Source organism: Macaca thibetana, chromosome 10 (assembly GCF_024542745.1).
Source record: "Macaca thibetana thibetana isolate TM-01 chromosome 10, ASM2454274v1, whole genome shotgun sequence".
NCBI lineage: Eukaryota > Metazoa > Chordata > Mammalia > Primates > Cercopithecidae > Macaca > Macaca thibetana.
Genome location: NC_065587.1, coordinates 14,518,945 through 14,649,957, shown reverse-complemented (window position 1 = coordinate 14,649,957; position 131,013 = coordinate 14,518,945). Strand labels below are relative to the sequence as shown.

Here is a 131,013-nt window from a genome sequence, read left to right as displayed (position 1 = left end):
GTTCTGGCACATTGTCTCTTTGTTCTCATTGGTTTCAAAGAACCTCTTGATTTCTGCCTTAATTTCGTTATTTACCCGGTAATCATTCAGGAGCAGGTTGTTCAGTTTCCACGTAGTTGTGCGGTTTTAGTGAGTTTCTTAATCCTGAGTTCTAATTTGATTGCACTGTGGTCTGAGAGACTCTTTGTTATGATTTCCATTCTTCTGCATTTGCTGAGGAATATTTTACTTCCAATTATGTGGTCGACCTTAGAATAAGTGTTATACAGCGCTGAGAAGAACATATATTCTGTTGATTTGGGGTGGAGAGTTCTATAGATGTCTATTAGGTCCACTTGGTCCAGAGCTGAGTTCAAGTCCTGAATATCCTTGTTAATTTTCTGTCTCCTTGATCTGTCTAATATTGGCAGTGGGGTGTTAAAGTCTCCCACTGTTACTGTGTGGGAGTCTAAGTCTCTTTGTAGGTCTCTAAGAACTTGTTTTATGAATCTGGGTGCTCCCGTATTGGGCACATAAATATTTAGGATAGTTAGCTCTTCTTGTTGCATTGATCTTTGTTGGTTTAAAAGATCTTTTTTGATCTTTGCTGGTTTAAAGTCTGTTTTATCAGAGACTAGGATTGCAACCCCTGCTTTTTTTTTTTCTTTTTTTTCTTTCCATTTGCTTGGTCAATATTCCTACATCCTTTTATTTTCAGCCTATGAGTGTCTTTGCACGTGAGATGGGTCTCCTGAATACAGTACATCAACGGGTCTTGACTCTTTATCCAATTTGCCAGTCTGTGTCTTTTAATTGGGGCATTTAGCCCATTTACATTTAAGGTTCATATTGTTATGTGTGAATTTGATCCTGTCATCATGATGCTAGCTGGTTATTTTGCGCATTAGTTGATGCAGTTTCTTCATGGTATCATTGGTCTTTACATTTTGGTGTATTTTTGCGGTGGCTGGTACTGGTTTTCCCTTTCCATATTTAGTGCTTCCTTCAGGAGCTCATGTAAGGCAGGCCTGGTGGTGACAAAATCCCTCAGCATTTGCTTGTCTGGAAAGGATTTTATTTATCCTTTGCTTATGAAACTTAGTTTGGCTGGATATGAAATTCTGGGTTGAAAATTCTTTAAGAATGTTGAGTATCGGCCCCCACTCTCTTCCAGCTTGTAGAGTTTCTGCAGAGAGATCTGCTGTTAGTCCCTTTGTAGGTAACGTGACCTTTCTCTCTGGCTACCCTTAACATTTTTTCCTTCGTTTCAACCTTGGAGAATCTGACAATTATGTGCCTTGGGGTTACTCTTCTCGAAGAGTATCTTAGTGGTGTTCTCTGTATTTCCTGAATGTGAATGTTGGCCTGGCTTGCTCGTTGGGGAAGTTCTCCTGGATAATATGCTAAAGTGTGTTTTCCAGCTTGGCTCCATTCTCCCTGTCACTTTCAGGTACACCAATCAATTGTAGGTTTAATCTTTTCACACAGTCCCATATTTCTTGGAGGCTTTGTTTGTTCCACTGTCATTCTTTTTTCTGTAATCTTGTCTTCATGTATTCTTTCAATAAGTTGATCTTCAATCTCTGATCATCTTTCTTCTGCTTGATCAATTTGGCTATTGATACTTGTGTATGCTTCACGAAGTTCTCATGCTGTGTTTTTCAACTCCATCAGATCATTTATTTTCTTCTCTAAACTGGTTATTCCAGTTAGCAGCTCCTGTAACATTTCATTAAGGTTCTTAGCTTCCTTGCATTGGGTTAGAACATGCTCCTTTAGCTCAGAGGAGTTTCTCATTACCCACCTTCTGAAGCCTACTTCTGTCAGTTCGTCAAACTCATTCTCCATCCAGTTTTGTGCCCTTGCTGGGAGAGGAGTTGCAATCATTTGGAGGAGACGAGGCATTCTGGTCTTTGGAATTTTCAGCATTTTTGTGCTGGTTTTTCCTTGTTTTCTTGAATTTATCTGTCTTTGATCTTTGAGGCTGATGACCTTCAGATGGGCTTTTGGGGAGGGGAGGTCCTTTTAGTTGATCTTGATGTTATTGCTTTCTGTTTGTTAGTTTTTCTTCTAACAGTCAGGCCCCTCTGCTGCAGGTCTGCTGCAGTTTGTTGGAGATCCACTCCAGACCTTTTTTGCCTGGGTATCACCAGCAGAGGCTACAGAACAGCAAAGATAGCTGCCTGTTCCTTCCTCTGGAGGCTTTGTTCCAGAGGGGCACTGACCTGATATCAGCCAGAGCTCTCCTGTATGAGGTGTCTCCCAGTCAGGAGGCATGAGGGTCAGGGATCGACTTGAGGAGGCAGTCTGTCCCTTAGCAGTGCTCGAGCGCTGTGCTGGGAGATCTGCTGCTCTCTTCAGAGCCAGCAGGCAGGAACCTTTAAGTCCACTGAAGTTGCGCCCACAGCTGCCCCTTCCCCCGGGTGCTCTCTCTGTCCCGGGGAGATGGGAGTTTTATCTATAAGCCCCTGACTGGGGCTGCTGCCTTTCTTTCGGAGATGCCCCCACAGTGAGGAGGAATCTAGAGAGGCAGTCTGGCCACAGCCGCTTTGCCGTGCTGTGGTGAGTTCTGCCCAGTCCGAACTCCCTAGCCTCCTTAGCACTGTCAGGGAAAAACTGCCTACTCAAGCCTCAGTAATGGCGGATGCTCCTCCCCTACCAAGCTCTAGTGGCCCAGGTCAACTTCAGACTGCTGTGCTGGTGTTGAGACTTTCAAGTCAGTGGTTCTGAGCTTGCTGGGGTCCATGGGAGTGGGACCTGCTGAGCAAGACCACTTGGCTCCCTGGCTTCAGCCCTGTTTCCAGGAGATTGAACAGTTCTGTCTTGCTGGGGCTCCAGGCACCACTGGGGTACCAAAAAAAAAAAATTCCTGCAGCTAGCTCAGTGTCTTTCCTAAACAGCCACCCAGTTTTGTGCTTGACACCCAGGGCCTTGGTGGTGTAGGCACATGAGGGAATCTCCTGGTCTGTGGATTGCAAAAACTGGAAAATGCATAGTGTCTGGGCTGGATAGCACAGTCCCTCATGGCTTCCCTTGGCTGGCGGAGGGAGGCCCCCGGCTCCTTGCACTTCCTGGATGAGGCAATGCCCCACCCTGATTCTGCTTGCCCTCCGTGGTCTGTACCCACTGCCTAACCAGTCCTAGTGAGATGAACTGGGCACCTCCATTGGAAATGCAGAAATCACCTGCCTTCTGCGTTGGTCTTGCTGGGAGCTGCAGACTGGAACTGTTCCTATTCAGCCATCTTGCCAGATCTTCCCCTATCTTCTTTTTTTGTTTGTTTGTTTTTGTTTTTTGAGACGGAATCTCACTCTGTCTCCCAGGCTGGAGTGCAATATCGCAATCTTGGCTCACTGCAAGCTCCGCCTCCCAGGTTCATGCCATTTTCCTACCTCAGCCTCCTGAGTAGCTGGGACTACAGGCGCCTGGCTATTTTTTTTTTTTTTTTTTTTTTTTGTATTTTTAGTAGAGATGGGGTTTCACCATGTTAGACAGGATGATCTCGATCTCCTGACCTCGTGATCCACCTGCCTCAGCCTTCCAAAGTCCTGGAATTACAGGCATGAGCCACCATGTCCTACCGATCTCCCCCTATCTTAAGCTTTTCTAGAAATAGAATGACTAGGTCAGAGGGTATTAATATCTAAAAACGTTTTCATACCTAGAACCACACTGTTATGCAAATAAATTGTATCAATTTACACTCACACCCACTTTACAGGAGGGTGCTCTTTCTTTCAGTCTTAAGAGTTCTCAGTAGTCTTTCTCTTTAAAAAGAAAAACAGATCTTTACATAGAGAAAAGTTTTTCAAGTTCAGCTTGTGATTATCCTGCCTTCAGAGATGAGGGAAAAGAGCGAAAGTGGATCCTGTTTAGGCATTACTTTAAGAAGACAAAAGAGCATTTTTCAACCACCCCTTCTGAGACCAGACTAAAGTGACAGCCAAGGCACTTATAGCTATAATAGCAGCGGATATGGTTTTGGGCTGGGTCCCTGCCCAAGTCTCACATCAAATTGTAATCCCCAGCATTGACTGTGATGCCTGGTGGAAGGCGACTGGGTCATGGGAGTGGATTTCCCCTTTGATGCTGTTCTCTTGATAGTGAGTTTCCTTCGTCTTCTGCCGTGACTGGAAGTTCTCTGAGGCCTCCCTGGAAGCCAATACCACCATGCTTGCTGTGGAGCCTGCAGAACTGTGAGCCAATTAAGCCTCCTTTCTTTATAAATTACCCAGTCTGAGGTATTTCTTTTCAGTAGTGTGAGAATGGACTAATACAGCAACTAATGCTAAGAGTGGCAAACGTGTGGACTTTACTATGCACCACTAACTGCTCTAAGATGTTAGAAAAAAAAAAACTCACTGTACTCTTTCAAGAACCTTTGAAGCGTGTATCATTTGTATCACCGTTAACAGATAAGGAAACTGAAACAGATGTTCAGTGACTCGGCCAAGGTCAGAAATCTATTGATGGCTAAAGACTGTGTTCCAACCCAGTCATATGGATTCCAGAGCCCACACACTGCCTCTGCACCCTCTCTGCTGACAATAGAAAACTTGAATGACACCAACAGGAGATCAGAGATTTCAACAGATATTTGGAAGACAGAACTGGCTGAAGAAGTGACAACCGAATAGAGATGGGTGAAGGGAGCTGCGATCCACAGCACCACCGAGAGGACATCCAGCCAAGAAGAATCGCCTACTAGGCAGAGCCTCAGAGAGAGAGAGAAGTTCAACAGCCCCACGACCCATACAGGATTCAAGGCAGCCTCGAGTCTACACCGGTGAAAAAAATCAGAGAGTTCATGACTCAATCAAAAAACCCCAGAAATAATATCTTTGTATTCTGACACTTTAGGGGGTTCCCATCCAATCACCTGACAGGTAAGCCTACCAGTGGACTTGTCTTCCTCCTACATAGGAATGGACTTAGGATCAGACACATGAGAAAGACAAAATGAGGAAAAGAGACCAAGACTAACAAATGTGAAATGAGCCCAGAAGAAACGAATAATTTTGAAAACGGGCAATAATTTTGAAAAACTCAAACTCATGTCCTTGCAGAGTTTTAAACTCATGCTGGCCGGGCGCAGTGACTCACACCTGTAATCCCAGCACTTTGGGAGGCCAACGCAGGCAGATGACCTGAGGTCGGGAGTTTGAGACCAGCCTGACCAACATGGGGAAACCCCTGTCTCTACTAAAAATACAAAATTAGCCGGGCATGGCGGCACGTGCCTGTAATCCTAGCAACTGGGGAGGCTGAGGCAGAAGAATCGCTTGAACCCGGGAGGCAGAGATTGCAGTGAGCTGAGATCGTGCCATTGCACTCCAGCCTGGGCAACAAGAGTGAAACTCTGTTTCAAAATAAAATAAAGTAAAATGTTATGCCTAACATGAGAACTAGATGCACTGAAAAGGCGGGGAAAACAATAGAACAAAAAAAAATTCTTGGGAATTAAATGATTGACAAAATAAACAACTCAAGAGAGGGTTGAAAAAGTCTAGAAAAGCTTCCAGAAAATAAATCAGAAAGATGACAGGAGAAATGAAGCTAAAGTGGAACTGAAATGTTACCAAACATCATGATTTCCTGGAAAGCTACTTGAAAAAGAGCTGTAGGGGGAGTGGGAAGGACGTGCGTGTGTGTGCACGTGTGTGCACCCGTGGTGAGGCAGTAGAGATAACCAAGAGAGAAAAAGACATGGGATCCAGGAAACAGGAAAATCAGCCCAGTGAGAAGGGAATCCAAGGATCGCGGCTGAGCGTGCAGCAGGCCTACAGAACAACCAGTCCAGGACGGAATAAGAAGGGAAGGGTTCTGTAGGGACTTCACAGAATACCTCATAGGATTCACAATTTGAGGGAAACTGAGGAAATCATGAAGGCAAACAGTGCAAGGGGCGGGGGGAAACAAAGGCAATTAGAAACATCAGGAAAAACTAAGGCTGTGCCACAAAGCATGTGCAGCCATATTGTACAACTCGGCTCTATAGTAACAGTATTTAAAACGTCACAAAAATGTAAACAAACACGCTTGTTTGATTTTTAACTTTGAGCACAAAACAACATTTAAACATGAGAACCAAATAAACTTGTTGCCAATCAGTACCAAAATTAAAGTACAATGGTAGTGGTTGGGAAGTGAGGCACTGAAAAAGAAGGAAGATTAATATCCTCATTTTATAAAATGGAGAGTGAAAAAACACTGGCCATAGTGAGGGCATAAGAAAAACATTGTAAGTAAACTGTTTACAGCGACAAAGTTTCTAACGGAGATTATAAAATTAGGGATGTAATATTAGAAGGTGGGGAGGGGAGTTAGAAGTGTAAAGATAACTTAATAATAATAAATAACAATAAGTAGTGAATAAAAATATTAATAAACTATCCTAATAGGAAGCAAATAAATAGTGAAGTCTAAATTTCAAAATGGAGAAAAATAAAAATGCAGTAGCTTATATTTATTGACCATCTGCTTTGCACCAGGAACCTTCTAAGTGCTTTGCAAGCATTAACTTGTTTTTGGTTATCACAACAACCTTGTTAGAAAGATACTATTATCACCTGCACATTTCAGATGAGTAAATTGAAACTCAGAGCAGTTAAGCTAGTGACAGCACCTGGTTAGTGACATCCAGAATGCAAACTCAGGCTTCCTATCTCCAGGGCACCCACTCTCACTATTTCATGTCCCAGCATCAGGACATTATTTAAATATATTTATTTACTCCCTAAAGAAAAAGCTAGGGTTGGACATGGTGGCTCACGCCTATAATCCTAGCACTTTGGGAGGCTGAGGTGGGTGGATCACCTGAGGTCAGGAGTTCAAGACCAGCCTGGGCAATATGGTGAAACCCGTCTCTCCTAAAAATACAAAAATTAGCTGGGCGCAGTGGCGGGTGCCCGTAATCCCAGCTACTCGGGAGGCTGAGGCAGGAGAATCATTTGAGCCTGGGAGGCGGAGGTTGCAGTGAGCTGGGATTGTGCCACTGCACTGCAGCCTGGGTGACAGAGCAAGACTCCGTCTCAAAAAAAAAAGAAAAGAAAAGAAAGAAAAGAAAAAAAGAAAAAGCTAAAATTGGGACTAATTGCTCTTAATTAGGGTAAGTAGAGCCCTCTGTACTAATTGACTGATCGATTGGGAAGGGGTGGGTAGAGCCCTCTGTACTAATGATTGATTGGGAAGGGGTGAGTAGAGCCCTCTGTACTAATTGATTGATTGATTGGGAAGGGGTGGGTAGAGCCCTCTGTACTAATGATTGATTGGGAAGGGTACTAATTGATGAAGGGGTGTAGAGCCCTCTGTGCTAATTGATTGATCGATTGGGAAGGGGTGGGTAGAGCCCTCTGTACTAATTGATTGATTGATTGGGAAGGGGTGAGTAGAGCCCTCTGTACTAATTGATTGATCGATTGGGAAGGGGTGAGTAGAGCCCTCTGTGCTAATTGATTGATCGATTGGGAAGGGGTGGGTAGAGCCCTCTGTACTAATTGATTGGGAAGGGGTGGGTAGAGCCCTCTGATTGATCGATTGGGAAGGGGTGAGTAGAGCCCTCTGTACTAATTGATTGATTGAAGGGAAGGGTACTAATTGATCGATTGGGAAGGGGTGAGAGCCCTCTGTACTAATTGATCGATTGGGAAGGGGTGAGTGAGCCCTCTGTACTAATTGATAAGGGGTGAGTAGAGCCCTCTGTACTAATTGATTGATTGATTGGGAAGGGGTGAGTAGAGCCCTCTGTACTAATTGATTTGATTGGGAAGGGGGGTGGGTAGAGCCCTCTGTACTAATTGAATTGGGATAGAGCCCTCTGATTGAGCCCTCTGTACTAATTGATTGATTTGGGAAGGGTGGTAGAGCCCTCTGTACTAATGATTGATCGATTGGGATTGGGAGTAGAGAGCCCTCTGTACTAATTGATTGATCGATTGGGAAGGGGGGTAGAGCCCTCTGTACTAATTGATTGAGGGAGCCCTCTGTACTAATTGATTGATTGATCTATTGGGAAGGGAAGGTGGGTAGAGCCCTCTGTACTAATTGATTGATCGATTGGGATTGATTGGGGGGTGGGTAGAGCCCTCTGTACTAATTGATCGATAATTGGGGGAAGGGGTGGGTAGAGTAGATCGATTGGGAAGGGGTGGGTAGAGCCCTCTGTACTAATTGATTGATCGATTGGGAAGGGGTGGGTAGAGCCCTCTGTACTAATTGATTGATTGATTGGGAAGGGGTGGGTAGAGCCCTCTGTACTAATTGATCGATTGGGAAGGGGTGGGTAGAGCCCTCTGTACTAATTGATTGATTGATTGGGAAGGGGTGGGTAGAGCCCTCTGTACTAATTGATTGATCGATTGGGAAGGGGTGGGTAGAGTCCTCTGTACTAATTGCTTGGTCTTATCCATCTGCTGCACTCACTTATTACTTTTTTTTTAATTTAGGAGGACAGAAGTCACTTTATAGTAGTTAGTAACTGCTAACCTCAATAGCGAGTTGGGTTCTGGTGTCACTTTCCTTAAAGGTGATGGAGCAATGTGAGAGCATGTGCCAATGAGAAATAAGCCTGCCTCTGATACAGAAGTGCTGGGAAGGGAAGAGTATAGTCCCTTTAAATGATATGGAAGAGGGAAGCTGAGCGCAGTGGCTCACGCCTGTAATCCCAGCACTTTGGGAGGCCAAGGCAGGCAGAGCACAAGGTCAGGAGTTTGAGACCGGCCTGGCCAATATGGTGAAACCCCATCTCTACTAAAAATACAAAAATTAGCTGGGTGTGGTGGCAGGTGCCTGTCGTCCCAGCTACTCGGGAGGCTGAGGCAGGAGAATCGCTTGAGCCTGGGAGGCAGAGGTTGCAGTGAGCCATGATTATACCACTGCACTCCAGCCTGGTGACAGAGCCAGACTTCGTCTCAAAGGAAAAAAAAAAAGAAGTCGGGGCCTCACACACAGTTTCCTGGATAACAGGAACTATTGTAAGAGATCTCAGCAAACCACGACCATGCACAAAGAATCACAGCCCTGCACAAAGGCCACCTCTATGAGGACATCTGCCCAACAAGTGTCTGTTCAACCTTGAGCTAAGGTGACCCTTGTTATTAATTATTGTACCTAGGGATCATTATTTAAAATAACTTACATAAGTCTCCTCATTTTTCCTTTAAAAACCTCTGCTTTCAGCAGGGCGCGGTGGCTCACACCTGTAATCCCAGCATTTTGGGAGGCTGAGGCGGGTGGATCCCCTGAGGTCAGGAGTTCGAAACCAACCTGCCCAACATGGAGAAACCCCATCTCTACTAAAAGTACAAAATTAGCCAGGTGTGGTGGCACATTCCTGTATTTCCAGCTACTTGGGAGGCTGAGGCAGGAGAACTGCTGGAACCTGGGAGGCAGAAGTTGCAGTGAGCCAACATTGTGCCATTGCACTCCAGCCTGGCGACAGAGTGAGACTCGGGGGGCGGGGGAGGAGGAAATAAAAACCCTCTGTTTTCCTTTGTCTCCCCGAGTCTGCCTGTGGTCCCACCATGGGGTGTCTTCACACATCATGTATTCCTGGATTTACAAATCCTTCTGCTCATTCTAGAATAAACTCGTTATCTTCGGAGACTCCCTCTCTGCTGTTATTTTAGGTTGACAATAGACTCCCTGAACGTAATCTCAGAGTGGAGCAACCAGAATGGGGACTGCAGACTCAAATCCAGGTGAGAAATAGGTGTCTCTTAACTCCAGGGACGTGGGACGTGAGCAGAGACCATCCATCTGGAGATTCCAAGGATCTAGTGACTACAAATAGGGCTCAGCTTCACCATCGACACTACAGGAAAAGTCACCCTGGATGTCTGCAGCTCCAGAGGAGGGGGCTTGGGCCAAAATCTTGGGTCTAGACAAAATTTCAGCCACTGAGAAGGCAAACCCAACTTCAGCCACTGAGAAGAAGGCAAACCCTGAAATTGCTTTGGAAGAGGTATGGTGATATCACTACCACCATCTAGTGGAAGCTGGAAGTGTCGACAGCCAAAGGCTCCCAGCCACCACCCCCACCCTGCCCTGCCCAGCCAATGGAGAGGTGTGCTTGGCCAGGTCATGCCAGATGTCATTGTCTGTGTGCACCATGACAGGGACCCCAGCGCCCTGTTCTGCTCTCTTTTTCCAGGGACCCTGGAAGCAGGTGGCGAGCTTCAAGCTGGGCATTTGACAATGGGGGCTTCTGAAGGCATCAGTGGCTAGCGGAGACAAACAGCCTAGGACTGCAAAGTGCAGGGGAAGGGAATTGTGTTTCATGCCCACAGCCCCTGGGGACCCCATAGGAGGCTGAGGGAGCAGCCACTGGTCCCGGCCACTCACAGCCCGGCCACTAGCAGCATCTCATGGACAATCCTTTTTGTCTTTCCTCAGATGGAAAAATTGGGCTCTGAGTAAGAGGTGTCAGCTTCAGGGAGGTTTAGAAGTAGGTATCAAAATGACAGACACAGTCAAGCTCATAATATTTTCCCGCTGAAGTCAAGACAAATGTGTGTTTCCTTGTGATGCACATATAACATTTAAGAGAACTGGATTCATTCACAGAGTTAACAGAGTTTTTGGATTCAAATTTGAAATAGGTCACTGAGTAATTGATTTAAATGCAGGATTTCAGGTTGAACTCCTCTCTGAGGGTGCTGCAAATAAGCGTTAGCCCAGGGAGAGGGAGAAGCCTCTAGCTCGGTGGATGTCAAACAGGAGAAGTGAGGAGTGGAAGGTGGGGAGGGTGCTGTGAGCACCCACAGCACCAGGATCTCTGGAACATGCACCAAGGAGCACCACCAACCTCTATCCCCTTCCCTCCAGCAGCCAGGAGACAAAGGAGACTCTTGTCTGGAGTCATTGCTGTGCCAAAACATGACCTTAAACATAATAGCATCTTGGCTGAGCGCGGTGACTCACACCAGTAATCCCAGCACTTTGGGAGGCCGAGGCGGGAGGATCACCTGAGGCCAGGAGTTTGAGACCAGCCTGGCCAACATAGTGAAACCCTGTCTCTACTAAAAACACAAAAATTAGCCGGGCATGGTGGTGCGCACCTGTAGTCCCAGCTACTTGGGAGTCTGAGGCAGGAGAATCATTTGAACCTGGATGGCAGAGGTTGCAGTGAGCTGAAATCACGCCACTGCACTCCAGCCTGGGCGACAGAGCGAGACTCCATCTCAAATTAATTAATTAATTAATTAATAGCACTTAGCTGCTGTGGAAAACCATATGGCAGTTCTTTGAAAACTTAAACATGGAATTACCATAGGATCCCTCAATTCCACTTCTGGGGATACACCCGACAGCATGAAAACAGGGACCTGACCAGATGTTTGTACAGCCACGCTCATAGCAACATCGTTCACCATAGCCAAAAGGGGGAGGCAACCCAGGTGTCCATTGACAGATGAATGGATAAGCAAAATGCGACGTGTACACACAGGGAATATTATTCAGCCTTAAAGAGGAAGGAAACTCTGACCCATGCTACAACAGGGCTGAACCTTAAGGACATTCTGCTAAGTGAAATAAGCCCGTCACAAAAGGACACATGCTGTAGGATTCCATTCATGTGAGGTTCTTACGGTGGTCAAATGTATAAAGATAGGGAACAGAGTGGTGGTTGTCAGGGGCTGGGGGAGGGAGAATGAGGAGTTAATGTTTACTGGGTACAAAGTGTCAGTTTTGCAAGAGAAGAGTTCTGTCGGTGATGGTAGTTGCGCAACAATGTGAATGTAATTCCACTGTATACTTAAAACTGTATACTTAAAAATGGTTAAAAAGGCAAATTTTAGGTTATAAATATTTTACCACAATTAAAATATTTTAAAATCCTTTCAAAGCCCAACCTTTGCAGAATAATAATAATAATAATAATAGCACCTGAGTCCTTTTTGGTTTGCAAAACATTTTCACACACATAGTCATACATGCTTCAACAACGGCCCTGTGATAAAAACATTTATTAATTTGGCTTCCCAGAGGAGAAAACTAAGGTTCAAATGGGGTGAAATGGCCAGGTGCGGTGGCTCATGCCTGTAATCCCAGCATTTTGGGAAGCCCAAATTGAGGTCAGGAGTTCAAGACCAGCCTGGCCAACATGGCAAAACCCCATCTCAACTAAAAATACGAAAATTAGCCAGGTGTGGTAGAGTGCACCTGTAGCCGCAGCTACTCAGGAGGCTGAGGCACGAGAATCACTTGAACCTGGGTGGCACAGGTCGCAGTGAGTCAAGATCGCACCACTGCTCTCCAGCCTGGGTGACAGGGACTCTGTCTCAAAAAAAAAAAAAAAAAAAAAAAAAAAAGGCCAGGTGCAGTGGCTCACGCCTGTAATCCCAACACTCTGGAGGTCAGGAGTTTGAGATCAGCCCGACCAACATGGTGAAACCCATCTCTACTAAAAATACAAAAATATTAGTCGGGCGTGGTGGTGTGCACCTGTAGTCCCAGCTACTCAGGAGGCTGAAGCAGAAGAATCGCTTGAACCTGGGAGGCGGAGGTTGCAGTGAACTGAGATTGCGCCACTGCATTCCAGCCTGGGTGACAGAGTGAGATTCCATCTCGGGGGAGGGAGAGAAAAAAAAAAGATTCTGACAAAATGCCGTGAAGATCATCTGTAGATCTTGTTAAAGTGGAGTCACATTCAGAGGGTTGGGGGCGGGGTCTGAAATAGTCTCTAAGCAGGTTCCACATGGAGCCAATGCTGTCGGTGCAAGGACCGCCATCCAGCAGCAAAGATCCAGTGTACTTTATAGACAAGGAAGCTAACCGGGAAGGGAGTGACTTGTCCAGGGTGACAGGCCAGGGTGGCACATAGGAAGCTAATGGCCAGGGAATGTGCATGCAGCTGTTTTGCCAAAAATTAGCCACCTCCTTAAGCTGACCCAGATAGTGTCCACCTTTTTAAAATTATTATTTATTTTTTTGAGACAGAGTCTCACTCTGTCACCCAGGCTGGAGTGCAGTGGCGCAGATCTCCGCTCACTGCAACCTCTGCCTCCCGGGTTCAAGCGATTCTCCTGCCTCGGCCTCCAGAGTAGTTGGGATTACAGGCACGCACCACCCCGCCCGGCTAATTTTTTTGTATTTTTAGTAGAGACGGGATTTCGCCATGGTCTTGAACTCCTGATCTCAGGTGATCCCTCTGCCTCGGCCTCCCAAGTGCTGGGATTACAGGCGTGAGCCACCGTACCCAGCCTTGAACCAAGGTTTCTAAGATGCTCTCAGCCTCCTTGGATCTGGCCTAGCACACCTTTCCATGTTATCTTTTCTGCACAACCGCCCACAGCTAGCCCGGCCTACGCCTCAGCCAGTCTGGCTCCCTGACGATGCAGAGCCGGCACCGGCTGCAGGAGCCAGGCCCAGTCCTGTCCAGGGCCCCCTGGCCGCAGACAAACGCTACAGACACGGCTGGTAGCACATGGTTCTCTTTATTGTGATGCTCCACGGAAAACATCCGTAAACCAGCTTACTGTAGTGGTGACAGCCGCAACACATGCTAAGGCACTTTTATTATATAAAAAAGGGGTGGGGTGAGAGTTTCACTCACTCCTTTGTGACAGCAACTGGGACCTGAATTCAGAGCTTTGTAGGCATTACACAGCTTTTATATCGCTTCGTGATTTGAGAGTTTGTTTCCTTTTAAAAAAAAAAAATGCCTTCTTGCCATAAGTCTCAATGCAGCATATACAAAAGTTAGAAATACAAGTAAATTCGGCAACCAGTGTAGACCAGTGAGGACGAGCTAACTCTCTTATAAACAAAGGCAGTGAGAAAGACTCGGAATTTTATCATTTATTACGAGAAAGGGGAAAAAAAGAAAACCTTGTTTTGCTTTCAAAAATATCTGTGCAGGTGGCAGATTTTTAAACTATACGAGTCAACGGTGCAGGTAAAGGACCCTCGGGCCCAGTCCTAGAGTAGACACGAGATCGCCTGGCAGGGCTGCTGGCCCCTCTAACGCTCTGGCTGTCATACTTGGGACAAGTCCCTTAACCATTAAATATATTTGGTCCCCAAAAGTGTTGGGAGAAGCCACTGGAAGGCTGCTGGCCTTCCCTGCTTGACCCCGGCAGCCTTGCTGTGGCAGAGGCAGGCTGTCCTCGGTAAAGGAGGGGAGGGGGCATTGCACTTGAGACATTTTAGAATCAGGAGGGAGACAGTGGACAGGGGCGCTGCCTGGGACAGGGTGGGGAGGAATCCACTCCTCCCCCCACCCCAGCATTCTGTGCCCTGCACAGAGGTGGAGCCCCAGAGCCTGCTCCTTCCGGACCGCCCAGAGCCACGGGAGTGGGACGCCCAAGGGGCAGAGGTGTGTGAGGTCACCACGTGTGATTGCCAACAGCAAAGAAAGGAGGAGTGGGGGCGCTGGTGGCAGAGGTCAGGGAGGCTGACAACTGCGGGGGTTCCGACTACCAAAACGCCTTCAGTCTGAAGAAAAATAGATTCATAGAAACTCTGGCCCCTCCCCGGGGGCCTGCCCTCCTCGCCTCAACATCTTGTGCTTTTTGGCAAGAGGGGGATGAGGAGCCTGCTGGTCGCTCTCTGCCTGGGCCCGGGCCCTGTCTCTTTGGTATCAGATTCTGAGCGGGGGAGGGAGCTGGAAGGGGATGCAGCAGAGGAAGCCAAATGCCCTCAACAACGCCTGGAGGGAAACAGGATGGGGGCACGGGGCTGAGGGCAGGGGGAGGCGCGTTCACAGCAGTCCCAAGAAGGTGGGGAGAGGCCTGCTGCAGGGTCTGGGAAGGGGAGGCTGTGGTGTCCGTCTGTCCATCCATCTCAGGCTGCAGGAGAAGAGGCTTATTCGGCAGGTTTGGCCTCAGCCCCATCCGCTTTGCCATCCACCTCCTCGTCGGAACCATCGCCAGCGCCTTTCCGGGCCATTCGGCGGGGCATGACAAACGGCAGGTCCCCGCGCCTGGGGGCAGAGGCAGAGGCAGAGGGTCAGTGGGCACAGACAGGCCAGGGGTGGCCGCAGCACAGCACACACATCTCAAAGCGAATTCGAGAGGGAAACCAGGCGCCTGGCTGCTCCCACCAGGAAGAAGCAAGGCGGAGCCTTGGGAGCCACAGGTGAGCTGGACAGGACCGCTCTCAGGAAAGCAGGCAAAGCTTCCCGCAAAATGTTTCGGTGTCAGACACCTTCACACACAACCATAGCACACAAACAGTTCAGGCAAACAGGACCAATCACAACAGGAAGGGCACAGAAGTAAGTGTAAAATGCCACCCTCTGTTGCAACTCCTATAAAACCGGTGACACCAAGACAGGTAAACAGGTGTGCTTGTTCACACAGAGTACAAAGCCGGGCACCCTCTTTCTACCACATGGCAGAAAATTCATATCCAATACTGACTCCTTATGCTTAAAAAAAGAGCGCCATGAAGGCCTGGCACAGTGGCTCACGCTTGTAATTTCAGCACTTGGAGAGGCCGAAGTGGGTGGGTCACCTGAGGTCAGGAGTTTGAGACCAGCCTGACCAACATGGTGAAACCCCATCTCTACTAAAAATACAAAAATCAGCTGGGCATAGTGGTGCATGCCTGTAATCCCAGCTACTCCAGAGGCTGAGGGAGGACAATCACTTGAACCCGGGAGGAGGTTGCAGTGAGCTGAGACTGCACCATTGCACTCCAGTCTGGGCAACAAGAGTGAAAATCCATCTCAAACAAACAAACAAACAAACAAACAAACAAACAAGATCCCCATGAAAAAGAGGTAAGAAATGAAAATCTCAGAGAATAAGATCCTCTGCTTCAAACATTCACTACTTGTTGAGTGTTAACACTCCCTGGGAAATGCAAAGGAGCCTTTTTAACCTCTGTAGACATTGTTTATGAGGCCCGTATTCATTTTGTAGATATTTATGAGGCACCTAATATGTGCCAGGACTGGGCCAGGTGGCCTCAAGCAACTTCTAATTCAAAAGACAACAGACTTTTAGGACAGGCTAGGAATAAACTACCTAGAGTTTACTGTGTGTTGAAAACACTAAGCTGAAGCCTCAAAGGCAAGAAGTCAGAAGGGGCAGAGATTGCTTTGTGCAGTCCTTTCTTGGTGTCATTTGTGGTTTGCTTGTGGGCTGTGATTGAGGAACAAGCTACCTTTTGAGAGAAGTGCCGAGGCAAAGGGGTGGGTTGGGCGGTGGGGGCTCACCTGAGCTTGTTCTTGAGGGAGCTGACCTCGCGGTTCATGGCATCGGCCGTCTCGGTGGCGTCCTCCAGCTCGCGCTGCAGTTTCCGGCGGGAGGCGTTGGCCCGCTGGGCCTCCTCTTCCGCCTCCTCCAGCTGCCGCTTGAGCTGCTTCAGGCGGGTGGATGCCTTGTCGGCCTGTGGAGATGGACGTGTGGCCCGTGGCCCTGGTTAGGGGCTCTGGGCGTGCAGCCAGCCAGCCTCACTGCCCTGCCTGTTGCCCCATCTGCTGCCCAGCCCGGCTGCCCTTCTCACTGCCCCACCAGCGCCCGCACCTGGTCCTTGTACTGCTCGGCGTTCCTCCGCTCATCATCCACCTGCAGCAGCACATCCTTCAGCTTCTTCTCCGTCCGACGCACCTGTTTGCAGGCTGCCTGGCGCTCCCTGCATGACAGACAAGGTGGCTCAGAGGGAACACCCTCCTTCAGAGGGTCCGGCCAACAAACCCTAACATGGACCACCCGTTCCCCGGGGCTCGCTGGCATCTAGGGATCACCTAGGGAGGCCTTTGCTGGACACCTATGTGTGCCTGGCTTCTTATGATGGGCACTGCAAAAAGCCCCATTTACAGATGGGGAAACGGGCGCAGGTAAGGGAAGTGACACACCTCAAAGGGCATCTGTGTAACTGGAAAGGAGGTTTGGGGGCCTACTGTAACCCCCATTCCCTCCAAGGAAGTCTCAGTCCTGCTGAGCCCACAGAACAACTGCCCGGGTGGGCAGGACCCCCCTCTACCTCCTGCTCTGATTCACCCTCAGAGACAGCCACCAAAGCTCCTGGCTTTAGAGGTGGAACAGAGAATCCCGTTCAAACCCCACAAACTCCCCCAACCACCCAACTGTGGAAGGGATGTGGGCCCCATCAGGAGGGAGGGAAACAGCCCCCAGCACTCAGGAGACAGAGAGCTGGTTGTGGCCCAGATTTGGGCAGGACTGCAAGGGGGCTGGAGTTTTTGCCAGGACGGCTGGAGTTGGGCGGGGTCAGGGGCACGTACTTGGTCTCGTTGTCCAGCTGCTCCTCCAGCTGTGCGATCTTGGCCTCGAGGGCAGTGATGGAGGCCTTGTACTTGGACTTGACAGTGCCCTCCATCTCCTGCAGCTTGACCTTGAGCTCCTTGTTCTGGCGCTCCAGCTGCTGCCGAGCATTCTCGTTCTTCTGGGCGTGGCTGCGCTCCAGGTTCAGGTCGGTGTTGATCTGGTCGATCTACAGAAGGAGGGCCAGTGACCTCGGGAAGGGCTGGGGCCCTGGCTGGAGGGCACGAGCAGGGCCGGAGGCAGGTGGCAGCAGGATCTCACCAAACCCTTGGGGTCCAGAGTCGTGGGTCTCCCAGAAAAGGGAGGATTAGAACACCCAACACAGAAGCCAGAGGGGACTCTTTCATGTCCAGGTGCCTGGACATGTTCCCATAAGCACCTGGGGAGCAGCTGGCACTTGGCCTGTGCTTCTGCCGGCTGGGTCTGAGGCCAGCTCTGCCGTGGTGGCTCCAGAGCCCAGGGTGGGAGAAGGCCTGGCACCCACCTGCAGGTTGGCCTTCTTCAGCCGGTCGTTGATCAGCTCCGTGTTGCCCTGCTCCTCCTCCAGCTCCTCCTCCAGCTGGGCGATGCGGGCCTCCAGACGCCGCTTCTCCTCCAACGCCAGGGCTCTGTGGGGTGGGTGGGAAAAGTGAGGGGCCTACCCCGGGGGCACAGCTGGTCCCCCTCAACTCTGTCCCCTCACTCAGCTCACCCTTTGCCACTGCTGTTGGCGATCTCATCAGCCAGCTCATCCCGCTCCTGCTGGGCCTGGCGCTTGGCACGCTCCGCGGCTGCCAGTTCCTGCCACAAAGACCCAGAGTGTGACCTGAAGGCAGCCACAGCCCTGCAAGACCATCCTTCCCAGCCACGGGCACCCTCCTCTCAAGCCCTTCCCCAGGCCCACCTCCCCCAGGAAGCCCTTCCTCCAGAAACCCTCTAGCTCACAGGCTGGTGCCCCCCTGCAGTCATAGCTTAAGCACCACATGTTTCTAAAACTCTTATATTTAAGTGCTAGGAATCAAGCCAGGTGCCAGGGTGTGGCGATAAGAAGTGTCCTGGCCTAACCAGGGAGACCATGTGGACAGAGCTACTCGGTGCGGCCCCTCCCTATTTGGGTGAGTCAGAGCCTGGAGTCAGCTCCGGAGGCCACAGGCAGATGGCTACACCCTGGTCGCACTCGCAGCCAGCACATCACACTGCAGGGCACCCTCCAGAGCCAGGAAACACTTCAGGACAGGCTCAGGTGAGACGGGTAGGGTGGCCTCCCAGACCCCTTCTCACAGGCACCATTCATAGCAGGAGGTGGTGGCAGCCACAAAGCCTCATCTCATGTGAGGCATGCCAGTTTCACACACACACACTCTCATCATACCAGGGAGCCCCGCCATGTAACGGAACCCTGGAGGGAATCGTTTGTAACATGAGAGCCATCCCCAGCCAAATCCTGGAGCCCAGTCGGGACCCTAGCCCTGTCCTCAACTGAAGGCCCTACGCTGCCACCTGCTGGCTGCAGGGCAGCGGTGCCGCTCTCCACTGCAGCCCCACCCACCTCCTGCAACTGGATCATCTCGGCCTCCATGCTCTTCAGCTTCTTCTCGTTCTCTTTGGCCTGGGCCAGGATCTCCTCACGGGAGGCGCGGGTGTCATCCAGCTCGCGCATGCAGTCCTTCATCTGGGCCTGGGGTGGGGACAGAGGCTTGGCACCCCACCCAGCTCCTTGGCCCTCCACCCCTACCCTCGTGGGTCACCTCGCCAGCAGGGCTCATGGCTGGTGCTCCGCTCGATGCTTTATTTAACCAACTAACCGTGGTGACAGGGCGAAAAGGCAACTAAAGGCAAACATCTCTGTGACCCACCCCATCATGCACACTTTGACAGTGCTGGTCACCGTGGACGTGAGCCCAAGCTGAGCTTCATTTCCTACTTTCTGTCCCCTCCTGTGGGCCGGAAGCCGGTGCCCACGGTGCCACCCCTAATGTGCACCTGCCCCTCAAAACCAGTGCCCAGCCTGCCGGGCCGTCCCCACCACAGGCAGGAAACACCTTTCCTTTTGTTATTCTCCTGTTATTTGTTTGAACACTAAAGATCTTTGCAGATAAATCCTAAATTGAGATTCCCCAAACCAAAGAGCATGACTGGCTGTGTACAGCTCAACCACACCAGTAAAAAAATGCCACCAGCAATCACAGTAGCTATGCCCACAACCTTGACCACAGAGAGGTTTTAAAGTTTTTGTGGGTTTTTTTTTTTTACACTTAAAAAAATTTTTTTAAAACTAAGGTTATTCTTGTTACGTGATATGGTGTATCAGAGCTGTTTTTACGTGGTAATTATTCTTTAATTATTGGTGAGGTAAAGATTTCCAAGTACGTGTCCTGCACTCTGGGCTGCTGCTCAGAACCATCACCCCAGAGCCCAGAAGGCTGGAGGGTGTCAGCACCCGGCTGATTCTGGAAATCTGCATTAAGTGAGACCTTCTCGAACTCCACCCATGTCTAGGCTTGTACTTGTTTGCTTCTGTGTTTTATGTACTCAGTCATTCACCGTTTTGCAAGTCTGCTGTTGGACTATCATGTTTCCACTCACCTCCGAGCCTCTGAGTCTCTGTCAGTGAGATGGGGCTGGAAGCACCCAGGACCTTCCCAGGAGGTGCCACCCTGCCAGGTTCCTGCCCCGGGCCCGGCACCTTCACATGTAGTTGGCTGGCTTGGGCCCCGCTCGCCCTCACCTGGGCCCCGCCCGCCCTCACCTGCAGCTTCCGCAGCTGTTTGATGGCTTCCTCCCGGTTCTTGTTGGCTGAGTCGATGTGAGCCTCCAGGTCCTTCAGGTCCATCTCCAGCTTCTTCCGGGCAGCCACTGCCATCGAGCGCTGCTTCCTCTCATCCTCCAGCTCTGCCTCCATCTCCCGCACCTGGGGGAAGGGAAATCAACAGCTTGGGAAGCTGGACCCACTCAGAGACCCTGCCCTAGCTCTGAACTCAGGAGCCTCAGGCCAGTTCTGCAGGATCCATGGGGCCTTGGGGGGCCAGTGGGGATTACTGACCATAAGAACTCTAAGAAGGTGAGTCACTGAACCCTGAGACAGGGGGCTGGAAAGGAGGGATATGGGAGGGGAGGCGTGGTCAAGGGGCCCTAACATAATCCAAGTGGAAGGAGAGAACAGAAGCCTGCGTGAAGCCAGGGTAGCCTTGGGCACTCATGGGGAAGCAGGAGGCCATGCACACCTGTCTGACCAGCTGCTTCTTCTTCTCCTCGCTCTGCTCGTCCCGGCCCTGCAGATCCCGCTCGAACTGGGCCTTCATGGCCTGCAGGTTGACCTCCAGCCGCAGTTTGGCGTCTTCAGTGGCCTGCAGCTCGTCCTCCAGCTCTTCCAGCTGCGTCTTCATCTCCTCCACCTGCTGCTCCAGGGCCCGCTTGGACTTCTCCAGCTCGTGGACCTGAGCCCCAGAGAGCCCAAGTCAGGAGCAAAGGGACTGGCAGGTACCGGGGTCTGCGAGACCCGGAGTCTGTGCACACAGCGACCCTCTGTGATGACCCCCCTCGGGCCCCTCCCAAGAGCCTGCTGCCAGGTCCAGCACTCACGCTCTTGCCCACGTCGTCCTTGGAGCTCATGAGGTCCTCCATCTCCGTGCGGAACTGCTTGTTGAGCCGCTCCAGCTCCGCCTTCTGCTCCATGGCTTCCTCCAGGGCCCGGGCCAGCGACAGCGCCTTGGTCTCCTTCTCTCGGGCCTCCGCCTCAGCCCGGTCGCGCTCCTCTGCGTACTTGGCAGAGATGGTCTTCTCCTCTGCCAGGAGCTGGGAGAGAGGTGGGCACCATGAGGCTCAGCACCACAGGCTCAGAGCTACGGCCCCCGGCGGGGCAGAGCAGCTGGGCCTAAGCTCCCTGGGGAACGCGGAGCCCAGAGGCCACGGCGGAGAGGAGCAGATCTAGGAAGCACAGGCCCAGGGCTGTGCCCGGGACAACACACACAGTCCTGTGCATCCTCATGACGGGATGACTGCCGACTGGGGCAGGCACTGCTGCGAACGCCATGTCGTAACATCTGTTTAATTTTCATCACTTACTAATCGTAACCCTTTATGGCATGCTGCCCCTTCCATGAGAGCCCTCCAAACCTGTAAGAGCTTTGGTTCTCCTGAACCAAAGTTGGCATTTGGTTGGCATTTTTCACGGAGTGAATGCCAAGCTGGCTACCAGGAAGCCTGAACCCCATTTGTGGTCTCCTCTAACGAAAGCTTCTGTCCCCTGGCATCTGTTCTCTGTGTGCACCCACCTGGCTCTATCCTATTTCCCCAGCTTCCCTTCCTTTTGGCCCAAACCTTAATTATTCCATGGGTGGCTGACCACTTCCTAAAGGGCCAGATAGTGTATTCTTTAGAGTACGCAGGCCCTACGGTCTCTGCAGCAGTGGCTCAACCCCACTACCACAGCTCAAAGCAACCAAAGACAACGCGAGAACGACGGAGTGTGGCTGCGTTCACTCCATCTTTCCCCACGAAACGCAGTGGGCTGGACCCGACTGCCGCAGTCAGCTGCCCGGTGTCTTCTACTGTTCTGTCCCGCCCCTGAGTCCGCATCCCCCTCAGCTGCCCTCTGACATTTTGGAAAAGGAAGCGATATGAGTGCATAAATAAATCGTTTCAAAGACAGTCAAACCACTTAATTCCAGAAAATCTGAAAAATGTAAAAAACCAGAAAGGAAAAGTCACTCCTCAACCCATTGCATGAAGACACCCCCTTCCACTGGCCTTCTCCCTGGGCCCCTCGACAAGCCAGAGACTCGGGGGCCTCCAAGCGCTGCCCCGCACGGCCCTCCCGGGCAAGACCTTGAGGGAGCCCAGGCTTTCTCTGACGGGCCCTTCGCCTTGGACTCAGGGCTTGAAGAAGAAATACAAAGGATGGAGCCAGTGGCCACACACCTGGTCAAACTTCTTCTGCTTCTTCTCCAGGTTGCACGCGCTCTGGCGTTGATGGTCCAGGTCCACCAGCAGGTCATCCAGCTCCTGCTGCAGTCGCGTCTTGGTCTTCTCCAGCTTGTCGTAGGCGGCCACCTTCTCCTCGTGCCGCTGGCTCAGGCCCTCCAGGTCCTTCTGGAGCTTCCTCTTCACCTCCTCAGCGGTTTCCAGGCACCCCACACTGTCCTCCATCTTCTTCTTCATGTCGGCCACCTGGGCAGGAGCCAGGAGTAAGCAGACGCCCGAGATGGCACCTGCTCAGGTGGCACACCCGTCCCTGGGGCAGCTGGGAGCCTGTCTGCCACACCGTGGAAGGGGCACCAGGGATCCGCCCAGTTATGAAACCGCCTCCCCCAGTCACTTCCCTCTCCACGGGGGCGAGACAAATGGAGCTTCTGCAAAGGGGCATCCGTCTACCGTGTGAAGCCCGGGGGAGGTTGACCCTCAGGCCCACTGTGGGGGTTCCCAGCCCTCATCCACACCAAGCCTCTTGCTCTACGGAGACCGCTCCCAGAGAGCAGGGCCAGTGCCCTGTAGGGATGTCTGCGGGGTCCCCATCACCCAGCCCCATCCTTGCACTTGGAGATAAACCTGCAATCACGCACACTCAGGGGCTGCTCCCACCCTGACTGCGGAACGGACTCCCAGCCCATCCCGAGGTGGCTCAGGCCTTCTGGCCTGGCATATGGAGGCCCAAGATAGGATCTAGAGCAGGAGCTCTGAATATATATTAGGCTACGGACCCCTTGGCAGTCTAGAGAGGCCTAGGGACTCCTTCTCATGACAATGTTTTAACAGGCATTAAATAAACATATGGGATCACCAAGGCAACCAGTACAGAAAAATGCAGTGTTCACACATTCTAAAACACCGTGGCTCAGGAAGCCACGTGCTGCTAGGTAGCACATCAGACAGCAAACTCGGCGCAGGCCCGGGAACCACGAGGCCAAGGAGCTCGGCCGCAACCCTGACAGGGTAACTGGCCATTTCTACAGATGACGAGGGTGCAGTGACTGCCACCACTGTGGCTTGCTGCCTACATCCATCATGGAAGCAATGCTGAATTTCAGCTAAAGACTGGTGAAAATAAAGGTGTAAAATAGTGAAAATAGTGGTGTCCCCCATCTAAGTCCACAGACCCCTGGATTCCTCTCCTAGGGACTCAGGCTGAAAGCCCTGATGTGGGAAAGCAGGGTGCGCTTCCCTGGGGGAGAGCAGCAATGGGCTGGCCCAGTGGGCAGGGCTGTCCTGCAGTGCCCAGGCCAGTGCCCGGCCAGCAGCTCCCCAGCCTGCAGAGTCGGGCTGGTTCCCCAGGCCTCCAAACCTGGGCATGGAGGGTGGCGATCTGCTTCTCCAGGTTGTGCTTGGCCTCCTCCTCCTCCTCCAGCTGCTCCCGGAAGGAATTCTTCTCGTCCTCCACCTGCTTGAGCTTGGTGCTCAGGCTCAGCTTCTGCCGGTTCTCCTCCTGCAGCAGCTCCTACTCGCAGGTTGAGAGGGGTGTGGGCGCTCAGGAGAGCGGTGTCTGAAACCCAGGAACTCCACACCCTTGAGGAGAGAGAGGAGCTGGTCCTGCTGATTTAGGGGATGGCCACGTAAAGACCTGATGGGAGCTAGGAGGACGCAGAAACCCACCCACGGGATGAAGGAGATGAAGGAGAGGACGGGCAGTCCGATGGGTTCTGGAGCTAATGTCGTGGACACAGGGGCCTTCCTGGAGGAGTTCACCTTCTGGGAACCTGGCACCACCCTTACCTGAGTGTCCTGCAGCTGGGACTCCAGCGCGGAGAAGTCCTTGGTGAGCTTGCTGGACTTGCTGTCGGACTGGCTGAGAAGCCCGGTCACGTTGTCCAGCTCCACCTGCACCGGGCGGGGAGACGCAAAGGACCATGGACCCAGCCCCACCGCTCCTGCCCCACCTCAGCTCCTTTACGTAAAGCTGGACCTGAGTCACAAGCTGAAGCGTGAGGGTCTGAGGAGCCGGTTTGAGAAGAGAGAGAGACACAGAGCACACATGCACCCGGGGGTCTGGGCCACCACTGCTGCTGGCACCCACTGCCCGCGCCAGGATCCCGGCGGAGGCCTCACCTGCAGCTTGGTGACCTTGTCGGCCAGCTCCGTGCGCACGCGCTCTCCCTCGTTGAACTTGACCTGCAGCTCCTGCAGCTGCGCCTCCACTTTCTTGCGCTTGTGCTCTGAGTCCCCTTTGCCCTGCAGCAGCACCTTCACCTCATTGGCCAGCTCCCCCCGCTCATTCTCCAGGGTCTGCTTTGCCTTCTCGAGGTTGGCTTTTACCTGGCGGGGAAGAAAGCAAAGACGTGAGTGGCGGCCTCCTGACACAAGGCTGGCTGGTCTGTCATCACTGGACTCGAGATCCAGACATGGCTGCTGCTGCAGCCCTGACGACGGTGCGCCTGAGTCCTGGACTCAGAAGGCTCAGGCCTCATCTGTCCTGTCCTCTTCTCTCTTGGCTGGTGGGTGACACTTGGCTCCTGTCTTCACTGCTTGGGACCTCAGCTTCCCCATCTCTAAAATAATACCTGCGCAGCCTTCTACCCTGGGTAGAGGCCAGGTTCTAGGGCACGGCACTGGTGTTGCAGATGTTAGCAATATTTATAATGCAATGAGGGGAACTGTAATTGTTTGTAGTTAGACTTCCGGTAAAGCCTGTCTGAAGTCTGATGTTCAAAGTAACGAAGTAATGTTTTCACCCTCACATAACCACATGAGACAGACCTATCATAATCTTCCCTTGTGAACAGGGAAACTGAGGCCCAAGTCACAAAGCCCCTTAGAGGGGGAGCCTGGCCTCAGAACCAGGCAGTTGAGTTGGATCCTGCAGCTGCTCTGCAGGACTGATTCGGATTCTGTGGGCCCAGCACGGGGAACCCTGCCTTCCTGCTGCGGTCTCAGGGAGGCTCCGCACCCGCTTCGTCTGCTCCAGCTGCTCCGCCAGCTCCTCCACGGCCTGCGAGTGCTTCTGTCTCATCTCCTGGATCTGGGCCTCGTGGGTCTTGGCCTCCTCCTCCAAGGTCTTCTTCAGGATGTTCACCTCCTGCTCACGTTTCGACCTGGACAGAGAAATCCCCTCAGAGTGGAGGCTGGGAGCACTGGAGCGAGGCTGTCCCTGGAGCTCTTCCCTGACTGAAGAGAGGCCTGACCAGGGCACAGGCACTCCAGGCAGCTTCTCTACCCATCAGCCCCTCCTGACCATCTATCCCATGGGCCAGCCTGAAAGACGCACTGTGAAAGGCTTCTGTAGCCTTTCAGCTTTAAAGCCCACCCTTGCCTCACCCCCAGCTTTGAGTCAGGTTCTTCAACAGGCTTTCTACTCTGTAGACAGAAACCGCTGAGGAACCAGCAGCTTCCATGCCTGCTGGCGCATAACAGGGCCACGGGGCGCGCGCGCGCGCGCGTGTGTGTGAATGCGCGTGCGCACAGAGGCCCAGGGTCCATGTCTCCAAGCCAAGGCCCCCGTGGCTGCCCTCCCCATCCCCAGGGACTTGGTCCCAGGGCACACCTGAGCTCCTGCTGGGCAGCTGTGGTATCCAGCGTGTCCTCCAACTCTGTTTTCAGCGCCTCTAGCTCTTCCCCAAGGTCCCGTTTCTGCTTCTCAGCTTTATTTCTGGAAGCACGTTCAGACTCCAGGTCTTCCTGGAGTTCCGAGATCTGAGATTCCAGCTCCCGGATCTTCTTAAGGGCCATGTTCTTCTGGGCAGCTTCCTCTTCCACTCTGCCAAAGCGACCAGCAACATCAGTATAAGGTCAGTTTCACCTCCAAGGAGCAGAGTTTGCGGGACAGGCCTGAGAGAGGTGCGGCAGCCAAAGCTGCCTCTGGTGGTCACAATCATGGCACTTAGGGTGGCTCTCAGTAGAAACAACATCTGAGGCAACCAGACTGAAGGGCAACACCCCTCTGAGAACTAGAAAACCTCATAGAGGAATCCTTTCAATTTCCAAAGTAAGATTCACTGCTTCAAATATTTTTAAAAGTCAAATGATTTGTGGCCGGGCGCGGTGGCTCACACCTGTAATCCCAGCACTTTGGGAGGCCGAGGCGGGCGGATCACGAGGTCAGGAGATCGAGACCATCCTGGCTAACACTGCAAAACCTCGTCTCTACTAAAAACACAAAAAAATTAGCCGGGAGTGGTGGCGGGCGCCTGTAGTCCCAGCTACTCTGGAGGCTGAGGCAGGAGAATGGCGTGAACCCGGGAGGCAGAGTTTGCAGTGAGCCGAGATTGCGCCACTGCACTCCAGCCTGGGCGACAGAGCGAGACTCTGTCTCAAAAAAAAAAAAAAAAAAAAAAAAAAAAAAAAAAAAAAAAAGTCAAATGATTTGTTAAATGGGAAGAAAAGGAAATAAAATATTACACCACAGGATGACTGTAACTCAGTAAAAATATGAAAGTGCTATGGACTTTAGATGGTTGTGAGGAGTCAACGTAGGTTCACCAATTAGAACAAACACACCACTGCACTGGGGGGTGTTGGCAGCTGGGGAAGCGGTGTGTGAGTGGGGCAGCGGAAGATGGAGAAACTTCTGCTGACTCCTGCTGTGAATCTAAAACTACTCTACAAAATAAAGTCGCTTTTTTTTTTTTTTAAAAACAGAGTCTCGCTCTGTCACCTAGGCTGGGGTGCAGTGGCGCGATCTTGGCTGACTGCAACCTCTGCCTCCTGGGTTCAAGGGATTCTCCTGCCTCAGACTCCTGAGTAGCTGAGATTACAGTCGTGTGCCACCACCCTGGCGAATTTTTTATATTTTTGGTAGGGATGGGGGCTTCACCATGTTGGCCAGGCTGGTCTTGAACTCCTGACCTCAAGTGATCCATCCAGCTTGGCCTCCCAAAGTGCTGGGATCACAGACATGAGCCAACATGCCTGGCCAAGTCTTTTTTTTTTAAGTGTACCTATAGCAAGAAATTAACAAAGGACTATTGTAGGTGGGTGATAGAGTTGTGGATGACTTTTTTTTAAATTACAAACAAATAAACAAAAGACAAATGAGGCCCCTCACTGTGCCCTGGGTGCACAAGAACTGCTTTGCTATGAAATAAATGGCTCTTCTAAGACAACAGTGGAAAGAATGCTCACAGCTCTCTGGTGCAGAGAACTAGGCCCAGCAGCAAGCAGGAAGGGCTGGCCCAGGCCACCTGGCCTCAGGCGGGGTCCTCACCTGGCCAGGGCGGCCTGGAGCTCCTCCTCTTTCTTGGCCAGCTGCATCTTGAGCTCCGCGATCTGCGCCTGGAGCTCGGCGATCTGGTCGCTGAGGTCCGTGGAGTCTCCCTCCAGCTTCCGGCGGGTCTTCTCCAGCTCCTGTCGCTGCTTCTCCTCCCTGCGGAGGCGCTCTGCAAGGAGCGGGGAGCCCACATAGCCCTCAGTGCCGTGGGTTCTGTCTCCGTGTCAATTACTTATACAAAATACCGAGCACTCGTTATGAAACGTGTGTCAGGCTGAAAGCATCACAAATACACAGACACTCGCACCCAACTCCTGCACGCAGGAAGAGGACATCACCGCAAACTGCCAGCCCCTGGCGTGTCTCTCTCCAACTCACCCCTCGTCCTTCCCTGCCAGGAGTTAAGTACTCTCCTAAAGCTGGTGTTCGTAACCCCCTTGGTTCCCTTGAAGGTTGTACCATGTCTGTATCTCTAAAAAACATGTTCGATTTTGTGCGAATCTCAACTTTTAAGATGGAACTGCCTTGTGTGAATGCCACAGTTGGAATCACAGAGTCAGGGCTCGGTGTCTAGCTTTATAACTCTGTGATGTCACTAGGGAAAGCTACTTTCTATACCTCGTCTGAATAACAAACAAAAGGAGACGGCCTACTTCATTAGGATGGTGTGAGGGGCCAATGAGTTACTATCTTAAAAAGCACCTAGAACAGTGCCTGGCTGGTGATGTTTATTCCCTGCCATGCCTTTGCCGCCCCATCCCATGGTCTTGAGATGTAGCCCGTGAAGTTTTGCTGGAATAGATGTGTATGGACATTTATCTAGCATTCCATGATGTGAATACACCACAACTTATTTATGTACCCGTCCTGCAGCTGGCAGGCATGGGGCTGTGTTCATCGCACACTCTGATACACAACGCTGCTGCAAACATCCTGCTCACTCTCAGCGCAGACGGCTGAGTGATGGATGGAACGGCCGGGTCACCAGCATGCCAAGCTTCAACCTCACTAGGACCGCTGGATCGTTCTCTAACGCCATCTACCAGTCTGCAGTCCCAGCAGCAGCGTGTCTGTGCTCTGACGGCTCCGTGTCTGTGTTAGCGCTTATTAGTGTCAACCTTTCGTGTCTGTCCACCTGGTGGGCGCCACCCCTAGACCTCCTGGATGACCAAGTCTTCCGCGCTCCTCCCAGGTGAGGCAGGGTATCTGTGGGCTAAGACATCTCTCTAGTGTCCAGACCTCTCTTCCGCTGGACCTGACTCACCTCATCCCCTGCAGATGTGAGGGGGCTGGACAAGGCTGTGACACCAAGCCGGGGAAAATCCTCCCGGCAGTCAGGCTGTGGCCTCCCTCCCCTGGGTATGAGCTCAGAGTTCCCACAATAGTCAGGGTTCTCCTGTTCCCCCAGTTGTCCACTCCTCTCAAGGGGCAGGGCCGGGGGTCCTCAGACAACCACGGACCTGTGCTTCTACCCCAGCGCCCCCTCCCTGCCACAGATCCCCGGGGCACACAGAAACAAGGCAGGATTTGTCACCCTGCCCCAAGTCAAGCAGTGAGCTTCCGCAGTAACTGTCAAGGACTTTACGGTACATACGTGTTCACATGTATTTAATGAAATTTTCACAGTACCCTAGCACTGTGTCCCCTTTTTAGGTAAAACTAAAGCTCATGGAGCTTAAGTCACAGGTGTAAGATGAGCCAGCTAGTCAGTGACAGAGCTAGTGAGTCCTGTGGGCCAAACCCAGAGCCTCCTAGGCAGTCTCAGAAGCTTCCAAAACCCACGGCACACGACAACAGGGCAGCGCCAAAGCTCTCCTTTAAACACACTTCACGCAGGGGGGCAACTAGCCACAGAACAACAGGGGCCTGGAGGCTCAGGCTCCCGCAGGCACCAGACACGGCTCCCCTCGACCTGTGACCTCAGGTCTGAAGGGCAGCAGCCAGTGCTGTAGTGTGGCCCAGGCTCACCCGTGAGCTGAGGAGGCCTCCGTGTTCCGGTCAGACAGGCCAGCCCCTGCCCGCCAGCCCCTGCCCATCACCTCCTGCCCGTCACCCTCTCACCTTCCAAGTCGGTGATCATTGCCTCATGCTTGTTCTTGAGCTTGGCGAGGCTCTTAGATTTCTCCTCCTCTTCCGTGAGGTTGGTGGTGAACTCAGCTATCCTGTCTTCCAGCAGTTTCTTTTCCTGGGGAGAGGGGAGTAGGCCGGCATTTAGTGTCCGTTGAGCAGAGAACACTAGCCTCAAAGCATGACTCGCCCGGAAATTTGGGGCTGAATGGAGAGGGCTTTAGACACTTGATCAAGTTCATGAGGATTTTCCTGGATCAAAGGATAATTTTGAAAGGTCACCAGCTTCCCTGAAACAGTGAGGTATATGCTTCCTCAGGATCGAAAAATGTGGGTGCCCAAGCCCTTCCCCTTCCCCTGTGGGCTTGGGTGAGAAAGGCTTCCAGGTGACAGCTAGTGTCAGCAGGGACAGATGGCTCCACTCCTTCAGGAGGCTGCCATACGGCGCTCACCTGCGCCACCAGGCCACCTTCTCCGTGCCCCTCTCTCACCTGCCAGGGGGGCCACAGCCCCTCCCCCTCTTTAGCCCCGCGGTACCCCGGGCTGCTCTCCTTGCTTTCTGTTCTGTGTGGCCCCCGCAACACCCCTGCCCAGGGGCCAGAGCTTGGCACAAGCGCCTCAGTCCTCTCATCCCAGTCCCGGGCGGACGTCCTGCCACCTCAGCCTTTGGAGCTCCCGTGGTCTGAGGAGCCCCAAAAGGTGGGGAGGCTGCCTTCTCCTCTATCTGGTTCCCCGGCTGCTATCTGCTCCCTGGGCAGACACTGACAGGGACCAGCTCATTCTCAGGAGGAACGGCTGCCGCCCAGGGACAGTGGAGGAGTACCCCACATCTCAATATAGAGCCACCAAAGTGTCCCCAACCCCACAGTGACCAACGCCTGCAATGCTGCACAGATGGCCACCTTTACAAAGGCTTGGGTCTCACGGGTGGCAAAGAAGAGCTTTCCAGAGGGGAAAGGACAAACCCTTCCCCAGGGCCCCTTCGTTTATGAGGAAATCCCTCAACGAAGGCCCATGGGACCTCCAGGGAGCACCTGCAGCGAGGCAGAAACCCTCGTGCTGCAGGCGGAAGAGCCAGGAAGCAGCAGCAGCAGGGCTGGGGTCCGGCCCGGCAAGGGTGACCACACTCTCCCATCCACGGCCCCCCTGGAGCAGCTGCAGGCGGCAGCCGCGGGCCTCACCTTGGCCAGCTTGCAGTTCTGGTCCTCCAGGATGATCTGCTCCTCCTCCAGCTTCTTCAGCTTCGCCTCAGTGGTCACCTTCTCCAGCTGCAGCTTCTGCCGGGCGCTCTCCTCCTCCTCCAGCTGCTCCTCAAGCTCCTGCCGGGGGCCAGAGACACGGTGAGGACAGCAGGCCCAGGGTCATGGCCAAGGTGAAGACAGCAAGGTCCGAAGGCCAGGTCCGAACACCAAGGAGAGGATACGAAGGTCTGTGAGCCCAGGGTCATGGCTGAGGTGGGGACAGCAAGGTCTGCAAGCCCAGGGCCACACCCGAGGCAGGGCCCAAGCCCTATTTGTAGGATTCCAGATTTCAAACTGGGACACAGGGCCAGAACACCGGTGCAATGTTCTGAAGGGTTTCCTGCAGCAAGCTCCCACCCATGAAACAGGCAGGATGCAGAGCTGCTGGCCCTGTGCCTCTCTGGCTAGCCAGGGCCAGGGCTAATGGCAGGGAAATCAAACTGGCCTTGATGCTGGCCCAGGCAGTACTCATGGAGAGATCTCAGATGCACATGTCACAAACTACCAGCCCAAAGGGAACACCTCTCACTGAGTGCCCCAAGCAGACAGCGTGAGGAGCGGCCTCCTCGGACCCTAATTCCATGTTCTCCCAGCTCCTGGTCCCTGCTTCTCTGCCCCGCCCTGCCCCTCCAGTCCCACTCCTCCCCGGGTGCAACAGGCAGGAACCTGGATGTTCTGCTGCATCTTCTTCTTCTCTGTCTGCAGGTGCTGGCAGCGCTCCTCCTCCTCCTCCACCCTGGCCTCCAGGTCATGGCAGATCTCTTCTAGTTCCTGCTTCTTGGCGGTCAGGCGGGCCCGGAGCTCCTCAGCCTCGGCACACAGCTCGGTTTCTGCCTGGAGCTGCTCCTGCAGCTGTAATTTCTCTGCCATGAGCTGCAAACAGCAAGTGGAAAACACAAGCTCCTCGCAACACCCGCAAGTCACTCCATCCTCAAAAGATGGACGCCGTGGCTCAGGATCCCAGCAGGAAAGGAACATGCGGACAAGAGTAGCTTTCATCTGGAGAGCTCTGAAGCTTCCAGGCACCTTCCAGACATCGTGTCCTTGATTTTTCACTACCCCATGAGCTCCACAGCAAGGTCCCGGGAAACGGGCTCAGGTCATGTGGTAGAGCTGAGGTTTGAACCCAACACTGGTGAACGTTCCATTCTATTAGGTGGCCTCCCTACATCACATAACCCCAAATCCAGTCTGCAGAGAGACTGGTCACTGTTCCCACAGTAATAGGAAACTCAGTCGTAGGAAACCCCTATAGTAACAGAAGAGGCCAGCATGCCGTGCCTACCGATGGCCAGCAGGTGGCAGCACCGGGCAGGTCACGCAACCTGGATGGAGCCTGCGCTGACACCCACCTGCGACTGCAGTGTCTCCATCTCCGTGAGCCTGTTCTCCGCAGCCAGCTGCTTCTCTCGGACCTTCACCAGCTCCTCCTCCTTGGCCATCATCTCCTCCTCCTGCCGGCTCACCTGCAGCAGCGGCTTGACCTGGGAGAGGAGATGGAGGTAGAGACATGCTTGGCTGGAAGATGCCCGCCTCTGCCAACAAGTTTGAGGCCTCTCCCTTACCTCTGGAAACATGAAAGTGAGGGGCAAGAAGACATGCTGTGGAGGGGGCTACAGCCTTCCTGGAAATCCATCTGGTGCTCTGTACCACGGGCCTCTGACCTGCTAACTACATTCCAGGGAAACTATCCCTGCGTGCGTGTGAAGATGTTCACCTCGGCATTGTTTATAACAGCAAGAAAATGAGGAAGGACCCATCTCTGAAAAAGTACCCAGATAATGATGTGGCCCCTAGGGAACAGTACGCTACCTCTAAAAAAACGATGCTTATGAAGGAATCGTAAATGGAACGTACACACTACAATACTGTTTATACGAGTCAAACTCAGCTATGGAAGAATGCATACTGTTTACATAGCTGAGGTTTTATAGGCAGTGAGAAAAAGAGCGAGAGAATAAACACTAAAATAGCTGCTGCTGCTGGTTTAGGGTAAGGGTTTATGTGTGAATTTTTATTTAATTCTTTAGACTTTTTGTTAGTTGGCTTTTTGCCATTACCATAAATTATGGATTATACACAAAAGCAGCCCGGACAAGTTTAAAAATAACGAGTTGTTTTTTTTTAAAGGCCAGGAAGGCCAGCCTGGGCAAGATAGTGAGACCTTGTCTCTACCAAAAATCAAAAAGGGCCGGGCACAGTGGCTCATGCCTGTAATTCCAGCACTTTGGGTTGCTGAGGTAGGAGGACTGCTGGAGCCCAAGAGTTTGTGACCAACCTGGGCAACACAGTGAGACCACACCTCTACAAAAATTACAAAACATTAGCCAGGTATGTATGGTGCTGTGCACCTGTAGTCCCAGCTACTCAGGAGGCCTTTCTAGCACGCACCTTGGTGAAGAGCCGCCACCACTGCCAGTTCCGCAGCTTGAGGTAGGCAGCGCAGTTCCGCTGGAGGACCTTCATGGCGGTCAGCTGCTGCTGCCGCTTGGCAAACGCTCTGTGGGGTGAGGAACATGGTCAGTGTGGGGCAGTGGACAGCAGACCCGACCTAACAGTCCTGGCCTTGTCCTCAAGGCTTTTCTGGGGGTCTACCCTTGCCTGGGGTACCTCAAGACAGAAATTCAGGGAAGTGGCCTGGCCCTGGGGTTGAGATATATTTCTCCCACTTACAGGCTGTGTGACCCCATGAGGCTCTAATCTTACAGTGGGTGAAGGACCTAAGTCACCAGACTACCCCTCCACTGAGGAGCCCACGGGGTGAAGGCTCCTGTGAAGTAACCACAGATCTCACTCAGCGTGGGGACTGAGCATGACCCTTGGTCATTAAGCCGACTGGCCCTGTGTGACTCTGGACTTCAGCTTCCCACCCTTCGTGCTGTTCCTTATCTGAGCTTTTGTTTGGTGGGAGAACGTCAGGAGCTGATGTTCTGTGAAGGTGGGCTGCGGGTGTCAATGGGAGGGCTTTTGGATAAACAAGCCTCCATCTGTGCAAATGCCACACGCTCGGGCTTCATCTCCCAGAGCTCGGCGCTCCTGCTAGGACCCTCAGCCCCGAGCACCAGGGGACGAGTGTGCAGTGCCCACACCCGCTGTCCTGCAGCAGGGGAGCCCTCACTCCCCAGGGAGTCAAGGATGAGTCTGGACTCAAGGATGGTCTGCTCCCCTGGAATCGCAGGGTTCTTTAGGGCAGGCTCTGGGTGCTGTCCCCACAAGGGTCACACGGTGAGGAGTCCTGGTAAGCAGGATCTTTCAGGCAGGCAAATCCAAGCAGAGTCAGCCTCTTCCCAACCATCACTCTAAACCTCAATTGGAAATGCCCGATTCAGCCAGGCACAGTGGCTCGCGCCTGTAATCCCAGCACTTTCGGAGGCTGAGGTGGGTGGATCACTTGAGGTCAGGAATTTGAGACCAGCCTGGCCAACATGGCGAAACCCTGTCTCTACTAAAAACACAAAAATAGGCCGGGCGTGGTGGTGTGCACCTGTAACCTCAGCTACTAGTGAGGCTGAGGCAGGAGAATCACTTGAACCTGGGAGGTGGAGGTTGCAGTGAGCTGAGAATATGCCACAGCACTCCAGCCTGGGCAGCAGGGTGAGACTCCATCTCAAAAAAAAAAAAAGAAAAGAAAAAAGAACTGCCCGATTCTACTCTTCAAAGGTAGAAATCCAGGAACGGGGTCAGGAAGAGCCACGTGGGCCTCCCTGACAGGCATGTGACCAGCTGCAGTGGGGTGTCCTAGACCACAGCCTGCTAAGTGCTCTTTGGCAACAAAGGGCGTGGCAAGGCCTGGCGTGTGGGGCAGGAGTATCTCCCGGGACTCACTTCCTGGCCAGGTAGCCCCTGCAGCAGGCCTGGAACCCTATGATGACGTCAGTGATCTTCAGGTCCCGCTCCTCTTCCAGGTGGGCCAGCACGCCGGCGCGGAAGAAGACTTTGCTCTGGCCAATGCGGTACAGGTTGCTGTCGAGCTCCAAGGCTTTTATCTAGGTGGGAGGAGTAGGCTGTTTACCTGGCCAGCAACTGGCCACGGCTCCGTGAAAGGGTGGCCCAGGCACAGCTGGAGGCGTGTCCTTCACCCTTCTTGCTACTGGCTGACGAGCATCTGGAGAGCAGAAAGCCATCTCCTCTCCCTCCTTCTTCCTGTTCCCCATCTCCCCGTCACCAAATGCAGGTTTTGCACACAGTAGGTGTTGAATTTTTCCTTCTCTTTTCCCCCCACCAACTCCCGACTCTGCAGCCAACGCTTTCTGATTCTTTAGAAAGAACGTGAAGTAAAACGAGGCCAAAGGTAGCGGCTGTTAACCTGGACACGCCAGAAACAGGATGCTGGGAAAGGGAAAACAGGAGCAGGGTGGGATTTAGCCCTGAGTCACTGCAGGGCCTTCATTCAACCGGAATTCAAAGCATGCGCACAGCACATCCAGCACTGTGCTAGGACTGGGAGTGGGGAGGGAGGCAGGAGAAGCCCAGATCATGGCGCACCAGGCCAGCTGCCCTGGCTGTGAGCTGCTCTGCTCACCACAATGGGCGTGGAGTCAGACCCGTGAGCAAGAAAGCAGTAGAATGTCCCCCAAATGAAAGAGGCCATCATCTTACATCAGAGCCTGGCCATGGCTACAGTTCTTGTCTCCTCCACACCACCCTGGTGCCAAACACCATCCCTGGCTATCTGAGGTCAAGGGGCTGCTGCAAAGGGCGCCCAGCAGAGTCAGACGCAGAGCATCAGAAGGGACACAGCCTGGGCACCCACGACCACTGACACAGCAAGGCAGGCCCTGGCCATGCGGGCACTCCCCAAACAAGGGGCTGCCCATCCAGAGAGGCAGGGACAGCAGCTCAACTCACCATGAGCACGCACGCCTGCTTCCCATCCATGAAGCCCTTGGGAATGGAGTTTGGAGTCAGGATCTCATATCTAAGGAAGGAAAGAGAAGCCTGGTCATTTTACCCATTGCCTTGATTCCACGTGCCTGGAATATAGGCAAGAGATTAAGATCATTTTTACAGTGCAACAGACACAGAATTCTTTACACAAACTCTCCTAAGGAAAGAAGACACAGGCACATCCCACCCCACTCTTTTCTTCGGCTGAATGACACAAGGAAGGCTTAATGTTTTCCGGAAAGTGAATAGAAACTCGTGTAGGACTGTTTCAATCACTCGAGGGTGTGCTTCAGGTTGGGCTCACTAACTGCTAATTGCCTGGGATCCTCATCTGTCACCCACGGACAGCCATGCTCACATAGCTTCCCTGGGATGCTGCAGGGAGCTGATAATAAACAGAGATGCCCCAAGAAATAAAGGGCTGCATGCCGACAGCAACTGATACTCAGCACAGTCATTAGAGAAATAGGAAGATGTCGCCATCTTTGCACATAGCAACGCACGGCCGTGTTTTATGACTTTCATTTCTACAAAGTTCCTGTAATATCCCAGGTCTCTGGCTGATTCTTTCACATTTCTTTTCATAGCTCCTCTAACTGTAGCAAATAGCACCAGGGCCGGCAGTGACTAGGAGCAAAAGTCAACAGGATGATGATGACCTGCATTTCGGTATTAAAATGGGGAAGTCTCCTTTCCTGCAAATGGTGGAAAAGAGAAGGCGGTGGGGAAGAGCTGGCCAGACTCAGTTCTACGTGGATGGAGGATGTCGTTCCTTCACGACAGGACCCGGCCAGGGATCAGCAGCCCACCTCTGGGACTCACTGCGCGCACAGCCGGGTCCAGGAGAAGCGGGCTCCGGGCCCTGGCTCACCTCTGCCGAAACTCCTGGAAGACCACCCTGTTGGGGAAGCCCTGGCGGCAGATGCGGATGCCCTCGAGGACGCCGTTGCAGCGCAGCTGGTCCAGCACAAGATGCGGGTCCAGCTTGCCGGCCTGGGGAAGAAAACACACGCATGCGGTCTCACTTCTGTGCCTAAAACAGTCAGAGAAAGGTCGGGGAACCCCTAGGAACCTGACAGGGCAAGAGCCTAAGGGAGGGGGTCGCTGCAGCCCACAGGTTTTGACAGTGAAGTCAAAGGATCCAGGTCTGGGAGGGGCCGGTGTCACCAAGAGGAAGTGTGGGTTGTGAATGGAGAGTATCTCCTAATTGAGCCAAGGCCCTCCCTGCAGAGAAACGACGGAGGGCTTTGTGCATGCTCCAGCTGGGGGGCTGGAGGGGTGCTTTTGTTGGGGAGACAGACGGGCTGAGCGCCCCACAGCATGGTGCCCCGCCCGGGCCACCCCACCAGGCGGCCGCACCTTCTTCTCGTGGTTGGGGATGATGCAGCGGACGAAGTTGGGGTTGGTGTTCCTGAGCGTGGCCATCAGCTTGGCCAGCTGCTCCTTGTAAAGCTGCCCCACGGTACGGAACATGCCCTTCCGTGTCTTGAAGGCCCCGGGCAGCGCCGTCTCCGACATGCCGGCCACCTGGTCCAGGCCAATGATGCGGTCCACTGTGGAGACCACAGAGAACAAGTGAGTTCCCCCGCAGCTGCACCCAGAGGAGGGGGAGCACGCAGGAGAAACAGGCACACATGGGACAGGAAAAGAGGAGACAGAATGAAACAACAGGACCCTTTCCACTTGGAGCCTACACAGGGTGCTAAGGTCATCCCCAAACACAGCAGAAAGCCGAGAGGGTTACAAAGGCACTGGGCTTGTCTCTCAGGGAGCCATGCGTCTGCCACGGCCACCTCACCTTCCCATCACCTACCTTCCGCCACTCTCGAAGCTCTTATTTCCAAAAAGACTCAATGAAGCTAGTCAAGTATTTTGGAATAGTGAGAATTCTACTAGCCTGTCTCTAAGGAGGGGTGTGAAAACCTGGCTTACGGAATCCTGCTGTCCTACGGTCACAGTTAGAAAAAAAAAATCAGTATCTTGAATTCTCACTGACCCTGTCGTAAAAGCACCAGGCTAGGAGTCAGGAGGCGGAGATTGGAGCCACCCTGTCACTGTCTGCAGAACTCGGCAGGGTCCCCTCTATGTCTACGCAGACATCTCAGGAAGAGAGAGCTCCAAAGAACCGCTCTTGATCATAAATACTCCAAAGTTTAGGGATCTCTTCACGTCCTTGTATTTCATTTTGTCTCCTGGTGCACGAGTCTTTCTCATGTAAACCGACCCTCAAGGGAAGCAGCCCCTAGCACTGGAACTCATGCCCAGCAGCAATTAAACCAACTGCATCCCCCAAGGTAAAAAACAAACAAGCCAAACCAAAGTGGCCAGTGATTTGAGATCAGTTTAAGCAAGAGCTAATGTTAAATGTGAAGTCTTCCATTACTGGATGTAAAAGTGAAGAATACTGACGAAGCCCGTTTCGTATTCCTTCACGGCCAGATTACTATTATTTACTTGAAGACAGCAAAAAGGATGCTTGCTTAAGACAGAAGCCAGAAGTGTGGATGGAGCCTACAGACCAGTCAATTAAAATGGGAGGTGGCTGGGAGTGGTGGCTCGTGCCTGTAATCCCAGCACTTTGGGAGGCTGAGGCAGGTGGATCACCTGAAGTAAGGAGTTCGAGACCAGCCAGGCCAACATGGTGAAACCCCATTTCTACTAAAAATACAAAAATTAGCTGGGCGTGGTGGCAGGCACCTGTAATCCTAGCTACTTGGGAGGCTAAGGCAGGAGAACTGCTTGAACCCAGGAGGTGGAGGTTGCAGTGAGCCAAGATTGCACCTCTCTACTCCAGCCTGGGTGACAAGAACAAAACTCTGTCTCAAAAAAAAAAAAAAAAAAAAAAAAAAAAAAAAAAAAAAAAAAAACGAAAAAACAGGAGTCATCTTTGATCTTACGTACCCACCACAGGGCCAATATTCCTGGCTACCACAGGTTTCCTGGGCGTGGCAACTTGCAAAAGCCACTCAAGTTGTCCAGAGAAAGGTTAATACGGCCTCACCATAACTGGCCCTTTTAGCTGAGTGTGTCCTGCCCCACGCAGGCCCCACCCACATGGAGCAGACCTTGCTGAGCAACTGTTGAATGAACACACAGCTGCCACTTCAGCTTTCAGGTGCACAGACACACACAGTGTGCATACCTGAGCCTCATGCTGATACACTCGCAGCCATTCAAGCAGTTTAAGGCACTGTCTTTAGGGATGAAGCTCTAAGGAGGATACAAATTTTTAAACAGTTTTTGCTGTTTTAGGATTTTTTTTTTTTTCTTTTTTTGAGGCAGGGTCTCACTCTGTCACCCAGGCTGGAGTACAGTGGTGTGATCACAGCTCACTGCAGCCTTGACCTCCTGTGCTCAAGTGATCCTCCCGCCTCAGCCACCTGAGGAACTGGGACTACAGGCATGCACCATCACACCTGGCTGATTTTTTCTTTTAATTTTTTTGTAGAGATGGGGGTATCCCTATGTTGCCCAGAATGGTCTCAAACTCCTGGACTCAGGCGATCCTCCTGCCTCAGCCTCCCAAAGTGCTGGGATTACAATGTTTTAAGATTTGAATGTGACGTCTCCAAATTCCAGACATAGCCCCTCATTTGCCCAGTTTGCTACTACAGGCCAGCAATAGGCACAGTGCGGGGAGCCTGCCCAGGAGCCCAGGGCCAGATCAGGGAACTGGGGTGTAAGCAGGCAGGAGAAGCCAAGGGGCAGCGGGGGCGAGAAAACCTAGGCAGAAGCATTTCTTGCACAGCTCTGGACGCACCACACACACAAGAGACACCACTCGGGCGGCCAGTCACCTGGTTCTAGGTGGAGAATAGGAAAGCGATGATAGAAATAGGCTCTCTGAGTGCTCTGCATCTCTGCAACAGAGAGGTTAAAGCAAAACCCAGGCAAAGGAAAAGGAGAAACCAACAGAAAGAATTAAAAAGAACCACTCAAAGCAACCAGCCTACCAAGGAGTAGAGGCGGGAATGCGACATGGCGCGGGGCTGGGAGCCTAGGCTGCAAGGCTTGGGGCCGCCTTGGACTTTCCCACACGCAGAAAGCGTTCCGCCCAAGAGGACCCGGCCACGGTGTGGGCTCGAGGGCGGCGGCCTCCTGTTTCAGTCCGAGGAGCCCTCTCTCATGGGAGCCACAGAGGGCGGAGACCACCTGGCCTATGTCAGGGGGACGTGTGCACCCCTTGTTTGGCGGCTCGGCCCACTGTGGAGGTGGGAAGATGACCAGCCGCAGCCAAGAGGAGGCAGGGGGCGAAGGGCAAAGGGCGTACCATCCTTCCACAGCTCCGAGACAAACTTGTCAGAGGACTGGTGGAGCAGCGTGGCGATGTTGTCATTCAGGGGGTCCATGTTCTTCATCAGCCACTCGTCAGCTTTGTAATCCACCTGGCAGGGTCAGAGATGCAGGAGTCACAAGCTGCGCTGGGGACACGCGTGCTCACAGGCTCTCCAGAGCACAGGCTGACCTCAAGCGTGGCAAAGTCAGAAAACGTGGAAACCCTTTGACCCAGCATCTCCACCCCTAAGAAGGAAGTGATGAGGATAAGCGGCACAAGGCCTCAAAACATTCCCTGCAGCATCTCGTGCAGAGCCAAAGCCTCAAAGCAAGGCATGGCCAACAACGGGAGCCTGGATCTAGACATGGCATGGTGGTCACACAGTACCGTGCCGGGTTTCAGTTTTTAAAAAAATTTTTAGGTAATATGAACAAAGAAAAACAATCCTGGAAGGACGACAAAATGTTACTATTTCTTTTTAGTCATAAGACAAGTCATTTTTGTTTTTTCTTTGTCTTTTTAGAACGTTCACATTTTCTCTGAGTATGTGTCAGTTTTATCTTTTTGGAAATATATTCTGTTTTCAAATATATTTTTTTAATCGGGCAGCCTCCTAAACCAGAGGGTTCAGAGAGACTCCCAGAAAGAGATTCATTTTTTCTCATTTTTAAATAGAGTTAGGGGCTGGGCGCGGTGGCTCACGCCTGTAATCCCAGCACTTTGGGAGGCCGAGGCGGGTGGATCACCTGAGGTCAGGAGTTCGAGACCAGCCTGACCAACATGGCGAAACCCCATCTCTACTAAAAATACAAAAATTAGCCAGGCGTGGTGGCACGTGCCTGTAATCCCAGCTACTGGGGGGCTGAGGCAGGAGGATCGCTTGAACCTGGGAGACGGAGGTTGCAGTGAGCCAAGAGCGTGCCACTGCACTCCAGCCTGGGGAACAGAACGAGACTCCATCTCAAAAACAAACAAACAAAACAAAACAGAGATAGGGTCTATGTTGCCCAGGCTGGTCTCAAACTTCTGGGCTCAAACTGTCTTCTTGCCTTGGCCTCCCAAAGTGTTGGGATTACAGGCATGAGCCCCTGTGCTCCGCTAAAATATGTACCTAACAAAACAAGTAATACACCATGACATTTTCATTGCAAAAGGGCCCAGAACAATACCCAGAGAGCAGCAGGGACCTGCGCCTCCCTCTTCGCCACACAAACTGCAACCCAGAGGTGCTGCCCTCAGTATGCAGGCGAATGCGTGCTGCTGTTTATCATGAGGTAGGTGATGCCAGTTTCCTTTCCCCAGGCTCAGACCCTTCCACCCAGGCCAACATCCTTGTGCTTTTAGCTGCCACGGCACAGCCCACAGAAAGACGTATCACAGCTGATGCCATCGCACAGGCCCCTTGGTGGGCTCTAGGGTGTTCCTAATTGTTCAGCATTACAAACAATCCCACAGCAAAAGCACTCCTGGAAGCTTCTGCACTGATGAGCGTGTGCGTTTCCCAAAGGTGAGCATGGAAAGGAGGCTCGGGAAACATTCCTTGGTTAATGGTGTAAATCGCTTTTTTGGCTTTATTATTTTTTTCATGGGTAGTTTAAGACAGTTGCTTCTGCAGCCCCAGGAACCAGCCAAGCTAAGTAGAAGAGGCGGGCAGTGGGGAGCCATGGCCTAGAACCAGGCCTGGGCTCCTTGTGGCTTGGGAGCAGACCTGTGAAAGCTCCCAGATCTCACCAGTCACCACCAACTAGTCACCACCAACTAGGAGATGGCGAAGCTCCTGCCTAATCACAGCAATTAACTGATAGGGTCTTTGTGCTGAGTAAAACCAGCTTTTGTCTAAGCATGCACCTGTATGGACTAAGCTGGGTCTAAGCCCCAGTCACATGCAGACTGGGAAGATGTCTGCTAGGTAAGTGTTGAGGGCAGGTCCACCACTGACTGACTGTGGCAGACTTGGCAACAGCAGCTGTCACCCACAGCAGTGGCAATTCCCCACCCCGCCCCCCCCAAACTAGGACATGTTTGGCAATGTCCGGAGACATTTTGGGTTGTCACAACTAAGGACGGTGCTCCTAACACTAATGGGTAGCTGCTAAACATCCTAGCATACACAGGAGGGCCCCACAGTAAAGAATGACCCAGCCCACAATACCAGGAATGCCAAGGTTGAGGAGCTCTGCCCCGTAGCACCGATCCGTGCCACGTGTTGGGCCTCAAGAGCTCGTTTAATCCTCATGATCCTGTATGGTGGGTGGTCATTCTCATTTTCCAGATGAGGAAACCAAGGATCAGAGAGGTTAAGTAACTGACCTGAAGTCAAACAGCTTGAGTGGCAGAGCTCTATTCAAACTCTGAGCCCATGCCTTTAGCCAAATCTCTGCACCTGGCAGACAGGCCCAACAGTAATGCATCACAGCGTGACGACAACCAACCCGCAGTGCAGTGTTGCAGGCTTCTAACAGCACGGACCAGGTGAGGGGGCTCTGCAGGCTGTGTAAATGCAATGCTGATGCTGTCACCGGCCACATTACTGGGTGAGTCACTGGGCAAGAACTGTACTCAGGCCACACCCCCGCATCCTCAGGAGGAGCCCGGCTCCTGGTCCTAAAGAGCCTTGACTCCACCTCTCCTGTGAAGGTCTGGCCGGCACCTCCCCATGAGTGCTCCTCACCTTGCCGGCATAGTGGATAATGCAGAAATCAGCTTTGTCCTTCAGCTGCTTGGGCTTCTGGAACTTGGGGTGGGTGCCCTGCTCCTGCATCACCTTCTCCACGAAGCTCTTGTCGGTGGCTTTGGGGAACCAGCACTCCTCGTCCAGCAGGGCCAGGATGCCCGGGGGGCCTGCCTGGAGGAAGCACAGCATCAGCACAGGTGAGCACACCCTGGGAGGGGCACCCCTTCCTTCAAGAAGCCAAAGCCCGGACATCAGAATCCGCTGAATCCCACAGAGGGTGGGCAATGCGCTCCCCAGGAGGACCATTGAATATTTCTCGTTTATAAAGAAACCTCTGAGGCCCAGGCTGCAGCTGAGACCTTTTCCCAAGGATCCATCACGGTGGTTCTCCAGCGTTAGTGAAACCCCCAGTGGGTGTGAGGAAAAGTGCAGATCCACTGACCCGCGGGGCCAGAGTCTGACTTCACCGTGTACTGGGGTCTGCCCAGGAGGCTGCCCTCAACAAGTACCCTGTGATCCTGCCACAGGAGATACCACCGCACACGCTTTGCGTCTGCACGTCTATGATGAGACGGGATACGCAAGAGGAGCCCCTTGAGGAAGAGAGTCCCAAGGACCCAACAGCCTTCTGCACACTGAGTTTACAAGACAAGAAAGCAGATTTGGACACTGCAGAGAGGCTGTCTGACAAAACTTGAAGCCTGGTGGGTTCTTATTAGTTGGAAAATTCAATTGATTAAAGAAAAAAGCTCATTACAAAAGTAAATTGTTCGCCAGGCGCAGTGGCTCACGCCTGTAAGCCCAGCACTTTGGGAGGCCAAGGCGGGCGGATCACCTAAGGTCAGGAGCTCAAGACCAGCCTGGCCAACATGGTGAAACCCCAAGTCTACTAATAATACAAAAATAAGCCTGTAATCCCAGCCACTCAGGAGGCTGAGGCAGGAGAATCGCTTGAATCAGTGAGGCAGAGGTTGCAGCGAGCCGAGATCACGCCATTGCACTCCAGCCTGGGCGACAAGAGCAAAACTCCATCTCAAAAACAAAAGGAAATTTTTTCAAACTGAAAAAATTTTGTCCTAGGCCTTCTGATTAATTAACTATAATCAAAAGAAAATCCAGAGACAGAAACAGCTCAGGCTTCATTACAGATCACACCCCCAACAAGCCTGAAACACAAACAGGCGACCCAACCTCCACCTGGCAAGAGGTTTAAGTATGAACTCGCTGGAAAAGGTTCCTCTTTTCCATCTTCACACAGCTAATGCTGGTGATAAAAGCACTGCTGCTGTGCCGGTTTTATGGAGGGATGAGCTGAGCTTTGGTACATGTAAACCTGGGCGGAGCACTCAATGCCCAGCGTCTGCACAGTTCCATGCTACAGTGAAGGCAGCCCGCGACAGGGCCTTACTACATCCATGCATGGCTGTTTCTTTAAGACAAAGAAATGCTTATCGAGCCTAGCCTTCAGGAGCATACTGGGCGGTCTTCTGGGACTGAAAACAGGATGCTAGGGCCCCAGCCACATCCGCACCTGGTCCGGCAGCTGGGAGAAGCCCAGCCCACAGCTGCAGCACAGAGCATCTCCTCTAATGGAGGCACCCACCCAGGCCTCCAAGGCACCGGATCTCAGCCTCGGGGCTTCGTCCTCCAGGTGGCACCAAAAGGAAGGGGCGTTAAGACACCTCCACAACCAACACAGAGCTGAGGGGAGGAGCGTGTGCCCCGGAAGGGAAAAGCCAGAGGCAGGTGTGAGGTCAAAGCACGCCTGGCACTCACTGGCTTCTCAATGAGGTCGATGCAGGGCTGCAGGTCGAGGCCGAAGTCGATGAAGTTCCACTCGATGCCCTCGCGCTGGTACTCCTCTTGCTCCAGGATGAACATGGTGTGGTTGAAGAGCTGCTGCAGCTTCTCATTGGTGTAATTGATGCACAGCTGCTCAAAGGAGTTCAGCTGCAAGGAGAGAAAACAATGTCAGAGAGACGCCAATCCTGCACTAAGAGGCCCAGACACCCCTTGAGAAGGAGGGCAGGGTAGGGATACAGGAAGGCCTCCTTGGGCACCTCCATGCTGCTGCCTTTAGAGCCAGGATGCTCCTGGCCTTCCCTTTATCCACCCAGCAGTGGGCGACATTTACTCTTTGGAGCCGGGAACCGCGGGCAGTCTGGTAAAGCCTTTTCAGAATAGTGCTTTAAATTGCATCCCATAGATTACAAATAAAGTAGTTAGGCTGAACTATAAACATCAAAATATTGTGATCGCGTAATACATTGTGCTTCCTTGTTTTTTATTTTTATTTTTTATTTTTTGAGACAGAGTCTCATTCTGTCACCCAAGCTGGAATACAATGGTGCAAACTCAGCTCACTGCGGCCTCTGCTTCCTGGACTCAAGTGATCCTCCCAGCTTAGCCTCCCTAGTAGCTGGGGTCCAGGCACACACTACCGTACATGGCTAATATTCGTATTTTTTGTAGAAATGGGGTTTCAACGTGTTGCTCGGGGTGGTCTTGAACCCCTGAGCTCAAGCAATTCTTCTGCCTCAGCCTCTCAAAGTGCTGGGATTACAGGCGTGAGCCACTGCACCAGGCCTTTCTATGTTTTCATTGAAGAGATGGGGCCTTGCTTTGTTGCCCAGGCTGGTCTCGAACTCCTGACTTCAATTCTCTTGCCTCAGCCTTCCAAAGTGCTGGCATTACAGGCATGAGCCACTGCACCCAGCCTCTGTGCTTCCTTATTAACAAGAACTAGCCATGGGCTTAATAACTTCCAAAACTGTGAGGTAGTGATGCATAAATGACACTACCAGATCTCCGCAACAACCGGAATGTGACATGAAAACATCTGATTTCTATTGGTGACAGATCACAAGCACTGCTAATACAACTGTGGTTTGTATAGTTTGTTCAATTCACAACTGGAAAAAAATACATGATTTCAATGAGACGTTAGTAAAAAATAAAGATGTAATTTTCTCATCCCAGCTCCATGGCTCCTCTCAAACCTCCCATGGACTCCAGGTTAAGAACCTCTAATCTACTATAAGTATCGGTTTCCCTACTAGACCTCAAAGTCGTCACAGGCCAGGAAAATGCCTAATCCCGCTGCTCAGGGAATATTTGCTGGAAGAATAAACAGGAAGCACCTGCCCAGGAAGCCTCCAAGAATGTGACCTAAAAGGTCCCATCCTCCCAGCCTGGGCAACATGGCGAAACCCCATCCCTACAAAAAATACAAAAATTAGCCAGGTGTCATGGCACATGCCTGCAGTACCAGCTACTCGGGAAGCTGAGGTGGGAGGATGGCTTATGCCCGGGAGAGCGAAGTTGCAGTGAGCCATGTTCACAGCCTGGGTGACAGAGCAAGACCCTGCCTCAAAAAAAATAAAGTAACCAAAAGTCTCATTTCTCCAGTATTTCCGATTGAAAATGAGCACTTCTGTTTAGCTTAAAACACATCTAACTGAGCCTGGGCCACACCGTGAGGCCCTCTCTCTACAAAAAATTTTAAAATTAGCTGGGAGTGGTGGTGTGTGCCTATAGTTCCAGCTACTAGGGGGCTGAGGTGGGAGGATCGGTTAAGCCCAGGAGATAAAGGCTGCAGTGAGCTATGACTGTACCTCTGTACTCCAGCCTGAGTGACAAAACGAGACCCTGTCTTTTTTTTTTTTTTTGAGATAGAGAGTTTTACTCTTATTGCCCAGGCTGCAGTGCAACGGTGCGATCTCAGCTCACTGCAACCTCCGCCTCCCGGGTTCAAGCAATTCTCCTGCCTCAGCCTCCTGAGTAGCTGGCATTACAGGCATGCACCACTATGCCCGGCTAACGTATTTTTAGTAGACACAAGGTTTCTCCATGTTGGTCAGGCTGGTCTCAAACTCCCGACCTCAGGTGATCTGCCGGCCTCAGTCTCCCTAAGTGTTGGGATTATGAGCAACCATGCCCAGCCAAGACCTGTCTTTTAAAAAAGAAAAAAAAAAAAAAAACCACACCCAACCAAAGTCTCCATGCTAATGAGATGGCCAACTCCGATCGGTGCGGGCCCATGAGAAGCAGGGTTCTTAGCCAAGGAGAAGGCAACCAAGAGGCCAAGAAGGCAGCGGGGTGGGTAATGAAGGGCGAGGCTCACATCAAAGATCTCGAAGCCAGCGATGTCCAGGATCCCGATGAAGGAGGCGCCCTGCCTCTTGGTCTTGTCCAAAGCCTTGTTGATGCGCAGCACCAGCCAGCGGAACATCCGCTCGTAGGTCGCCTTGGCCAAGGCTTCGATGGCAAAGTCAGCCTGCGGGGCACACCGGGGGAGCGTGGCGTCAGATACAAAGAATCTGAAAACCCTCATACCCTTTGCCCCAGTAATTTTAGAGTCCTCCCCCTAGAGGAACAGCTCTAAGTATGTGGGGGGGGAAAAAAGTCTTTCATGTACAAATACGTTCACTGTGGTGTTATTTAAAATGTTGAAAAGTAGAAACAACCTAATATCTAACCATATGGGGACAATAAACTTAGATCTTTCCAAATAAAATGGGGACACACTAAAGGATTTATAGAAGAAGTGATGCTTCAAAATAAGGCAGCGGTCTACAGTCATACCACCCTAAATGCGCCTGATCTCATCAACATAAAGCAGTGGGCAGAGGGGGCAGAGGGAGATAAGACAAAAGATGAGCCGAGACTCGCCGTGAGTTAGTAACTGCTGAAGCCGCCTACGTGATGGGCACGTGAGGCTCTTTACACTCTCCCCCTTCTCTGTTTTGCACATGTTTGAAAAGCTCTGTAATTAAAAGCCAGAACAAGAACTAAGTTTAACTCTTTTTTTTTAAGTCTTGTAGGAAATAGCTGCCCAACGATATTCATCATGGGGAATTGTTTTCCTTCTCTCGATTTTTCTGTATTAAGAGTCATGTAGTATTTTTGTAATAGAAAATGGAGGTTTCTCCTTAATTGTCAGGGAAACGAACAGGTGGCAATAGTAATACGCAATGTCTTTTGAAAACGGTCTTGTCTTTCATGCAATGCTTCTGCACAGAAACAGCCGTGAGCTGTCAGTGTACGGTGAATGGGAGAAGGACTAACAAAATGAGCTTCCAAGTATCTTTGAGAGATGGGTTTGGCACCCTAAAAACAACCCTGGCCAGCACCATAAAATAAACTAGAAACCCCTGAGAGAGGCAGAAAACGGTCCGCACGGGGAGGGACGTCCACTCTGGGGGCAGGCAGGCACATCAGTCTGGCAGGAAGGAGCAAGCACTGCTGCTCATCTCTCAGCACATGTGGCAAGCCCAAGGCAGCAGGTGGTAGAGAAACAGCCGCTTGGCACAGGCTTGAGGACGGTGGGAGCCGCCACCCTGGCACCAGAAGGAGTTGAGCTACAGTGGCATCAAGTTCCTGCTTTACACCAGAGAGGACATGCCTATATCCTTGATGACCAATCAGTCAAAATACCGTCTCAATGTAAAGAGGCACAGTGCAGCCTCAGGATGGCACTTCCTAGGCGTGAAGCCTGGGCGCGCCATGAAGCTTCTCCAGTGCTCTAGATGGAGTGATGCCACCTCTCTCAGGGTTGCTGTGACGACTGCATCAGGGAGTCATGAGAAAGTGCCAGGACGGCCCGGAACAGCCTCAACTGTGCTGCTGCAGGGACATTCACCCAGGAGGCAGCGGCTGCCCTGGCCCCAGAGGACATACCTGCTCTTTAGTCTGCGCCTTCTGGACGTAATCCCGTCCCACCTTGATGCGCGGGGTGAGGATTCCTCTGGTGAAATCGGTCACATTGATACCCAAGAGATGGGACACCTTTTGGGCAGCTACAATTTTTCAGAGAATAAGGGAGGGACAAAAAGTCCTAATTAGACCCAAGAGAACAAGTCCCTCTGCTTGACCTGGGAGCAGAGAGGAAGAAAGCCACAGGGTGAATGAGCAATTGTTACCAGGACAACCCCATCTGGGCCCTTCTTTAGCAGGGCCACCGACACCCAACACCCCCCCGACTCGGCAGCCGCATGCAGGTCGGTGGGCAGGGCAGCTGTACTTCCCCCACGGGGCGGGGAGGAAGGCATCCTGACTGGAGGCCACAGTGGCGACAGTGGTTCCTCTGTCCACTCTCAGCCGCACACCTTGGAGTGTAAAAGCAGGTCCCTACCCACCAACGCGACTGAGAGGAGCAGGCCGGCCTGGTGTTGGGGCACGGAACAGCACAGGATCCCACAGGAGTGTCTTTTTTTGTTTGTTTTTTGAGACGGAGTCTTGCTCTTATTGCTCAGGCTGGAGTGCAGGGGCTCGATGTCGGCTCACTGCAACCCCCACCTCCCGGCTTCAAGCAATTCTCCTGCCTCCGCCTCCCGAGTAGCTGGGATTACAGGCGCACGCCACCATGCCCGGCTAATTTTTGTATTTTTAATAGAGATGGGGTTTCACCATGTTGGCCAGGCTGGTCTCTAACTCCTGACCTTGTGATCTGCCTGCCTTAGCCTCCCCAAAGTGCTGGAATTACCGGCGTGAGCCACCGCGCCGGGCCAGGAGTGTCTTTTCCAATCCACACACCCATGCGTTACATCTTTAGAGAGACCCTAAGGAAGGCACGTTAAGACTGAATAACTTGTATGGGGTCATTTGCTGCAACCCTAACAAAGGGGATGAGTCGGGTGCGGCAAGCACATAATTTCAAGATCCCGACATAGTCACAGGCAAGGCTCCCATTAAGGTGGAGCTACAGCAGAAATCATTAGTGTCCTGACAAACGGTGTGGTCTCAGGAATGAATGAGGGAAGCCCTGGTCCACGTGATCACAAGTTAAAGTTATTCTGAAACGCTTACTTGGTGAGAAAAAAAGCAGGGTCGTGTTGACGTGTGTTTTACATCTGTATAGAAAATACCGACAGATATACGGCCATAAACACACCTAACATTAGAAAGAACGGTGTCTGGAATTTCCGCAAGACCTTCCCTCCTGGGCAAATCCACGGCCAAGCACCTGCCCCGTTATTTCCGGCGAGAGGCCCCGGGTGTTACCTGTGTTGTCGGGCATGGACGCCTGGTCAGTGTTCCGCTCCTTCTTGAAGACGATGTTGCCGAGCTGAAGAACCCCTGAGATGACCCGCAGCAGGCCTTTGGGTGCAATCAGAGGCGGCTCAGAAGCACACATGGGTCATGGTGATTCCCGGGGGTGGGGGTCACTCGCCCAGGGATCCTCAAGCGAGACAAGCCAAGCAGGGACACCCCCCAACTCCCTGGGGCCACAGGGGCGCCAGGTCTGGGTCTAACAGTGTGTAGTGGGCCCAGCCACCCTAGAGGGCTCACCCGCTCCCGGCCAGCATGGCCTGTCCACACTGCCATTCATGCCGGGCTTCCCCGGCACACAGCACCCACCCATCCCCAGCTTCTCCCACACTCCCCGAGACAGGACATGAATATTCTACTTTCAGCAAATGGCAAGGGCTGTGCAGTGGACCCGGGCCCTGGGCAGTTAAGGACATGTCCTTTGCACCCTTTCTGTGTAAATGCCTGGGGTACCACCAGGAACAAATAACCCTGAACCTCAAATCTGAGAAACCATTTTCCCACACACTGCAGGCCTTCCCCTCCCCCTGGCCTCTAGCAGGCTCCCCAGGCCCATCGGCTGCCCTGATGCCCCTGAGAGCATGGGTACCAGCCTTCCCCCACTCCACCCTCCCCCACAGGAAGGCCAGCCCTGTACCCATTTGCTCCTCTTCTGGGATGCCCATAATCCTCATGGCCTCCATGGTCTCCTGGAACATGTCCTTGTCCTGCTGCCCGGGGATGGTGACGTGCCCATTGGACAGGAAGCGGTATTTGTTGTACGGTTCCAACAGGAGATCGGCTGTAAGGGGTGGAGGGCAAGGGCACCTCAGCGAGGTGCTGAAAGCAGAGGCTCCATCAGCGCTGTGACCTCGAAGGTTGGAGGGACTGGGACAGACCCTGAGCCCTGACGCGCCCTGAAAACCGCAGAGTAGCCAGCGACGTTCAGCTTTCCTCAGTGTCTGAGACTCTGACACTCACATCTCCCGGCCCAGAAGAGCGCCAGGGCCCTGTGATTTGCAGCTACATGTGCAACCCACCCTAGCTTTTCTCTGGCATGGTCAGAAACAGAAGACCAAGTCCTTAGGATGGCGCAGAGAAAGAAGTCGCTCTCACTTCTCCCTGCTAAACCCAAGGCCAAAAGTTTTCATTTCCCAAATGATGTCTATGACCCAATTCTGGCAAGAGGCCCAGAGCCTGGCAGCCCCGGTGTCAGGCTGCAGGCCGACTACTCACTCTTCAGGTGCTCTCCAGCCCCAGACAGGAGATAATAGAAGATGTGGAAGGTCCGTTCTTCCTTGGCTTGGCGGATAGCACGAGATTTCTCCAAAAGATCTTTGCAAACATTAAGGAAGCAACACAAGCTGGGGGGAAGGCAAGTCCTCCACTGTCCTCTTTTTTTTTTTTTTTTTTTTTTTGAGACAGAGTCTCACTCTGCTGCCCAGGCTGGAGTGCAGTAGCAAAATCTCGGCAGAGTAGCACAATCACTCCGCCTCCTGGATTCAGGAGGAGTTGATCCTCCTGCCTCAGCCTCCCAAGTTGCTGGGATTACAGGCGCGTGCCACCACACCTGGCTAATTTTGGTATTTTTAGTAGAGACAGGGTTTTGCCACGTTGGCCAGGCTGGTCTTGAACTCCCGACCCTCAGGTGATCCACCTGCCTTAGCCTCCCAAAGTGTTGGGATTACAGGCGTGAGCCACTGTGCCTGGCCAGCCTTCCATTGTCCTCTTATTCTCGTCCAAAGGAACTGAACTTCACAAGGAAGGAAGAATGGCACAAAACGGCAAAACACAGCAAAAGCAAACTACCTGGGTTCTCACCTTCAAGGGTCATGCTGTGTCCAAGAGGAGCTCACACCCTCGGGAGCCTTGTCTCATTCTTACAGGTAATGGGAACGAGAACATTCCCACATGCAAAGGCTAAACGCTGGCTCACGGGAAAGATAAAGTAGCATCCCCCAAACGCCCACCTCTGGGAGCCACACTAGACGGCTTTCAACAGCTCCATCCCATTCAAGCAGGTGGTTATCCTGCCCGTAAAGAAAGCAAGCCCTAAGCTCTGTGTTGAGTTTGCACTGAGCCAATCCTGAATGTCCCCCCAGCTCCACAGACAAGGTGTCATAACAGGCCCACAGGGGGAAAGTGCTGGAATCAGGAGGCAGCTTCTTCTCTATAGAGGTCATGCCTCCCCTCCGGATCCAGAACTCTTATCCCCATGAACCACAAGGATACAAGTCTCAATGTTGGCTCCAACAATGTAGCCGTTGACATCAAAGTTGATGCGAATGAATTTACCCTAAGTAAAAAAAGATAGCAAGAGATCAGGGGTGCCCCTGACATGGGGAGCTAGAGAGCAAGGGGGAGACCAGAGGCCCCTGCCCCCCTCCGGTGGGCACAGCTTGGAGGGAGAAAACCTAGAGACAGGACCCATGTGCCAGGCCAGGGGCTCCCTATGCCCGCACTGCACGGGCCCTCAGGACTCAGGTGCCACACTGCCTGAGGCCACGAGCCTAAGACAAGCCGATCCCACACCCAGGTTCCTCGCAGAGGGGGAAAGAGACCAGTTATCTGGAAGTGTTCCTCTCTGCCTGACCCGGGAACTAACTGGCTACTGGTGACAGAAGAGCACTCTGGGGCAGAGTAGGCAGTGCCCTCACTGGCCTTTCCACCTCTCATGGGGGAGGCTGAAGAAGCTACTCGTGGCCTTCTTCCTTAAGAGGGGCAGGGCAGGTCCACACCAGCTGGCATTCGGTCTGTCCTAGTCCACACAACAGGCCAGATAGCACTGAGTCTGAACCGTCCTCGGTTTTGAGGGGAGCGCGCCCAGGAGAAGGCAGCATGAGCCAAAGCTCCGGGCAGGGCCCTCTGTCCCCAGAGCCGGTCGCCACCGCACTACTCACGAAGCGGGAAGAGTTGTCATTCTTCACGGTCTTGGCGTTCCCGAAGGCCTCCAGAATGGGGTTGGCCTGCAGCAGCTGCCGCTCCAGCTCACCCTGCAAGGAACCCAGGGGCACAGTGAAGGCCGGGCAGCGACCTGGGCTACCGAGCCTGCCCTGCCTGGAAGGGGGACGATGGCAGAGCCGTGTCAGCATGTCCAACATGCCAGAAACAGAGGTTTCCGGGTGGGTGCCAGTGTGCCACTCCAGCCAAAGCCAGGTCCCGGTATCACCCAAGTGTGGCCTTCCCGCCAGGCTTTGGAAACCTTGGTCAGTTTGAACTTACTTCCGTGGCCCTGGAAACGGCAGGCAGGAAGCTCCCTCAGCTCTAGGAATCTGGCCCTGGAGGACCTATGTGAAAGCAGCACCCAAACTAGCGAGCTGGCGGCACAGACACCCTGGGACAGTGTCTCCACCCTGTATACACCAGCTTCCCTCTACCTCCTTGCCTCTAATCTTCACATTTTTATTCCTTTTCATAGGAAAAGCAAATGAGGGGATTGGATCTGGAAAATATACACGCTCATCTAATCTGTGTCCTGATAAATGCTTCACTTTCTGTATCAGCCCCTCCACTGCTGCACCCAAAACCCACCACGGCAGGCAATGAGCACGGGATCCATGAGGCCCACTCTGGGCTGCAAGCTGTTTACTGAGAATGTCACTAAATCCTGCTGTGCACTCCAGGGGTGCTTTGTGGTAGACAAAATGCACCCTTGTGCCTTCTTATCCCTACACCCTCACCATACTCAGGGGGCAGGACAGAGCAGCCCCATTTCACAGAAGAGGAAGCTGAGGCCAAGGGAGAGGAATGACGTGCTCAAGGTCATCCAGCTGTCAATCAGCAGAGCGGGCTGGCAGAACTCCAGTCCCCTACCTAACCCGTCGGCCACTGCCCTATCTTCACACCTGTGCAGCAGGCCCATGCAACCAGGGAATAACTAATGCTGACTGAGGAAACTAGGGAGCTGGTTCCCCTTAATGCCTGAGTGCCCTCTGGGGGAAAGAACATCACACAAGGGCCAGGCCAGGCTTTGTATTTATTAAAGACTGGAGTCAAGCCAGGGTTTTCCGGGAACAGCAGCCGCCTGTGAGTGATGACAAGGAAAACTGGGAGGAATAGGAGCTCCCAGGACAGCCACGGACCCTGGCCTTACAAGCACACCTGCCATAGACGAGACTCATCTGCAGAGCACCGGGGACACTCTGGAGTCTAGCCAAGCCAGACTGGAAGCCCACCTGAGACCACAAGGGACAGAGCAGAGCCTCCTCCTCTGGCAGTCCTCCTAGGCCAGGACCCCCCAACCCAGGGCTAGGAAGCCTTCTGCTTGTGAACCATCCAGACAAGTGAGGGCATTGCCCTAGTGCCCGCCCCTGAAGGAGGGTCAGCGGGGCCAGGTCAGAGGGCAGGGGTCAAGCCCACAGAGCAGGCTCTACATGTGCGCTGGGCACCAGTGGTAACCGGACACCGGGTTTCCACCCACAGGCCTCGGGCGGGCCTAGGAAGTCGGTTGAGGCAGCCCACGGAGCCAGATTTGGATGAGAATGGCTCCCACACCCACTACGCCGTTCCTCTCACAGCACAGGCCAGGCTGCCAGGCTGCCAGGCTGGCTGAACCGCTCCCGTTCCCGCAGACAGAAGGGAGCGCGGCCCCCTCCAGGGCCTGTGCTTGCCCTGGCTTGGAGGCAAACTGAGGCCTCTGTTTGGGACCACACGCTGTTGCCGTGGAAAGTGGGGCCGCGCGGCCAAGTCGGGAGCAGCCACTTCAGATTCCAGAGCCGTGTTCCCTGCTGACAACAGTGATGACTAACCTATGGCTTTTCCTCTACTGACATCTAATTGGACACAGAAGAGATTTTAATTTTTCAATGAAATCTGCATAACATGAAGTGACGCGGTACTGTCTAAGGTTAGGGGTTACCCACTGGTTTCTGAAGGGCTTCACTGGGTGGTGTTTCTGCCAGTGAGCCCCAACAAGAACACAAATAACAGACCAGGGAGAGGCAAAGGTCACCATTTAGGCTCCGGGCATCTGCCCGGAAAGCTCCTTGGACCAAGCTCTGCTTTGCCAACCCGCAGCCCAGGCCAAACCTGGCCTCCCCACAGCAAGGTGAGGTCTGGAACAACCCCTCTGCTGGTGTTGGGAGGGTCAACTTGGCCACTGCAAGCGAGAGACTGCTGGCTCCCAAACCAAGTTCAAGGGTGTTCCATGCTCCGGCTGCCTGTGGAAAATCACAGCACAGCTTCAGGCAAGGAAATCAACCAAACCGGCCAATGGCCTCTCACACTAACAGCCTGAGCTGTGACTGGAACCCTGGGGCAACCTATTCCCTCACTCTAGTGGGCTCAGGGCAGGGACAGGGTGCCTAGCAAAGTCTGCATTTTGACAGCATGGCTCCCACTGTCACCCCCAACCCCAGCCTGCTGTCTTTGCTGAGTGCTGCCTTCCCCTCTACAACAGGAACCCCCGATGTAAGGCATATGAGCTATTTCACTGCTCTCTGTGTCCTGTCTCCTGTCTTCCAGGACAGGGACTCCAGTGTCACCCTCCCAAGAACCAGTCATGTACTAGGCAGTCAATAAATACTCGGGAAAAGGATTTTACTGCAAATTCGTAGATGGAAAACCACGGCTAGAGAACTCCTAACCTCACAGCTTTGTTTTTAAAATAGGCCTCCTAAAAAGAATGCAAAATGGGGGGTAGGGGAGGGAGACAGGGAGAGAGGGAGATACGGAGACAGGGGGAGAGGGAGAGAGAAGAAAAGAAACTTTATTAGTTTCTAAATATAACTCCTGACACCCCATGGAAAAAGATTCCAAATGTCTTGAGAAGCTTGGCACATGAAAAGTTACTTTTGGTTGGGTTCCAGAAGACTGTACTCATTAGGCCATTCTGCAGGCCACACCCCAGACCTGCACGCAGACTCACACCCCTCCTTACTTACGAACGCCGCAACCAAGCTCCCCCTGACGGCTTCAAGGAACACCACTGGCACTTAGGTTTCACAGGGGAGTTTAAGAGTGTGCTTGAGAGACAGCGTCCCACAGCCATGCTTGTCTGATCACCCCAACCTCTGAAAAACTCCAACATGAGAACTCCCCAGCACTGCTTCTGACTGGCACGCGGTGGCAGGCGAGGGCCGCCGGCCATCTGCATCTGGTCTGGACCACAGAGCATGGAGGGCTCCGTGAGAGCGGAGTCCCCGCCCACCGTGCCGGGGTCAAGTTCTGCATGGGACATGACAGCTATAGTGCGCTGTGGGGAAATCTGGGCGTGACTGGAGTTTCTGAGAACAACTAGGTGTGAGGCCCATCTCCATTCTGCAGGGACTGTCACTTCAGAGTGCACAGGAGGTCACTGTGTGCCACACCCAGCCCCTCCTCCCAAGACAGTCAGTGAGCTGAGCCTAAAAGAAGAGCTCTAGCTGCAGAAAGTGACAAGTGTGGGGTGAAAAGCTGCTTAGAACAAAATACAGAATTCAAGGGCACACGATGGGCAGAACACGCATTCCCAGTGCAGAACGTGCAGTAAAACGTGCAGCTCACCTAGCGAGGACGCTGCTGGTTCAACCATAATCCATCAAAAGGGAGAGGAAAAAAATGGAGGTGAGATGACTTTCCAATTGCCCTTTCTCTCTTCGCGGGGGTGGTGGGGTTGGGTGGCTGTCTGCCCAGAGGCATTTTTTTTTTTTTTTTTTTTGAGACGGGGTCTCACTCTGTCACCCAGGCTGGAGTGCAATGGCGTGATCTGGGCTCGCTGCAAGCTCCGCCTCCGGGGTTCACGCCATTCTCCTGCCTCAGCCTCCCGAGTAGCTGGGACTACAGGCGCCTGCCACCACGCCCGGCTAATTTTTTGTATTTTTAGTAGAGACGGGGTTTCAACATGTTGGCCAGGATGGTCTCGATCTCCTGACCTTGTGATCCGCCCACCTCGGCCTCCCAAAGTGCTGGGATTACAGGTGTGAGCCACCGCGCCCGGCCCACCCAGAGGCATTTCAACATCAGGGGAAAGAAATGGATTCAAACACAGCCTCCATCAACTTGAGGACCAAGTCTTGGAATCTGCCTTCCAGCCTCAGAAGCGGGGGGACACACAGCAATGAGCTGCAAACGCCAAGAGGGCTGCTACGCAAACTCCAGGACCTCACCAGTTTCCACAGCAACTCAGAAGGCTAGGAGGCCAAGGACAGAATGGGCTTGCTATCGCCGGACCACTCCCAGGACAGGCCATGCCATCGCCTCAATGGAAATGGGCCCAGCCTCTGCTTCATTCCCCAAAGCATCCTCATGTAAAGCTGAAGCCACGACCACTAAGTGCTCTTCCTCCATCATCCCACCAAGGCCCAGCAAGTGGCCGCGGGGACGAGGACCACAGCGCTCACCTGGTCCTTCTTGCTCTTGTGCGAGGACGCCACGTACGCCAGATACTGGATGACCTTCTTGGTGTTCTCTGTCTTGCCAGCTCCAGATTCACCCCTACCAAGAGAGGCAAGGAAGTCTCAGGCTTAGGCATGGCCAAGTCCTTGACCTCTGTCCCTTCCCACTGCACACTCCACTGCCTCACATTCTGTCAGGTGCCCATGAAGGACCCAACGTGTGGCAGAAAAAGGAATTGCCACATAAACGCTCTGGAATCCTCATGCAGTCCACTTCCCATGGCTCTCCAGGGGCTGGATAGAAGTAAACTGAAATCCACTGCCTGCCCTGGTCACTTGGCAGCCTTCACATCCAAGTGTTTTAAAAATCAGTTTTAGGCAGCTGTGGACTTAGGGGTCAAAGGCACTTGTACATGTTCCTTTGAAACGTCACTTGAAGGAACGTTCTGTGCCATTAACTCTCTCGGCAATGGGGTTTATGGATCTCCTTGTTAAGTTAAAAGGTGAGAGGCCCCAGTGTCTACTTCAATCCAGGTAAAGAAAAGCCACCATCCAGAGCAAGAAGGAATGCCTTCCACCCAGAAATTACAGAGGAGCTGGTTCCCAGCCGGATTGGGGGGAAATCTTGCTTTTCCTTTCTGCCATAAGCGCCACCTTCCTTCCCACTGGCTCCTGGAGGAAGGATGATTCAGACTGAACTCATCCATGCGGTGGGATCGCTGAGTAGCAAACATAAAAACTGAAGTCCTGTCCCATGGAGAAGCGGAGGAGGGGGCCTTGACTTGGGAATCGGGGGCTCCACCACCCCCAGCTGTGGTTTCGGTAGGAGTCCTCAAGAATGAGAACAGATTGGGGTGAAACGAACCACTACCCAGACGGAGAAATACTTACGTGCACAGGATGGATTGATCTTCTCGGTCTGAAACAAAGGAGACATCAGATTAACTCCCACCAGATACAAAAGCCTCCCCCGCTTGCTCCCGAAGAGCTGCCCATTTCCCAGACGGAGTACAGTGCCACAGATGCTGTCTTTGTGGGGATCTCGCAGCCCGCCCTCACACCTGGCTGGGAGGAGCATTTGCGGGGTAGAGTGCCATTGGGCAGCTGCTCCTGCCACCCAGGAGCTCAGACTGCCCACCCACACTGTCCAGCCCCCACCAGAAAACCAGAAATAGTTCTGCGTCTCCCACCTTAGAGGAACGAGTGTGTGGAAAGCTCTCCGGGAGTCCACTTTCCTGGGAGCTGAGTGGGACCTGCCCTGTGTGTTTATAATTGGGGGCTGAGATTGTTAGAAATAAGCCCACTGCAGGTGCTCTAAATACCACCCCCATGGAAGGAAGGAGCACCGTTGAAGAGGCTGGAGGAGGAGGGGTGATGAGGCCTGGCTTTGCAACGGGACAGCCCTGGGATAAGATGCCGCCTCACAGCCTGAGACCCGGGACAGGTGCGCAGGCTTCTCGGAGCCCCAGCTCCCTCCTCCGCAGCGTGGGATAACAGTACTTGTGTCCACAAGACATGTGAACGTACCAGCATGGCGTCTGGCAAGTGGAAGGCGTGCAATGATGTCACTTTAGAGGTAGCTTGTAAAGAATGACAGCTTCTGATGGGTTTCTGTGACAACCTGTTCTCTAGCCGGGTGTCAGGAACTTTCAGCAACTATCAACAGCTCTATGAACTGCTCAGCAGGAAGGTTATAAATACCCACCCTCCCCCGGTACAGGAGGGGCAGTAATGCCCACACTCTGAAAGCTAAGTTTGCCAGCAGCACTAAGGCATCCTGGCTGTTCAGTACTGCGTATTCAATCTTAAGCAACAGCTGAAGATACAAACTCATTTCTTTCCGTTTTATCCCACCCCATCTAATGGCCTCACCGTCCTTGAAGTCAAATTGGCCTGAATCCAGCATCAGGCTGCTTACAAATATTTGAGCTGCAGTAAGGTATTTAATTCTGAGTCTCAGTTTCTACATCCACAAAGTAGATCTGCTACTAACTCCCTTGCAGGATTAGTTGGAAAAATAGAAATAACACATAAAAAGGACCTGCCGCAGTCCCTGTAAAGAGAGTAAGCTCCACAAATGGTTGCTGTCTATACTGACTTCCCCATGGCGACGTCGCCACGATGGGTGGCAGTGGTGTTGTCAGGGCAGCGGGAGCATCCGTGGCTGTTGGTACAGTGTCGGCACTGAGTGGAAACACGGATTCAGTGACGTGTGAAGGACACACTGAGTGGCTCGCACCGCCTGGTCAGGGCCCTGCATGACCAGGCACTGGGAGAATGACTCATGGCTTTCCACACGCATGGCCTCAGGAGACACATTTAACCGTTCAACACCAGCCGACACCGACCCGCTAGGCTGCCTGCCTCTTCCGAGGTGAGCTTTCTAGCGTGTCTGACCTCAGCAGCTGGTGGGGCTGGGCACTGCCTCCAATCTCTTCTTCTGCCCACTGGTCATTCAGGAGGGCAAAGGAAGCCCAGACAGAAAGAAGAAAAAACAAACTTCACACCCAACACCAAAGGCAGCTACCCCTGGGCGGCAGCTTCCTCCCAGCCCCCTAAGCATCAACAGGGTGGGGGCGCAGAGGGGCTGGGTCACTCCCATTCACAAACACACCCCACACTCTGCTCTCTGATGTGGAAACTGCTCAGGAGGCAAGCTCGAGGGGGGCCTTACTCCCCCTCGCCTGTCTCAAAAAACACAGAGTCCTTCAAGCCTGCACAGCAAGGACAGAGATTAGAGACCTGCATCCTTGACAAGACAGACGGGAAGACAGAAGGGAGGGAGGCGGCAGGAACGACAGCCTGGGGAAGACAGAGCAATTTCATTGCTGGCCCCGAACAACAGTGTGGCAACCGATAAGGGTTTGGAACAAACATTTTTGTCGTCCCAGCCCCTTGCCCTCCCCCACTGCATCTCCCTGTGGTCTGCCCCAGCTGTGGGCATGTTTAGTCACCGGCTCTGCTAGCAGGCAAGAATGTACCTGCGAGTGCTGGCAAGTTGTGAGCAGCAACGGCCCAATGCTACCATAAAAGGAAACATTCCCCAACCCTTCCAGAGGAACCGTTTTCCCAGGGCTGTCCCTAGGATGGCTGGAATTCCTCTAATTGTGTGAGGAGGAGTCAGAGGCTCCGCTGCTGAACAACAGGAAGCAGAGCCCCCAAGCACACTCGAGGGCATGCACACACAGGCACATGCACGCACAAGGACACGGACGCACACACAGACACACAGCCATCTGTGCCTACACAGTCACATATGGAGGCAGGTGTACAGAGGTACGTGTGCACAGAAATACATGCGTGCACACGTGTGCAAAGCCATATACATAGATCCACACATGGGCGCACACAAGGCACACAGCTGCACACGCATTCACAGACGCATATCCACAAGCACAAGTGCAAACACAGGCACCCAAGGCACATGTATTCACAGGTGAATGTGAACATACATGTATGTACATAGCCATGCACACACACGGACGTATGCACAGGCACACGCACTTCAAATCCCGAAACCCTAGTGCCAAACTCAGTGTCTCCTCTCCATCCACCCCAGCATCCCCAGCTCTCCCACTTCTCCAGCCTTCCCCCTCCAATTCCTGAAGCCAGTTTACCACTGTCAACACAGCCTAACCATCCCTTAAAGAAATCGGGATTTGTTCTGCCAGGAACATTCATTTGGACAAATGCTTTCTGAAAGGCAAACGACCGGGAGGCCTCCCCATTGCTTCACCTCTTGCCGCACTGCTTAGTATCCCAAATCCACCTGCCCTATGCACCACGAATCGTACCATGTGCCCATGCAACCGGAAAGGTCTTTCCAATGCTCAGGAAGGGTATTGGTCTGTTATCTTGTGTGGCCTCCAATAACCTTACAAGGTATTGTATTATAATGTACAAAGCAGGTATTATCGTCATTGTTTTGCAATCTTTCCACACAGCGGTTCTTCTGGATTTGTTCCTGATCTCAGAGGCATCTCCTCTGGGCAGTGGGGTGGTTAGAATTCTGAGTAACCAGTGGGCTCTTGGCCTGACTCAGTTTACTCTGCAGCCCACCTCCCCACCCTGTGCATTCTGGTGGAGACCACCAGTGGCGCCCACCCCATCAACCCTTCCCCGCACTGTCATCTCACAGGATGAGCACATTCAGAGTCCAGCCCAACCCACTTGTTTTGGCTCAAGTCCTTATTTGGCCTGTTAGGACTGAAGGCTTATTTGAAAACGCCCTTCCTTCCTCTACACGGGAGGAGGCCGCCAGGGACAAGCCTCTTCTGGGACACGAGGCCCCTGCCAGATGAAAGTCTAGCCGTGGTAGGCGCCTGTTCCGAACCCCCTGCCCCAGCCCCTCTCTTGGTTAGGATGGGGTACAGACTGGGTCATGAGTCACTCTGCAGTAGTTTTCAGACTTTTCAAAAAGCAGTGGCAGTCCTTCCTCAGACAAAATCTTCCCAAATCCCTGAGCAAGGGACAGTGGGTGGTGGAGACTGTGTTCCTCAGAGCACAGTTTGACAACCACTGGTCCATGTGTCTGGAGCAGCTGTGCAAAGGAGGAAGCCACAGCCGAGAGTGCTACGGCCCTGGGTTCTGCTCTTCCCCACGCAGTGCCTGGCCCCTTGACCTCGCTGGGAATGAAGGGACTGCTCTGACGATGGAAGGAAATGGTGTTCCTGTCATACACGGTGTGAGGCAGGCGCCCAGACATGCTGTGCTCACCTGCCTGCTGTCTCGGAGCTCCCAACTGAGCAATTCCTTGGCACCGCCACAAGTAAGTCTTTTATAAAAGTTACAAATTCAGGAACAAGGTCATTTTCTCCCTGGATTTCACTTTAAACCTGAAATGTCCTGAGGCCAGGCCCATGCAGTGAGGGCACCTGAGCTGATGTGGCCATCTACCTGTGGACAAGTGTTTCCAGCCAGCTTAGCACGCTGGGCCCAGGAGGGAGGAAGCGGGAACCTGACCACAGGTATTTCATCCCAGGTGCAGACTTCTGCGGGGGGCTTACGGCTCACTTCCTCTGTGAGAGGAGCTGCAGCTCACTCTTGTCCATAAAAGGCCACGAGGCTCGCAGAGCGGTGACATCAGCCTGACAGGAAGTACAGAGGAAGGGGCCTGCTTCACCAGCAGCCACTGCTGGGACTGACTCATCACCCCGCTCCCAAGATCACACCTCCCAAGGTTCCAGCATGGAGCAGCTCTTTTGGGTTCCACCTGGGAGACACCCCATCTTCGGCTCCGCTGGGCTTCTTGAGAAATGGGTATGGGCCAAGAAAGAAAGACAGGAAAAAGGGCAGTTTTAGGCTGGACAATATGCCCACGTTGGGTGAGACTGATGGGATAATCTGAGACAAATGGGACCAAAACTTTCCACCACCAGGGAACCTTCTGCTTTCAGGGAAACTCCAGAGTGGCCCCTGGGGGTGGCTCGCTATATGTGTTGGCACTGTGAGCCCTGCCCTGTGGGGCCAGGATGGGCGTCTCAGGCTGTCCTGGGCAGAGTCCTAGACCCAGAGTCACTTCTCCCCAAGACCCTCATGTGGACAGCATCTGGGTCTCAGTTGGTCAAAGCACAAAGCACCTGTAGGGCTGAAGCTTGGAACTTAGGGGCTTGGGAAGGCCTTGTAGAGGACCTAATTCAACTTGACCCCAAGATCAGGGCATCATTCTTCTTTCCTCAGAAACCCAATGACTTGATCAGAGTTGCACGAATGGGGCTGAGAACTCAGGCCTCTGGAGGCCTCACCCACCCCCGGACTCCCCTCCATCGAATGACCCTATGGGCCCAGCACTCAGCACCTCCCGCAGGCCTGCCTCAGTGCTGCAAAGAAAGGGCCGCGACACTCTCATGACGGGAAGCTCTGCTTCTCCACAGCCAGCTCAATTCACAAGCTTGGGTTACAAGTCTTTGGGAGGCAAACAGAGAGGTGAAGAAAAGCAAGTACAAAATGATGCTTCATATTAGCAGAGGCTGCAGATCTGTGCTGAGTGGGGTGGAGCTTCCTGGCAGCCTGCCTGCCTAGCAATCCGCCAGCAAAGGAGGGAGCCCCTGCCGTGGCTCCCAGGCACACAGTGCGGTCATGGGCAAGTGTGCCCTCCAGGCCCCCACGGTAGGCCCAGACCAAGGGACATGCCTGCTCAGCAGCATCCACGCCAGAAGCCAGTTCGACCTGGCCCAGTGCCTCTGCCCACAGCCCCTGTGTTCCCCCAGGTGGAACCTTGGTTTGAACCTGCTGAGACCCAAGTCCCCAGTCACAGGAGGCAGAGAATGGGTAGCCCTCCCGTTCCAGGCACCCTGGATAATTAAAAAAAAAAAAAATCCTTGAGGGATTGCTCTTAACTTTCATTAATGTCAGAGACCAAGCGAGGCCCCAAACAAGCCTTCTCTTGGCCAAAATGCATTAGGAAAACACAGGTAAGTTCCCAGCACACAGGCCAATCTGCCAGAAACAGCACTGCTGGGCATTTCTCTGCCCTTCCCGTGGGCGGGGCCAGGAGGGGGAACCTTCTCCTTCTGGGGTTGTTGCCAAGGCAGCTCCAACAGGTTTGTCAGACTGGAGGGAAATTCAAAAGCCACACATGAGTGCTGACCACCCACAGCACATGCCACCAGGACACTCCCAGTCCAGTTCTGCCTTGCTCCTACCTAACATTCCCCTTGGGAAAAGGAAAGACAAGGCAGGAGGGGCCCCTGTTGAGTTCTGCAGCGGGCTGGAGCAACAGGGAATAAGAGGGAAGGAGCCAGGACACACACAGGGAGCATGGCAGACACAGCCAGGCACTGCTCATGACCAACTCGGCTCCCTGTTGGGGCACAAACAGGCCTGCAAAGACAGCAACCGGCTTTGTGAAACTCCCTTGGATGAGTCAAACGTGCCTGAGAGCACCAGGGACATCAATGGTAGGAGGTGAACAGTAACAGCGCGTGAACATGCCGCCTTGGAGGAGCGGTCAGTGGAAGGAAAGGCGTGTCGGTGACTGTTAGGCCAGGATTTGCTCCTGGAGCAAGGCTCACACTTCCTCTCCTTTCAGTTTAGACCTGTGCCCTGTTGTATCTGTGGACCAGCTCATGTGGAAGAAACAAGATCTTCAGGAAGAATCCTGATACCAGGTGGGAATGACATCCTGAGCCCCCATCAGCTCTGTCTGTTTGCCAAAAGAACAGCTTGGGTCCTCGAGAATTTATCGTCCAGGTCCACACGGGGCTGACAGCCTTGGTCAAGACGAAACAAATTTGACAGAAGCCATTTGCAGAATCTCAACTTTTATACCTGCAGACTTTCAGCTCACTTATCTTTCTTTAGTACGTAGGGAATTACTTTGGTTCTCAACTGATACCGTCATTCCAGAAATCAGGTAGGTAAAGGAAAGCAATGCCTTTCTCTGAACACACTGTTGTTCAGCCCTGACAAATTGGGACACAGTTCAACCGAAGTCTCAGAGCCGGAGCTGGAGAGAACAGGAAAAACGGGCTAGTAGGTGACACTCACCAGGCAGCAAGAGAACTCATCACAGGAGGCCAAAAGCACAAAGTGGCTTAGTGATGAGGGATTTGATGTGAGTTTTTGTTGTTGGTTTGTTTCAGGGGATGGGGAACAGAAACAAAAACACTGGGCAAAGCTTCCAAACACCGCCACCCAAAGTTTCAGGTTCTAAGAGGGCACTTGCTTCTTATCTCCCGCTCAGTGGGCACAGAGCAAAGCATGGTGGGCCTGTTTGGTTGGATTTACAAAAAAAAAAAAAGGCCGGGCGCGGTGGCTCACGCCTGTAATCCCAGCACTTTGGGAGGCCGAGACGGGCGGATCACGAGGTCAGGAGATCGAGACCATCCTGGCTAACACGGTGAAACCCCGTCTCTACTAAAAAATACAAAAAACTAGCCGGGCGAGGCGGCGGGCGCCTGTAGTCCCAGCTACTCGGGAGGCTGAGGCAGGAGAATGGCGTGAACCCGGGAGGCGGAGCTTGCAGTGAGCCGAGATCCGGCCACTGCACCCCAGCCTGGGTGACAGAGCCAGACTCTGTCTCAAAAAAAAAAAAAAAAAAAAAAAAAAAAAAAAAAAAAAAAGTAAGCCTAACGCTGAATCCTTGAAAAGGGCCCGTTAACCACAGATTCCTCTTCTAGAGAGAAGACGTTCTAGAAATGAGACTGACAGGCAGGACCATGGGTAGTTCAGCAGCCTCATGCTGGGGCCCGGCTTTCCTTCCTGGGGGAGGAGCACGAAGCAGCCAGCTCACATCAGCTCGAGGACAGCGCCTCCCGGCTGCAGCCATGGTGTTGGGTGGCGGCCCAGGGCCTGCCTCCCACAGCACCTCTCTGGTCCACCAGCAGCCCAGGGAACAGAAAAGCATTTCAGGGCTGCAGAAGAACCAACTCTGGATCAAGCACATCTCCTAAAGCTCCGCTGAGGCTACATCAGCCCCAGGCCCCAGCTCAGCTCTGCGTGGACCAGACCAGACAAGCCAGAGACCGCGTATGCTATCGCGTTCCAGTGTGTGGCACGGTCGCTGCAGGGGAAGCGGCTGTGACAACTCACTTCCTGTGCCTGGACTCTCGGGGGAGTCTTTTAGGGGAGATTCAAATGGCTGCCTGCAAGACGCATTTGGCCATCACCTTCATTAAGCGAGCAGGAGTGTGGATGGAAGGAATGAGCGATTTGAAGGCTCCGTGGAAGGCGGGGCAGTTCAGTTGAGAAGTGTTTAGACTCCTACTGCCAGCTCTAAAAGGTACTTATCGCAGGCATCACACACACGGCGTCTTACTTCTTACCATGGCCCTGCCAGGGAGTGGTATGAAGCCCAAGAGGAGGACAAGAGAACGAAGGCTCAATCAGAGTGAGTTGATTTGTTCCAGCCAGGTTGCAGTTAGGAAGTGAAAGAGGCAGATTGCTGCTCTGTCTAGTCCAAAGCCCACAGTCTCTCCTCCACAACACACTTCCTCTTGCTCAAAGGCAATACATGGCACTTTTCCCAAATCTAAGGCTGAGACAGGCCCAGCAGCCCCGTTTTGGTGCCCTATAGAAGTGCTGTGTCATCTATCAAAGGCCCGTACCCACCCCAGCAGCTCTCGAGGCTCAGTGGGGCACCCCTCCTCTGTGCTGGTCTCTCGCTGTCATCTTGAAGCTGATTTGCCTGTCTCTGGGCACAAGTCAGTCACCTCCTCCAGGCAGGCCCCAGTCTGCTGTGTGTACACTCTCTGCAGAGTGCCCGGCACACACACAGTAGGTGTTCAGCCAGCACAGGAAGACCAGCGGGTACAGACACAGAACGCCCCATCTTGGAGAGCCCGCGCTGCCTCCACGGGCCCATTTGGGTGCACAAGGCCTGCTCACGACCTCCCCAGCAGACAGCGAGGCCTTTGTGTGCTGACGGCTGGCAGGGCTGGCGGCCTCCCGGCTGGGTGCATTCCTGCTTCAGCAGAGTCATCCCATCTGTGGCTTCCACGACGCTCCTTCCTCAGCTGCCTGTCCCGGTGAGTCGATTCAAACGGAGCTTTTCTGCCCCCTTGAAGCATTTTCCTGAGCCTCTGCCGAACATGGCACTTTTCCTCAGAAAGACCTTGGAAAGCAGACGGTTCCACAGGAGACACAACTAGCGGGGCAGGGAGAATGTGGAGAGAAGGAAAGAGAGGGCCCCTCCTCCCCAAGTGCCCCCCAACCACTGAGCCGGAGATAAGAATTCCTTCAAGACCCACCAGAGAAAATGAGGGGCACCAATGCCCCGCGGGCCTGTCCCAGGGTAACGGGGACCAGGACAGGAAATCAGGAGACTGCTTTCTGGCGTTGCCTCTCTGTGGGCTTTCGACAAGTCAGTTAACACATCTGTGCCTGCCTCTTTACGTATGAATTCGAAGAGCCATGCTCAGACGTGAAGATACACAAAATTTCTACCCCTCATAGTTTACAGAAAAAGGTCAGACACCGAGGGGCATGTGCACACTCACTGGCACTGAGCGGCTGCTGGGTGACCAACCACTTCTGGTGCAGCTTCCACTAAGAACCAGAGATTGGGTGGGAGGGAGACTGGCACAGAGCAAAGGGTTAAATGCTCTCAGACAAGTTTAGGCCTAGAATGAAAGCAGATCTGCTTCCCCCAAAATGCTGGGAACTCATTAAAATACTAATACCATAAAGTCACCGAAAGTGAACCAAACCTGGCATTCTACCTAATTCACACAGAAGGGGCTTTTTCTACCCACTGGGGAGATAACTGGGCTCATGTCAAATTCCTCAACTAGAGAGTTCTCCTGTAGAGATATACATATCTTTCCCCACAGGGGAGACCCCAGAGGGTCTGGCCCAGGATCCAGAAGCGCCATTTCCTAGGTGAGGCAGACCTTTTGCAGACCACAGCTGTTTCCGCCTGAACTCTGCAGCAGACATTGTGCCTGCCCTGGGACACAGCCCCACCCACCCCTGCCTGGCAAGGGCCAGCAACACAACATTTATGCTCTCTCACTCTCCTGGCCTTGGCCAGTTCAAAGGCTTCAGTGCCATCACAGAGTTCCGAGGAACAGTCCAATCCCCAAGGCAGGAAGACCCAGGAACGGCCATGACAATGAATTAACAACATGGGAAAGCCAGGGGCAGGAGGGTGAGGCCATGCTGGGCACGTCTGGGATGCCCTGTAACTACTTACTGACTGACACACACCACTGCCTTTCTGTAAGATCCGACCACCCCAGGCCTCACCGCCACACCTGACAAAACTCCCAGGACACCTGACACTGGCTTGGTCGTGCTGGCGCAGGTGTAGGCAGCAAATGTCTTGTTTTGTAGCTAGGGCCACAAATCTCTGTCTATAAACATGCCTTGTCTCTCCACCTGGACTGCCAGGGCATCCAGTAACAGGATAATGTCAAAACCTCCTGGCATTCTGGCACCTTCTGTCACCTACCTCCACAGCCTAATCCAAGGCACTACATGCTGCCATGCCCCACCCGTGCCCACGGCAGACAGCACTAATCCATCTCAGAATTCCCACATCGAGTCTCAAATCCTTGCCAGCACAGGGCTCCAGGCAGCCACTACTGATCGATCAGAGATGACACTCAAAGTAAAACTAATCTGCAGTGCTTAGTCCAGTAGTTCTTAACTGGGAATAATCTTGACCCCCACGGAACATCTGATGGCAATGTCTGAGAATATTTTTGGTTGTCACAACTGGAGAGGGAAGGTGTGGCTGGCATCAAGTGAACAGAGGCCAGGATGCTGCTAAAAATCCTGCAGTGATCAGGAAAATCCCCCACCCCCAACAGAGAATCATCCAACCTCAAATATCACTAGTGCCAAGTGTGAGAAACCCTGGCTTAGTCTGACAATAAGTGAGTGACATATAATTTATCCTCCAAACTGGGGTGCTTCTGAAAGTGAAAGAGAGTGCTATTAATAATAACTGTGGAACAACAGGCATCAATCAGGACTGTACAGGCAAACCAGCACACTGAGCAGATAAAGGCAGAGGCAGGTCCCCAGGAAGGGTCAAAGGGCTCCTCTCCCACAAGTCCCCAGACAGAGCCACCAACTGCCCTATTTGGCAGAATAAATGCTAGTATGTCACAAGCCACAGTCGGCTCAGGAAGGAAATCTTTGTCTAGTTCTTGTTTAAAGGAAAAGCAGAAAAGGAACTTTCCGACTGTGCCTTTTAAGATGTAAGTGGCAGAGAACAAACCTGTTTCCCCCAAAGCCAGGTAGGCGGCATGCACTAAGACTTCACTCCAAAAGACAGGGGCAGATTTTAACAGCCTGCAGACCCTGAGGCTCCACGGGTGACACCTGACCCAGGGCAAGAACCAAAGGTTCCTCTGGACATTTTTCTTTTACTAGTGAACCAGCCTGTCATAACATGGACAACTTCTGTTACTAACTTCCTCCCTGCTGCAAGAACAAGAAACCTATTACTAATTGCTCTGCAGGTCAGCTATACACAAAAAGAAGGAACTTCCTTTTCTTTCTTTTTTTTTTTTATCTCGGCTCACTGCAAGCTCTGCCTCCCGGGTTTACGCCATTCTCCTGCCTCAGCCTCCCGAGTAGCTGGGACTACAGGTACCCGCCACCTTGCCTGGCTAGTTTTTTTGTATTTTTTAGTAGAGATGGGGTTTCACTGTGTTAGCCAGGATGGTCTCGATCTCCTGACCTCGTGATCTGCCCACCTCGGCCTCCCAAAGTGCTGGGATTACAGGCTTGAGCCACCGCGCCCGGCCTTTTTTTTTTTAAATTGAGACAGAGTCTCGCTCTGTTGCCCAGGCTGGAGTCCAATGACGCAATCTCGGCTCACTGCAACCTCTGCCACCAGGTTCAAGCAATTCTCGTGCCTCAGCCTCCTGAGTAGTTGGGACTACAGGCGTGTGCCACAATGCCTGGCTAATTGTTTTGTATTTTTAGTAAAGACAGGGTTTCGCCATGTTGGCCAGGCTGGTCTCGAACTCCTGACCTCAGGTGATCCACCTGCCTTGGCCTCCCAAAGTGCTGGGATTACAGGCGTGAGCCACCACGCCCAGCCGAAGAAGGAGGAAAATAGCCTAGAAATGTCCTCCGTCAGTCAACGTGGGAGCTCAAGAGCTGCAGCAAGTCCAACGCTAGGCAGAAGGCAAAGTGAAAACCTCTCAGACTGAGGGTTAGAAAACACATGGACCCAGCCGGGCGCAGTGGCTCAAGCCTGTAATCCCAGCACTTTGGGAGGCCGAGGCGGGTGGATCACGAGGTCAGGAGATCGAGACCATCCTGGCTAACATGGTGAAACCCCGTCTCTACTAAAAATACAAAAAACTAGCCGGGCGTGGTGGCGGGCGCCTGTAGTCCCAGCTACTCGGAGGCTGAGGCAGGAGAATGGCGTGAACCTGGGAGGCGGAGCTTGCAGTGAGCCGAGATCGTGCCACTGCACTCCAGCATGGGTGACACAGCGCGAGACTCCGTCTCAAAAAAAAAAAAAGAAAAGAAAACACATGGACCCAATTCCTGCACAGACTGCTTTAAAGGAGGCACCAACAATGCAGGTTTCCCATGCTCACAAATGTATTTCCTATCCCTGGTCTCCAAAAGATGAAATCGCCCACCTGGCTGGGTGCAGTGGCTCACGCCTGTAATCTCAGCACTTAGGGAGGCCGAGGTGGGTGGATCGTGAGGTGAGGAGTTCAAGACCAGTCTGATCAACATGGTGAAACCCCATCTCTACTAAAAATACAAAAAAAAATTAGTCGGGCATGGTGGCATGCGCCTGTAATCCCAGCTACTTGGGAGGCTGAGGCAGGAAAATCGCTTGAACCCAGGAGGCAGAGGCTACATACAGTAAGCCGAGATCACGCCACTGCACTCCAGCCTGCGCGACAGAGCGAGACTCCATCTCAAAAAAAAATAAAAGAAATCGCCCACCTACCTGCCCTCATAATTTGCAAATCTGATCAAACCAATTGATTCAGAATCTTGACAAATCATGAAGAGACTCTTCATTGCACAGATGCATGAGGGCAGCCCCTAAGTTCCTATTAAGGCCATTTGGTTATGGCCAAGACAAAGGAAAGCTCTGGTTCTCTGCATCCTTTTTTTTGTTTCCCAATTACTTTCAATATGTGGAGCTTTCAGGCCATTCCCACCAAATTTTTGTTGTTGTTGAACAAATAAATATTGAATGAATCTCTTGGAGAAGGAGTCCCACAGGTTAACTGAAGACAGTCTGAAGTCCAGACCTAAAGACTCTCTCTCCTGCCTCCTCAGTACATATTACTCAGTCTTAATGTCTTGCCTAAAAGCAAAATTGCCCAGTTGCTAGATAACCATCCCAATCCAGGATCCAAGTGTGAGAACAGGCCCTTACTCAGTAGCTCAGATCTCAAGATGACTCCGGAATACACTTCTTGCACTAGGCCAGTGAAGAGAGCTGGGAGCAAACTGACTCATAACCTCTAGAGACAAAGACTCAGACTTTTCTGGAATCCCACAGAATGTTTTCCCACCAGGCTGTTCTAGTTAACATTTTGAAACAGACATTCTACTTCAGAACTGAAGGGCTGACTTCTTCAAGGAATTTTGATAGACGTGAACATAAGCCAAAGACTCAGCCAAACTTGAGCATCCTACATAATGCATCAAGCTCAACGGTGAAATGCCTGCTTCACAGCACAGCGCGGGTGGTGGGAGACAGGCCGCGGGCTGCCACTCTAAACCACTACACCAGGGACAAAGTGGTTAACCCAACAAGATGCATTACCACCACTGTCTAGATAGACTGCCTAGATCCTTATATAATGGGACATAACAAACCACTATCCATACAAGATAGGAGAACACAGCCCTGCCTGAAATTGGGTTTCAGTCAGGATTACATATGCCAGGTACTTGGCTAAGCTCTGAGAATATAAAGGCAACATGGGCCCTGTGTATATCTAGAGGAGAAAAAGAAATGTCTAAACACTGCAGTCAAATAAAGCATCACCAGGGCTCTGATGCAAATCTAGCCCAGATATTCTCTTTGGAGGCCCTAATGCTTCAGTCATGTTTTTAAAAAAAGAGTAGGGATTTGCCAGGCATTGCAGGCAGATGGAGCAGGTAGGGTGTTTTGAAGCAGAAAGAGCTTTTAGGGAAATGTAAGGAGTTCCACATAGCTGGGAAGGTGGAGAGGCAGGCAAGGGGCCAATTTTGAAGGGCATTGTACACTACCACAGAGTCTCAGTGTTATTAGGCTGGTGCAAAAGTCATCACAGTCTTTGCCATTACTTTTAATGGCAAAAACCGCGATTACTTTTGCAGCAACTTAATAGCCCTGGGGGAATGAGGAGCCTTTCTATGATTTGTCAAGATTTCAAATCAAGTGATTTGATCACATTTACATCCCAGAAAGATGACCAGCTGGTGGAAGCACAGGGTGAGGGACTCTATTAAGAGTGAAGTTGGCCGGGTACAGTGGCTCACGCCTGTAATCCCAGCACTTTCAGAGGCCGAAGCGGGTGGATCACCTGAGGTCAGGAGTTCGAGACCAGTCTGGCCAACATGGCAAAACACTGTCTCTACTGAAAATACAAAAATTAGCCGGGCATGGTGGCACGTGCCTATAATCCCAGCTACTAGGGGGACTGAGGCAGGAGAATCACTTGAACCTGGGAGGCGGAGGTTGCAGTGAGCTGAGATCATGCCACTGCATACTCCAGCCTAGGTGACAGAGCGAGATTCTGTCTCAAATAAAAAAAAGAAATAAAGGGAGTGGTAGAGACTGTCCGATGCTGGGGAGAGGTGAGGTAGGAATTCCCGAGAGCCATGGACTTAGCAACATACAGGTCATAGGTGACCTCTGTCGGCCAGTCTGGAGAAGGGGTGGAGAGAGACAGCCAAGGTGAGGGGAATGACCATGAGGTGGGGATGGAGGCAGTGAGCACAGACATTTCCTCCACAAAGCTTCACTGCAATGGAACAGAAGGGGCACAGAAGCCAGAGTGAGAGCGGGGCAGAAGCCACCCGAGGCTCTGCATCTGTTTGTGTAGAGATGGGAATAACTCAAATGTGTTTCTAGACTGTGGGGAAGGAGCAAGAGAGGAAGAGGGAAAAACACAAAGGGAAGGGAAGAACAGGAAGAAGAAGGGGCCTAAAAGAAAGCAGAGGGGACAGGCACAAGAGCTCTTGAAAAGTATGAGAAATTGGGAGAAAAATTAGGAAATGTATATTTTAAAGCTTCTAGAACATTCTATCAACATGTAAACATGTCCTCTGGATAGCCATTGGCCCTGGCTCTCATACAGAGGTCTACAGACCTCCATGATGCACTGCCCATCACCAGCCACTAGATCGATGTGGCACCAAATGTGACTTAGCACCTGTGGAGGTGTCAATGAGGCCCCAGGTGAAGAAGACTCAGCCCCAGGTGGGCTCACACTGCATCACCCACCTTGCATCATACTCCTGTAGGCGGTGTCTGTGATGGCATAGATGTGAGGGGGCATCTCGTGCCTCTTCTTGCCCTTGTACATTTCCACAATCTCTTCAGAGTAGATGGGCAGGTTCTTGTAAGGATTGATGACCACACAGAACAGGCCTGAATAGGTCTAAAGAAAAGAGCGGCAGATAGGAACGGGTTAGGAAGTCTGATTCTCACTAGTGTACAAACTTCGCAGCAAAATATCTGCGGCTTCAAAGGACCTGAGTCAGCCTGACGTGAAGGCAGTCCCTGATGGCCCTTGCTCCCAGTGGCCCAGCTCCCACAGCCCTGTTGCAGGTGTGGAGCACCAGCATCCTCCTTCTGCCCTGTAAGTGAAGATCCTCCCTCTCCACTGCAGGAGTGCTCCAGCCTCATAGGTCATTGAGTGTGTGTATCAACCAGGCAAGGTCTGTGCCCAACGGACAGCAGAAGTCCAGTTACAAAACTCAGATCCGAGGACAATGAGAGATGTGTTTGTCATCGTGAGAGAGGCATAAACAGAAGAGGGCTCAGCTGCAGTGCGGCAAACTGCAGAAACCCAAATCATTCCACACTGAAGGACGCTGAGAGATAGTGAAGCTTACATCTTTCTAGCACTGGAAAAACGCACTGTGTCCTAAACCAATTAGATCTTTTGTGGGATACTGGGAACCAGACAGACACCTCTTTCTCTGGAATCTTCTAGAGACATTCACATGCAAATCCCTCAAAAACTTTAAGACTATTTCACGTTCCCTGTGAGCTTTCTCCAAGACTTCTTCTCTGGAGGGGAACACAATTAATCAACATCCAGGCCGGGCGCGGTGGCTCAAGCCTGTAATCCCAGCACTTTGGGAGGCTGAGATGGGCGGATCACAAGGTCAGGAGATCGAGACTATCCTGGCTAACACAGTCAAACCCTGTCTCTACTAAAAAATACAAAAAAACTAGCCGGGCGAGGTGGCGGGCCCCTGTAGTCCCAGGTCCTCGGGAGGCTGAGGCAGGAGAATGGCGTGAACTCGGGAGGCGGAGCTTGCAGTGAGCCGAGATCCGGCCACTGCACTCCAGCCTGGGTGACAGAGCGAGACTCCGTCTCAAAAAAAAATAATAATAATAATCAACATCCTTAATGTGAGGTACCTAAAATACACCCAATACTCCAAGTGTGACTTAATCAATTTCAAATAAGACCCCCCAGAGTCAGATATCCTGAGTTCAAATCTCAGCAAGGGTAAGGTTCTTAACCTCTCTCTCCCTCCATTTCTTGATGTGAAAAACGGGGACAGGCAGAGCTCTAGACCTCATTGGGTGGTTAAGAGGATTAAATGAAGCGCTTACACAGCAGGCAGCACAGCCTTGGAGAGTAGCTCTGGGCAGGTCAGGAGAATCATTTCCAACAGCAACAGTTTACACACATCTGTCCTTCCTCATCTTCAGGTAAATACACCTTACCTTGTGACTGCCTCCGTGTCTTCAGGTAAATATACTTTACCTTGTGACTACTAATTCTTTTTCTAATAAACTTCCTGTTATTTTTTTCTCCCAAGATCCCTCTCCCCCATCAAAAAAAAAAAAAAAAAGACAGAGACTCCTAATAGCTGCGCAAGACTCCCAAGACCACCCAGGTGGTAGGTGCTCAGTTGGGGGACGCAACTCTCTTTAAGAAGCTGGAGCAACCCAAGTACCCTCTTCCTAAGAAAATGGGCCTGAGGGACCCAGCGAAGTGAGGCCAGGGCTCCACGCACCACATCAACTGCGGCCCTGCTTCTGTGAAGTGACGATGGAAGGTCACAAGGCATTGGGCAGAGCTGGGAGCAGACTCGGGTCTCCAATGCCAACCTCCTTGGTCATGGAGGCCGGTTCTCCAAGCTCCTTCCAACCCTCTGTTTTCTCCATCACAAGTGGCCTGCACCTTGATTGTTCATGAAGCAGCCACCAGTCTATGCACTATGGGGTCAACCCAGCCCCCTTGACCTGTGCCCTTTCCAGTCACTCCAAAACTGGGGATGGATCTTGTGGCTGAACCCAAAGACAGGGTCCACACAGGAACCAGTCATGAAGAGAAGGCTCTTCTCAGGCACTGGCCAAAGGCTATTGGCACAGGGAACTTCCAGGCAGCAATTAGACTAAAGGCAGAATGCAGAGGGCCCCACCAACCACACAATGGTATGTATTCAAAACAGCAGAGGCCAGATACAGGGGCTCACACCTGGAATCCCGGCACTTGGGGAGGCCAGGGTGAGAGGATCGTTTGAGGCCAGGAGTTCAAGACCAGTCTGGGCAACAAAGCAAGTCTCCATCGCTACAAAAAATTAAAAAATAATTAGGTGGGTGTGGTGGCATGCACCTGTAGTCCCAGCTACTCAAGAGGCTGAGATGAGAGGATCACTTGAGGCCAGGAGTTCGAGGTTGCAATAAGCCATGATGGCAATGCTGTGCTCCAGCCTGGGTGACAGAGGGAGACCCTGTCTCTTAAAAAGAAAAGAGCAGCTGAGCTTAAAAATGGACAAACATGTTTGGCAGCTTGGAAAAAGGGATGCAGGGCCCTTGATTTCCTTTCTTCCTGGGATAATTAGTCACTTGTTTTCCCTCCAACTATTCTTTTCACAAGAGACCAGGAAAGCTCTGAGGCAAAGAAATGCAAACACGGTATTGGCAACCTACGGGCCCGGGCATTTCAGGAGGAAGAGAAGCGGGAGCCTATTCTGGTTTTCCCTCTGCGTGAATGTTGAATGGGGACAAGATAGAAGGCCAGGGAACAGCAAGGTCACCCCAGGAGCTCAGAAACAATCAAGCTTTGTTCCTGGACTTTGAGAAAACCCACACTCTAGGAAATCCAGCCCAGGAAAATCAAGGACACGTGGTCGCACACTAAGGGAGTGCCATGGAGCCAGATGTTTGGAAACAGCTGGTGCTGACAGCAGAAGGGGACTGTGGGTCATTAGGACAAGTCTTTCTGACAGCTGGGTGGGCAGATGGTCCTGTGGAGTGGTCTACGGGAGCTCCAAGTTCTCTGGGCTAATCCCATCAAATCAGTGATGATGGAGCTAAGCCCTGTGGAATGAGCACTGAGGCTCAGGTGGGAGGAAGGAGATTCACTGGATGCTCGTGGAGGCAAGACATCGAGCAAAGAGGCTTTGCTCCCACGCGGCGCGGCCACGCCATGGTGCTGCTCCATTCACAGGCCACAGAGGCTCTTTGTGCCCATCCGCCCCCATCCCAGGGCCTCACCCCCTGAAGAAAAAGACAGAGCAGCTGTGGCTCAGAATTAGCCACGCCGCCCACAATGCTGGGCAAACAGGCTGCACGAAGGCTCCTGAGGTCATGATTTGGAAGCTTGATGGAGAGATAGACCGTGAATGAGGCAGCACCTCCTGCCCAGGCGGCCCCGCCCAGGGGCGCTGACATCTTAATAGCTCTGCACCTGCTGGGGTCTCCGCTACAGTGACTGCAGAGGCCATCAATGGGCCTCTTAGTGATGATGCTTAGAAGAAGGCTGGTAAGAGGCAGGAACAACTGCACACCAGAGGTGACAGCAAGGAAGCGAAAATGAGAGTTAATGCCTCCAGCCAGAGTCCTGGAGAAAAGGCGTAGGCACTACCCACCACGCCCACCCACAGTAAAATCTCCGCGTGTGACTTGCAGAGGAAAGACGCAGCCACTAACACTGAATATATCTGAATAATGACTGTTCCCTTTTGTGGGAGGGAAAGGCTCTGTGCAGGCTCAGGCAGGCTCAGGTGCTCCGCTTGTTTTAATTCATATCCAGTGGATCCCAAAAGAGACTCAAGTTAAAAAGGCACCAATAAAGAGCTAAGCAGAGGAACAGGAGTTACTTTCACTTATAACACACATCAGCAGCCTGAGTCCAGGCCCCCAGGCCCTGCCCCGAGCCAGGTGCTGGCTGGGCGCTTTAGAAAGTTCCCGTGGAATCCTTGCAGATGAGAAAGTGAGACTCCATGTAGCTATGTCTCATGGTCAGTACGGGGCAGAACTGGGATTTGAACCAGGTCCTGGAGGCTCCAACTGTGGCACTTAAGGGCTCTGCCTTACCGAGCAGAGGCCGTCTTAGCTTAGTGGCACAGCAGAGTGGGGGTGACATAAGCTATAAAGCCTGCCAAGAGGAGCACCTCTCAATCCCAGACAATGAGGCTGCGGCTCCCATGTCACCGCCACAGACACTGTGCTTCCTTAAAGCACAGTCTGTCATTCATTTATTTGCAAGTCACTAAGTCTGAATTTCAGTGGTTAATACTCCTTAGGGACAGGGGCTTTTAATTTGGTCCACATGATAATCTCATCAAGAAACAGATGAGACATAATTGGGCTGAAAATCAGGAACCCAAGTTCCAGTCTCAGCCTGGCCAACACCTGGCTGTGTGACCCTGCTTAAGTTCCTTGCTATCGGCCGGGTACAGTGGCTCACGCCGGTAATCCCAGCACTTTGGGAGGCCGAGACGGGCGGATCACGAGGTCAGGAGATCGAGACCATCCTGGCTAACATGGTGAAACCCCGTCTCTACTAAAAAATACAAAAAAAAAAAAAAAAAGCTAGCCGGGCGAGGTGGCGGGCGTCTGTAGTCCCAGCTACTCGGTAGGCTGAGGCAGGAAAATGGCGTAAACCTGGGAGGCGGAGCTTGCAGTGAGCTGAGATCCGGCCACTGCGCTCCAGCCTGGGCGACAGAGAGAGACTCCGTCTCAAAAAAAAAAAAAAAAAAAAAAAGGCTGGGCTTTAAAGGAGACTGTTCCACATATCTACTTGTTGATAGGTCCTTGATGAGCCAGACTCATCCCCAAAGGGTGGGCATCAATGGCAGAAAACAAGGACCTCGTTGTCACAGACTGACACAGACTGATTTAGCAATCAACAAGGAAATGCAGTCCTTGTCAGGAATTCCGGGCAAATAAAATGCCCCATGGCTCCACTGAAGGCTTTAGCACATTGCAGCGCACTCAGAAGCATGAGTCTACCTCGTAGAAATGTGCTTAAGTCTTTCTGAAATCATACAGAAAATTAAACAGCTGACCCTTTGAGAGCTGCTATCTCTGTAATGGAATGAGCCTGCCACCACCTCCTTTTATTACACATGTGATCGTGAGCAAAATCCCTCAGTCTGAAAGTTGGTCTTCCCATCTATAAAGTGGGAAGGCCATAATAGTCTTTCTCTTTTTTTTATTTGAGACTCTGTTACCCAGGCTGGTGTGCAGTGGTGCAATCTCAGCTGACTGCACCCTTGACCTCCCAGGCTCAAGTGATCCTCCCACCTCAGCCTCTAGCAAGTAGCTGGGACTATAGGCACGCCACACTATGCCCAGCTAATTTTTCTATTTTTTGTAGAGATGGGGTTTCGCCATGTTGCTCAGGCTGGTCTCAAACTCCTGAGCTCAAGCAATCCTCTCGTCTTGGCCTCCCAAGGTCCTGGGATTGCAGGCATGCACCACCATGCCCAGCCTATAATAACCTCTTCATGGCTTTTTTCCTCTAGGTCAAAAACATTTTGAGGACTGTTTTATTCAGCCCAAAGTTCAAGGTGGCTAGAGCAGCATAAAGAAATAAAGAGCTATTTTAGGAATAATAACAAGCAGATATTTCTTTCCCACTGGGGACAAAACCAGAAGGAAATATCTTTGAGTTGAACAGAGGAATTTGAGGTTGATATTGGACAGGACTTTGTGATCCCAGAGCCTGTTGCCTCCAGGATACATAAATGCTCATCTCCCTGTCTCCTAACTTGGTGATGGGCTGTCTTTCTGCATTTCTTTCTTGCCAGAAGAAAGAAAATGACACCCCTGATCTGCTGCATGTGCTGGCCCTTTGCACATGCTGGACTCTCAATACACTCCCCCTTGGTCAAGCCTGGCAACGGACCAGCACTCAAGTGCTGGACAGAGTCCCGGAGCAAGTCTTACTCTTGGTGGCTCACCTCCGCTCAAAGTATACTCCCTAGTGAAGTAAGCCACACCAACATGCATCCATAAAGAACAAGATGGGCCAGGCACAGTGGCTCACGCCTGTAATCCGAGCACTTTGGGAGGCCCAAGCAGAAGAATCACTTGCGCACAGGAGTTCAAGACCAGCCCTAGGCAACATAATGAGACCCTGTCTCTAATAAAAATATAAAACATTAGCCAGGCGTGGTGGCACAGGCCTGTAGTCCCAGCTACCAGAGAGGCTGAGGTGGCAGGATCGCTTGAGCCTAAGAGTTTGAGGCTGCAGTGAGCTGTGATCATGCCACTGCACTCCAGTCTGGGCAACAGAGCAAGACCCTGTCTCAAAAAAAAAAAAGATGGCAGAGATACCAAAAACGGGCTTGGGGCAAACGGTGAAGGGAGAGGGGATCTGGTGGCGCAAGAGGAACAAAGCAGGAAACCAGGAGATGGCACTCCCTACTTTAGAAGGAATCTACTACATTTTTAGAGTGCAAAAGGCTTATTGGAAAGAAATCAAAGAGATAAAGCTATTTTTAAAAATATTTTTAAAAATAACATATTTTATCTTAAAAAATATTTTAAATGAGATATTTTATTTTAAAATATATATATATATCTTTTTTTTTTTTTTAGATAGGGTCTTGCTCTGTTGCCCAGGCTGGAGTGCAGTGGCGTGATTTCGGCTCATTGCAAGCTCCGCCTCCCAGGTTCACGCCATTCTCCTGCCTCAGCCTCCTGAGTAGCTGGGACTACAGGCGCCCGCCACCATGCCCGGCTAATTTCTTTTTGTATTTTTAGTAGAGACGGGGTTTCACCATGTTAGCCAGGATAGTCTCAATCTCCTGACCTTGAGATCTGCCCAGCTCGGCCTCCCAAAGTGCTGAGATTACAGGTGTGAGCCACCGCGCCCGGCCATAAAAAATATTTTTAAAGATATTTTTAAAAATAATTAAAATTTTAAAAGATATTTTTTAAGATATTATTAAAAATAATTAAAATTTTTAAAAAGAGGCTGGGAGCGGTGGCTCAGGCCTGTAATCCCAGCACTTTGGGAGGCCAAGGTGGGTGGATCACCTGAGGTCAGGCATTCAAGACCAGCCTGGTGAAACCCCATCTCTATTAAAAATACAAAAATTAGCCAGGCATTATGGCAGGTGCCTGTAATTCCAGCTACTTGGGAGGCTGAGGCAGGAAAATCACTTGAACCCGGGAGATGGAGGTTACAGTGAGCCAAGATCACGCCATTGCACTCCAGCATGGGCAACAGAGCAAGACTCTGTCTCAAAAAAAAAAAAAAATTAAAAAATTAAAAAAGAGAAGGAATCTACAACATTGACCTGAACCTTCATATCTCCACCAAAACTTGAGGACAAAGGCCAGTGGGTGGGCATCCCTCAGACAGGGCCATATTCTTCTCCCTATATATGTTCTAAAACACGCTTCCTGTTTTGTTTTTGGCTGCAAAGGGAAAAGAATAATGTTATGGGAACATCCCACTAGGATGTTCAGATGTCAAAGTCCAAGGATGTCACCCCAGCACTCCTTCCAGACCCCTTCTCCACCAGAGAGCCAGGGCCCAGGCATGTGAGGGTGATGGGAAGACCTGGCCCGCCCCCACTTGGAGTCCTCAGACCCATCCTGCAGGGTGCCAGGGCAGCCACTTACGTAGATAAGCCCTGAGTAGTAACGCTCCTTGAGGTTGTGCAGCACTGAGGCTTCGTTGAGGCACGTGAGCTCCGCCATATCCTCCACCTTGGAGAACTTGGGCGGGTTCATCTTCTGGATGTCATCCTTGTTCACCTTCACCTTCTTCCCGTTCTCCACCAGCTCCACGATGGCCTCTTCGCCCACCTCCTCCTTGAGGCTGGCTGGCTCGAAGCCACTCTTGTCGGAAGGCACCCATACCAGCTTCTTGGCAGCCCAGTCGGCCTGGGCCAGCGGGTTATTGATGAAGTTTTTATCCACATAGAGATACTTATCGGCAGCTTGCTGTGCCATGGTGACTTACAGCCAGGACCTAAGGGGGAGGAAAAAGACAACACATTACATACAACTACATCAGCCACACGAGATCACTCATACGCACACCTCTTCTCTTTGCAAACTGTATAGGATTAAGACGCAGTAAAACTCTGTATAACCAGGCTGTACAATTTTCTTGCTCCACACTTTTGGGATAAAGATGTGCATCACTGAAAAAATAAGTTGGGTCCAGGACAGTGGCTCATGCCTTTAATCCCAGCACTTTGGGAGGCCAAGGCAGGCGGATCACCTGAGGTCAGGAGTTCAAGACAAGCCTGGCCAACATGGCGAAACCCCATCTCTACTAAAAATACAAAAATTAACCAGGTGTGGTGGTGCACACCTGCCATCCTAGCTACTCGGGAGGTTGAGGCAGGAGAATCGCTTGAACCCAGGAGGCGGAGGTTGCAGTAAGCTGGCTCACATCACTGCACTCCAGCCTGGGCAACAGAGAAACAGGCTGATAGCAGGGATTTTGTTAGCAATTAAAGGTAAGGTGTATCACCCTAGGGTCAATACACAATCAAACAAATCCATCAAGAAAACTATCGTGCCAAATGAACGTAACAAGAGTCTCCAGGACAGATGCAATTCAAGTCGCTATGCTACACATACAAAGGTAGCAAAGTAGCCACACAGTTTAGGAGAATTTCCAACAAAAACAGGTTTCTAATCAGCCAAAAAAACGCAACTGACTACAACCCCATATGGCAGAAGTTTCCAGTTTAAAAAACTTGTTCTTATTTCATGAAGTCAACTAAGACAAGAGAAGAAAATAAAACACCAATATATGTTACCACCAGATTTGAATTCCATCTTGATAAGACAGCCCAAAAAAAAGCAAAGAGAAAAGATGCCAGGTTCCAAGAAACATGTAGAATGCTAAGAGTGCTTCCCTCTGGGGACACTAAGGTCAAAAGTGACCCTCACAATTCATGGGCCAAGAGAACTTAAGTTCATGTGTGTTTGCTTTTTTCAAAACTCATCAGCAAAATGAAGATATAAAATAGGCCGGGGACGCTGGCTCAGGCCTGTAATCCCAGCACTTTGGGAGGCCAAGGCGGGCGGATCACCTGAGGTCGGGAGTTCAAGACCAGCCTGATCAACATGGAGGAACCCCATCTCTACTAAAAATACAAAATTAGCCAGGCATGGTGGCGCACGCCTGTAATCCTAGCTGCTCGGGAGGCTGAGGCAGGAGAATCACTTGAACCCGGGAGGCGAGGGTTGTGGTGAGCCGAGATTGTGCCATGGCACTCCAGCCTGGGCAACAAGAGCAAAACTCCGTCTCAAAAAAAAGACATAAAATAATAATGCCGTATAGATCTGTGTGGTTTTATACTTTATGAAATGCTTTCACACATATTTCGCTATCTCGAAAGGTCTTTGTCATAACAACTCTGTAAACCAGGTAAGGTATATATTATTATCACCAATCTACAGATGAGGAAACAAGTTCCCTGGATGTAACGGGCTTTTCCATAGTCATTCAGTCCTGTGGCCTTTCCACGGCTAACACAGTCGTTTTTCCTGCTCAGAGGCGCAGGCTGGGATCACCTGAGGTGGCTACCATGGTGTAAAACAGACTCAGCTCGTGGCCACCAGAGGAGGCAGCCCAGAAGCTCACTGCCCAGCTCCCGCCGGGAAATCAAGAAAGATCAGGAAGGTGCTTTTTTTCCCTCTGAGATCAAGCCCCCTCCCCTCAGGCCCTTGCAATTCAGAAAGTCCCCAGATCCAAATACGGAATACCATGGGCTTTCGTGCTTCCAGATTCCAAGAGGGTCTTGGATCCCAAGGAGGCTAGGGGCATGGGAGGGAAAGAACAAAAGGAAAAGTCTAGGCTGCCCAGAACTTTTCATCTGGGCTCATTAGTGGTTTTCAGTCAAGGCCGAGGGGCTCCCCTGGACTCACTCCAGGAGGGGCTGTTTTCCAGGAAAAAACCCTGTTTGCTGGCTCCCTTTTGCCAGAAGGGATGCAAGTCCCAGGAACAGAGCTTGGCGGCAACACCAGCTACCCCGGCCGGTGGCTCTGTTGACATTCCCAACACAGGCAAACCCCACAGACCCTTGTGGGGACCAGGGGGTTACATCCACTCTGCAAGGACCACCCTGAGACCAGGCCAGGCTCAGAGAAAGTCAGAGCAAACAAGACAGGAACAGTGGCTGTGAACTGCCTGGCCGCCCCGTCTTTGCTGCGGGTCTGAGGTCTAGGGTCTACGCCAGGAGCAGCCCCCAGGGCACCACCAGCTTTCTTTCAGCTGTCTGCACTTCCACCCTGGCCAGTCCATTCAAGCAAATCCAAGGTTTCTCCCCACCAGGTAAATCCTAGTTGTTCTTTGCCTCCCTACCATGTGTCTGACCACTAACTAGTCAATAGGCACCCCTAGCGTCCCAGCACCCAGGCTCCCCAAAGTCTCCCCATCGCGTCCCTGCCTGTTCAAGACCTTGCAGCAATCACAGAACACAGGTCTCAGGGGCTGCTGGTTCTCAGCCTTTTCATAGACCCCAAACCCACGAAGGATAACTCCATGAATAGCAGAGAGAGACTCACTTGAACCCCATGCCCCAAAATCCTAAGTATGCTGCTGACCCCACCAATGAAGGCATCTGAGGACGTCAGTGCCCCTCATGAGACTCCTACCGAGAGCAGAAGGGGCAGGGGACAGTTACTAAGTACCTCCCAGCACCAAGCTCCATTTATTCACCACCTCACCTAACTGGTAACCATCCTGGGAAAGAGCTGTCTCAAGATTCATAATTCATAAACTAGGAAACAGATTCCCCAATTCATAAACTAGGAAAAAGACTCAGAAAGGGCAAGTCACTTGTCCAGAGTTGCCCAGCCCAGGCATGGAGTGGGATGCTAACCCAGGGACACCTGGCCCCTGTGCCTGGCCTCCTCCCAGAACACTTGTGCCTGGGGTCCCTTGGAAGCCAGGCCGGCACTGGAGCTGGGCCCTAACTGTCCCTATGAGCTGAGTGTGATGTGGGGGGTGGAGAGGAATGCATTCCAGAGTGTTCAACAAATATTTACCGGATGTTATCGGGCAGGCAGGAAGGCTGAGTGAGCCTTCCCAGTGTGGACCACGTGGTCCATCAAAAAGCAGGCACGTTACAACTCAAGATTCACTCCTTCAGCCCGCTACTGTCGGCAGCAAGCTTGCAGCCCATCAGCAATGGCAGAATGAGCTCTGACCCTCCTCAAACTCTGCTTCACCCCAGCAATGCCAACCCTAACAGCAAAGAACCCATCTGGTAGTCTGGCTTCTCGGCAGCCCATGGCCTCCCTCGGGCTGCAGGGCCCAGGCACTCAGACTGCCCTGGAAATCTGCACTGGAGGGTCACACACATCACACCAGCTGGCGGGGAGGAACTCCACCCAACCAACCGCCCTCAGAGCCTCACCCTGCCCAACTTTCGGGCCTTGGTGGGAGGGCAGGGGACAGTCACAGGTCAGTGGTGTCCACGCGAAGGCTAGCAGAGGCCTGGCCACCAAGCCATAGTTCTTGCAAGAGAGAATGCATCCTGCCAGGGATACCCCCCGCCTCCAAAGACCAAGGCTCCAGCTGAAGGTCACAGCCCCTGCTTGCCTGGGCACCTCCCTCCCAGAACTTTTCATTAAGCAAGGCTGGGCTCTGCTCAGCCTGGCCAAGGACAGGGCTATTTGGTTTCAGCGATTCTGCTAGAATGACGTGGGTTAGCAGCAGCGCCAAGATCAATACACGGGTTAGACCAGCAGGAAGAGCCGCAAAGGTCAGGATAAATAGTGGAGTTTCTATGAAAGTCCCCTCGCCCACCTGGGCAGGATTAGCCGCATTCAATGATGGGGAGCCACAGGGCTGCAGCAGAGCTGCTGTTTCCATCCGTATCCGATGAGGAGGTTCCTGTGCCCCTGGGGACGTGGGGGGTGTGTGTGTGTATTAAGTGTGTTCGGTCAGGTTAATACTCAGACCTCTCCAGGAGGCATGTGAGTTAAACCACCTTATCTATAATCCATATGCCTCATTTATGAATGGAGGATAGTAAAGAGCTGCTAAAAATTCAGTAAGGGTCACGACAGCAGGATATCCAGGAGGCAGTCTATCAAACACAGCAGCCAGCGTGCAGCCACTCCTCCCTACTCTGTCCTGTGCTAAATGGCCTCTTTGAAACTTTTTTTGAGACAGAGTCTCGCTCTGTCGCCCAGGCTGTAGTGCAGTGGCGAGATCTCAGCTCACTGCAACCCCAGCCTCCCAAGTAGCTGGGACTACAGGCGCCCACCACCATAGCCGGCTAATTTTTGTATTTTTCGTAGATGCGGGGTTTTAGGTCAGGCTGGTCTTTAACTCTTGATCTCAGGTGATCTGCCCACCTTGGACTCCCAAAGTGCTAGGATTACACTCATGAGCCACTAGCCCGGCCAAAACTTTTTAAAACTGCCCATAATATAAAGGTTTTTGAAAACAAAAGAAAAATATTCCCCTAAATTCCTAAACTCCCCCTACCACCCTTCCCCTCCTTGCAAAATCAGTTTTCTCTTTCTCTGCGTGGTCCTTTCTGGACCTGGTTCGTGGAAACACTTGATTTTTAACTATCAGGCAGAGGACAGAGTTTCAGATTTTGTATTTTCCTTACTTATTATGACTGTTTTCCTGTAGGGCAAGGATTTGCTTGGTTTTTGTTTTTTTGAGATGAAGTCTTGCTCTGTCACCCAGGCTGGAGTGCAATGGTACGATCTCGGCTCACTGCAACCTCCGCCTCCTGGGTTCAAGCGATTCTCCCACCTCAGCCTCCCAAGTAGCTGGGACTACAGGCGTGTGCCACCACGCCAGGCTAATTTTTTTGTATTTTTAGTAGAGACAGGATTTCACCATATTGGCCAGGCTGGTCTCGAACCCCTGACTTCAGGTGATCCGCCCGCCTTGGCCTCCCAAAGTGCTAGGATTACAGGTGTGAGCCACCACACCCAGCCTCAGATTTGCTTGTTAATCAATTTTATCCAACCCATTTTACAGGTGATGATGCAGCAGTGGCCCTGAGAGAAAGCAACTCTACTCAGTCACACAAGCTGGGGGAATGAGGACCTGAACACAGAACTCCTGACTCCAAGGCCTCAATGTCCATCATTTAATAGCTGCATCATATTCTCAAGTGTGTTTTTTTTTAAGGACCACTTACAAGGTTTTTTCACCACCACGCCCAGCTAATTTTTGTAGTTTTAGTAGAAATGGGGTTTCACCATGTTGGCCAGGCTGGTCTTGAACTCCTGACCTCAGGTGATCTGCCTGCCTTGGCCTCCCAAAGTGCTGGGCTTACAGGCGTGAGCCACCACGGCCAGCCTTAGTGTACCATCACCTTCAGACACATTCCCAGAAGTGGAGTTACAGGAGCAAAGAACATACAAACATTTCTACAGTCCTGGGATGTCCCATCCAGTTGTTTTCCAAAAGGGTTGAATCAATGTGCACTGCCATTTGAGCAGGATGTACATGTGAAAGCAACCAACCAGCATCCTCAACCACTAAAACACACACACACACACACACACACACACACACACAGAGGAAAGATCTCCAGGGCTCAGAAAGTCCCGAGCTCCTGTGGGAATGGGCAGGCCAGCAAGAGGTTCAGAAGGAAGCAAGCAGCTCTCGCCCCTGGAGATGAGACTGGATCTGGCTGAGGCCATCCCCCAGCGCTTTCCTTCCCGCCGGCTTCCTGCGGGTGCCAGTCCAACTCCAAGAAACCCAAGCAGTTGCCTTTTTAGGCCATAATCGAGCAGGACACAACCAGAGGCTAAATTAGGACTCTCAGGAAATGATGAAACTGAAAGTAAATAGGTTGACCAAAAACATCTTCTTTCAACCCAAAATGTAATGCCTCAATTATTTGCCTTCTCCCCTTCCCCGCAAACATCCATATGGATCTTTTATTTCTCCCTGTTTTCCCAGAGAATCCTCTCCCTCCCTCTCTCCCTCCGTTTCTCTTTTTACTTATTTGTGGGTTTGTCTGGAAAATGAACAGCTAGCACCTTAAAGACAGAATTTATTCTACTCTCGGATCTTTGGTCGAAACGTTGAGAGCATTTCCACTCCCAGACAATGAGGGCTGATGTAAACCTTTCCATGGGCCAAGTTCTAGGCTGGGAGCGTCCAAGTCATCACCTTCATCACAAAGCTGCATAGACCGAGGGCCTGCTAGTAAGCGCTGTGTGTTCTCACTCAATCCTTGCAATAATTTCATGAGGCACATATATACTCATTTTACAGGTGGGGGAAATGGGGCTCAGACAAGGCACAAAACCTAGGGTCAGACTCAGCCCCGTGTGGCTTCAATTCCCTGCTCCATTTCCCCTTTAGCTGCCTTCCTGGTGAGGTCAAGGGGGCTACAAGAAGCAAACAGAGAACCCCCCTTATTAATTAAGCAGACTTTAATAATGCCACCTCAAAGCTGTAAACCCCATCTTCCCATGCTGGCTTGCACAAGGGACTCCATCCTTCCAACCTAAATTGCTGGGGGCTAAGAAGGTGGGGGTGTGACCTTGGGTGAGCCATTTGAGTTCTCTGTGCCCAGTCTGCCGGGAGTTAACCTAACCAATCTCCAATGGCCCTGGGCATGCCAAGGTTTCAGTTCAGACACCCCAGCGGCCTCAGCCCAGACACTGAAAGCCCTATTCCAGCCTCACCACTGATGTACGCAAGCAGCCCCTCTGTTTGTTTCCCTCCCCACTCCCATCCTGGAGAACACAGGTGAACATGTCCTTTCTCTTTCTCCTTGCAGCCGCTGGTTTTCAGTTAAATAAAACTGTCAAAATAGCTGGCTTCCATTGTTAAGAAAGATTCTTTGGGCCAGGCGTGGTGGCTCATGCCTGTAATCCCTGCACTTTGGGAGGCTGAGGCAAGTGGATCACCTGAGGTCAGGAGTTTGAGACCAGCCTCGTCAAAATAGTGAAACCCTGTCTCTACTAAAGATACAAAACTTAGCCAGGCGTGGTGGCACGTGCCTGTAATCTCAGCTACCAGGGAGGCTGAGGCACGAGAATCGCTTGAACCCAGGAGGCAGAGGTTGCAGTGAGCCGAGATCATGCCACTGCACTCCAGCCTGGGCAACAGAGTGAGACTCCATCTCAAAAAAAAAAAGAAGGCCGGGCGCGGTGGCTCAAGCCTGTAATCCCAGCACTTTGGGAGGCCGAGACGGGCGGATCACAAGGTCAGGAGATCGAGACCATCCTGGCTAACACGGTGAAACCCCGTCTCTACTAAAAAATACAAAAAACTAGCCGGGCGAGGTGGCGGGCGCCTGTAGTCCCAGCTACTCGGGAGGCTGAGGCAGGAGAATGGCGTAAACCCGGGAGGCGGAGCTTGCAGTGAGCTGAGATCTGGCCACTGCATTCCAGCCTGGGCGACAGAGAGAGACTCCGTCTCCAAAAAAAAAAAAAAGAGAGATTCTTTGAAAGCAGCTGCTATAATAATGTAGAATTTTTCAAGCTCATTTGATTCACTTATTCAATCAACTAATACATAGAGAATCCACATGCAAAAAGATCATGACAAAGGCATAAAGATCCCAAGGGGTTTCTAATGAGGTCACGCAGCAGGACGGGCATGCGCACGTCTAGGTAACTAGATGCAGTGTCCACCTGGGCAATGTGGTAGAGGAGACAGAAAGCAAGTTCCTTGGCTTCCTTCTGTCCTGTTCACCGCTGAATCCAACACCCAAAGGCAGTAAGCACCCGCTAGACAGATCTGCCGTGTGGATGAAAGCCGAAACTCCTTGCTCTGTGGCCTGGGGCCGGTGCCACCTCTCTGGCCTCAACTGTAAATGCAGATAATATTTTCTGCTGCCTTCCCTGCCTCACAGGGCTGCTTAATGCAGCATGTATTCCTTAAACGCACGTAACGACAAGACAGGACGCCTACCACCGTGGAACATTCATGCAGAGAGGAAGACCCACGCCAACAACCAGCTCCACCACAGACTCAGTGAAGAAGAGGAGAGGAACACGCAATTTGCCGTGGGAACAAAGCGAAAAGGACAATTCCTTGGACGCTCAAGCGAGAGTGTCGTGGAGGATGTGACATTTAAACTGTGTCCTGGAGGATGGGTAAGATACTGACGGGGAAAGGAAGAGATGGTGGAAAAGTATTCCGGGCTGAGGGAGAAAAGCAAGAGCCAACGGGCCGGGCGCGGTGGCTCAAGCCTGTAATCCCAGCACTTTGGGAGGCCGAGATGGGCGGATCACAAGGTCAGGAGATTGAGACCATCCTGGCTAACACGGTGAAACCCCGTCTCTACTAAAAAAAATACAAAAAACGAGCCAGGCGAGGCGGCGGGCGCCTGTAGTCCCAGGTCCTCGGGAGGCTGAGGCAGGAGAATGGCGTAAACCCGGGAGGCAGAGCTTGCAGTGAGCGGAGATCCAGCCGCTGCACTCCAGCCTGGGCGACAGAGCAAGATTCTGTCTCAAAAAAAAAAAGGGGGGCCAACGTACAGAAAGAAGGCACGGTCGCTCACTAACCACATACAAAACAATGCCACAGCACTACGGCTATCTAGGGCCAGAGAATCCTTTGTGGTGGGGCTGTCCTGTGCCTTGTGTGGTATTCAGCAGCAGAGCAGCACCCCGGCCTCTACCCACTAGATGCCAGTCGCACCCTGTCCCCAGTTGTGACAACCAAATATGTCTCCAGACATCACCAAAGGTGGAAGTTGAGGGTTGCGGGGGAAGACAAATTGCCCCCAGTTGAGCCCACTGATTGAAGGGGTTCGTATAAGCAAACACTGCACTATGAAGCCAGACCTCTCAGTCGTCATCCTCCCCCATCTCTTAAGTGCACGGGCCAAATCTCCTTAACAAAACAGAAGTCCTCAGGGCAAAATGATTCCCAGGACCCCATAAAAATGGCCATTACGGATGGCATTGTCACCAAGGAATGACAGCCCTTGTAACATGCTGTATTCTAAGAGATCTGACCTAGATTCACCTGCTGGACTGTGCTTTAAAGATCCTGAATAGCCAATTTAAAAGTAAACCCATCAACCAGGCAGAAGAGACTGATGTGCCTCCCCAGGCAGGCAAGAAGCACCTTCAGAACCTCCAACACGGCAGCTCAGCCTGCGACTCATAAGCAAAGTCACCAGCATCAAAGGATCCAGATGATTAACGGAAGACAAGCTGGAGCCACATTTTGGAGGTCGGGGGTGGGAGTTGTTGACATGGCTGTGCCAGCTCACCCCACCCTGGGAATCCCACCAAATGCTTTTTTTTTTTTTTTTTTTTTTTTTTTTTTTTTGAGACAGAGTCTCTCTCTGTTGCCCAGGCTGGAGTGCAGTGGCATGATCTCGGTTCACTGCAACCTCCACCTCCCGGGTCCAAGCAATTCTCCTGCCTCAGCCTCCCGAGTAGCCGGGATGACAGATGCACACCACCACGCCCGGCTAATTTTTTGTATTTTAGTAGAGATGGGGTTTCGCCATATTGGCCAGGCTGGCCTTGAACTCCTGAGCTCAGGCAATCCACCCACCTCGACCTCCCAAAGTGGTAGGATTATAGGTGTGAGCCACCGCACCAAGCCCAAATGCTATTTGTTGAATACTTTTGGCAAATCAATCTGGATTAGACCCAGGAAATCCATGGCTTCCACTACTGGGATACCCGGATTATTTCCCGCCCAGAGCTCTCCCCCACTCCCCTTCATATATTAATAAATATATTTAAACACCTACCAACGAGCCATCTCCACCTGGAGGACACACCGTCACATCTGAACTCCCCCACCTTCTCTCCCCAGACCCATACCCTCTTCTGGGTGTCCATCTCTGGGAGACACTGTCCATCTGGCCACCCAAGACAGTCATCGTAAACTCCTCCCTAGCCCGCTGCCAACACTACTGCCCGTGCCCTGTTCCAGTCCAGGCCCACAAGCCCTCCCTTCTGGGCTGCTCCCAGTGCCTCCCTCCTAGCCTCCCCTGCCACTTCTACAGAACTCCTTTCTGATGACTCACAAATTCAAATTCCTATTTATGTGACTTCCTATTTCATCGATATTACTTGGTCAGTTCAGAATGGTTCAACAGCTCCACACCTTCTCCAGAATAAAGTCTAATCTTCTCTGCATGGTAAGCAAGCCCTCTAGGACCCCACCTGTTCATCTTACCCCTGCCCTTCCTTTCTGCCACAGTTGTCCCCAGCGGCATATAATCAATTCCATTCACATTACACTCCGCTCAGGCCTCCAGGCCTTCAAAGAAGCCAGAGAAGTGTCCTTTGTACTAGGAACCCTCTTGGAGATCTCAGCTCAAACACTCCCTTCTCTAAAGACTTTTTGCATCAGAAAGACGTGTCATTTATATGTCCCTCTCATCTGTGCTCTGTACTTGTTCCACCGTAACCAAACGGCTAAATACTCACTATTTGTAGTTTTATTTGAGGACAGGAAATTGGTCTCATTCATCAATTCCAAATGTCTAGCACAATGCGGGGCCCAGAGCAGGTGCTCAGTTAAAGTGTCCTGAATGAATGGATGAGGAACAAGGCCAAAATGAGCAAGAAAGACTTAACGGGGAAGGTCCCAAGAGGCTGGAAAATCCCCTTGGGCTGTGGCTGTGCAAAGAGGGCCAGGGCTGGAGAGCTGAAGGTAACAGGAGAGCCAAGTTGAAACCACACACGCATGAGGGTTACGGCCACCTAATTTGTTACAAACACCAAACCATTTACGAACTAATTTTTATATCCTCAAAACAAAAAGGGAAAGAATGCATATTGGAGCTTTCAATCTACAAAGAGAAATAGGACCGAAGATAATTTATTGGTTTTGCATATAGTTCAACCATCTCTGTTTTCTAGAACCTTCTAGCACCCCCTGATTAAATGTAGAGGCACCTACCGCCTACTACCAGTCCAACAAACCAGAAAGAATCTTGGCTGGCATGGCCCCTGCTCTTGATAGGATGCCATGAGAAGGTCGTGTGCCCTCCTGGAAGGCTACGCCTCCATCTATCAAGTAGGTGCTGGCAACATCGACCTTTGGTATCAACTCAGAACTGAGAGACGGAAGGGTGGAAAAACCACAGCCATGTGAGGTCCTGGTTCTGCAAATCCCAAGATAAATGCTTGTAATGCACCATGATGGGGTTTATGACTTTGGGGCCAGACAGACCTGAGTTGGAGTCCCAGGTCCCCTACTCACAATTCCTGTGACCTTGAAGCTGTCAGCACCTCAATTTCCTAGCTTTAGAATGAAGGGGGAAAAAAAAAAAGAGTTGTAGCTCGAGTTCCCAGCGGAGAATGGCATGATAGGAATTCCCCTCCCAATTCCTCTATCTTGTGATCCTGAGCTATTTAATCCCCACTCTTCCTAGGAATGACACCTGGGCCCTCTGCAAATCAGTTTCCAGGAGTCTAGTGACTCTTTCTACAGGTTATGTCCATCCATAGAGGACAGCTCTCAGGGACGGTGACTATAAAGACAGCAATCTGCAGAGGGAAGACAGTTTCATGGCGGAGTAAGGATGGAATGCTGCCTCCCTATGGCCCTCTTGCAATCACGATATGCACAAAAGGTTGTAGGAAGCAGCCTGCAAAAAAGAAATCTGCTTAACTTCGGCCGGGCGCGGTGGCTCACGCCTGTAATCCCAGCACTTTGGGAGGCTGAGGTAGGCGGATCACGAGGTCAGGAGACAGAGACCGTCCTGGCTAATGAGGTGAAACCCCGTCTCTACTAAAAAATACAAAAAAATTAGCCAGACGTGGTGGCGAGCGCCTGTAGTCCCAGCTACTCAGGAGGCTGAGGCAGGAGAATGGCGTGAACCCGGGAGGCAAAGCTTGCAGTGGTGCACTCCAGCCAGGGCAGCAGTATGAGACTCTGTCTCCAAAAAAAAAAAAAAAAAAAAAAAAAAAAAAAAAGAAATCTGCTTAACTCCATCCCAGGAATATCCTGCAGGAAAAATCTCTCTCCATGCTGGTCTGGGAAATGCTGGTCTGGTGAGATGGGCACAAAGCCTGTGGCAGAAGAGCTGGATTTGAGTCTGGCGAGGCGCTGACCAGCTGTGCAATCCTGCAGGCACCACCCAGGCCTCGCTTTCCCACCTGCAACATGTCCTGTCTGCTCACAGGTACGCACAAGCCCACTCTCCACAATACACACCAGGGCTGTCAGAGCAGTTATCGACAGGGTGGGTCAGCAAAGTGGCTCCTCTGTCACCCAGGGCTAACCTACAGCAGCCTCGACCTAGGCCTTCACTCTCCCTAGGCTAACAAGGGGTGAGGGGCTCCTCCCAGCTGCCCAGGGCCCAGGAGGTAGGAGCTGAGGACTGCGGGTGGGCCCCCCTTCCCTTCCCACCTCAGGAATGTTGTTTGCTTACAGAAGAAGCTGGAACTTGTTTCCATTAGCAGTATTCCAACCCAAGCCTGTGCTGATGCTTAGCAGATAAGAAAACCAGAGAGGGACTTAGTGCCCGGGCCTCAGAGCCTGCCCTGTCTGCCGGCTCTGCCTCTGCCTCCTCGAAGCAGGCATGGAGGGAGGCTCAGGTGATTGCTGAAAGTCCAGGGAACACTGAAAGATGACAGCATTTGCCTGTCCAAGGGAGGGCCTGTGGTCACTTTCACTTTGCCTGGTACCCAAGGAAACCCAGGCTACCAAAAACACCACCAGTACGTATTTCAAATCATGTTGTACGCGATGGATATAAACAATTTTTGTCACCTTAAAAATTAAATGAACAATTTATTTTTTAAAAAATGACACCAGACACCAGAAGGTGGTACATAGATTCCCTCTTCCTGCATGGGAAGGGGTGGGGGCAGTAGCTTGGGACAGGCTGGAGGGGATAAACTGGGGCAGCTAACCCAGGATCTTATCAGCCATTTAGGAATGTGGACTTTATTCTAGGGATAGTGGGGGAGGAGCAGAGGTGACATGATCAGATTTGTATTTTCAAGTAATTGGTTGGGCGCGGTGGCTCATGCCTATAATCCCAGCACTTTGGGAGGCCGAGGCGGGTGGATCACGAGGTCAGGAGATAGAGACCATCCTGGCTAACACGGTGAAACCCCATCTCTACTAAACAAAATACAAAAAATTAGCCAGGCGTGGTGGCGGGCGCCTGTAGTCCCAGCTACTCGGGAGGCTGAGGCAGGAGAATGGCGAGAACTCAGGTGGAGCTTGCAGTTAGCCAAGATCACACCACTGCACTCCAGCCTGGGCGACAGCGCGAGACTCCATCTCAAAATAAATAAATAAATAAAGTAATTGGCTGGGGGTGCACAGTGGCTCACACCTGTAATCCCGGCACTTTGGGAGGGCAAGGCAGGTAGATCACGAGGTCAAGAGTTTAAGACCAGCCTGGCCAAGATGGTGAAACCCTATCTCTACTAAAAATACAAAAATTAGCCGGGCATGGTGGTGGGCGCCTATAATCTCAGCTACTCGGGAGGCTGAGGCTGAGAATTGCTTGAACCCAGGAGGCGGAGGTTGCAGTGAGCCAAGATCGTGCCACTGCACTCCAGCCTGGGCGACAGAGCAAGACTCCACCTCAAAAATAAAAAAAAAAGGCCGGGCACGGTGGCTCAAGCCTGTAATCCCAGCACTTTGGGAGGCCGAGACGGGTGGATCACGAGGTCAGGAGATCGAGACCATCCTGGCTAACATGGTGAAACCCCGTCTCTACTAAAAAATACAAAAAACTAGCCGGGCGATGTGGCGGACGCCTGTAGTCCCAGCTACTCGGGAGGCTGAGGCAGGAGAATGGCGTGAACCCGGGAGGCGGAGCTTGCAGTGAGCGAGATCCGGCCACTGCACTCCAGCCTGGGCGACAGAGCGAGACTCCGTCTCAAAAAAATAAATAAATAAATAAAAATAAAAAAATAAAAAAATAAAAAAAAAAGAAATCATCCTCCCTTACCTGCACGGAGGGGGCAGTGAGAAGTCAGTGGTTAGAAAGTACTGGGGACTTGCAATGAGGGAGCTTCCAATCCAACAGAAGAAAAGACAGTTCCCTGACCAGGCTAGATGGAGAGTGATTAAATGACACGAGAGGGACAAGTGCAGACACAGATTTCACCCTCTCATCTCCTACTCCAAAGAGCCTGGCTCGAGGAGAGTCCTGAAATCACCGTCCTACAACAGTGAGAAGTAGCCCAGGAATCCCAGGAGCTCCAGGGCCAGTGTTTCCAAAGCATCTTGGGCACAGATCTCATGCAGGATGTGTCACATGGACTACACAATAAAGTGTCCAACTGGGTGTCCTCCAGTAAGATACCAACCTCAGGACCACAGAGACATAGCTTTGGGTCCTCAGCACAGAAACCATTTCAGTGCAGTGGCACAATCTTGGCTCACTGCAACCTCTGCCTCCTGGATTCAAGTGATTTTCCCGCCTCAGCTGGGACTGCAGGCGTGTGCCAGCACGCTCGGCTAATTTTTGTATTTTTAGTAGAGACGGGGTTTCACCATGTTGGCCAGGATGGTCTTGAACTCCTGACCTCAAGTGATCCAGCTGCCTCAGCCTCCCAAAGTGCTGGGATTACAGGCGTGGGCCACCACGCCCGGCCTGAAACCATTTCTTAATGAATAAGTCAATCAACCAGTGAGCCAGGGCAGAAAGCAGCAAAAGCTTGAGGCCAGCCCTGCCATCACCCCAGAATGACAGCCCACCCAGCATGGATAGAAGTGTGCCTCCCACAGCCTTTATAACCCCACCCCAACTCCTTCCACCAGTGCCTCTCAACCATCTTTCCAGCCACACCTCTCTTGTCCCCTGCTAGAACCCTCCGTTCCAGTCACCAGAGCACACTCTCCAGAGCAGCCTTTGCTTCAGCTGTCACCCAGAGACAAGCTGGAGGGCCCATCTCCCTAATTCTGCACAGACTGAGAGTCCCCAAAATCAAGTGGACATGCCATCTCCCCCGGGCAGCCTCTCCTAGTATGAATTTCTCACAGTATGAATTACCCTAGTATGAATTACTCATCCTTCTCCCTCCTCCCCGACAGGCCCAGCACAATCTGCCTTACACCAGAATCATGGCTTCACTGTCCGTGTCCTCCAATGTCTCTTAGAACTCTCTAGAGGTGGCCGGGTGCGGTGGCTCAGGCCTGTAATCCCAGCACTTTGGGAGACCGAGGCAGGTGGATCACAAGGTCAGGGGTTCGAGACCAGCCTGACCAACGTGGTGAAACCCATCTCTACTAAAAATACAAAAATTAGTTGGCGTGGTGGCAGGCGCCTGTAATCCCAGCTACTCAGGAGACTGAGGCAGCAGAATTGCTTAAACCCAGGAGGCAGAGGTTGCAGTGAGCTGAGATTGCACCACTGCACTCCAGCCTGGGCGACAGAGCGAGACTCCATCTCAAAAAAAAAAAAAAGAACTCTCTAGAGGCAAGGACTGTCTCCCCACCCCTCTTGCTCTTGCCCAGGGTGCTGCAGAGGAGAAGCAATGCTTGTTGAAAATAACTGAATTGCTCAAAATGCTTACAAGTATTTTCTGGGAACCTGGCAGTCCAAGAGAATGACCACTCCAAGGGTAGCTGGAGGGAGAGACGGAGGGAGGGAGGGAAGAAGGAGGAAAGGAGGGAAGGAAGGAAAGAGAGGAGGAAACAGGTTAAGCAGCTTTTGCCCCACGTTAAGAGGTCAGGCAGACAGACCTGGGGCTGGATCTACAGATAAATCATCTACACTGGGCCCTTGGCTTTGCTTTTAATTGGTTCAATATTTGCATAGTGACATCACGCCTGTGCCTTACCTACTCAATAACGAGCTTTCTCTCAGCCACCCAGGAGAAACTGCAAAGAAAAGCAAATTGTTTCAGGTACGGTGGGGGCGTCCCCTCCTAAACCATGAGGGGCAGATGATCCCCTCTGAGTCGCCCCCAGGTTGGAAATGGCTGACAGGGGAAGGGTTTGGTTGAGTTCACCGAGCACCCCAAGCGTGTCCCCCTCCAGATGGTATCTCCCCAGCTGGCTGGAGGCTTCCCACACCCCCAGGAGGGGCAACTTGAACCCTTTCCTGCAGCAAAGTTATTCCTTCCCTTAGCTTCTGCTGATAGAATGGTTTTTCTTTCCTCAAGCATGTGAGCACAGTTTGCCGAAACCCAATGCAGAAAAAGAACCATACTCAGAAGATGTAATTATATGGCCCCCGTCTCGGTGGGAAAGTGCAGCATGAGGGCTTTCTGAGTCCACATCACGACTGCTGAGAAGTGCAACCGGAGACCAGAAACAGAAGACCCCTTTTGAAGGTCGCCCAGCCTAGAACCCGTCAGATCTTCAGCAGCTTGTTATCCTGAGTGATATTTAAATAACACAAAAAAAGTGAATGAGAAGCCACTTCCCTCCAGTAGCCATTTCACCTCTAGTCCTGCGGGGCTGAGGGCTCCAAGACAGAGATCGGGTCACCACTGCATCCCCAGTGCCCCACATATGGGAGGTGCTGAACTAAAGTCATGGGAGAGGTTCCCATCTTCCCAAAGGTCCAGTCTCCAGGGACCAAGTCCAGTCAAATCTGTGTCACTCATTCTTAAGTGCCTGATGTTAAGTCCAATATCGTCTTCCATCTTATTGTCCAAATAGAGGCATGACTATCGTGTGGCTCAGGTCTCCCCTGAGGACAGACAACAAGGGCCACCCACAACAGGCCATAGCTTCTCTGTAGCCATCCAGGGCCCTCACCCTCCGTCCCATCCTCTGCCTCACTGATAACTATATCTGCCGTACACTAATCTTGATTTTGTTTCCGAGAGACACATCATTGGCCAGGGGTCAGCAACAATCTTCCTGAATTGATCAAGCGGTCATTGCAGTGGACTCTGATCATGGACTTCGAAAGGAGAGGGACCTGCTAATGGTGATTATTCACTTACAACCTTCACAGAAGACATCTGAGGACGAGCCGCAGCCAGGAGGTAGACGGGCTGCATGTGCAAGGCAAGAGCCACCACTTAACTAACAAACTTTGCCAGCTTGACTTGGGCCCCAAGCCTCAGTTTCTCCACCTGTAAAATGGAGCTGATCCCAGCTACCCCCACGGACAGCTACAGGGAGCCCCAGCGGGTCTAGCTGACAGCCCCCACCCCCACCCCCACCCCATCAGCCCCTTCTGCATTGGATCAGAGTACCGTCTAACTCACAGAGCCACTGTGAGGACAAAATAAGCTCCCAGAGCTGGGCTTGGGGCAGCCCCGCACACCAGCCCCTCCCCCGTGATCTTTGCGTCCTCTCAAGACAGCCTGTGTCGCCACTGAGCTCACAATGAGTCAGTTACAGACGCTGCCCTCACACAGCTGCCCTCACACAGCCCACTTCGAGGGTTTGAAGTCACATCCTGCCTAACCCAACTCGACATGATTTATTCCACCCCAGGAATGTAGCTCATTTCCCAGAATTTTGTTAAGCCCTTTAGTTAAAGAGTCTGATCTGGCAAGGGGCTCCCTTTACAGCCCTGGCTGAACTCGCAGCTCAGCTCAGGCCTGGAGGCAGGAACCACCCTAAGTCAGGGCTGCCAGAGGCGCCAGGGCATCTCATGCTTGGGGCCCCAACATTCATCTCAAGCTATAATTTTTATTTTTATTTTATTTTATTTTTTTTGAGACAGAGTCTCACTGTCGCCCAGGCTGGAGTGTGGTGGCACGACCTTGGCTCACTGCAACCTCCACCTCCTGGGTTCAAGCATTTCTCCTGCCTCAGCCTCCCAAGTAGCTGGGATTACAGGCATGTGCCACCGCACCCAGCTAATTTTTGTATTTTTAGTAGAGACGGAGTTTCACCACGCTGGCCAGGCTAGTCTCGAACCCCTGACCTCAAGTGATTTGCCCACCTCGGCCTTCCAAAATAAGCCACTGCACCCGGCCTTTTTTTTTTTAACTTTAATTTAAAAACTTTTTGTCACAAATACAAACATGTCCAACAAAACTGTCACAATGTGACATACACATGCTATTCACTCTGACTCTTTTCCATTCAAGTCTAAACATACTGGTTGCCGGCCGGGAATGGTGGCTCACGCCTGTAATTCCAGCACTTTGGGAGGCCAAGGCGGGTGGATCACCTGAGGTCAGGAGTTCAAGACAGCCTGGCCAACATGGCAAAACCCCGTTTCTACTAAAAATACAAAAATTAGCCAGGCGTGGTGGTGGGCACCTGTAATCCCAGCTATTTGGGAGGCTGAGGCAAAAGAATCACTTGAACCCAGGAGGCGGAATTTGCAATGAGCCAAGATCCTCCACTGCACTCCAGCCTGGGTGACAGAGCGAGACTCCATCTCAAAAATAAATAAACAAACAAACAAACTGGTTGCCACTCACTTCACCAATGAATCTCACTTGAAAGTTTTTGAAAAGCACCACCCTGACTTATCTACGCTAGGAAGCGGAGGCTCAAACAATCTGCCCAAGATCACACAGTCAGGCCAAGCAGAAACTCAAGTCCAAAGCCAAAGGGAAACTCAGTGAGGGGTGGGGGGTCGGGGGGAGCATCCTACTCCAGGCAGGTGAGAGGCAGCTGTAGCTACCCGATCACCTGACACATTCATCTCATGACACTGACATCATTTGATCCCGCCATCCTCAGCAAAGTGAAGGGTCATGCTGCCCCTCCCCCTAAAAAAGGAGAGCGCCTCAGAGGCTCAGGGAGGCTAAGTGACTTGCCTAGGTACAGGGCTTCCCAGGAACATCCTTGCTGACGTGCAGGTGCAAGAGCACAAGAACGAAAGAAGAGCCCACCTTCCTCAGCATCCAAAGTAACAAGAGATCAAGTCTGGCATCAGAAACATCGCCCCTCCCACCTCCAGGCCCAGCCCCACGCGGAAGAAATACCCAGAAGTGACGGTGTTCTAAAGGCTTACATGCAAGAAGGATCATCAGGGAGGGGAAGGCCACTGTGCTGGAGCTACAGTGATGAGCCCCAGGAAGGTGATCCCCACATACTCCTACCCCTGGGGTGGCACAGCCTAGACTAGAACAAACTCTCGTCCTGATCCTAACGGCCCCCGGGCTGCATCTGTTACGCGACACTCACACGTGTGCACACTCTACAGATGGAAAACCCAAAGCTTCTATTTGTCTAGGTCAGTGGTCAAGGACCCCTTTGAGAACTTGTGAGAGGTGGTGAATGCCTTGCATACCACGGTAGGGGGCTCGCAGAGACTCTGCAGTGCGGTGCACGGACTTCTAGGAGTCCCCTGGTCACAAGCTCAAAGGTACTGGGGCACTAGAGTGGCCTCCTTTTCTACCAAGGCAGCATGAACAAAGACTTGGGGCGAGATCTCTTCCTTCGTCACCCTCCGGAGGGTTAAGGAGGATCTCACTGAGGAAGCAAAGCTGTGGGCAGAATAGCCCAATAGTGAGAGTCCACGTGGCACGGGAGGGAGGCTGACTCTTCTGCGCTGCTCTAGGGTGCCCTGGACTCCAGGAACAAGAAGCCCAAAACTGAAGGGTGAACGGTCTCTCCTCCCTACATTTCCATCCCTTAGTCCGGTTCTCGGCTGAGCCAGCACACAGCCAGCCCTGGGCACATAGAAGGCATGGCAGGCAGTGCCAAGCTTTCCAGAGAAGCATCCCAGAGCCTCTTGCATTCCCCGGGGGAAATGATCAAATACAAGTGAGGATGAAATCCACTTATTTCATACTTTACAGAAAAATTAACTTAACACTCCTAGACTGGGTTACAGCAGCACCCTTGTCTGAAAGGCTGGCCAACCCCAGTGTCCTTGAGCAGAGAGCCCGGCCGGCAGGACGACCTTACCACGTCCTTCCCCAGAAACGTGACTACCGCTTACCTTACCACCCACCAAGCAGCGCTCCTTTGCCCAGGCCACAGTCTGGTTTGAAAGTGGCCAAAGCTGTTAGCTGCATATGAGAGAAGGAAGCAGCAGTAGCCCCTGCCCTAGAGAGCTGTCAGATTTGGGCCATGCCATCCTGCCCTGGACACAGCCCCAGGCCCCCTCCTCCCCTTCCCACTCCAAGATGTGTGCATAGAGACTTGCACACACACAGATACACGTGCACACAGACACGTGCAAAGATCTGTGCACACAGAGGTGCAGAGACATGCACACAGAGACCTGTGCACACAGACAGGCACATATACAAACACACACCCACAGATGCCTGCACACAGGCACCCCAGAGGATGCTGGGATATGGCCGAATGTGATACTCCAGAGTCAGGCCAACCTGGAGGTAAGCACTGGATTCTCCTCACTGGTTCAGGAAATCTGGCAAATTACTTAAATGTCCTGAACCTCCCTTTCTTCATCTGTACAATGGGAATGAAAAAGCCCACCTCCCAGGACCCTGCTGGCAATTAAATAATGGTCACTTGCACTTTATTCTGAGTGCTTTTCACCAGGAATCTCACTGTACCGCACAGCATCCTTGTGAGGTAGGTTCTACTGGTATCCTGTTTTGCAGATGGGGAAAGTGAAGGCCAGAAGGCTTACTTGCTGAAGGGCACACAGGTAGGAGCTGCTGGTGTCTGTACCCTGCAGGTCTCACTTGGGGCTCTGGGTCTTCCATGCCTAACCACTCTGCTCCACTGCCTCTAGGGGTGCAATAAGGCAGCGAATGCACCCAGAGCATCCGGCAAGGCTCCACGTAGGACCTTGTCAACAGCAGTTGCTCCAGGATCAGGAAGGGAAAGCGCAGAGGCGGACCCGCAAGCTTTCCAGTCGCCCAGGGCCAAAGCAGCAGTATCTGCCCTCCTGGCTGCTACCAACCCTCTCCAGCAGACTCACTTTTAACCCATTTTCTCTAAGATAACAGTGCCGGGAGGTGGAAGAGTGTTATCTCCCCACCCTTACCCCTCCCAGCTGTCTAGATCGCCCTAAACAGCCAGGAATTTAATGAGCCTGGAGTTGTCTCTGACTCCCAACCACAACCAATTCGGAACGCCCCAGGTCCTGCAGCACAACAAAGGCTGCCCTGCAAAGCCCCGGAAGGGCCTGCGAAGCCTGCCCGGTCCGCAATAGAGCATCACATTCTTCAGATTCTTGTGTAAAAGCCAGAAGTAAGGCAAGGGGGTGGGGGTGGGGGGGCTCTAATCTCAACCTGAGGGTCATTAAAGCCTGTGACTTGTATTAAAAGGGAAGAGACCTATCCCTCTGTACTATGCTGGTCCTCCAAGGTGTATGATACTGCACAGGTCTGCACACCCGGACCTCACAACCCAGAAGCGCCCTCAGCCTAGCGTCCCCCCTTTGAGGACATCAAGGCTCCAGGACACACAGCTGGTCAATGGCAGGAGGGATTCTGCCAGACTGATCTCCAGCATCGTACTGGTGGCCACTATGTCTTTCTGTCTAACATAGGTTTAAAGTTCTAGCCAGAGAGTCTGCAGAACTAACCCCAGGTAGAGTTCAGGGGAGACGTCGAGGTGCTGATGGAGACTTGTGAATTCCACAGTGCTCAGCAGCAAGTAATTAATCTCATGACGAGGCGTTTTTCATGAGCACTTGGCATTATATACCCACCTCCCCCTCGCCCTGGCAAAGGCAGGAAACAGTGGGTGGCAGGCCGGCTCTGGGCAGAAGGCGGGCTGAGAACGGCATGCTGGTGGGCCAGGAAGGTACGAGGGGGTGGTATCCATTCTTCAGAGGGAGAACAGCAAAAATCCAGGTTCCCCACAAGGACCAGGCTGACCAGACCTCACACCAGCCTGTCAGCCCTCACCTGCTGTCTACCCAACAGGTCTCTTAGGATGGCACAGGGAAGGCTGTAATTTACACCTGGTGCCATAAAGCCAACTAGGTAATGCAACCACTGCTGTGTGGCTATGCATGGAAGTCTACAAAAACCCAGTTTCACAACTATTGTCCATAAAGGGGTTGAAGTGGGATAAGAAGGCAGGAGAGGCGATGGAAGTAGATATGGAAAATAACTGGCCTGAAAATGAGGCGCTGGGAGAGGATCTTAGATCACTCACTTTGCTACCTGGGGCCAGTCACGTAGGTTTTCTTGGAGTCTCAACATTCCCAGCTACAAAATAGGAACACTAATACTGCCACCCTCATGGGATTCAGAGACTCTTGTTGCGGTAACCCGAAAGTGACTTTAACCTTTACAACGTGATAGAAACATTAGACTGAAAATTGTAAACGGATAAAAATATATAACCTGGCACGGTGCCGGATAAACTGTGGACAGATAAAACATATAAACAATAAAGTTAAACTTTATTGAGCGTCAAAATCCTCTGTGGCATTTCTTATTTTCCTCATTCCACAGATAAGGAAAACTGAGGTACAGAAAGACGGCATGACTCACTCAAGGTCCAAGGGCCTGCAAGTGCGAGAACCAGGATTAGGGCAGACGGTCTGAGTCCAGAGCGCCTGCCTATTTACCTAAGCACCAGACCCACGCCCATCATGCTGGCGAGGCTCAGAAGCCAAAGAAATAAAGCCACCTACCCAGGGCACATCAGGGTCTGTGCCCCCCGCATTCTGGTATGAATATCCTCACCGTTTATGAATATCCTCACCTGTCTCTCAAGCAGGTATCAAGTACTCACCATGGGGAAGGCACCATGCTAGGGTCCTGGCGGCAAGGCCTCTAAAAGGGGAAGCGAGACCAGCACATAAGCCAGCACAGAGAATTGCTAAGACATGAAGCAGTCCGCTGGGAACAGTGGCATAAGCGAAGTATTCAGCAATGCACACTCGAACCATAGCCATCCAACACTCGGGCCAGCAACTGGGAGTTTAGGTTAGAGTCCTGCACCAGCTTTCTACAACTGTTCCTCTTTACCGCTGTCAAAAGGGCTTATGACGTAACAGAGGAGAGGAGCCACCTCCAAGAACAATTGGCCCACAGGCACCGGGCAGGAGGCAGGGGGCAGCCCCTGGTACTCAAGCGTTTTGATCAGAAGTAGAACCCCGGAGCAGAGAGTAAAGTGAGACAAAAGGAAAAAGCGCTGGTGAACGAGGGGTGGGGAGTGAGGGGGCGGGAAGCAGGGCGGGAGGGGCATTAATACTTATTGGGAGTCCATCATGAACTAGACACTGCTGAGAGCATTTCATACTTCAGCTACCCAGAGAACACGGACAGATAGTTCTATGAACCAGAGTTTACAGATGCAGAAACTGGAGCTCAAAGCACTTAAACAACTGGTAAAGTACCATCCTGGAGGGCTCGTCCCCTGGACCTGAAGGCATCAACAGAATGTCCCTGGATCAGAGAACCCTCTGCTGACACAAACCCACTCCCTTCTTCCCTGTGATGGACTGAATTGTGTCCCTACCAAAAATATCCATCATGTTGGAGCCCTAACTCCCAGTACTGCAGAATGTGACTGTGGTATTTGAGGACAGGGCCTTGGAAGAGGTAATTAAGTTAAAATGAGGTCCTTCGGGTAGGCCCTAATCCCATGGCTGGTGTCCTTATAATACAAGGAAGAGACAGGCGTGTGCGTGCACAGAGGGAAGACCATGTGAGGACACAATGAGAGGACGGCCACCTACAAGCCAAGGAGAGAGGGCTCAAAGGAAACCAAGCCTGTCCACACCATTGTGGACTTCCAGTCTCCAGAATTGAGAGAATAAATGTCTGCTGCTTAACCACACAGTCTGGCACTTCATCATAGCAGCCTGAGCAATTTATTTTTTTTTATTTATATTTTTGAGACAGGGTTTCACTCTTGTTGCCCAGGCTGGAGTGCAATGGTGCCATCTCGGCTCACCACAGCCTCCGCCTCCCAGGTTTGTGCAATTCTTGCGACCTCAGCCTCCTGAGTAGCTGGGATTACAGGTGCCCGCCACCACGCCTGGCTAATTTTTGTATTTTTAGTAGAGACAGGGTTTCACCATGTTGGCCAGGCTGGTCTCGAACTCCTGACCTCAGGTGATCCGCCCGCCTTGGCCTCCCAAAGTGCTGGGATTACAGGCGTAAGCCACCATGCCCAGCTGCCTGGGCAATTTATTACCTCTCACCATACCCCTCACCTGACTTGGGCTCTCTACAGCTCTTACTGTCTTGACCTACCTAGTAAGCGTGTTTGATTATTGTCTGTTTCCGCCACTAGAGAGGAAACTGCAGGGACTTCAGTTGCCTTATTCAATGACATGTCCCCGGAACCTAGAACAGTCTCTAGCAATTGATACGTATTTAATGAATAAATAAATTGAATGAAAATGGGATGTAAACCCACCTGCTGCTTCTGAAGTCACCCACTCCCTGTCCCACACCCCACTTCCTGCTGCTTTCTCTATTCCTTGCATCCACCTCTACTTCCTCCAATATAACAGCTACTAAATAATTTTAAATAGTATAAATTCAGACTGCGCGCAGTGGCTCGTGTCTGTAATCCTAGCACTTTGGGAGGTCAGGGTAGGAGGATCACTTGAACCCAGGTGTTCCAGACCAGCCTGGGTAACATAGCAAGACCCCATCTCTACCAAAAAATTTTAAAATCAGCCAGGTGTGGTGGCGTGCACCTATAGTCCCAGTTATTTGGGAGGCTGAGGTGGGAGGATCACTTGAGCCCAGGAGGTTGAGGCTGCAATAAGCTATGACTGTGCCACTGCACTCCAGCCTGGGCAAAAGAGTGAGACCCTGTCTCTCAAAAAAAAAAAAAAAATTGACAGGTAATAAAAAAAAAAAGTTAGGTTAAGATTTAGGTTGTGTTTTTGAGTTCGTATTTAACCATGGGAGGGTATTAAGGACTGACAGAGCTGTCCCAGTGAAACCTCAGGCCTAGTGCTGATCCAGGTCCCAAGAGCAGGCTGGAGAGGGGATGAAAGGAGCTCAGAAAATCTGCAAACACACAAGGGCAGCGGTGGCCACCATGACCACCGTGACCACCTGGGCCCCCAGCCCTGTTTGTGCCCTTAGTGGGGTGGGGAGCAACAAGACTTTGGAACCTTTCCCATGAGCAAACGACTTCTCTCCCGCTGTCTAGGAAGACAGCAGAATTCAGGTCAGCTGGATTTGAGTGGGGAACCGGGGTTAGGAAACGTGGAGACACCGAAAGAGGCAGCCACAACACCTGGCACAGGAAGCCTTTCTCTGGAATGAAAGGAAATACCAGAGCAAAGGCAACTCTTGCATTCCAATTTCTAGCCCCTTGACCACCCATCTTCTCCCCTTAGGCCCACCTCCAAATACTCTCTTTCTATAAGCATCTGTCTGCTCAAAAGTAGCCACTAGGATTCTGAAACTTCCTCTTTACAACAAAACTAAACTGTTGCAACTTGTTGCTACCATTCTCACACCATCCTGGAAAACGCGGGGCCTCAGCAGAGCCCAAGACGCCTGCCAATGGCCTTCCGACTTTGGAAGACCACTCCACCCCACTATCCTCCCCTGCCCCTGCCCCTGCCCTCAGCTGCCCCTGCCCCTGCCCTCAGCTGCCCCTGCTCCACTGCCACCCTCGGTAGGGTCTCTCTCAGTAGGGCCAGGGGCTATTTCCCAAGCCTCCCTGTTGTCAAGGTCTCTTGGAGACTTTTTCTCTCCCTCACTTCCTCCCAGTGGGTTTTCTGGCCAGGGGCCTTGGAAGTGACAGGCACAGTGGAGGCGGGGTGAACAGGTTGAAGAGCTTCCTCCAAAAGCCCAGAAAGATCTCCCAGCTCCCTTGTTCCTAAGCTTTCTCACCACTAATGACAAAGTGGTTTTACCTGTTTTCCATCGGCTGGAATCGACCGGAATTGGGCATCCAAGCAGCCGCCACCTCCTCAGTCCCCTCAATCACAGCCACACCAGAGTGAAGTGGCATGCTTCCTAGGTCTACACTGCGAGCCCCTCCAGGACAGGGCCTGGAACCTCACATTCATCTGCATCCTGACCAGCGGGCCGTTTCTGGCCTAGATCTAGAACAGATGTACTGGATATGTTTGCTGAATGAATTTCCAAGAGTCAATAAAACCCATGGAACTTTCTGGCAACATTAAACACGGCCCCTCCCCTCAGTGGACATAAGTGGGTCATTAAATTATGAATTGTGGAGACCAGTGCAACATAGGAACTTCACATTATAGTACTAAGTAACTCAGAACACACACAGTCTCTGTTCTGCTTACAATTTTGTAAAATACATGTGTCTATGGACAGGAAACCCAGAAAAATGCAAAACAGTGGATGAGGTGCAGGGCAAATCTGCTCGTTGCCAGCTTTGTTGCAATAATGCTTGTGGAATAAACACCACACACACCCCCTCTTATTTCTTTTTTACTTTAACAAGAGAAGAACTGGCTGGGTGTGGTGGCTCACACCTGTAATCCTAGCGCTTTGGGAGGCCGAGGCAAGTGGATCACCTGAAGTCAGGAGTTCAAGACCAGCCCGGTCAACATGGCAAAACCCTATCTCTACTAAAAATACAAAAATTAGCCAGGTGTGGGTAGTTCATACCTGTAACCCCAGCACTTCGGGAGGCCAAGATAGGCGGACCACCTGAGGTCAGGAGTTTTTGAGACCAGCCCAGCCAACATGACAAAACCCCATCTCTACTAAAAATACAAAAATTAGCCAGGCATGGTGGCACGCGCTTGTAATCCCAGCTACTCGGGAGGCTGAAGCAGGAGGATTGCTTGAACCCGGGAGGCGGAGGTTGCAGTGAGCCAAGATTGCGCCAGTACACTCCAACCTGGGCGACAGACTGAGACTCTGTTTCAAAAAATAATAATAAATAAAAACAGAAGAACTGATTCTAATAACAATTAAGTCTCCCTCAATATTCCATGAAAAATCTCATGCCAAGACCTTTGGCTGGAAAAACGTGCTGGCCACACAACCAGAGGACGCAGGCGGCGTTCCCAGCATCCACCCCGAGGTGAGTGACCCGGGGGTGGAATCCTGCCCTCCCACATTTCCTGGGAAATGGGGCAAGGAAGCAAGCCTTCACGGGCCGCCTTGGCTTATGAAGAGGCTGGGTCTTGGCCGAAGGAGGAGAGGAAGCGTTTCACCAGCCCCAGGTGACTCACAGGGCCTTCGCCAACCTGAATCACCTCTGAACAAAGATCTGCCTGAGTCTGGGCAACTGAACGAGGTCCCACCCCTGCTCCCTGGACTTGCCACACCATGTCTCTACTTTACAATCTCAAAGCCTGCCTCCTTCAGGAAGCCTTCTCAGACTCCCCCATGCCTTCTCCCTGGGTTCCCAGCATCTGTATCTGGTGGGAGGCCATCAGCAACCAGAAAAAAGGACCCATGTTTCCTTTCCCTCAGTATTCCCAGCACCCAACCAGTGCCTTGTACCTAGAATCAGTTCCAAGGAGTCACTACTGAATGACTATGGATCTGACGGGTGGATAGATGAGGGACGAACAGAACCCAATGGTTTCAAGTGGGCTGATGTCAAGAGCCCACGACACAATATGATGGCAGGTCGTCTGGCTAGCTGGTTCCCCAGAGGGCATTACTCAGACAGGCACAGCAGTGCCTGGATTCACGCTAGGACCAGGGTCTTCCCACCTGCTCTCCCTTAGGTCCAACCACATTCATTTGAAAAATGGCCAGTGGGGTTAAAGGTGAAGTCAGTAGCCAAGGCATCACTGCTGACCTGGCAACCCCGCTGTGGGTTGCCATCTACTGTATGAGAGATCCCATTCTGCCGCAGCCCAACATTCTCTCTGCACATTGAATGAATGCTCAGCCACTGGCGAGGGTGGAGGCCTCAAGGACCAGCCCAGCCGCTCACCGCCAAATGAGGAAACACAAGTCCAGGAGTGCAGGGCGTCTCCAAGGCCACAGAGAGTCAGGAGCTGGAGCACCCAAGTTTGAATCCCTACACAGTATCCCCATCTGCAAAATGAGGATAAGTCCCTACCTTATGGAAACAAGGGAAGAATTAAATGAGATAATCCATGTAAAAGCCCTAGCAATGGCCAGGTGTAGGTGCGGTGGAGGCTCATGCCTATAATCCCAGCACATTGAGAGGCCAAGGCAGGAGGATCACTTGAGGCCAGAAACTTGAGACCAACCTGGACGACACAGTGAGACCCCATTTCCATTTTTTAAAATATAAGTTAAAATTTTTTAAATAAAAGATAATAAATTTTTTAAAGCATCAGCATGGTACCTAGTACATACAAGTGCTCAATAATTTCTTTTTTTTTTTTTTGAGACAGAGTTTTGCTCTTGTTGCCCAGGCTACAGTGCAATGATGAAATCTCAGCTCACTGCAACCTCTGCCTCCCAAGTTCAAGCAATTCTCCTGCCTCAGCCACTCCAGTAGCAGGGATTACAGGCATGCACCACCACACCTGGCTAATGTTGTAATTTTAGTAGAGATGGGGTTTCACCATGTTGGCCAGGCTGGTCTCGAACTCCTGACCTCAGGTAATCCACCCACCTCGGCCTCCCAAAGTGCTGGGATTACAGGCATGAGCCACCACACCCGGCCAATAAAGTTTAATAATTATAATTAATAGCAAGGCTGTGATGTGACCCAGACAGCAGCTCTTCCTCCCTTCCATGCCCACCTTCCCATTCTCCCTCCTCCTCTCAGGCAATCCTAGCCTCCAGAAACTTGGCTCAAGATGCTCAGATGTCTCTAGTGACTCAGGGTAGCATGGGCTTCCCTCAGTATCCCAACTCCCTGTTGGAGGATAAGGCTGCTTGGTGACAGGGACAGTCTGTCAGTCCTCCATCCCTGCTGAGCCCCACCAAGACAGCACAGTGCAGACCACATAACTGGAGCTTAGGGAGTCTCTGCGGACTGATTTGGCAAAGGGCAACTCCCTTATACCCAATACTTGGTTCTTAAATATAAAAAATAAAAACTTGAAAATGCCTCCCTACCACCTTTCTCCTCCTAGGGATTCCCCCATCAGCGTTCTGTAAAATGAAGAGGTCACTAAATGGCATTCAAAAGCTTTTGGCTGTCTAGGCCTCCCTGTCACAGGCTTAGAAGTGAAGACACCAGCCAGGCACAGTGGCTCACGCCTGTAATCCTGGCATTTTGGGAGGCCGAGGCAGGTGGATCACCTGAGGTCTAGAGTTTGAGACCAGCCTAGGCAGCATGGTGAAACCCGTCTCTACTAAAAATATAAAAATTAGCTGGGCATGGTGGTGCACGCCTGTAATCCCAGCTACTCGGGAGGCTGAGGCAGGAGAATCGCCTGAACCCGGGAGGCGGAGGTTGCAGTGAGCCAAGATTGTGCCACCACACTCCAGTCTAGGCGAAAGAGCGAGACTCTGCCTCAAAAAAAAAAAAAAAAGTGAAGACACCAATGAGACCTGAACCCCATTTGTGCAACAAGGACTAGGAGCTGATTCTAACTGTCCCAAACATGGAGTTACAGCCTGGGGACAGAAATGAAAGAAGACCCCGCCTTTGACCTCCTCGTCCGCATAGGACAGTGAGTTCTCAAATCTTCTCCCCCATTCTGGCCCAGTTAGATTAAGTCACCCAAACTGTCCCAAATGTCTCGTTCTTTATGTTTATCAGACAGGAAGCTGCCTCCTCTAGCTCAGTGACTTAATGTGAAACACAGGAAACGCAGTGGCTTTTGAACATAGACAACTCTAAATAAAGGTGCCTCTATTGCTTTGTAACAGGCTTTCTAAAAAAAAAAAAAAAAAAAAACTTAACCCAGCTCAGATCAGTGTAACGAGATGAACTGTACTGTATGGGAAAAGGATGCAAAAGTTGCAGGCATCAGAAACCCCAGCATCAATGCCGGGGGTGGGTTCCAGCAGTTTCCTTAGTCATCTTAATAATCACACCTTGTTATCAAGGGACAGCCTTGTTGGATAAATATGAAATCTTTAAAACTTGAACCTGGCCGGGCACGGTGGCTCACGCCTGTAATTCCAGCACTTTGGGAGGCCAAGGCAGGTAGATTGCTTGAGCTCAGGAGTTTGAGATGAATTTGGGCAACATGGCAAAACCTCATCTCTACAAAAAAAAAAATTAACCGGGCGTGGTGGTGTACGCCTGTGGTCTCAGCTACTTAGGAGGCTGAGGTGGGAGGAATGCTTGAGACGGAGGCTGAGGCTGTAGTGAGTTTTTATCGCACCACCACATTCCAGCGTGGGCAACAGAGAAACATGCTGTCTCAAAAAAAAAAAAGGAAAGAGATGAAGAGGAGGAAGAGGACCAGACCACTTCACATCCATTAATAATGCTAAGAAAGAGGCTTCTCCATGGTGCAGATGGGAAAACTAAGGCAAGTAGCAGGAGAAAAGGCGGGGGCTCTGGTCCTAGCTCTGCCTGATCCCACAACTTTGTTTTGTTCCTTCTCCCATGCATTTTGTGTTGAAAACAACAAATTATCACCCAAGACATTAAGTGACCTAAAGTTACTAGAAATCAGGGCTGGCTGAGGACAGTGGGCAGCGGTGTGGCTTTCTGAATGGCCCACCCTGCTGCCTGGCACCACCCCATGTGAAATATTGATTTTTCGAGCTGTGGGAACTTTCAGTTCAAGTGGCCACGTCCAGCTGGAAGAAGTTCAGAGAAACCCAAAACACTTCCCACCCCATTCCTTAACCCTAGTGCCCCCCGCCAAAAAACAACAAAAAAGACGAAGGGAGTAGAAGAATAGACTCTTAAGGAAAGATTAAAGGAGCTAAGTATGTATTGCTTGGCTAAACAGGGAATAAACATCAAAAAAAAAAAAAAAAAAAAAAAGAGAGTCACCATTTAGAAAACACGTTTAAATGAAGCCTCCTGATTTGGAAAGGCACTGGGATGAGTGAAACCAGGGGCCGAGGTTTTCTACTGACTCACAGAATGAGCTTGGGCAAATCACTTTTTCTCTAATTAGGAAAAAAAAAGAAATGTTATTTTAATTATTCCCAACATCTCTTCCAGCCAGGCATTCTATAATTCTAAACTCAGTAGGGAGGGCTTTCATTGTTGTTGCTGATTTTTCTTTTAAGCAGGGGATCATTTCAAATTAGAGATAAAATGAAAGAAGAAAGGCTCTTCTTTCTAAGGCCCACGTTCCCAAAATGATGTAAACGTCCTTCTGATGAGTGGCAACCTACTCAAGGAGATTAGCTTCGAGCTCCCCAACACATTAAAAATTGTACAGAGAGGCCAGGCGCGGTGGCTCACGCCTGTAATCCCAGCACTTTGGGAGGCCGAGGTGGGCGGATCACAAGGTCAGGAGATGGAGACCATCCTGGCTAACGTGGTGAAACCCTGTCTCTACTAAAAATACAAAAAAATTAGCTGGGTGTGGTGGCAGGTGCCTGTAGTCCCAGCTACTCAGGAGGCTGAGGCAGGAGAATGGCGTGAACCCGGGAGACGGAGCTTACAGTAAGCCAAGATAGCACCACTGCACTCCAGCCTGGGCAACAGAGCAAGACTCTGTCTTAGAAAAAAAAAAAAAAAATTGTACAGACAGACATCATGCTTGGTCCAAGAAGGGGAGAGAGGGACCTCCCTGAGAAGCCCCCTTTCTCCTCTGGGACATACCATAAGGATGATAAGGGCCTCTGAGTGGTACCAAGGAAGTGACTCGAGGGTGGGGGAGATCAGCTACCTGTAACCCCACTACAGGCCTCAGCCCAACCTGCGTGGCAGGAAGCCACACCTTTCCGGAAGGCCATGCAAGGCTCCCTCCAGCCACAGCAGGAGGGTCCCGGGCTAGAGATGCAGACAGCCACTGAGGGACTCCCAGCTGCTCCGGTGCTCGGCAGAAGTCCAGCCAAGTGCTTTCTCTGGGGACACCTGCCCGGTTGCTGAATCATCTCAGGCTCAAGAAGCTAATCGTGGGAATGGGAACCTGAGTAATTCCAACAGAAGCCTGCCTAGGTTACTTTTTAAAGAGACATGCATCAGACCGAATAGGCAGCTCCCCTCCTGCCTCCCAAATATTTGGTGCCATCTAAGCACAAGGGACGGGGGCTGGGTACAGATACAGGCCACCTGCCCGTGCAGTGGCAGTCCCATTTTAGAGCCAGGCTCATAGTGTGTACTCACGTGTGACTCACACCATTCTCCCAGGAGGCCCGGAGGCTGCCTTGCAGGACCTCAGGACCCTGACGGGGTCTTCCAGACCTTGATCAGGAAAGGAGTCAACCAGGCACAACAGCAGCGCCGGCAGCTCCTCCCAGGGCCCACACCATCCAAGGTGAAAGACAGCCGTCCTTGAGAAGAGGGGCAGTGCCCTCCGATTCAAAACACCCCTCTGATCACATCTTCTCAAGAATTTGGGCTTTTCCAGTGTTGTTATACATAAAAACCACAGGCCAGATGTCTCAGGGGAAACTGGGGACAGAGTGGGAAGGGACATAATAGTGGATGCAACGACCCCAAGTTAAAAAAGAAGGCCGGGTGGCCGGCTGCAGTGGCTCACACCTGTAATCCCAGCACTTTGGGAGGCCCAGCGGGGTGGATCACCTGAGGTCAGGAGTTCGAGACCAGCCTGGCCAACATGGTGAAACCCTGTCTCTACTAAAAATACAAAAATTAGCTGGGCGTGGTGACAGGTGACTGTAATCCCAGCTACTTGGGAGGCTGAGGCAGTAGAATCGCTTGAACCTGGGAGGCGGAGGTTGCAGTGAGCAGAGATCACACCATTGCACTCCAGCCTGGGCAACAGAGTGACACTCCGTCTCAAAAAAAAAAAAAAAAAAAAAAGCAAGCCAGGTATGTGAGGGCCTGGGTTGGGCTTCAGGTTGGGGTGGGTTCCCCAGGGCAGGACAGCTTATGATTTGGAGCCAAGCGAATTATGGAAACCTTGCAAGAGGGATCCCAAAACGCTCTCCACACACATGCAGGCTTTCTCTTCTCATACAGCAAAGAAAAATCAATCATCTACCATTTCCCAGAATATGAAGAAGTGGATCAGAAGGGACTTCTGTTTAAGGGGTTACTCTAGTGATGTGACATCATGGGAAGAAAACAGGACCCTAAGGTTTCAAGCACAAAGACCCTTCCCTCCTTCCTTGTACAAGGTAGGCATTCCGTTTGCACCATGGAACCTAAAGCAATGCACTTTAAAGTTGAGACCTACAGCTTGGCCAGCTGGACCTCTTATTTTTATAGTTAAGAAAAATGAGAAATAGCTGAATTTTGGATTCTTTAAGGGCAATATGGCCGGGCGCAGTGGCTCATGCCTGTAATCCCAGCACTTTGGGGAGAAGAAGCGGATGGATCACCTGAAGTCAGGAGTTTGGGACTAACCTGGGCAACATGGTGAAACCCCATCTCTAATAAAAATACCAAAAAATTAGCTGGGCGTAGTGGCGCACGCCTCTAATCCCAGCTACTCAGAAGGCTGAGGCAGGAGAATCGCATGAACCCGGGAGGTGGAGGTTGCAGTGAGCAGAGATCGATCAAGCCACTCCAGCCTGGGCAATAGAGCGAGACTCCATCTCAAAAAAAAAAAAGTATTCAGTGAAATGTACTGCTCACTCCCTGTTGCCTATGCAACCACCATTACCAGGGTCTCAATATCTTTCCAGAAATACTGCACGCACAGAGTGGAGTTTACATACCATGTTTTACACAAAACGAAGCACCATTTACACTACGTTGCGTCTGGTGTTTTTCACTTGCAACATAGCTTGCAGAGCACGCCCTATCAGTATATATGGATTGACCTCATTTTTCAAAGGGCTGCAAGGATTTCCACTGTACAGCTGTACCATGATTTAGTTGACCTTTTTAATAGACAGCTTGTTTCCTGTCATTTTCTATGTCAATGTGGAGATGAAGATTCTCAGATACTCCCTTTAGCACATCTGAGTTTATCTGTGAGATAAATTCCTAGAATGCACTCAGGAGTATGCTTTGACAGATACTGCCGAACAACTTTCTTTTTTTATTGTTGTTCTTTAATGTAATAGAGACAGAGTCTCCCTATGTTGCCCAGGCTGGTCTAGAACTCCTGGGCTCAAGGAATCCTCCCCTCTTGGCCTCCCAAAGTGCTGGGATTACAGATGTGAGCCAACATGCCCAGCCCCAAACGACCTTCTAAAAAGAGGATTGTACAATATACACTCTCATCAATAAGGTACCAGAGTGCTGGCCAGGTGCAGTGGCTCACGTCTGTAATCCCAGCACTCTGGGAGGCCAAGGCGGATGGATCACCTGAGGTCAGGAGTTCGAGACCAGCCTGGCCAACTTGGTGAAACCCTGTCTCTATTAAAAATCCAAAAATTAGCTGGGCGCAGTGGCAGGCGCCTATAATCCCAGCTACTCGGGAAGCTGAGGCAGGAGAATGGCGTGAACCCGGGAGGCGGAAGTTGCAGTGAGCTGAGATCATGCCACTGCACTCCAGCCTGGGCAACAGAGGAAGACTCCATCTCAAAAAACAAAAAATAAAAGAGTGCCTAGGAAATTAAAATTACTTGATTTTGCTGGGCGTGGTGGCTCATACCTATAATCCTAGCACTTTGGGAGGCCAAGGCGGGTGGATCACCTGAGGTCAGGAGTTCGAGACCAGCCTGGCCAACATGGTAAAACCCCATCTCTACTAAAAATGCAAAAACTAGCTGGGTGTGGTGGTGCACCCCTGTAATCCCAGCTACTCGGGAGGCTGAGGTGAGAAAATTGCTTGAACCCAGGAGGTGGAGACTGCAGTGAGCCGAGATCGCGCCATTGCACTCCAGCCTGGGCAACAGAGTAAGAACCCATCTCAAATAAATAAATAAATAAATAAATAAATAAAATTACTTAATTTTTCAGTTTCTCAGGCACTCCCATGCATAATTTGTGGGCACATAAACTGGTATGATGTCTTTGTAGGGAGATATGGCACCTCCTAGGAAATCAAACCTGGCCAGGCACAATATTTCACACCTGTAACCCCAGCACTCTGGGAGGCTGAGGCAGGAGGGTTGCTTGAGCCCAGGAGTTTGAGACTAGCCTGGGCAACACAGCAAGATCCCATCCCTACAAAAAACACAAAAATTAGCCGGGTGTAGCGGTATGCACTTGTAATCCTGGCTAGTCAGGAGGCCGAGGCAAAGAATTGCTTGAGCCCAGGAATTTGAGGCTGCAATGAGCTATGATCATGCTACTGCACTACAGCCTGGGCAGCAGAGCAAGACCCTGCTTCAAAACAAAATCAAAAAAACACAAAGGAAATCAAACCTCCCCTTGTCCAGAGCCAGGGTTGGAAGCAAGGTCTCCAGTCACCCAAGTCCAGTGCTCTTCCTATATCACCCTTTGGCTGTCTCCCAGACCACGGGAAACCACGTGTTTGAATTAAAACCACAGTCTGCACACCTTCTGTCCCAGCCAGGACCCTGTGAAGAGATTACTCAGCACAAACTCATCACCAAGTGCATTCAAAAGCATCAGCAGATGGGCCTCATAGCCACTTGCCTATTCACCATTCGGGCATCACAGTCCACAGCCACAATACACGCATACCTTATTGTGCATAGAGGCAGAAAGAACATGGAGCTAGAAGCCAGGAAAACAATCTATCCTCCACCCTCATCCCCGCCCCCTCAACCTGATAACCCAGGGAGTTAAGACTGATCATTTATACTAAAAAAAAAAAAATGTGGGCGGGGGGCCGGGTGCAGTAGCTCACGTCTGTAATCCTAACACTTCGGGAGGCCGAGGCGGGTAGATCACCTGAGGTCAAAAGCTCAAGACCAGCCTGGCCAACATGGTGAAACCCTGTCTCTACTAAAAATACAAAAAAATTAGCCAGGTGTGGTGGCGGGCACCTGTAATCCCAGCTATTCGGGAGGTTGAGGCATGAGAATTGCTTGAACCCAGGAGGTGGAGGTTGCAGTGAGCCAAGATCGTGCCACTGCACTCCAGCCTGGGTGACAGAGACCTTGTCTCAAAAAAAAAAAAAAAAAGTGGGGGAGGGGGTGCTGGGCATAGTGGCTCACGCCTATAATCCTAGCACTCTGGGAGGCTGAGGCAGGTGGATCACTTGAGGTCAGAAGTTCCAGACCAGCCTAGTCAAAATGGCAAAATCCCATCTCTACTAAAAATACAAAAATTAGCCAGGTGTGGTGGCAGGCACCTGTAATCCCAGCTACTTGGGAGGCTGAGGCAGAAGAATCGCTTAAACCTGTGGGCAGAGGTTGCAGTGAGCGGAGATTATGCCACTGCGCTCTAGCCTGGGCGAGAGTGAGACTCATCTCAAAAAAATAAAAAAAATTTAAAAAAATCACATACAAGCCGAGCACGGTGGCTCACACCTGTAATCCCAGCACTGTGGCAGAGGCCAAGATGGGCAGATCACCTGAAGTCAGGAGTTCGAGACCAGCCTGGCCAACATGGTGAAACCTCGTCTCAACTACAAATACAAAAACTAGCGGGGTGTGGTGGTAGGCACCTGTAATCCCAGTACTCAGGAGGCTGAGGCAGGATAATTGCTTGAACCCAGGAGAAGGAGGTTGCAGTGAGCCAAGGTCGCGCCATTGCACTCTAGCCTGGGCGACAGAGCAAGACTCTGTCTCAAAAAAAAAAAAAATACACACACACACACAGCCACTACATAATAGGCCATGTACATACTTTATTTCTTTCAGTTCACGCATCTTACCCCACAGGGTAGGATCTTGATTCCCGTATTACATATGAGCACATCCAGGCTGTGAGGCTAAGTGACTTGCCTAAGGTCACAAAGCTAGTAAGCGGCAGGGTCAGGATTTGAACTCGGCCTGTTTCCAAAGCTCACGTTCTTTCCACTATCGCACTCTTCTCAGCTCTAAAAGTGGGATTCAGTAAGCCACAGGAGCAGCACTGCCAGGGCTCCATTCTTTTGTCAGCAGAGGACTCCAGCGCAGGGTCTCAGCACACCAAGGGTTAAGGCTGAGAGGCAGTGACTCTCTGGGGCTGCACAAAGGGAAATGCACTTCCTGCCCCAGCAGGCAGAGATGCTGTTTTATGCTCAGTAAATTAGGACGTTTGTTTAATTAAGACGACACACAGATTTTGTTATTCTAAATATTTTTGGAACATAATGCTTGGGAGGAAGCTGTCAAGGCATGGGTTTTTTCGGTTTGCTTTTTTTTTTTTTCTTCTTCTTCCTTTGCTTTGGGTTTCTCTTTCTCCCCCTCCAAGAGAAGAAGGGTACGGCTCGGAGGAAAACGACAGCCAACCCCTCCTCTCCTTTTGAAATAAAGATGTCAAGCTGGTAAGGGCTGTCTTAAGTACTTTATTGAAGAATTAGCTAGAAGAGGAAGTAAAGGAAGAACAGCCAAGCTGATTTCTAGCAATACCCTACCAGGCTACATAACAATGCTGCATTTTTTGAGTGTGTTTTTCTTCTTTTAAAGCGCTAACAGATCCTTGTTTTGTTTTTTCTGGAGCAAGAGCGGGCAAAAGGCAGGCTGTGATTAACATGCGTCCTTCATCCTACAAGAGAGAAGTTGTCCCATCTCCAACCCCTTAGGTTAAAAAGTTTAAAAATAAAAGCAAGAAAGCCAGGGCCCTGATCTTCTCTTTCCTCTACCCTGCTGAACCTTTCAGATGAGCAGCCTCACAGAATGCTGCTCTTTTCTCCCGGACTGGAGAGCTCCCCAAACGGAGCCTGCCAATGCCGGCTCTCCAGACACCTGGATCTGCCCACCTGCGCTGCCAGGGCTTGCTGAGTATGAAGACTGAAGTTCTTTGGTGTCACCCCACAGTCATCTAGGGCGCAGTGGCTCTCAAATTACACTAAGCAATCTCTCCATGTTTTTAATTACCCTCCAATTACCCACAAAGAGGCTCCTCACTTTCCAGCACCGCGTGCTTGCCTCAGTTTGCCAAACCTGCAATGTGCTTCTCCCTCGTAGCAGCTCCCTCCTTGTCCCAGAGAAGTGGCCCCTCTCAGCCTTGAAATTCCTCGAGTCCTTTGTCTATGGCATACTTGGGACACACATCACAGGCTGCCTTTGTATTTCACTCGTTCTGCCACTTTCCCCTTGAGGACTGTAAACTCCCCAAGGGCAGAGGCAGGGCCCGGGATTTCACAGGGCAGTCTGGCTCCCTTCTCCCAATCTCCATGACTCACAGTACCTTTCCGGGGTCCCTGTCATCTCCACCTCACGTTAGACTCATCTACGGATTTGTCTCAGTTCTCCCCTAAGTGCCCATGGGCACGGGCCAGGTCTTACTCAACTCCCATCCCCCACCACCTGCCAGAGTCCCTGGCACAGAGAGGGCAGTTAAATATTTGCTCAATTACACATCTGTGTCCCCTTCCCCCCACATAGCAGCCTTGTATACAAACTGACTATTATTAATTGAGTGATTGTCTCAAAAGGCCTCCCTCCTTACCAAAAAGGAACTCCTAAGCCATCAGGTGAGCCAAACACTGGCCCAGACAGTGGAGTTAGAATGGCCACAGTGTTGCGCCGCATGGAGAAGGAGCCAAGGTTCTCTTCCCTTTCCACAGTTACTCAACAGTTACTTTGAAATCCTGTTAAACCCAGAAAAGGGCGCAGTGAACCGAAAAGTGGCTGGGCCTCTCAACTGCCCGGTGGAGAGAGCGCCTGCCTCCACGACCTGGGACTTCCCAAGGAGTCTGCTCTCCACACCGGCTGGGTGGGGCCGAACGTTCACCCTGCCCCCCACCTCAGGACAGCCGGCAAGCTAGTGCTGGGGGTGCTGCCTCTCAGTTTGAAACAGCGGGGCTTTCCTGGAGGAATGAGGATGCCGCCGTCCTAACTCCTGCGCGTGGCCCCAGAACAGGATGGGGTGGGGACTCCAGCACAGGGAAGCGGGTGCGGGGAGTGGAGAATAGAAAACTCCGATCTGGCTCAAACAGGAAAGATGCAATCGCCCAGGCCTGGTCGTAACGGCAGAGCCAGCTGCCGCCGCGCCCCGCCCGGGCAGGATGGCCCCTGGGTGCGGTGGAATCAGGTGCACGCCTGGGCGGCCCCGACGGCTGCTGCATTCCGGGCCTCCCTCCCCCGGGGAACAGAAGTCGGAGGTCGAGGGCTGGAGCAGGGGCTGGGGGTGGCCCTTCCTGCCTCGCGCCCAGGTCCCCGCCGGGTCCTCCTTGTCCGGGCAGCCGCCGCACCTCCCCCGGGCCCTCCTCGGCCAGCCTGACGGCAGCGGGCGAATGAGGAAGTCGGCCGCGGAGGCGGAAACCGGGCCGGGTGCAAGGTCTGCAGCGGGACGGTCCGACTCTGACTCAGGAGGACGCCCTGACAGCTGCCAAACGGTGCCCGCTGCCCGTTACCTCCGTGCCTCAGACGCCAGGAACTTCCACCGGAGCGGCTGCCCCGGGATCCCAACCCGTGAGGCTGGGTCCCAGGGGCCGCGGCTCCCGGAAGGGGTTAAAAAGTTTGCCAGAGTCGGGCCTGGGCGAGGCGAGGCGAGGGCGGGGCGCGTGCCCCAGCGGCAGGGGGAGGTCGGCTCCGGTGCCCAGTCCTGGGACCGCACCGGGGAACACGAGGGGCGCAGGGGAGCGCGGGTCCCGAGGCCGCCCCTGCACCCCGAGGCCTCGCTGCCGCCGGCCCCCTCCCCGAGTTCCCGCGCGGGGGTCCCGGTGCCCCTGGGAAGGATGCGGTGCCGGGCACCGGGCCGCCGGCGTCCGCGCCTGCCCGCGCGGGTGGCGGGCCGCACCGAGCCCAAGAACCACAAGTCGGCCCGGCGGCCGCGCGTCTCGCCCCCGCCCGCCCGCCGCCGCCTGCCCGGGGCGGGACCGCGGTGGGGCTCGCTCACCTGAACCTGGATCTGCCCCGGGAACAGGAGCTGGTCTCCCGAGAGGACTTTCTCGAGCGCTCGGGCGGCGGCCGGGTGGGGCGAGCGCACGAGGCGGGAGCTGCAGCAGGTCAGCCTTGCTCAGCCTTCAGTGCCCTGCCCAGGAACCGCGGTGATCTGCGCGCCTCACCGCACCCAGCTCGGCTCCTCGCCGCCTTCCCGCCCCGCCCTCGGAGTCGCGGGCCCATTCCCAGCCCGGAGCCGGCTCCGGGGCGGAGCCTGGAGGCACAATCCCGCCCCCCTTCCTGCTTCACCCACTGCAGGCCGCGCCTGGCTTTGATGGGCAGACGTGTTGGCCTCTGGAAAGGGGAGTGGGCGGAGCCTCTGCGGCCAGATGGGTGGGGATTCATCCTCCTCTTTCGCCCCCACCTCACCACCCGCTCCACCTTCCTCCGCTTCCTAGGCGGGAGCCCCGCCCCCTAGGGCGGGTCCAACGGACAGCCAGGTTCTAGGATAGGATTGACACAGAGGGAATCCAATCAGGAGGCGGCAACTCGGGGCGCGGAGGGCCCCGGGCCGGGATTTTGGTGCCTTGCCTGGGCCGGGGCGAGGCCCGCCGGGAGCCGACAGGGAAGGTCTGGAACTCCCCGCCCCGCAAGCCGACTGGGAAGGTCTGGATACCCCGCCCCGCGAGCTGTGCTCTCAGTCTCCTGTCATCCCACCAGAAGGACAGATATTAAGTACCATATATGGGAAAAATGCTATTTTACATAATTATGATCCCTGTGGGGGCGGGCATGGACTCAACCCTGGATTCCATTGTGGGCGTCTTGAGTTCGATTCCTGACCCTGCCTTTTTAGAGACCGCACGTTGCTGCCTTTCAGCCTCCAAACCTTTGCTCTGGCCGTTCTTTCAGCCTGGAATACCCTTCGGAGCCTCTCTTCACCTCCATGTCATTAACTCGCATACATCCTTTCAGATGCTTGTTACAAATTGCACTTTTTTTTGTTGTTACTGTCCACTACAAGAGGATAAAAAATGTTTTCATTTTTAAATGAAAAATCTTTTGATCCATCTGGAATTTATTTTTGGGGTGAGGAAGAAACCTGACATAATTTTTGTAAAAGCCACTTGTCCAGACACTATTTTCTCCACTGATTTTAGTTGGCACCTTCATCGCCTATTCAACTATTTTATACTTTAAGCTGTTTCTGACTTGTATACATTGATCTTTCTGTGTGCACCTGTGCCAATCCTTCAATGCTTTAATGATGATACCTTTATAATACATTCTATATCTATGAGGGTAAATTTCTCATCCTTACTCTTTCTTACTGGAATGTTCTTCCTATCATGACTAAACTGTTCTTCCAAATTAACTTCAGAAAAAAAACTATGTTCTAAAGGCAAAAAAAAGCTGGGAAAAAAAAGATTTTGCAACTCTGTGACAAAGAATTACTATCAGCAGTATATAAAGATCTCTTCCCAGTTGATAAGAAAAACCTCAGCGGGGCACGGTGGCTCACGCCTGTAATCACAACACTTTGGGAGGCTGAGGCAGGCGGATCACCTGAGGTTGGGAGTTCAAGACCAGCCTGACCAACATGGAGAAACCCCATCTCTACTAAAAATGCAAAAAAATTAGCCAGGCATGGTGGCCCATGCTTGTAATCCCAGCTACTCAGGAGGCTGAGGCAGGAGAATCGCTTGAACCCAGGAGGCGGAGGTTGCAGTGAAAAGAGATCATGCTATTGCACTCCAGCCTGGACAACAAGAGCGAAACTGCGTCTCAAAAAACACGAAAAAAGAAAGTAAGAAAAAGAAAAACCTCAAAGACTCCAAAATAAAAATGGCCAAAAACAGGAACAGGTGATTTTAAAGAAGAATTAGAAATGGCCAATAATAATTTTTTAAAAGTCATCAGAGGCCGGGCACAGTGGCTCACACCTGTAATCCCAGCACTTTGGGAGGCTGAGGTGGGCGGATCACAAGGTCAGCAGATCAAGACCATCCTGGCTAACATGGTGAAACCCCGTCTCTACTAAAAATACAAAAAATTAGCTGGGCATGGTGGCGGGCGCCTGTAGTCCCAGCTATTCAGGAGGCTGAGGCAGGAGAATGGTGTGAACCTGGGAGGCGGAGCTTGCAGTGAGCCGAGACAGAGTGAGACTGTCTCCAGACATACAGAGCCTGGGCGACAGAGTGAGACTCCATCTCAAAAAAAAAAAAAAAAAAAAAAAAAGTCATCAGAAATGCAAACAAAACAACATAGCATGCCATTTTCACCTAATTCAAAAAAATAAAAATAAAAATGCTCAATATTGGTCAGGTTTATAGATACAGATGAGAAAGTAAATTGATCAATTATATCTGAGAATTCATCCTTAAAGGCATTAGAAAACTACACAGAGGCCGGGTGTGGTGGCTCACTCCTGTAATCCCAGCACTTTAGGAGGCCGAGGCGTGCGGATCACCTGAGGTCGGGAGTTCAAAACCAGCCTGACCAACATGGAGAAACCCCATCTCTACTGAAAATACAAAATTAGCCTGGATGGTGGCGCATGCCTGTAATCCGGCTTCTCAGGAGGCTGAGGCAGGAGAATCGCTTGAACCCAGGAGGCAGAGGTTGCGGTGAGCCGAGATCGTGCCATTGCACTCCAGCCTGGGCAACAAGAGCAAAACTCCGTCTGAAAAAAAAAAAAAAAAGAAAGAAAAGTACACAGATGTGAACTTTTTTTTTTTTTTTTTTTTTTTTTGAGACGGAGTCTCGCTCTGTCGCCCAGGCTGGAGTGCAGTGGCCGGATCTCAGCTCACTGCAAGCCCCGCATCCCGGGTTCACGGCATCCCGGGTTCACGCCATTCTCCTGCCTCAGCCTCCCGAGTAGCTGGGACTACAGGCGCCCGCCACCTCGCCCGGCTAATTTTTTTTGTATTTTAGTAGAGACAGGGTTTCACTGTGTTAGCCAGGATGGTCTTGATCTCCTGACCTCATGATCCGCCCGTCTCGGCCTCCCAAAGTGCTGGGATTACAGGCTTGAGCCACTGCGCCCGGCCTATGAACTTTAAAGTTCTTTGCAACATTGTTTATAGTCACACAATGTTAGAAATAAATGTACAATATATTACAAGATTGAATACATTGTGATATATTCATATGTCAAAAAGTACAAAAAAGTCATTAAAATTTTTATGTAGATTTGTATTTGCCGACTGAAAATATACTAAGTGGCCAGATGCAGTGTCTTATGCCTGTAGTCCCAGCACTTTGGGAGGTCAAGGTGGAAGGATTGCTTGAGCCCAGGAGTTCAAGACCAGCCTGGGTAACATGGCAAAATCCCATCTCTACAAAAAAATACAAAAACTAGACGGGCATGGTGGCGCACATCTGCATTCCCAGCTACCCAGGAGGCTTAGGTGGGAGGATTGCTTGAGCCTGGGAGGTTAAGACTGCAGTGAGCCTTGATCGTCCACTGCACTCCAGCCTGGGCAACAGAGTAAGACCCTGTCTCAAAACAGAAAAGAAAAAGAAAATCTGGCCGGGTGCGGTGGCTCACGCCTATAATCCTAGCACTTTGGGAGGCCGAGACAGGCGGATCACGAGGTCAGGAGATCGAGTCCATCCTGGCTAAACAGTGAAACCCTGCTTCTACTAAAAATACAAAAAAATTAGCCAGGTGTGGTGGCGGGTGCCTGTAGTCCCAGCTACTCGGGAGGCTGAGGCAGGAGAATGGTGTGAACCTGGGAGGTAGGGGTTGCAATGAGCCGAGATCGCGCCACCATACTCCAGCCTGGGTGACAAGACAGGGACTCTGTCAAAAAAAAAAAAAAAAAAAGAAAGAAAAAGAAAATCTACTAAGTGAGGAAGAGCAAATTTATAGAATACTGTTACAACATGATTTTGTCCTAGTGCGGTCGTTCACACCTGTAATCCCAGCACTTTGGGATGCCAGGCAGCTGGATTGCTTGAACTCAGGAGTCGGAGACCAGCCTAGGCAACATAGCAAGACCTCATCTCTACTAAAAACAAACAAACAAAAAAAAGAAAACTTAGCTGGGCATGGTAGTACTTGCCCGCAGTCCTAGCTACTCAGGAGGCTGAGGTGGGAGGATTGCTTGAGCCCAGGAGTTTGAGGCTGCAATGAGCTGTGAGCATGCCACTGCACTGCAGCCTGGGCAACAGAGCAAGACCCTGTTTCTGGAAAAAATAAAAATGAAGAAGAAAGAAAAAATACAAAAATTAAAAGATTCATTTCATGCCGGGCACGGTAGCTCACGCCTATTATCCCAGCACTTTGGGAGGCTGAGGCGGGCGAATGAATCACCTGACGTCAGGAGTTGGCCAACATGGTGAAACCCCATCTTTACTAAAAATACAAAAGTTAGCTGGATGTGGTGATGTGCAGCAGTTATCCCAGTTACTCAGGAGGCTGAGGCAGGAGAATCGCTTGAACCCAGGAAGCGGAGGTTGCAGTGAGCTGAGATTGCGCCTCTGTATTCCAGCCTAGGCAACAGAGCGAGACTTCTTCTAAAAAAATTAAAAAATAAAAAGACTCAGGCCGGGCGTGGTGGCTCAAGCCTGTAATCCCAGCACTTTGGGAGGCCGAGACGGGCGGATCACGAGGTCAGGAGATCGAGACCATCCTGGCTAACACGGTGAAACCCCATCTCTACTAAAAAATACAAAAAAAAAACTAGCCGGGCGAGGTGGCGGGAGCCTGTAGTCCCAGCTACTCGGGAGGCTGAGGCAGGAGAATGGCGTAAACCCGGGAGGCGGAGCTTGCAGTGAGCTGAGATCCGGCCACCACACTCCAGCCTGGGTGACAGAGCGAGACTCCGTCTCAAAAAAAAAAAATAAAAATAAAAATAAAAAGACTCATTTCAATGTCACCACTTCTAAAACATCTTTCCTAACTGTCAAGACCTGTTAGGAGCTCCTCCTCTGTGCTCCATTCTCTTGTATCCATTCTCTCGTTGTACTTACACACTGAGTTTTAATTGTTCATTTACTTTCTGCTTTTCCTGCCCAGGCTGGAATCTGCCTGTGGACAGTCAGGGACTGAGCCCTATTTGTCTCTCTGGGCCCAGAACTAGCACAAGGCCTGACATAAAATGACCTTTAGTGAATGCTTAAGCAGGACTCAGCCTGTTTCCTTATCTGCAAAATGAGTGTGATTACTGTGCCTGGCCCAGCCCACAGGACTGTTGGGAGGAACACAGGAGACTATGGACCTGAAAGTGTTTTATAAACCACTAAGCAATGCGCACTTACAAAAGAGCATTATTGGTAATGATTATTTCCACTTTCCTCATGCCCCGGCCTCCTAGCATCACCCTCTCCAGGGAAAACTTAAGGTCACTAAGAAGACAAAAGGCCTCCATCAGGCAGGCCCTGAATTCTTTCCTCCCCATCCGCTAGGCTACATGGGTCCTTATAGCTAAAGTAGCTCTCTCACTTGCATAAAGCCTAACCCCTTTTCCATCCTGTAAAGACTTGCACCCTTAATAGTTTCTACTCCTGTAGATTTTGAAAAATATTTCTTCATTTTGTCTGAGTATTAATATTACCTTTGGTGTGGAAAATACAAAAAAAAAAAAAGAAAAGAAAAATCACCCATAACCTTAAAACCTCAACACAACTACTATTAACAAGTTTCCTAGGCCAGACGCAGTGGCTCACGCCTGTAATCCCAGCACTTTGAGAGGCAGAGGCGGGCAGATCACCTGAGGTCAGGAGTTCGAAACCAGCCTGACCAATATGATGAAACCCCGTCTCTACCAAAACACAAAAATTAGCCGGGTGTGGTGGCAGGCACCTGTAATCCCAGCTACTCTGGAGGCTGAGGCAGGAGAATTGCTTCAACCCGGGAGGCAGAGCTTGCAGTGAGCCAAGATCACGCCATTGCACTCCAGCCTGGCAACAAGAGCAAAATTCCATCTCAAAAAAAAAAAGCATAGGAGAATATCTTCATGACCTTCAAGTAGACCAAACTTTCTTAAGACACACAAAAAAGTATAAGCCATAAGAAATGGATGATTATTAAATTGAACCTCATTATTATTAATATCTTCTGTTCATCAAAAGACACATTTAAAAGAGTGAAATATCAAATCATAGACTGGTAGAAAATATTTATAATACGTATATCTAACAAAGAATATGTACCCAGAAGTTACGAAGAACATCTACGTTAAGAAAAAAGGGGCTGGGCTCGGTGGCTCACGCCTGTAATCCCAGCACTTTGGGAGGCCGAGGTGGGCAGATTGCCTGAGCTCAGGAGTTCGAGACCAGTCTGAGCAACATGATGAAACCCCGTCTCTACTACAATACAAAAAATTAGCCGGGGTGGCGGCAGGCACCTGTAATCCCAGCTACTCAGGAGGCTGAGGCAGGAAAATCACTTAAACCCAGGAGACAGAGGCTGCTGTGAGCCACGATCTCACCACTGCACTCCAGCCGGGGCCACACAGTGAGACTCCCGTCTCAAAAAAAAAAAAAAAAAAAAAAAAAAAGAAAAAAGGGCAGGGTGCAGTGGCTCATGCCTGTAATCCCAGCATTTTGGGAGGCCAGGGGTGGGGGTATCACTTGAGTCCAGGAGACCAGCCCAGGCAACATGGCAAAATCCTGTCTCTACAAAAAAATACAAAAATTATCCAGGCAGAGTGGTGCATAACGGTAGTTCCAGCTACTCCGGAGGCTGAGGTGGAAGGATCGCTTGAACCCAGGAGGTCAAGGCTGCAGTGAGCTCTGTGTTGTCCAGGCTGGAGTTGCAGTGGCCTGATCACGGCTCACTCTTACTGCAGCCTCGACCTCCTGGACTCAAGCAATCTCCCACCTCAGCATCTCAAGTAGCTGGGACTACAGGCACTCACCACCATGCCCCACTAATTTTTTTTTCTTATTTTGTTTGTTCTTTTGTTTTCTTTTTCTTTTTTTCCCCCCCCACTACTGGCCTTGCAGAGCAGGGCTACTCTATAGGCAGTGTGCCCAGAGTAGCACCTGGCCAATTTTTGTATTTTATTGTAGAGATGGGAGGTCTCACTTTTTTGCCCAGGCTGGTCTTGAACTCCTGGCTTAAGTCATCCATCCACCTCGGCCCTCCAAAGTGCTGGGGATTACAGGCATAAGCCACTATACCCGGCTGGATTGCCTATTAAAGTAAATCCATTTTTAATGTGATAAACTATGCTATAAATTCAAATATGGGTACAAAAGAATACAGGCTCATTTTAAAAGTTAGAAAACATAGTGGCTCAAGCCTGTAATCCCAGCACTTTGGGAGGCCGAGACGGGCGGATCACGAGGTCAGGAGATCGAGACCATCCTGGCTAACACGGTGAAACCCCGTCTCTACTAAAAAATACAAAAAACTAGCCGGCCGAGGTGGCAGACGCCTGTAGTCCCAGCTACTCGGGAGGCGGAGGCAGGAGAATGGCGTGAACCCGGGAGGCGGAGCTTGCAGTGAGCTGAGATCCGGCCACTGCACTCCAGCCTGGGTGACAGCGCGAGACTCCGTCTCAAAAAAAAAAAAAAAAAAAAAAAAAAAAGTTAGAAAACATAAAAAAGAATAAGAAAACACCTTCGTTAACTGTAGTTCTACTCTCAAGTCCAAGATTCTTGGCGTGTTTCCCTATTGTTTAACTGCTTTCTCCTTAAATCCAGCACACAGTGTCTAACCCGGCTCCCACCATCCTGGTTCTTGCCAAACCTGTCCGCATGCCTGACTTCCTGCTCTGCTCAGGTTTCCAGCCTCTGTCTGTCAACCACACTCATGCGCAGTCCTTCTCCTTCCTCTTCCCTGGCTCCCAAGACCCATCACTCCTCCTGACCATCTTACCCAGCCGTCCTCTCCTCCCCAGCACTCTTGTCCCACTCTGATAATGGCCCTCCTTTCCTCCCCTCCACACCATGACCTTAGCTTCCCAACATGGCCCTCCCCCATTGTCTCTTCCAACTGCCATCTGTATCTTCTGCATCCTCAGTTAATGGTCCTGAAGCCCAGCTGTAAGCATCAGCTCGGCACAGACTTATGGAGTTCTTTTCTTTTCTTTTTTTATTTGTATTTATTTATTATTTATTTATTTTTTTATTTTTTTATTTTTTTTGAGACAAAGTCTGGCTCTGTCGCCCAGGCTGGAGTGCAGTGGCACGATCTCGGCTCACTGCAACCTCCGCCTCCTGGCTTCACACCATTCTCCTGCCTCAGTCTCCTGAGTAGCTGGGACTACAGGGGCCCGCCACCACGCCCGGCTAATTTTTTGTATTTTTAATAGAGACGGGGTTTCACTGTGTTAGCCAGGGTGGTCTCGATCTCCTGACCTTGTGATCCACCCGCCTCGGCCTCCCAAAGTGCTGGGATTACAGGCATGAGCCACCGCGCCCGGCCTATTTTTATTTTTTGAGACAGAGTTTCGCTTTTGTCTCCCAGGCTGGAGTCCAGTGGTGTGATCTCGGCTCACTGTAACGTCTGCTTCCTGGATTTAAGCAATTCTCCTGTCTCAGCCTCCCAAGTAGCTGGGATTACGGGCATGAGCCACCACGCCCGGCTAATTTTTGTATATTTAGTAGAGATGGGGTTTCTCCATGTTGGTGACGCTGGTCTCCAACTCCCGCCCTCAGGTGATCCACCCACCTCGGCCTCCCAAAGTGCTGGGATTACAGGCATGAGCCACCGCACCCTGCCACGGAGTTCTTATATCCCAGGCATGGTGCTAAGCGTTTGGCATATATATTAGTTTATTAAAGCCCTTCCTCAGTATCCACAGGGTGTTGGTTTCATGATGCCCCTGCCCCCCACCGAGGATACAAAAATTCACAGATGCTCAATCAAGTACCTTGTATAAAATGACAGTATTTGCTAAATAACCTATGTAACCATCCTTCCATATACTTTAAATCATGTCTAGATTACTTATAATCCCTAATACACTGTAGAATGTAAATGCTAGGTAGTTATTAAAATGTTTTTGGCATTTTTTAAACCACAATCAGAGGTTTTTTCATTTGTATTATTATTATTATTATTTGAGACGGAGTCTTGATCTGTGGCCCAGGCTGGAGTGCAGTGACGCAATCTCAACTCACTGCAACCTCTGCCTCCCGGGTTCAAGCGATTCTTCTACCTCAGCTGGGATTCTCCTACCTAGCAGCTGGGATTACAAGCCCGTGCCACCACACCTGGCTAATTTTTGTATTTTTAGTACAGACAGAGTTTTGCCATGTTAGCCAGGCTGGTCTTGAACTCCTGACCTCAGGAGTCGGGGGTTGCAATGAGCCAAGATCCAGCCTGGGCAACAGAGTGAGACTTCATCTCAAACAATTAATTAATTAATTAATTACAATAAAATAAGGTTGATGATAATCCCTACAAAACTGGGTTGTTGTGAAAATTAAATGACTTAACTAAATGTCAAGCACCAACAACAGGGCCAGCACAGAGTAAGTGCCAAGTGGTATTTGCTATGATGATGATGTCATGATGATTATGCATCTTCATATCTTATCTCCTCTCAGAGGTTCATTTTTCATTCTCCAAATATTTCCTGAGGGCTTGTGATTTGCCAGATCCTGTACCAGGTGCTGGAACTCGGTATTAGACAATCCACAGTCTCTGCTCTCAAGACATCCATGCGGGTACCTATTAGTAACAGGTCAGCCTGGTAAGTCCTGCAAAGGCTTCAGCACAGGGTGCTGTTGGGGAAAGAGGAGGTGGGGTGTGTAGGGTAAAGGGAAATAGCAGCTCATTCTAGTGTAGCCCAGAGGGGAGAAGACAGTCTGTGCACAAGCTCAGTGTAAAGGGAGGGAATGTCAAGAAGGCAGCAGGGTTTGGAAGGGGCAAGGCCCTGCAGCAGATATGGGGTCCTGGGAACCTCAGCATAACAGCATCAACCTCACCTGGAGCCTTTAGAAATGCAGTCTCAACTGGGTGTGGTGGCTCATGCCTGTAATTCCAGCACTTTGGGAGGCCAAGGCGGGCGGATCACGAGGTCAGGAGTTCGAGACCAGCCTGGCCAATATGGTGAAACCCTGTCTCTACTAAAAATACAAAAGAATTAGCTGGGTGTGGTGGCGTGCACTTGTAGTCCCAGCTACTCGGGAGGCTGAGGCAGGCAAATTGCTTGAACCCAGGAGGCAGAGGTTGCAGTGAGCTGAGATTGTGCCACTGCACCCCAGCCTAGGTGTTAGAGGGAGACTCCATCTCAAAAGAAGGAAGGAAGGAAGGAAGGAAGGAAGGAGGGAAGGAAAGGAAAGGAGAAAAAAAAGAAATGCAGAGTTTTAGGCCAGGAACAATGGTTCACACCTGTAGTCACAGCACTTTGGGAGGCTCAGGAGGGAGGATCGTTTGAGCCCAGGAATTCAAGACTAGCCTGGGCAACATGGCAAAACCCTATCTCTATGAAAACTGCAAAAATTATCTGCCGGGCACAGTGGCTGACACCTGTAATCCCAGCACTTTGGGAGGCTGAGGTGGGCAGATCACCTGAGGTCAGGAGTTTGAGACCAGCCTGACCAACTTGGAGAAAACCTGTCTCTACTAAAAATACAAAATTAGCCAAGCGTGGTGGTGCATGCCTGTAATCCCAGCTACTCGGGAGGCTGAGGCAGGAGAATCACTTGAACCCGGGAGGTGGAGGTTGCGGTGAGCCGAGATTGCGCCATTGCACTCCAGCCTGGGCAACAAGAGCAAAACTCTGTCTCAAAAAAAAAAGAAAAAAAAAAAGCCGGGCGCGGTGGCTCACGACTGTAATCCCAGCTCTTTGGGAGGCTGAGGCGGGCGGATCACCATGTCAGGAAATCAAGACCATCCTGGCCAACATGGTGAAACCCCGTCTCTACTAAAAATACAAAAAAAAAAGAGGGGTGTGGTGGTGGGCGCCTGTAGTCCCAGCTACTCGGGAGGCTGAGGCAGGAGAATGGCG

General features: G+C 51.6%; 1 protein-coding gene across 2 annotated transcripts; it reads right to left on the bottom strand.

Annotated features, from left to right (window-relative positions):
* Positions 1 to 13,399: 13,399 nt before the first annotated feature.
* On the bottom strand, positions 13,400 to 120,376 carry MYH9 (myosin heavy chain 9). 2 transcript variants are annotated; one of them, XM_050806174.1, is made up of 42 exons: positions 120,117 to 120,321; positions 80,285 to 80,636; positions 72,680 to 72,836; positions 57,703 to 57,730; positions 56,818 to 56,911; positions 52,399 to 52,491; positions 51,731 to 51,794; positions 50,735 to 50,833; positions 50,157 to 50,300; positions 49,472 to 49,567; positions 48,149 to 48,267; positions 46,593 to 46,745; positions 44,246 to 44,419; positions 42,467 to 42,640; positions 39,790 to 39,904; positions 39,317 to 39,379; positions 36,879 to 37,072; positions 36,391 to 36,512; positions 35,481 to 35,550; positions 34,458 to 34,618; positions 33,024 to 33,132; positions 31,985 to 32,116; positions 31,299 to 31,505; positions 30,573 to 30,710; positions 29,386 to 29,509; positions 27,322 to 27,493; positions 25,663 to 25,875; positions 25,069 to 25,213; positions 24,231 to 24,437; positions 23,898 to 24,002; positions 23,470 to 23,622; positions 22,110 to 22,358; positions 20,772 to 20,984; positions 20,414 to 20,626; positions 19,939 to 20,100; positions 18,739 to 18,867; positions 17,902 to 17,990; positions 17,695 to 17,818; positions 17,171 to 17,379; positions 16,452 to 16,560; positions 16,142 to 16,314; positions 13,400 to 14,902 (listed from the first exon to the last, which is right to left on the bottom strand). In XM_050806174.1, the coding sequence occupies exons 2-42, from the start codon at positions 80,615 to 80,617 to the stop codon at positions 14,785 to 14,787; spliced, it is 5,946 nt and encodes a 1,981-aa protein (XP_050662131.1). In that variant the 5' UTR covers positions 80,618 to 80,636; positions 120,117 to 120,321; the 3' UTR covers positions 13,400 to 14,784. The 2 variants fall into 2 exon arrangements, with proteins under 2 accessions (XP_050662131.1, XP_050662129.1); XM_050806172.1 differs by lacking the exon at positions 39,317 to 39,379 and having other exon boundaries at positions 120,117 to 120,376.
* Positions 120,377 to 131,013: the final 10,637 nt, after the last annotated feature.

Coding starts and splice junctions, on each gene's coding strand:
- MYH9 (XM_050806174.1), bottom strand. CDS start 80,617: ATGGCACAGCAAGCTGCCGATAAGTATCTCTATGTGGATAAAAACTTC. Junction 39,905..42,466: donor TTATCCACTATGCCGGCAAG/GTGAGGAGCACT, acceptor TGACCCTGCCAG/GTGGATTACAAAGCTGACGA. Junction 35,551..36,390: donor TTCCAGGAGTTTCGGCAGAG/GTGAGCCAGGGC, acceptor TTCCTTCCTTAG/ATATGAGATCCTGACTCCAA.